General features: G+C 43.6%; 6 protein-coding genes and 1 pseudogene across 7 annotated transcripts; 3 read left to right on the forward strand and 4 right to left on the reverse strand.

Moving 5' to 3' along the window:
* Positions 1-38,720: 38,720 nt before the first annotated feature.
* Positions 38,721-46,733, forward strand: LOC311144678 (synaptobrevin homolog YKT6-like). The gene is made up of 8 exons (XM_084180756.1): positions 38,721-38,902; positions 39,361-39,566; positions 39,847-39,929; positions 40,020-40,120; positions 40,439-40,543; positions 40,694-40,759; positions 41,457-41,558; positions 42,471-46,733. The coding sequence occupies exons 2-8, from the start codon at positions 39,463-39,465 to the stop codon at positions 42,504-42,506; spliced, it is 597 nt and encodes a 198-aa protein (XP_084036882.1). The 5' UTR covers positions 38,721-38,902; positions 39,361-39,462; the 3' UTR covers positions 42,507-46,733.
* Positions 46,734-47,666: 933 nt separating this feature from the next.
* On the forward strand, positions 47,667-52,803 carry LOC311144680 (uncharacterized protein). The gene is made up of 5 exons (XM_084180758.1): positions 47,667-47,872; positions 48,815-48,860; positions 49,977-50,045; positions 50,824-50,908; positions 51,331-52,803. The coding sequence occupies exons 1-5, from the start codon at positions 47,813-47,815 to the stop codon at positions 51,377-51,379; spliced, it is 309 nt and encodes a 102-aa protein (XP_084036884.1). The 5' UTR covers positions 47,667-47,812; the 3' UTR covers positions 51,380-52,803.
* An 83-nt stretch (positions 52,804-52,886) lies between these two features.
* Positions 52,887-59,799, reverse strand: LOC311144384 (cytochrome P450 2J2-like; annotated as a pseudogene). The gene is made up of 7 exons: positions 59,694-59,799; positions 59,391-59,551; positions 53,898-54,044; positions 53,670-53,776; positions 53,351-53,536; positions 53,147-53,288; positions 52,887-53,001 (listed from the first exon to the last, which is right to left on the reverse strand). The product of its transcript is annotated as a cytochrome P450 2J2-like (transcript).
* A 9,953-nt stretch (positions 59,800-69,752) lies between these two features.
* On the forward strand, positions 69,753-78,160 carry pold2 (polymerase (DNA directed), delta 2, regulatory subunit). The gene is made up of 11 exons (XM_084180752.1): positions 69,753-69,887; positions 70,241-70,481; positions 70,571-70,692; positions 70,827-70,950; positions 71,091-71,205; positions 71,481-71,679; positions 71,867-71,947; positions 72,070-72,227; positions 73,151-73,278; positions 73,361-73,462; positions 77,424-78,160. Exons 1-11 carry the CDS (start codon positions 69,789-69,791, stop codon positions 77,582-77,584), a joined length of 1,530 nt encoding a protein of 509 aa, XP_084036878.1. The 5' UTR covers positions 69,753-69,788; the 3' UTR covers positions 77,585-78,160.
* On the reverse strand, positions 77,967-98,490 carry LOC311144674 (adipocyte enhancer-binding protein 1-like). Its single transcript, XM_084180751.1, has 23 exons — positions 97,640-98,490; positions 92,090-92,308; positions 91,488-91,535; positions 90,890-91,333; positions 89,631-89,714; positions 88,740-88,817; positions 87,710-87,775; positions 86,097-86,171; positions 85,775-85,884; positions 85,214-85,356; positions 85,044-85,128; positions 84,650-84,794; positions 84,472-84,563; positions 84,139-84,262; positions 83,844-84,040; positions 83,368-83,544; positions 83,003-83,175; positions 82,402-82,845; positions 82,158-82,288; positions 80,278-80,417; positions 80,061-80,160; positions 79,220-79,386; positions 77,967-79,124 (listed from the first exon to the last, which is right to left on the reverse strand). Exons 1-23 carry the CDS (start codon positions 97,890-97,892, stop codon positions 78,753-78,755), a joined length of 3,867 nt encoding a protein of 1,288 aa, XP_084036877.1. The 5' UTR covers positions 97,893-98,490; the 3' UTR covers positions 77,967-78,752.
* Positions 98,491-113,512: 15,022 nt separating this feature from the next.
* On the reverse strand, positions 113,513-128,370 carry LOC311144788 (ELMO domain-containing protein 3-like). Its single transcript, XM_084180916.1, has 14 exons — positions 128,309-128,370; positions 127,032-127,543; positions 126,201-126,275; positions 125,527-125,601; positions 125,327-125,396; positions 124,924-124,986; positions 123,926-124,014; positions 123,683-123,806; positions 123,455-123,577; positions 119,265-119,395; positions 119,040-119,116; positions 118,761-118,888; positions 118,385-118,634; positions 113,513-114,610 (listed from the first exon to the last, which is right to left on the reverse strand). Exons 2-13 carry the CDS (start codon positions 127,065-127,067, stop codon positions 118,417-118,419), a joined length of 1,209 nt encoding a protein of 402 aa, XP_084037042.1. The 5' UTR covers positions 127,068-127,543; positions 128,309-128,370; the 3' UTR covers positions 113,513-114,610; positions 118,385-118,416.
* A 7,871-nt stretch (positions 128,371-136,241) lies between these two features.
* LOC311144648 (steroidogenic acute regulatory protein, mitochondrial-like) lies at positions 136,242-140,926 on the reverse strand (the record flags this gene model as incomplete). The annotated part of the gene is made up of 7 exons (XM_084180699.1): positions 136,242-136,364; positions 138,034-138,127; positions 138,273-138,457; positions 139,928-140,086; positions 140,269-140,399; positions 140,566-140,673; positions 140,863-140,926. 7 exons carry the CDS (start codon positions 140,924-140,926, stop codon positions 136,242-136,244), a joined length of 864 nt encoding a protein of 287 aa, XP_084036825.1.
* Positions 140,927-144,179: the final 3,253 nt, after the last annotated feature.

The following is a 144,179-nucleotide window of genomic DNA, read 5'->3' on the forward strand; positions in this document are numbered from 1 at the left end:
TGGAAATATATTTCACAGCAACTTAGATGGTACAATAATTCCCTACACTATTCAGTGCTTGTTTTCCCACAGAAACTGAAAATCGAGCGAACAGTGTAAAATAACATTGTATTTGTCACATGCACCGAATACAACTGGTGTAGACTTTACAGTGAAATGCTTGCTTACCAACCCAGCCACAGAGTCAAAACAGCTTTCCCATTTTGACAACAGATGCCGCACCAGCGGGAAAAATCAATAAGCGAATATCACAGCCAATCACAATACTGTGACACACTATCATTCCACTATTACTGCAGATATATTATGGACATTTTCTGAAATTACAATGCACAAATTCAAATAAATCATGCGTAGCACCTTTAACTAGCTATACAGAATGTAAAGTTAGCTAGCTAGCAGTGTTGTATTCGAGACCACCTAAAGTGAGACCAATTCAAGACCAAGACCGGAGCAAATCGAGTCCGAGTCAAGACCAAGACCGGAGGGTGGGGGGGGCGAGACTGAGTCAAGACCGAGGGGGACAAGGCCGAGACCAGAAAAATGTGAGTCCAATTCAAGACCATGATTGTAATTTCGTCAAATCACCACCATAATAAGAGTTCAAAATGGGATACGGATTTATAAAATAATGATTATAATAATAATATTATTATTTTCAATGATGTTCTGATTTAATCTCTTCAGTTTTTGTTGGAAAGGAAAGGGTTAACACTGAAGAAAAAAAAAAGATCCAATCAGGATTTTTCTTTGGTGGTCTCTGGGGAGATACATCTAGCTAGCTAATTCAGCCATTGGCTAGGCCATCAGAAGCTAGATAAAGGCATCTGCCATTCAACTGTATTAGGGCAACATTTTGGAGTGACAGTGGAATCAACCAATCACATTTTGACTTAATGAGTGGGATTATTATTATTATTATTATTATCGTTTTTACAAAAACATATGGCAACTTCTGCCTTCTTGAAGGCCAACAGTTCACTGCGCAATAGCGGTTTAGCTAGCTAGCTTTTGTTGTCAGCTTGTTTGCAGCGGCTGCAGCAGGTGTTATCAAAGAGGATGTTGTTGCTAATTTGTTAGCTTCTCCCTTTTCAAGAATAACTTTCAACAAGAAGTTCCGTTTCAAATTATCATCATCTGGTGAGTGGAACTGTGTTTTTTTATTGCAGCGCGCTTGCTGTTGTTAGCCATCTCTTTGAAAATAACTTCTGTATGTGAAACATTGTTGCATTTAAAGTGGAACTGACAGCATTTTAGCAACATGAAATCTTATTAAAATCTGTTCATATACACCCCCAGGAAGAATATGCCTCTTTAAAAAAAAAATCTGACAAGCGACCACATAGATATGGTCATTTTCACATTTTCATAAATTCTTAGAATGTTTGGGAATTACGTATACTAAGGCATTTGTGAACATTCTATAGCAATATAGAGTGGGAAAGAGGCCATGCATTTGGACAATTAATAGAAACTGCAGTAAATAAAACCAAATAAAAACCAGTGGTGGAAAAAGTACCCAATTGTCATATTTGAGTAAAAGTAAAGATACCTTATTAAAACACGACTCAAGTAAAAGTGAATGTCACCCAGTAAAATACTACTTGAGTAAAAGTCTAAAAGTATTTGGTTTTAAATGTACTTAAGTATCAAAAGTAAATGTAATTTCAAAAATATACTTAAGTATCAAAGTAAAAGTATAAATATTTATGCCGGTGCGCTATAGCCAATCAGAGCTACAGTAGACCTTTATACAAACAAACCGTTTGCCACACGGGCCTACCATCGTTCACTTTGAACTGGACTGTGTGTTTACAGGCAGTTGCAACAGCGCGACTTTAGATCATTAGAATGCATTCGCCAAAAGCCACAAAATACATCTGAATGGATTTCTGCAAATATGTAAACACAACGGGAGTCCTCCTACATTTGGGAACTTTACAGTCCTATTGATCAAACAACCATGAAAAGGTAGGCTCTCTCTCCCTCAGTTATGCACAACAACAACAAGATCAACAACTACTGCTAGCCAGAGCAAGATGAGCTAAAATCTAAGGAAGGAGCATTATATAAACACTCTCAAACTTTTTCAGCTAGTTGGCCATCCAAAATTGCACTGATAAATGATGGGGAATTGTAGCCTCCTCGTCCTTCTGCAGCTTGCCTACCAATGCATGCTTGTCCCAAACAAGCACCCATGATAACTGGCTAAAGTTGGCAAGCTAGCTACTTCCAGACACAAATGTGAGAACACCTCAATCTGATCATTTTACTTGCCGTAGCAGAGCTGGTTAGGCTGTTTACATGTTCTCTAGAGCATTCTTGACTAACTATTACTTTTTTTGCCTACGTTTACTGACACCGGTCATATTCAGCAGGTGTTGTGCGTTTGTAAATTCATCAGTTGTTCTGCGCTCTAGCACACTCAGATGAGAGTGCTCTGAAATCGGCGTAGATAGCCAGAGTTTAATTATTTTGCGAACGTAAGAGATATGCTAACTGTATAACAGAATGGCCTTTTTCCCTTTATTCAGATTACAACCTTGAAAAGGAAATCATCTCCCAAATGTCACTATTTCTAAAACAAGCCTCAGAAAGTTGGTTGCAATTTCAATTTAATCCTCCAGAAACGACAGAACAAATATTGTGGTTAAACTCAAATATACTAATTGATAAAAAAAATATATATATATATATATAATCTTCGTAAATGATATCATAGGTAGGACTGGTGGAGTTATGTCGCTCGCACATGCAGCTAACAAAAACATATGGAAATGTCTACCCAAAATTACTGTCACGATCGTCGTTAAGAGAGGAGGACCAAGGCGCAGCGTGATGAACGAACATGTTTATTTATCATTAGCGATAAACACGGACAGTAAACAAAAACGACAAACGACTCGTAACGTCCTAGGTAACATAGACCAACACGGAACAAGAACCCACAAACACAAAGGGAAAAACAGACAGTATAAATATGGCTCCCAATCAGAGACAACCAGCCACAGCTGACACTCGTTGCCTCTGATTGGGAGTCACTCAGGCCAACATAGAAATAAACAAACTAGAACTCCCAACATAGAGATACACCACATAGAAAGAACACACCCTGGCTCAACATATAGAGTCCCAGAGCCAGGGTGTTACAGTACCCCCCCCTAAAGGCGCGGACTGCGACCGCGCCTCAACTAGAGCAAAACAGGGGAGGGCTGGGTGGGCATTCCTCCTCGGCGGCGGTTCTGGCTCCGGCCTTGCCCACCACCCTCCAATAATCCCCCCATAGCGCCCCTGGTCCGGTCTGGCCCCGCTGGCTGGAGCTGAACTGGACGTAGCAGGAGCGGTTAGCTTCAGCTCCGTTGTGGAGCAGTTGACCGGTACCTTACCAGGCACCGGTGACCCAGGCACGGGTTGTGCTGGACTGACGACGCGCACCCCTGGCTTGGTGCGTGGAGCCGGAACGGGCCGGACCGGGCTGACGACTCGCACCCCTGGCTTGGTGCGTGGAGTAGGAATGGGCCGAACCGGGCTGACGATGCGCACCCCTAGCTTGGTGCGTGGAGCCGGAACGGGCCGGACCGGGCTGACGACTCGCACCCCTGGCTTGGTGCGTGGAGTAGGAACGGGCCGGACCGGGCTGACGATGCGCACCCCTGGCTTGGTGCGTGGAGTAGGAACAGGCCGGACCGGGCTGGCGATGCACACCGTAGGCTTGGTGCGAGGAGCAGGGACAGGCCGGACCGGGCTGGCGACGCACACCGTAGGCTTGGTGCGAGGAGCAGGAACAGGCCGGACCGGGCTGGCGACGCACACCGTAGGCTTGGTGCGAGGAGCAGGAACAGGCCGGACCGGGCTGGCGACGCACACCGTAGGCTTGGTGCGAGGAGCAGGGACAGGCCGGACGGGCTGGCGACGCACACCGTAGGCTTGGTGCGAAGAGCAGGGACAGGCCGGACCGGGCTGGCGACGCACACCGTAGGCTTGGTGCGAGTAGCAGGGACAGGCCGGACCGGGCTGGCGACGCACACCGTAGGCTTGGTGCGAGGAGCAGGGACAGGCCGGACCGGGCTGGCGACGCACACCGTAGGCTTGGTGCGAGGAGCAGGGACAGGCCGGGCCGGGCTGTGGAGACGGATAGGAGACCTGGAGTGAAGAGCTGCCACAACCCGTCCTGGCTGAATGCCTACCTTCACACACTCTGTGTGAGGCATCAGCACAGGACGTACAGGGCTGTGTACCCGTACTGGCATAACAGCACGTGACACTGGCGCAGGATATCCGGGACCGCGGAGAGGCATTGGAGACCACGAGCGTTGAGCCGGCACACTCCGTCCTGGCTGCATACCCACCTTCGCACGACACGTGCGGGGTGCTCGCACAGGACGTACAGGACTATGCCGGACCACTCATGGCACAGAACGCCGCTCCGCATACCGCGGAACCTGCCCAGTCCCATGCTGCCATGCCTGAGTACGGGAAGTTGGTTCCGCTCTCCATCCAGGCTCCGCCAACCTGCCTTCTGGCCCCCCAAACCCGGTGGCCTCCTCTCAAAATCGCCCTGTGGCAGCCTCCTGCTGCCCAGCCGCCCATGCCGTGTGCCCCCCCCCTAAAAATTTTTTGGGGTTGCCTCTCGTCCGTCCGACGATGACACTGCTGACGTCGCTGCTCCTCTCTCGCCAGGGCCTTAATCCTAACCCATGGCCCTTTGCCCCCGAGCATGTCCTCCCAGGACCACGATTTGCCCACCTGGGCCATCGCCAACCTCTCCATCTCCTTTCCCGGCGCTTCCTCCCATGTCCAGTCTGCCTGCTCCTGGACACGCTGCTTGGTCCTTGTATGGTGGGTTCTTCTGTCACGATCGTCGTTAAGAGAGGAGGACCAAGGCGCAGCGTGATGAACGAACATGTTTATTTATCATTAGCGATAAACACGGACAGTAAACAAAAACAACAAACGACTCGTAACGTCCTAGGTAACATAGACCAACACGGAACAAGAACCCACAAACACAAAGGGAAAAACAGACAGTATAAATATGGCTCCCAATCAGAGACAACCAGCCACAGCTGACACTCGTTGCCTCTGATTGGGAGTCACTCAGGCCAACATAGAAATAAACAAACTAGAACTCCCAACATAGAGATACACCACATAGAAAGAACACACCCTGGCTCAACATATAGAGTCCCAGAGCCAGGGTGTTACAATTACAACCAAATAATTGCAGCATTACCGCAAAAATGGAAGAGGAATGTGGAAGCGGGAAAAAGTAAGGAACATGTCTGTTGGCCCTGCATTAAAGACCATAATTGGTTAAAGAAAATTGTGATAAATAAAAAAGTATACCAGTTTCATTTAAGGACCAAAGGATTGACAGCCGTCCCATATAGATTGCAAAATAGTTGGGAAGAGATTTTTGACGTACCGATTCCATGGCAAATTGTTTATGAACTGATATGCAAAACGTATCAGTTCAATTGTTCAATTTAAATTATTATACCAAATTCTTGCTACCAATATAATGTTATTTATATGGGGGATACAATCTTCCCAGCTCTGCAGATTTTTCTGCGAAGAGACAGAATCATTAGATAATTTGTTTTGGTACTGTCCATTTGTAGCTTGTGTTTTGGTCACAGGTCCAGGAATGGCTGAAGGATTGCAATATTTACCTGCCGCTAACCCTACTACTGCGTGATCTGAAAAGTCAGAGTCAATCGATAAATAATATAATAATACTTTTAGCCAAAAAAAATAATTTCAATTTACAATCAGTAGAAACAATGAGAATAGAAGAGTTCAGAACTTTTATGAAACATCACAGTACAGTTGAAAAATATATGGCAAATAGAAATCCAATATGGATGGTGTTGGGAAATAGATGGGAGGTGTTGAATGGAGCTGAAGGATGGGACTAATAACAACTAACAACAACTAATAACAACAGGATGACTAATGTAAGCATACTGTGTCCATAATAAGTATATAGGTTATAGGTTGAGAGCTTTTGTGAAAGAGCACAGTTGGAAAGATGTGGCAAATAGAAGCAAACCGGATGGACATCATGAAAATGATCGGAGAGGTTGAGGGTAGAGGAAGTTCAGAAGTAAAAACAAACAAAAAATAATTATTGTAAAATTGACTGTGTCCATAAAATGTACATAGTATGTATAAACTGGAAGGAGAGGCTTAAGCATTGTTGTTCACTAGTTTACTCCAATTAGGGGAGGGATGGTGGGGTTGGAAAGTAATGAAGGGAAATATATATTTAAAAAGGTTATGTGTATATATATGTATGTATATGTATTTATATGTATGTGTATGTATATATACAGTGAGGGAAAAAAGTATTTGATCCCCTGCTGATTTTGTACGTTTGCCCACTGACAAAGAAATGATCAGTCTATGATTTTAATTGTAGGTTTATTTGAACAGTGAGAGACAGAATAACAACAAAGAAATCCAGAAAAACGCATGTCAAAAGTGTTATAAATTGATTTGCATTTTAACTCTTCGGAGTCTGGAGCTTTTTTGGCCGTTTTTGGGTACCTTCAATTTTGCCCTGATATACTACATAAAGAAATGTTTACCAGACCAATGTTGGGTATCTTTTTTTTCAGCACAACCTCACCTATATGATCTGTTAGTAAGTTTTTCACTTTGACATACTATTTCAACACACTGGACCCAAACACACACAGAAAACACAAAGTCCGTTTAGAAAAAAGATGTTTTTTTTATTGTAAAACCCTCAAACATGGTGAACCAAGCATTTAAAAAGCTTCAAATTGAACCACAAGGTGCAAATATGAACATATAAAAGTATTTTGGTGATATATACAAGCAATAAATAACTATTTACAATAAAAAGTAGGTATAACCACTGGCGTTTTTCTTCTATTCTAACCCTAAACCTTTTTGTGCCACTCCTCAAAACAGTTTCTGTCCAAAATGAAAAAAAAAGCTTCAAATTGAACCACAAAGTGCAAATATGAACATATAAAAGTATTCTTGAGATATATACAAGCAATACACAACTATTTACAAAAAAAGTAGGTATAGCCACTGGCCTTTACCCTATTTGTGCCACTCTTCAAAACAGTTCCTGTCCACAATGACACAGAGAGCCACATCACAGGCCTTGCACTTCCATGGTGTGACAAACCTCTTCTTGTCAACTTGTTTACAGCGTTGACAAACCCTGCGGCCTGCTGTGGCTTTGTCTTTGGCCTCTGCAACATTGGCAATGGCCACAGGAACATGGCTGGTGCTTTTTTGAAGTGGAACCCCTGTCTGGGTCACTCCGCACAGCTGGGCCACAAGTTCTGCCACAAAGTTCTTGTGCGTCATGGGTGTGACCTGTTGGGTCGCACTGATGTCACAGTGCAGGATGTATGCATTTGTTGTTCCCATGTCCAAAAAATGCAGGAAGAGGGTACGGTACCAGCGAGCAGTTCTGCGATGGGTTGAGTAATACTGGAGAAGCTGGTCTGACAGGTCAACCCCTCCCATGTACTTATTGTAGGCCATGATGGGGGTAGGGCAGGGAATGTCTTTTGCTACCCAGCGTCCAGGTCCTTCCTTCACCTTCCTCTTGATTGTCTCGCCCGAAAACGCTGGGTGGATTGTGGAGCACACCGACACCTCCCGCGTATCCATCCACTTCACAAAGACCAGGCGATCCTCTCTGATCCATCTCACAGACCCCCTCTTCGATTTGCTGGTGAGGGCATTTTCTCTGCCACTAGGACACCCTTTTCTGTTGCTTCTGTAGGTCCCACAGGCTCCAAACTTCATACTTCCCAAACTCAGGAACAGTTTTGGGCTGGTGTAGAAATTGTCCATATAAATATGGTATCCTGTACCAAGATGTGATGGCTGAATGAGGTCCATAACAGCATCATATGAAAGTCCATGCACGCTGGGTGTGTGTGCTTTCCCAACATACACGTTGAAGTTTAGAGTGTAGCCATTGTTAGACTCTGCCAACACAAAGAGCTTGATCCCCCATTTGTTAGGCTTGTCCTTCATGTACTGGGTCATGCCAGTTTTGGCTTTTGTAGCCACCATCCTCTCGTCGACTGACAGTTCCTTCTTAGGATGGTAATGAGCCTGGCAGGCAGTGCGAATGTCGTCCATCAGAGGTTTGACCCTGAACAGTTTGTCATGCTGGGGTGTACCTTTGCGCTGGTCATTTATGACATCCTCCTCTGGATCACTTAGGTGGATGTTCCATGAGATGGACCGGAATATGTCTCTTGGCATGACCTTCGCTGGCAATGAAACAGACAATATGTGGCTTTGTTTCCAGTAGTCCTGGATACTAGGCAGAGTCACCAATGAGGTGTAGATGAGGAGACCCAGAAATCTGTGCAGTTCCTCCACATCAACGTCAGTCCACTGATATTTGCTCCCCTTCTGCTGATTTCTTGCTGCCTGTTTGTTGGTGTTTCTGCAGATTGTCCTCATTGTATCTGCGGCGAAGTAGAGCAGGAAGAGGTCCTTTGGTGTGTGCCCTGAATGCAAATCCACCTGGGCTCCTGGTGGTCTGCGGGGCATGAACCTACTGGCTTGTGGGGCAGTGTCAGGATCAGTCTCTGTTTTCCATGGCTCAGAGCTCTGTTCTGGCTGTGCTGCTGACTGGGCTGGAGATCTTGACCTGGTCTTGGCCTGATCCTTCCTTCCACGCCCCCTCTGTGATGGCCTCCGTCGGCCTTGTTGTGGGGGTGGGGGCTGTTGATGGCCCAGGCTGCTCGTCGTCGTCGTCGTCACTATACAAAACAGGTAAACGGATTCAAGATTATTCAAAGTTCAAGATGTTCATTGGCATTTGCACTACAGTGAAGTAGAATAGAATACTATAGTAAGATAAACGAAAGCAATAAAACAAATTCATTTTAGAAAAATGTTTGTCTTCTTACCTCACGTTTTCAGCAACAAAATCAGGGTCCTCGAAGTCATCCTGGCCACTCTCATTGTCTGACGACGAACTTTCCAAAGTTTCTTCATCGCTCATTTGGAATAACAAGTCGACGGCTTGTTCAACGTGAAGTGTGCGCCTCATATTGCTTCACAAAAACGATACTGCTGACAATAAAACTCTTGAAATACTAACAATTGAAATACTAACTCGTGAAAAACTCTCCAAAACTACTCATGAACTGAACTAATTCCTCTCGTTCGTTCTTTCGCAATGGCTAGTTGTCATGGGAATGAATGTTTATATACTCGTGTGCATCCTGAAGAACCGGGTTAGCACAAGCACACGTTTTTTTCCGTTCCTTTTTATCACAAAAGACGACAAAGTTATTATAATAAATGCAAAGCGCTCATAAAAGAGCGCATATTTTGACGCACTTTTTTCATGGAATTGAAATTATCATAACTTTGGTTTTAGTTGGTGTATTTACATGAAACAAACACTCAAAACGTAGCTTCGGGTCTCCATTTCTGCATGAAATCGACGGCAGCCCTCTGCGTCACTTGGTTTGGATGCTGCGCGGTCCTAAAGCCGGCCCGCGATTTGAACGCGCCGAAGCGTTCGCCGACTCGGAAGAGTTAATGAGGGAAATAAGTATTTGACCCCCTCTCAATCAGAAAGATTTCTGGCTCCCAGGTGTCTTTTATACAGGTAACAAGCTGAGATTAGGAGCACACTCTTAAAGGGAGTGCTCCTAATCTCAGTTTATTACCTGTATAAAAGACACCTGTCCACAGAAGCAATCAATCAATCAGATTCCAAACTCTCCACCATGGCCAAGACCAAATAGCTCTCCAAGGATGTCAGGGACAAGATTGTAGACCTACACAAGCCTGGAATGGGTCACAAGACCATCACCAAGCAGCTTGGTGAGAAGGTGACAACAGTTGGTGCGATTATTCGCAAATGGAAGAAACACAAAATAACTGTCAATCTCCCTCGGCCTGGGGCTCCATGCAAGATCTCACCTCGTGGAGTTGCAATGATCATGAGAACGGTGAGGAATCAGCCCAGAACTACAAGGGAGGATCTTGTCAATGATCTCAAGGCAGCTGGGACCATAGTCACCAAGAAAACAATTGGTAACACACTACGGCGTGAAGGACTGAAATCCTGCAGCGCCCGCAAGGTCCCCCTGCTCAAGAAAGAACATATACAGGCCCGTCTGAAGTTTGCCAATGAACATCTGAATGATTCAGAGGATAACTGGGTGAAAGTGTGGTGGTCAGATGAGACCAAAATGGAGCTCTTTGGCATCAACTCAACTCGCTGTGTTTGGAGGAGGAGGAATGCTGCCTATGACCCCAAGAACACCATCCCCACCGTCAAACATGGAGGTGGAAACACTACGCTTTGGGAGTGTTTTTCTGCTAAGGGGACAGGACAACTTCACCGCATCAAAGGTACGATGGACAGGGCCATGTACCGTCAAATCTTGGGTGAGAACCTCCTTCCCTCAGCCAGGGCATTGAAAATGGGTCGTGGATTTGTATTCCAGCATGACAATGACCCAAAGCACATGGCCAAGGCAACAAAGGAGTGGCTCAAGAAGAAGCACATTAAGGTCCTGGAGTGGCCTAGCCAGTATCCAGACCTTAATCCCATAGAAAATCTGTGGAGGGAGCTGAAAGTTTGAGTTGCCAAACGTCAGCCTCGAAACCTTAATGACTTGGAGAAGATCTGCAATGAGGAATGGGACAAAATCCCTCCTGAGATGTGTGCAAACCTGGTGGCCAACTACAAGAAACGTCTGACCTCTGTGATTGCCAACAAGGGTTTTGCCACCAAGTACTAAGTCATGTTTTGCAGAGGGGTCAAATACTTATTTCCCTCATTAAAATGCAAATCAATTTATAACATTTTTGACATGCGTTTTTCTGGATTTTTTTGTTGTTATTCTGTCTCTCACTGTTCAAATAAACCTACCATTAAAATGATAGACTGATCATTTCTTTGTCAGTGGGCAAACATACAAAATCAGCAGAGGATCAAATACTTTTTTCCCTCACTGTATATACACTACCGTTCAAAAGTTTAGGGTCACTTAGAAATGTCCTTGTTTTCCATGAAAACACATGAAATGAGTTTGAATAGGAAATATAGCAAAATGAATAGGAAATGTATTCATTGACAAGGTTAGAAATAATGATTTTTAATTGAAATATTAATTGTGTCCTTCAAACTTTGCTTTCGTCAAAGAATCCTCCATTTGCAGCAATTACAGTCTTGCAGACCTTTGGCATTCTAGTTGTCAATTTGTTGAGGTAATCTGAAGAGATTTCCCCCATGCTTCCTGAAGCACCTCCCACAAGTTGGACTGGCTTGATGGGTATTTTTACGTACCATACGGTCAAGCTGCTCCCGCAACAGCTCAATAGGGTTGAGATCCGGTGACTGTGCTGGCCCCTCCATTATAGACAGAATACCAACTGACTGCTTCTTCCCTAAATATTTCTTGCATAGTTTGGAGCTGTGATTTGGGTCATTGTCCTGTTGTAGGAGGAAATTGGCTCCAATCATGCGCCGTCCAGAGGGTATGGCATGGAGTTGCAAAATGGAGTGATAGCCTTCCTTCTTCAAGATCCCTTTTACCCTGTACAAATCTCCCACTTTACCACCACCAAAGCACCCCCAGACCATCACGTTGTCGATAACACTTTTTTCCAATCTTCCTCTGTCCAGTGTCTGTGTTCTTTTGCCCATCTTTATCTTTTATTTTTATTGGCCAGTCTGAGATATGGCTTTTCCTTTGCAACTCTGCCTAGAAGGTCAGCATCCCGGAGTCGCCTGTTCACTGTTGACGTTGAGACTGGTGTTTTGCGGGTACTATTTAATGAAGCTGCCAGTTGAGGACCTGTGAGGCGTCTGTTTCTCAAACTAGACACTCTAATGTATTTCTCCTCTTGCTCAGTTGTGCACCGGGGTCTACCACTCCTCTTTCTATTCTGGTTAGAGCCAGTTTGCGCTGTTCTGTGAAGGGAGTAGTACACAGCATTGTACGAGATCTTCAGTTTCTTGGCAATTTCTCGCATGGAATAGCCGTCATTTCTCAGAACAAGAATAGACTGACGAGTTTCAGAAGAAAGTTATTTGTTTCTGGCCATTTTGAGCCTGTAATCAAACCCACAATTGCTGATGCTCCAGATACTCAACTAGTCTCAATAAGGCCAGTTGTATTGCTTCTTTAATCAGCACAACAGTTTTCAGCTGTGCTAACATAATTGCAAAATGGTTTTCTAATGATCAATTAACCTTTTAAAATGATAAACTTGGATTGGCAAACACAACGTGCCATTGGAACACAAGACTGATGGTGGCTGATAATGGGCCTCTGTATGCCTATGTAGATATTCCATTACAGAATCTGCCGTTTCCAGCTACAATAGCCATTTACAACATTAACAATGTCTACACTGTATTTCTGATCAATTTTATTTTATTTTAATGTACAAAAAAATTGCTTTTCTTTCGAAAACAAAGACATTTCTAAGTGACCCCAAACTTATGAACGGTAGTGTGTATATACAGTGAGGGGAAAAAGTATTTGATCCCCTGCTGATTTTGTATGTTTGCCCACTGACAAAGAAATGATCAGTCTATAATTTTAATGGTAGGTTTATTTGAACAGTGAGAGACAGAATAACAACAAAAAAATCCAGAAGAACGCATGTCAAAGATGTTATAAATTGATTTGCATTTTAATGAGGGAAATAAGCATTTGACCCCCTCTCAATCAGAAATATTTCTGGCTCCCAGGTGTCTTTTATACAGGTAACGAGCTGAGATTAGGAGCACACTCTTAAAGGGAGTGCTCCTACTCTCAGCTTGTTACCTGTAAAAAAGACACCTGTCCACAGAAGCAATCAATCAATCAGATTCCAAACTCTCCACCATGGCCAAGACCAAAGAGCTCTCCAAGGATGTCAGGGACAAGATTGTAGACCTACACAAGGCTGGAATGGGCTACAAGACCATCGCCAAGCAGCTTGGTGAGAAGGTGACAACAGTTGGTGGGATTATTCGCAAATGGAAGAAACACAAAAGAACTGTCAATCTCCCTCGGCCTGGGGCTCCATGCAAGATCTCACCTCTTGGAGTTGCAATGATCATGAAAACGGTGAGGAATCAGCCCAGAACTACACGGGAGGATCTTGTCAATGATCTCAAGGCAGCTGGGACCATAGTCACCAAGAAAACAATTGGTAACACACTACGCCGTGAAGGACTGAAATCCTGCAGCGCCCGCAAGGTCCCCCTGCTCAAGAAAGCACATATACAGGGCCGTCTGAAGTTTGCCAATGAACATCTGAATGATTCAGAGGAGAACTGGGTGAAAGTGTTGTGGTCAGATGAGGCCAAAATCGAGCTCTTTGGCATCAACTCAACTCGCCGTGTTTGGAGGAGGAGGAATGCTGCCTATGACCCCAAGAACACCATCCCCACCGTCAAACATGGAGGTGGAAACATTATGCTTTGGGGGTGTTTTTCTGCTAAGAGGACAGGACAACTTCACCGCATCAAAGGGACGATGGATGGGGCCATGTACCGTCAAATCTTGGGCGAGAACCTTCTTCCCTCAGCCAGGGCATTGAAAATGGGTCGTGGATGGGTATTCTAGCATGACAATTACTCTAAACACACGACCAAGGCAACAAAGGAGTGGCTCAAGAAGAAGCACATTAAGGTCCTGGAGTGGCCTAGCCAGTCTCCAGACCTTAATCCCATAGAAAGTCTGTGGAGGGAGCTGAAGGTTCGAGTTGCCAAACGTCAGCCTCGAAACCTTAATGACTTGGAGAAGATTTGCAAAGAGGAGTGGGACAGAATTCCTCCTGAGATGTGTGCAAACCTGGTGGCCAACTACAAGAAACGTCTGACCTCTGTGATTGCCAACAAGGGTTTTGCCACCAAGTACTAAGTCATGTTTTGCAGAGGGGTGAAATACTTATTTCCCTCATTAAAATGCAAATCAATTTATAACATTTTTGACATGCGTTTTTCTGGATTTTTTTGTTGTTATTATGTCTCTCACTGTTCAAATAAACCTACCATTAAAATTATAGACTGGTCATGTCTTTGTCAGTGGGCAAACGTACAAAATCAGCAGGGGATCAAATAATTTTTTCCCTCACTGTATATACAGTGGGGAGAACAAGTATTTGATACACTGCCGATTTTGCAGGTTTTCCTACTGACAAAGACATGACCGGTCTATAATTTTAATGGTAGGTTTTCCTACAAAGCATGTAGAGGTCCAGAAAATCACATTGTATGATTTCTAAGTAATTAATTTGCATTTTATTGCATGACATAAGTATTTGATCACCTACCAACCAGTAATAATTCCGGCTCTCACAGACCTGTTCGTTTTTCTTTAAGAAGCCCTCCTGTTCTCCACTCATTACCTGTATTAACTGCACCTGTTTGAACTCGTTACCTGTATAAAAGACACCTGTCCACACACTCAATCAAACAGACTCCAACCTCTCCATAATGGCCAAGACCAGAGAGCTGTGTAAGGACATCAGGGATAAAATTGTAGACCTGCACAAGGCTGGGATGGGCTACAGGACAATAGGCAAGCAGCTTGGTGAGAAGGCAACAACTGTTGGCGCAATTATTAGAAAATGGAAGAAGTTCAAGATGACGGTCAATCACCCTCGGTCTGGGGCTCCATGCAAGATCTTACCTCGTGGGGCATCAATGATCATGAGGAAGGTGAGGGATCAGCCCAGAACTACACGGCAGGACCTGGTCAATGACCTGAAGAGAGCTGGGACCACAGTCTCAAAGAAAACCATTAGTAACACACTACGCCGTCATGGATTAAAATCCTGCAGCGCACGCAAGGTCCCCCTGCTCAAGCCAGTGCATGTCCAGGCCCGTCTGAAGTTTGCCAATGACCATCTGGATGAGCCAGAGGAGGCATGGGAGAAGGTCATGTGGTCCGATGAGACAAAAATAGAGCTTTTTGGTCTAAACTCCACTCGCCGTGTTTGGAGGAAGAAGAAGGATGAGTACAACCCCAAGAACACCATCCCAACCGTGAAGCATGGAGGTGGAAACATCATTCTTTGGGGATGCTTTTCTGCAAAGGGGACAGGACGACTGCACCGTATTGAGGGGAGGATGGATGGGGCCATGTATCGCGAGATCTTGGCCAACAACCTCCTTCCCTCAGTAAGAGCATTGAAGATGGGTTGTGGCTGGGTCTTCCAGCATGACAACGACCCGAAACACACAGCCATGGCAACTAAGGAGTGGCTTCGTAAGAAGCATCTCAAGGTCCTGGAGTGGCCTAGCCAGTCTCCAGACCTGAACCCAATAGAACATCTTTGGAGGGAGCTGAAAGTCCGTATTGCCCAGCGACAGCCCCGAAACCTGAAGGATCTGGAGAAGGTCTGTATGGAGGAGTGGGCCAAAATCCCTGCTGCAGTGTGTGCAAACCTGGTCAAGACCTACAGGAAACGTATGATCTCTGTAATTGCAAACAAAGGTTTCTGTACCAAATATTAAGTTCTGCTTTTCTGATGTATCAAATACTTATGTCATGCAATAAAATGCAAATTAATTACTTAAAAATCATACAATGTGATTTTCTGGATTTTTGTTTTAGATTCCGTCTCTCACAGTTGAAGTGTACCTATGATAAAAATGACAGACCTCTACAAAGGTCTTGGGGATCATCAAGATGTTTTCTGGCAAAAATGAGACGAGCCTTAATGTTATTTTTGCTCAGCAGTGGTTTTCGTCTTGGAACTCTGCCATGCAGGCCATTTTTGCCCAGTCTCTTTCTTATGGTGGAGTCATGAACACTGACCTTAACTGAGGCAAGTGAGGCCTGCAGCTCTTTGGATGTTGTTGTGGGGTCTTTTGTGACCTCTTGGATGAGTCGTCGCTGCGCTCTTGGGGTAATTTTGGTCGGCCGGCCACTCCTGGGAAGGTTCACCACTGTTCCATGTTTTCGCCATTTGTGGATAATGGCTCTCACTGTGGTTCGCTGGAGTCCCAAAGCTTTAGAAATGGCTTTATAACCTTTTCCAGACTGATGGATCTCAATTACTTTCTTTCTCATTTGTTCCTGAATTTCTTTGGATCTCGGCATGATGTCTAGCTTTTGAGGATCTTTTGGTCTACTTCACTTTGTCAGGCAGGTCCTATTTAAGTTATTCCTTGATTGAGAACAGGTGTGGCAGTAATCAGGCCTGGGTGTGGCTAGAGGAATTGAACTCAGGTGTGATAAACCACAGTTGAGTTGTGTTATAACAGGGGGGGGGCAAACACTTTTTCACACAGGGCCATGTAGGTTTGGATTTTGTTTTCCCTTGATAATAACAACCTTCATTTCAAAACTTGTGTTATCTTTGACTAATATTTAAATTTGTTTGATGATCTGAAACATTTAAGTGTGACTAACATGCAAACAAATAACAAATCAGGAAGGGGGCAAACACTTTTTCACACCACTGTATTTGGCTAAGGTGTATGTAAACTTCCGACTTCACCTGTATATATATATTTGCAGGAAAAAAAACATATGGGGGATTGGAAGTGATGCAGACAATTACATTGATGGAAGTTACAATCTATCTGCAATATTAAAGTTGATCTACCCCTTAAAAAATACAAAATAAAGAATATGTATTACAGTCATTCAAGTTCTTGCTAGCTAACCAAATTACACCTGCATTTCTAGCTGCCACCGAAAAAATTATATGAGGGTAAAAAGTCGGTCACTCACGGGCTCCTCCAATGGCATGACATCCTCCTAGCAGCTAGTTAGCTAGCTATCTAGCTAACGTTAGGCTCCGTGTTTTTAGCTTGGTACATAAATATATACGCTTGCCTAGCCACATTATAACTGAATTGAGATCATTGCCCTTGCTGGTTTGATTGTATTGACATTCCCAGCCTTAGTTACATTCGACCGTTTTTGTCCAGAATATTGAGTAATTGAAACTGAAACAGTGCATCCTGAATGGAGTCAGCAAACAATGTACCAGGCCATCTGTGATTTACAACCTGATAGCAATATTTTTTGGACTACCAAGAAATTAATTGGTTAATTATATTAATCATGCATTGAACTGCATCCATCTATTCTGCCAACAATGCCTTAGTGTACGTCACGTTGAGTCAAATATATCCTATTTTTAAAACCTCTTATAAAGTTGGTTTTGTAGCATAAACTGGGAATTTGATCTTTTTTACTGATATTATGATTGTTTGTTTAATATCTGCAAAGTAGTTCAAACGCTGTCAGTTCCACTTTAAACTTTAGGTCACTGGTTACTTTGTGTGCTAAACATGAAATGTTTTTTGCAATGGGAAGTAATAGTTGTACATTTCGATTGGGAAATGCTCAATGGTTGTGTTTTTGCATTCTTATGATTGAGACCTACTGGCTTATTATGGCAGAGTTTATGGACTGCTTATCCTTTAACATCATGCTGTGTGTGACTGCTGTCTTTCCATTGGCCCTATGCCAATAAAGGTTCCAAATGGCCCTCCCAGCGAAGGAAAGGCACCCTGTGTGAAAAATCCTATGTTTTCCTATGTTTTTTTATCAATTTTCCTATAGATCTTTCAGATTTTCACTCTCAATCACACTTTTTGTTTATAGATAAAATAAAATAAAATGATGGTCTAAGTCCACAACAATGCTTAAACTACATAAATCTGATTTGGTGGGCCTGTCACGGATTGGCTCCCCAGTGGGTGGGCCTCTGTCCACCCAGGCCCATCCATGTCTACGCCCCTGATCCAAACAGAGCATCATGACAATTGCGCATCACAAATAGCCAACTAACCAACACTTCGGACTAAACTTCTTCAATACCTGGTTTGCATACACATTGTTGCCTTAGTTAGCATTTACTGGTAGATATCATAAGTTGAAACGTCCTTCCTACCCTACCCGCTACCGATGTCATTCTTCTGTGAGCTGCTCCATGCCAAAACCAGTTGAGAGCTGCACACTCTTGCTGCCTGCAGATGATATTCCGTTGAAACTAGACTATGTGTGCGATATTTCACGTGCTTTGCGATTTGTGCATGATTTCTCTATTGAACTACATAATTGATCAATCGTATACCTCAACTACACTACTTTGATACGCATCAGTAGGGATTAAGAAGTGAGTATAAGCAATGCCCACTGAAAAAGAAACGGGGTATATGGTTTATACCTTTGTATACCCTCTACTACACCACTGGCCCTTTGTGTTTTGCAAAAAGTGCACTCTCTAGCGTGCGCTTGTATTACGGTTGCTGTCCTTTCAGACTCACGAACCTGTCACACACTGAAGGCCTATAGATTTACCACTGCGCAAACATGTGAATAATATATATAAACGCTGTTAAGATATTGTTTCAAGAAAGGAGTGTATATATTTGGCCTGGCTAAGCAGTTTTATGCGCTGACTGAATGGAAGCTGATAATTATACGTTTTTTACTCCGCTGGTCTTGGCTGGTCTCGGGAAGAAATTAAGAGTCCTCACTGTCAGAGACCGAGTCAATGCCGAGTACAAATGTATCCGACACCGACCAAGACACTAAATATGTGGTCTCGAGTACTACAACATTGATAGCTAGCTATCTAACATTACGTTAAAAACTCATCTGAGTTAGACTGCACACTCTAATGTTAAGTTACTGTAGCAAGCAAGATAACTAATGTTAGCTAGCTAGCTAATAAGACAAAAGAAGAAACCCGCACACTGCTCTTGATAGTATCACTAATCTCTAACAAGCTTTACGTATCGGCCTCAAGGCCTTCGCCAGAGCCTTCTTCTTCTTCAGTGGGGTTTATCGGCGGTTGGCATCCAATATTATGGTGCATTACCGCCACCTACCGTACTGGAATGTGGGCCAGAGACAGGGAGAAACTAAATCCTAAACCCCGTTTCTCTTAAAAAAGATAACAAAATATTTTAGACTATATCTAATGACGTTCTGCTCAATATACTCTTTAGACTAATGTCCTGTATCCCCTTCTCCCTCATACTAAATAGCATCTTCTCTCTTTCCCTCTGATACTGCCCACACTGTAGCAATACATGCTCCACAGTCTCTATTTCCTAACAATAATCACACTTTCCTGATGGATGCTTTCCTATCACGTTTAATGTCTCATTCAACTGGCTGTGTCCCACCCTTAATCTTGTAAAAATAGCCTCCTCTCTTCTGTCCCTTCCTGCCGTCCTCCCCTCCCCAACTTTCCTCTGTACTTGAAATAAATGCCTTCCCTTATTATTTCTATTCCACTGCTCCTGCCATCTCTGCACCATCACTGTATATATCAGCCTTTTTGCCTCTGCATTGCTCATTGAAACTTCAACATCAACATCCCCACAACTAAGTGCTTGTTTAGCCTGTTCATCTACTGCTTCGTTCCCCTTCACCCCCACATGGGCTGGAACCCACGTAAATCTGATCTGAATACCCATCTGTTTAATTTTTACATTTACGTCATTTAGCAGACGCTCTTATCCAGAGCGACTTACAAATAGGTGCATTCACCTTATAGCCAGTGGGATAACCACTTTACAATGTTTTGGGGGTGGGGGGTGGGGGGGGGGGGGGGGGGGTAGAAGGATTACTTTATCCTATCCCAGGTATTCCTTAAAGAGGTGGGGTTTCAAATGTCTCCGGAAGGTGGTGAGTGACTCCGCTGTCCTGGCGTCGTGAGGGAGCTTGTTCCACCATTGGGGTGCCAGAGCAGCGAACAGTTTTGACTGGGCTGAGCGGGAACTATAATTCCGCAGAGGTAGGGGAGCCAGCAGGCCAGAGGTGGATGAACGCAGTGCCCTCGTTTGGGTGTAGGGACTGATCAGAGCCTGAAGGTACGGAGGTGCCGTTCCCCTCACAGCTCCGTAGGCAAGCACCATGGTCTTGTAGCAGATGCGAGCTTCAACTGGAAGCCAGTGGAGTGTGCGGAGGAGCGGGGTGACGTGAGAGAACTTGGGAAGGTTGAACACCAGACGGGCTGCGGCATTCTGGATGAGTTGTAGGGGTTTAATGGCACAGGCAGGGAGCCCAGCCAACAGCGAGTTGCAGTAATCCAGACGGGAGATGACAAGTGCCTGGATTAGGACCTGTGCCGCTTCCTGTGTAAGGCAGGGTCGTACTCTCCGAATGTTGTAGAGCATGAACCTACAGGATCGGGTCACCGCCTTGATGTTAGCGGAGAACGACAGGGTGTTGTCCAGGGTCACGCCAAGGCTCTTCGCACTCTGGGAGGAGGACACAACGGAGTTGTCAACCGTGATGGTGAGATCATGGAACGGGCAGTCCTTCCCCGGGAGGAAGAGCAGCTCCGTCTTGCCGAGGTTCAGCTTGAGGTGGTGATCCGTCATCCATACTGATATGTCTGCCAGACATGCAGAGATGCGATTCGCCACCTGGTTATCAGAAGGGGGAAAGGAGAAGATTAGTTGTGTGTCGTCAGCGTAGCAATGATAGGAGAGGCCATGTGAGGATATGACAGAGCCAAGTGACTTGGTGTATAGCGAGAATAGGAGAGGGCCTAGAACTGAGCCCTGGGGGACACCAGTGGTGAGAGCACGTGGTGCGGAGACAGCTTCTCGCCACGCCACTTGGTAGGAGCGACCGGTCAGGTAGGACGCAATCCAAGAGTGAGCCGCGCCGGAGATGCCCAGCTCGGAGAGGGTGGAGAGGAGGATCTGATGGTTCACAGTATCAAAGGCAGCAGACAGGTCTAGAAGGACAAGAGCAGAGGAGAGAGAGTTAGCTTTAGCAGTGCGGAGAGCCTCTGTGACACAGAGAAGAGCAGTCTCAGTTGAATGACCAGTCTTGAAACCTGACTGGTTTGGATCAAGAAGGTCATTCTGAGAGAGATAGCAAGAGAGTTGGCTAAAGACGGCACGCTCAATAGTTTTGGAGAGAAAAGAAAGAAGGGATACTGGTCTGTAGTTGTTGACATCGGAGGGATCGAGTGTTGGTTTTTTGAGAAGGGGTGCAACTCTCGCTCTCTTGAAGACGGAAGGGACATAGCCAGCGGTCAAGGATGAGTTGATCAGCGAGGTGAGGTAAGGGAGAAGGTCACCGGAGATGGTCTGGAGAAGAGAGGAGGGGATAGGGTCAAGCGGGCAGGTTGTTGGGCGGCCTGCCGTCACAAGTCGCAAGATTTTATCTGGAGAGAGAGGGGAGAAAGAAGTCAAAGCATAGGGTAGGGCAGTGTGAGCAGGACCAGCAGTGTCATTTGACTTAACAAACGAGGATCGGATGTCGTCAACCTTCTTTTCAAAATGGTTGACGAAGTCATCCACAGAGAGGGAGGGGGGGGGGGGATTCAGCAGGGAGGAGAATGTGGCAAAGAGCTTCCTAGGGTTAGAGGCGGATGCTTGGAATTTAGAGTGGTAGAAAGTGGCCTTAGCAGCAGAAAACAGATTAAGAAAATGTAGAGAGGAGGGAGTGAAAAGATGCCAGGTCTGCAGGGAGTCTAGTTTTCTTCCATTTCCGCTCAGCTGCCCGGAGCTCTGTTCTGTGAGCTCGCAATGAGTCATCAAGCCACGGAGCTGGAGGGGAGGACCGAGCCGGCCGGGAGGATAGGGGACATAGAGAGTCAAAGGATGCAGAAAGGGAGGAGAGGAGGGTTGAGGAGGCAGAATCAGGAGATTGGAGGGAGAAGGATTGAGCAGAGGGAAGAGATGATAGGATGGAAGAGGAGAGAGTAGCGGGAGAGAGAGAGCGAAGGTTGCGACGGCGCATTACCATCTGTGTAGGGGCAGAGTGAGTAGTGTTGGAGGAGAGGGAGAGAGAAAAGGATACAAAGTAGTGGTCGGAGACTTGGAGGGGAGTTGCCATGGGTTTGTAGCACCTCATAAAGCAGGTCTTGTCTGCTACGTGAGCTAAAGGACTGGAGACTCATTAACACTGCACATGAATCAGAGCAAATAACTATTCTGTCTGGCTTAACTTCCTCCACCCACTGCAAGGCCAACAGTATGGCCATCAGCTCCGCCGTATATACAGCCAGATGATCTGTAATACGTTTCCTGACTTCCACCCCACATTCCTGCACTACAAATGCTGACCCAGTACGCCCTGTCCTTGGATCTTTTGAACCATCTGTGTAAATGGCCACAAAATGCTGATACGCATTTTCCAGACGTCTCTTAAAGAAATCAGCTGGATCAACCCCCTCCCTATCTTTCTGTAGTCTCTCCAACACTTCTAGATCAACTACTGGAGGCAGGAGTAGTCATGGTGGATTTACAGGAATAACAACCGTTGGACCAAACTCCCTTCCATACAGTTCCATCTCCTTCGCCTGGGTATTACCCACCCACCCAAAGCTCGTGTTCGGTCTTCGCTCATGTTCCCAGCATGCCTGTAAAATCCCTTTTGCAGGATGAGACTCCCCATGTCCTTGTAGGTTGACCCAATAATTCATTGCCAGCTGCTGTCTCCTAATCTGCAACGGCATATCCCCCATCTCAACCTGTAATGCAGCCACTGGGGACGTCCGCTTGCAACGCCAGGGTTGTGGGTTCGTTTCCCACGGGGAGCCAGTATGAAAAATGTATGCACTCACTAACTGTAAGTCGCTCTGGTAAGAGCGTCTGCTAAATGACTAAAATGTAAAATGTCCGAAACGCCCCACCACATATTCTGAGTCCTTGCCCCTGTATGACATCTAGCCTTTCCAGTGAGGTCCGGGCTGCCGAACCATATGCTATACTTCCATACGCCTTCTCCACATCAAAAAAGACAGCTACAACAGTCTCCTTGTTCACCTGAGCCTTCCTGACCTCTGCTTCTAAGCAGAGCACTGGATCCATAGTTCCCCTACCCTTCCTGAACCCACTCTGATGTGGTGTTACTAGCCCTCTGCTCTCCAGGAAGTAAGTTAACCTCTCCGTAATCATACGTTCCATAATCTTACATACGTGTGATTTTAAAGCTATTGGCCGATAGCTTGTTGGCTTTGTTGGATCCTTCCCGGGCTTCCGGATTGGTACCACTACTGCCTCCTTCCAACTGCCTGGTAGTTTCCCCTCCTCCCACACTCTGTTGTACAACACCAATACCTTATCCAGTGCCTCATCACTAAGATGGGCCAACATAACATAGCACATCTCATCTTTCCCAGGTGAAGTTAACCCACCCTTACCTATTGCTCTTTTCACCTCTGCCCTGGTAAATGGTGCACTCAATGCATCATTTACATCCTCCCTCCTTTCCAGCACTCCAGGATGCTCCTCTCTCGTGTTCTCTCTCCCCCTCTGCCCCTCCTCTGACAGATTTGCGGAGCTATGCACTTGGACAAATGCTTTGGCCATCATCTCTGCTTTCTCCTCATCTGTTACTGCCACATCCTCCCCACTCGTCAACACTGGATAATCCCACTCCCTTCTGACCCCACTCATCCTCTTAATCATGCTCCACACTTCTCCCACAGGTGTCGCCCTTCCAATGGTGTCACAGAACCGATGCCAACATGACCTCTTTGCCTGACGGATAGTTCTCCTCACCACGGCCTGGGCCTGCTTATACTGAATCAGATGTTGGAAGTTATGCGTCCTTTTCAGTACTCTAAATGCCCTGTTCCTAATCCTCACCATTGCCCCACATTCCTCCGTCCACCATGGGACTGCTTTCCTCCTCCTCCTCCTCCTCCCTGAACTCTTAGGTATAGCCTCAGTAGCTGCCCCCACTAACGCTTTTCTCACCCAGTTATTCATACTATCTACATTTCCTCTCATATCCACCCGAGCCATCACCTGCTCACTCAGCTCCTGAAACTGATCCCACTTTGCCCTTCCAAACACCCACCTGCATACTCCATCCACTAACACCTCCTCCTCCCTCTGGCCTACTGTACATACTATGGAGTAATGATCACTCCCTACTGTCGACTCCTCCCATACCTCCCACTCACATATTCCTGCCATCGCACTAGATACCAGAGTGAGGTCCAAGGCAGACTCTTTCCCTGTGCCTACATCAATCCTGGTCCCTCGGCCATCCTTCAGGCACACCAGATCTTTCTTTTCTATCAAATTTTCCATCACTTAAGCCATTTCCATCCTTCCGTTTCCCCCCCAAAGCGTGTTGTGGGCGTTAAAATCCCCACACCACATTACCTTACTTCTTTCCTGGCCCTCCACCCTCTCCAGCACTTCCATGTCCAATATCTGACACAGATTATAGTAATTCACTACCACTAGCACCCCTCCTCTCATCCACACCTCCACCACCACATACTCCTGTTCAATACCTTTGCCTATCATCTTGTAGGGAATTCCTTGCTTTATGAAGGTGGTACATCCCCCCCCCCCTCCCCCTATATCTCGGTCCCTACGAACCACTACATATCCCTGTATGATAAACTCCACATTCGGTTTCCTGCACACAAATCACATTAGGCTTAGCTATCATATCAACAATGAACTGCTTGAATTCCTGCCCATTAGCCAACAGGCTTCGAGCATTCCATTCGAGCATTCCACCCTCACTGCCTCAGCATATGACACCCTTCTCTCCTGGACCACCCTCACTGCCTCAGCATATGACACCCTTCTCTCCGCTCTCACTTGTTGCACCTCCACTGCCTTCTTCATAGCCTCACACCCACTATATGCCACACTATGAGCAACCCCACAGTTGCAGCACTTTGGTTGTACACCATCTCCACACTTCCCATACTCATGCTCTCCTCCACACCTGGCACACCTCTTTTTCTCTTTACAGACTGTTGCCACATGCCCAAACCTCTGGCATTTATAACATCTTAAAGGCTTCGGTACATAAGCCCTCACATAATAACTCATATATCCTATTGTTACCTTATTTGCCAGTACCTGGTCCTCAAAATGTAACAGAATAGACGTGCTATCTACCCTATCTCCACCTCTTGTTGCTTGCAATTTGTGTACGTTCACTAGAACGCCTCCTCTCAAATGTTCCCTTACCTCTTTAGTGCTAATACTCACAGGCACTCCTGTTATCACCCCTTTACTCCACTGCTTCCCTGCTTGATCAGCCCAGCTGCTCAACTCCATCTTACACTTCCCTATTTGCTTCACTCCGATAGCTTTTTCCCTCTGCGCCACGTCCTTACAGCACACCAACAATCTCCCATCTCTTAACACTTTAGCATTAATAACTTCCCCAATCAACTATTTTATCACAGCCATCAACCTTATCGGACTCATCGCCCCAACTCCCCCTTCCTCCCTAAACTTCATAATCACTTTATGCTCCTCCTCACCTCCATGTTCCTCTCGTGTCTTATCTTGCCCTTCCTCTGCACTTTCTACCTCCGAACTTCCGCTAGCGTTGGAAGCTAGGTTGCTCTCCTCAAACGTCCTTTTCTGCCTCCTCCGTAGACCTCTCGCTCCCCTTCATACCCCTACTCCCTTTCTCTCCCGCTTTCTTTTTCTCTTTCTTACTCCCTCCTTTATTTGTACCACTATGTTCCATACTTGCTTCACTTTCCTCTCCATCACTATCTCCTACCATCTCTGACCCATTCACAGCATGGGCGTACTGAACCGCCGCCACACCGAGTAAAGTTTGTTTGTTTTTCAACGATTTCAAAAATCCCTCTCGATTCACCCGCGGAAAGTCGCCCTTGGTAAGAAAATCTTTCGCCAGAGCCCTTGTGAGTTCTTCTTCTTCTTCTTCTTCTTATTCAATGAGGTTTAACAGCAGTCGGCATCCAATTTGTTGCATTACCGCCACCTACTAGACTGGAGTCCAACTCCCTTTATATTTTGCTAGAAAAATAAAATACAATAAAGAAATACCCTTCCATCTAACACTACACTCACAAATTCAAAATTATTATTAATAATTAACACCACCCTTCTCCACTATTTAAATATATTTATTCCTACCTCATGCCCTCAACCTGAAATGATGGGACATCACCATTTAACACTCCCTGTAACTCTTCTGATGTCAAGTCTCGCACACCCAAATACCTCTCTGCAGCTGCCACCACAACCTCAATTTTCTTCGACTTACGTTCCATCCCTGCAGTACAATTAATAACCATTGCTATAATAGCTAAAAAATCCAATCTTACTGAAACATATATCACTTGTTGGCCTATCCCTCTGTACTGGTACATATCTACTACTCTCACCACTCCTCCCCCTTGACCCATCTTCCTCTACTTTCTTCACTGCCTCCGCATATGACAACTTCTTCACTACTCTTACCCTGGAAACCTCAACCTGCTTCTCTCGCACGGGACATTTCTGATCCCCAGCCCCATGGCCACCCCTACAATTAGCACATACCACTACTTTCCCCAATGCTACACATTCCTTTGTTTCATGCCCTTCTGCACACTTCTCATACCTTGGAACCTCCCTCCTACATACTGCTGCCACATGCCCATAAGTTTGACACCTGTAACATCATAACATATTCGGCACATAAGCTCGTAAAGGATAACTTATATATCCTAACTTCACTTTGTCAGGCAAAGACTCAACTTCAAAACTCAAAAGAACAGACAATGAATCTTCTGTTTCCCCACTCTTGCCACCCTGTTTGCGTCGCACCAAACGACGAACATCACAAACACCGGGAATCTTCCCTTTCAGTTGGTCCACTTTTACATTTACTGCTACCCCAGTAATCACTCCTTTCAATGGCGCCTTTTTCTTGAGAGCGAAACAATTAAAAATGTCTTGCCCCCATTTGTTTAACTCTGAGCGCATTCTCCCTCTGCCCAACAGAAACACAAACAATTATCACTAGACCACTTCTGGTTACCCTCACCGATTCCACTAAACCCAACGCTTTTTTCACCCACAAATGGATCAGCCAAAAGGCAAGGGTCCACTTTTTCCAAAAACTTCACTCCTACAGAGTTAATTTTACAATAATTATATTATATATATATATATATATATATATATATAATTTATTTTTTGCTCCTGAACTTCTTCTACTCTCAACCTCTCCGATAATTTTCATGATGTCCATCCGGTTTGCTTCTAAATGCCATATCGTTCTAACTGTGCTCTTTCCCAAAAGCTCCCAACATACAACCTATATACTTATTATGGACACAGTATGCTTACATTATTAGCTATCTTTGTTATTATTTGTTGTTATTTGTTATTAGTCCCATCCTTCAACTCTATTCAATACCTCCCATCTATCTCTTAACACCATCCATATAGGATTTCTATTTGCCATATATATTTCAACCGTACTGTGATGTTTTACAAAAATTCTGAACCTTTCTATTCTCATTGCTTCTACAGATTGTGAATTAAAAATAAACATTTTTGCTAAAAGTATTATTATATTATTGATTGATTGACTATGACTTTTCAGATCACCCAGTAATGCTATCTGCAAGGTTAGTTCCAGGTAAATATTGCAATCCTTTAGCCATTCCTGGACCTGTGTCCAAAAACAAGCTACAAATGGACAGAACCAAAACAAATGATCTAATGATTCTGTCTCTTCACAGCAAAATCTGCAGAGCTGGGAAGATTGTATCCCCCATATAAATAACATTCTATTGGTAGCAAGAATTTTATATAATAATTTAAATTGAAAGATTCTAATTTTTGAATCCGGTGTCGTTTTGCGTGTCAGTTCATAAATACTATGCCATGGGATCGGTACGTCAAAGATCTCTTCCCAACTATTTTGCAATCTATATGGGACGGCTGTCAATCCTTTGGTCCTTAAGTGAAACTGATATACTTTTTTTGGCGCCTGGTGTGGTTGCTAGGTGATTTGTGACGCAACTGTAACCCCTCTATACAGATTGTGATGAGGCGCTGTACTGTCTCTGATGAGGCGGTGTGTGGAGAAGGAGGAAAAGATGGCGGAAGTGGATGCTGAGTTCAAATCAAGCAGCGCGTCGAGCGAAGTTGGTGAAGACGAATGTTCTGAATGGATAACAGTAGTATCGAATACTGGAACAAAAAGGAAATTGTCTAAAATTGGAGTGGATGATACGTGTATGAATGATAATGAATCGCTTCTTTTTGGGATGCGTTTTGTCAAAGTCGCGTCAATTCAAATCTGGTATTAGGAACAAAAGAGGTCAACACGACTTCTAAGATATACTCGTTATTTTAATTAATGCAAAAACCTTCAATGGTAAATATGATGTTTCGTATATACGGGCTCTCTGAGATGCCTCGCAGGACACCCCAGAGAACTAAAAGACATTGTTCCAGATCCAATACTCAAATACACTGACAGAGGGAATTTCCCACTTCTCTGCTGGCCAATTAGAGTAGAGGCTTGAGCGTGGTTTAAACTTTACTCAGCCAATCCGTTGTTTCAGGGGTTGGTCCCATCTCCTCGGCGCCATTTGTTGCACACTTCAGCCAGGCACAAGTTTATCATAGCAACCTGTCATAGTGAGAAGAGCCAGCTCCCTTAGACATAATTCCTACGTCCAAGGAAGGTTCACAGATCACAAAGAACCAGTATAGTCTAGCATTTGAAGACACAATCCTTATCTCATTTTACCCCCTAAAACAGCTCTTCACATCAATCACAGCCTTGCCAGGTGTCACAACCTACATTAGCCCAGTCAAGAATGCATTCTTTCTAAGTTAGTCATCCCATCAATTTAGGAGAATAATAAATCCCCAATAATCCTAATAAGGTGTGATTCAAAAAATAAGAAAACACAGATTGTCATTCATTATAATACAATACAAACAAAAAATCACACTTTTATTAATAGGCCATAATGATACTAAAAAATTCAAACCCTCAGTTCATCTACACCCCACTTGCAAATTGTTACCAGTCACCAAGGAACTTCAAACCATCACATAAGGAAAGACAAACATTCACATGATTAACTTGATTAATAAAGCATAAAACACAGGATTAATAGAACACAAAACATAAGACTGTTAAAACATAAAACACAAACAGAGAAGTATATTTTGGCCCCCTTTAGACACCCTCTAGTGTCACTCCACCAAGCCTGGTAGGTCATATCCTCCATTCCTAGGTTGGAGTCCAGGATTGGGCCGTATCTCACCATCTGTTGGGAAATCACCTTCTCCATCTCCTTTCTCACCAAACCTCAGACACAGGAAATAAGACAACATCCACAAAGAACAAGTATACCCATAGAGGCTATAACTTCACCCAGAATAGTTACAACAATAGTTTTCCATTTATCAAATATGTTATCAAACCAACCGTTTATGGAGCTATCAATACCAGAGTTCTCAGCCAGTTTGTTCATCAGTGTAGTTACTCCCCTGAAGCTCTTTTGTCACTGACCCGTCCGGTGCTATATTGTTTGAGGATGAAAATACAGCACATAGATCCAAACAGAACACAAACTCCGCCCCTCTCAGCCAAAAGCATATCTAAAGCTATTCTATTCTGCCATGTCATTAAGCTAGTTGCCACTGTCTGCTTTATTGCATCACAAGTGTGGTTTATAAATCTTTGCTGGTTATAGTAAATATAATTTATCCAATCTACGTTTTTATTAATTGTTGACCACCAAAAAATACTTGATTCAAACTCAACTGCGATCTGATTCCTAGCTTTGAATTGTTCTGGAACCTCTCGAGGTACTCCTATCCCATCACAGGATCCTTTCATCAAAGGATCCCGGGAGGAGGTCCTACTTTCTACGTGACAACTCACCAGTCTCTGACACGTTTGATTGTTTACATATGTAGTTGAGTTCACAATCAGTTATCACCACACAACCATCAGATGTCAGCACGGGCCTGGTTTTAGTTCCTAAAATCCTCTGGCTGCAACAAAGAGGAGAGATTAGTCATGGTCTCTTTCAGTTGTGATATTCTTTGTGTAGGAGCAGAGCTAAGATGCCCTACTCTGTATCCTATCTTACTAGTCCTAGAAAAACAATTAGAATCCCCTGAGTCCTCAAACGTAGGCAACCTAGGTCGGAATGACTTTGTTATCGGGGGATACAGATAGTTCAAGTTACTACAAGACTCTTTCACCACATTCCCAGGTGGCTTGCATGGAGGATAAACCTGTTTTTGCGTACTTCAGACTTTCAGACAGTACCTACCCTTCTATGGGTCGCACTGCCATTTCTGGTAATTCCCTACTTTCACAATACTTCACCTGTCCCTAAACTGTGTATGGAGATTTACATATCCCCCACGCTCTCGATATGAGCAACTACATAGTCCCAGGATGTACATGGTGACATACAAATGGTGATGTCCTCCCCTAAAGTCCCTCTAGTGCTTCCCCTTTCCCTACGTCTAGCTGTCTCCTATGCCTTCGTAGACTGTGCTCAGGTATTATTTTATCAACTTGTTTTAGGTTAACTACTACTTTTGGCTGATCAGAAGGGTTTGAGTGTGTTTGGAATATGGCCCCCACAATCAGACAGCTACCTATCGTCAGGAGACCTGTGAATCCCCACCCTTGCCCTGAGAACATGTCAGACGCCAACCCATTACTTCACCTTCTACCAAACTCACACAGGGATGATCAGACAGGGTAAGGGAATCTTCGTTAAGGAGCCAACCCCCGAGCCCTAATGGTGATCGGTTCTTTCTCCTAACTCTGTGTTTGTTCATCAGGTGTAACTGGGTTTACCTTTTTGCAGTGTGTGACATGCACCCAGGTGGATCTAATAGGACTTGATAGGGCCCTTCCCAACAGGCCTGCTTCCAGTTTTTCTTCTTTTAGGGACTGGATCCACACCCAGTCTCCTGGTGAGATAGAGTGGGTCACCTTCTCCTTTAGTTCACCTGTGGGGCACAAAACCTCTGACATACAGGTGTGGTTAATAAACTATCTTCACACATACATGTTGAGCTCTCAATTTCTATTGTTTTTTTTTATTTTTTATTTTTTTTATCCTATCATTATTATTTAATCCTATCACTCCCCCTTTTTGACACATGATTTGCCCATGTGTCAATATTACCACCTTTCTAAACCATCCTTATGTAATTTATCATCCAATTGCCATGCCTTTCATTTTTGAGATTATCTTTTGCTTCTTTATTGCTCCTCCCACTTCCTTTTTCTTTTATGGCAGCTAAATTCAACTTTCATCCAGTTCAGAATCAATTAGTAATCCAATCAATCAATCTCTTATCTTGTAAAAACACTTATGTTTAGTTCAAACTCTGTTCTACCCAGGCTCTCCCGGGCTTGACCTAAAGACTAATTGTTGGACATGACAAGTCTATTTTTTAGGTCACCTAAGTCTTCTGTCTAGCAACAAAGAATAACAATCTCTATGTTCATGATTAACCCAGTTATATCTAATAGCCCACCAAAAAACCTCATCATCTGTAAATCACTACCAATGTCATATCCCTCGTTACTCTCTACCATTTGGATAACATCCCTGATGTATGTATGCCTCCTTAGAGTTCCAAATTACTTTACCATGGGCTACCATTGCCTTCCCATAGATAAGATCACTTAATTTACCCGTATGCAGTACATAATGGAGTATCCAAACTTTACAGCACTTTATCATTACCAAAAAGCTCATCATTTGTTTTTTGTTTTAACGGTTTTGGCGCTTCAAATATAGCAGTTTTCCTGGATGAGTTTAACATTCGCCCCTCCTGTGTTATAGTGTGTCCTAGGTAAATGACCTCGCTCTACCAAAGTTGAAGTTTCTTTTTGCTCACTTTGTGTCCCTGTTCTGCCAGGAAGGTTAACAATTGGATTGTATCCCTCTTACATCCCTCCTGAGTGGGATTAGCCAATAGAATATCATCTACATAAACTAACATTTGCTTCCTTCCCTAGGTTCAAACTTTCCCAAATTCTTAGTTATAGCCTGGACAAAGATTGTAAGACTTTCCGAGTAGCCTTGCGGTATCCTAGCCTAAGTCCATTTCCTTCCCTGAAAAGTAAAGCCAAACCACCCCTGACTATCCGGATGAACTTGGATACAAAAGAAAGCATTAGCTAAATCTATCACTGTAAAATAGGAGTTCTCTGGTTTCAATTGGTTCAGCAATGTATGTGGATTTGGTACACATGGAACTCTGGGAATTATATTTCTATTAAACTAACTGTAAGTCCATGACCATCCTCCAGTCGGCGCTAGGTGCCTCCTTTCTAACAGGAAATACTGGAGAGTTGCATTGTACCTCATCTCCAGGAATTATCACCCCTCCCTTAAGTAAATGCTCAAATGTAGGTGTTATCCCTTTTATTGCTTCTGGTTTCATAGTATATTGCTTTTGGTATGGTCTATTATCGGATTGAGGAATCACTTGTACTGGAGCTTCCTCCCTTAATTAGTCCTACATCAATTGTCCTTGTGACCATAATTTGAACGGAATTGCTGCTAACTCAGCCTCCTGTTCCTGAGTTAAGAAAATCTCTTCCTGTCATCCGTTAACATTTATCTCCAAGTGGACTCTGGGCTGGGTTTTTGCTCTCCAATTCAACTTTATTCTATATCTCCCAGTGGAGTGGCCATACTGATCCCCATTTGGTGTATTCTGCTAATCAGTAATGTTTTTCCCCTGTTTTATCCATTTACCTAGTGATAACCATTCCTTTGATTACTGCAGCTAATTCCATTAATTTATGTTCAAATATCCCCCAACAAACCGTTCCATCCTATAGCATAGTAAACACCACCCATGATCTGTTGAAAATCCCCCTAAATTCAACATAACAACCCTTTATAAACATCATGCTGGGTGTGTTTTTTTTATTTTTTTTATTTGAAAAACCCAATTGAAAAATAACAACCAGATATAGTTAGGCTCAACTTAATTTGGTAGCTCCCTCTTTTGACCTAAATACTGCCTAACTGAGATGAGCTAATCTCTTTCTCCTGGTTATAATCTAGAGATGGTGATACACACAAAACATGATATCCCCAGTCTTAACCCATCAATAATTGTTTGTATCATTCTAATTCCTCCTAACTAATCCATTAAACCACTCAAAATTCCTCGAGTATACAATGATTATTTAATTGATTACCCTAACTCTGCTACATGTGATCTCATCTCAAATGATCCATTTATCAATTATTTATTCAACCCCCTAGGAAAATCTGTCTCCCCTTATATTGTTCCTGTCTCCCCTGTAAATGTCATATTTGAGTTTTTAGCCAATACAATCACGGTTACATCAAATGTTCCCTCATTTAATGGTATTTTCTTCCTAATATAACTTCCCTAAATGAGATTAAATCCCCTGCCTTCCTCTACTATCCTTATATCATTACTGGATCAATGATAATAACTGTAATAACTATCAATAATAATTGTAATAACTATTTCACATTAAATTGTGTCTTTTTTCTGATAATGTTATAATTATAGCCTATTCCATCACTTTAATTTAAAATATAAGTTTATGTAACAAATCCATAACCCACCACAGGCTGGCGCTATTCCCCAGCACAACAGCCAATGCATACTTGCATCCTAACCAAAATATATTATCGTTCTAAAATGGTCCATTTATCTTGTATTTTCCCGCTAACCCATTTCAGTTCGCTATTCAATTTATTTAACTGTTCTCTCTGATTAGGCCCTAATTAATAAAACAAATACTTGCTATCGTTGGTCAGCATACGCTTAATGACATTCCTACCATCTGAACTATACTGTCTCTCACCCTCCCCTTGCTCCTTCGGGGAGAGCGCATGGTAACCTTATAACATATTTTCATAGACTTTTCTAGAATACTTCTATTTAAGCTATCTAATTCAACCTTTCACATTTCTCAATCCACATAGTAATCTAGGTATATAGCCCCACTGCGAAAGCTTTGTCTACTGTCCCTACCTGTGTTCGAACCAGGGACATCGCCAGTCACTCCACACCATCTGCGATGCTCTCAAAGTAACTACTCCCAGTTCATAGAGCAAGTGACGTCACCAAATGAAAATCGCAGTAGGTTTCACCTCAGCAAAAAACTCTCTCTCTCTTACCCATTCCCTATTGAATACGTGAGTTTTTCTATTTAACCCCTATACACGCTACAAATAGTCCATTCAACATTACCAAACCAAATACTCCATCGTACCCATTCAATCAACACATCAGCCGTGGAATTTACACTCATAAATGCAGATTGTTACTCCATGCCTTGAAATTATAAATAGATTTCCACCAATAGTACCATTAATGATCTCATCTTACCCTCTGACACAAAATGAAGTTCCCTCACTGTACTACGTTAGCTCTACCATGATAATTAGTTCAATTTACCCCTCCATCTGCTTTGTACTATATTATACATTACGTCTAAAACAACATTACTTATGGTCAGTTTATTCCAATCACATTATCCAACAACGCCACAATCTTAAACTCATATGGGGCGGCTGGCAGTTTAGTGACCAATAGCGCCGCGCCAACAACCGAGAGGTCGCCGGTTCCAATCCCCGAGCCGATCAGGCGAAAAATCTGCCGATGTGCCCTCGAGCAAGGCACTCAACCCCAATTGCTCCCATAAATCGCTCTAGACAAGAGCGTCTGCCAAACTACCAAAAATGCAAATGTAAACATTCTCTACTTTCTCACCCATGACGCTCGGGTGAGCAAGTTTAGAACATTTCTCGTCAGAAACCCACATGCGTTCCTAGCCATCTCCCAGTCTTTTCATGGCTCCAAAAGCCACACTTTCGCTCTCTCCAGCCCCTCCCCTCGCAACTCTACCTTTTTGAGGAGCTGTGAGGAGCTGCTTCTCGTCCCAGCGCGCCTCCAGTATTCCGCCGTTACTCAAAGTACTCCAGTCCATTTATTTAAATCAAATAATTCCCACCTAATTAGTTAAAGTTGGTGCACGTTTATAAACCGAATTATTTCGGTCTAATTGTTTAACCAGTATTTTGCACGGTCAAACATCAAACATCAAATCAAATACTAAACCGAATTGTTTCGACACAACTATTCAAAAGCAGTATTATGCTATTTCAAACACCAAATGTTATGTTTCAAATATATCAGTTCAAACGTTTTAGTTCAGTCACACTCATTCATCACTTTTCATTTCATGTTTTCGATTGTCACTGACGGGTTATATGGTTTGAGTAACCACAAATCCAACATTTATTCCCAAATTATACCGTTTGAACAGCCACAAACGTCTTTTGATTCCCAATTTGTTTTCTATCAAGGTATACAGGTTTATCATTCACACTTTCATGCATACGACAACACTCGCACTGTTTAACTTTTTATAGTACCTCCTATGGGTGTCTTTTGTTAACGTTTGTACAATTTAAACCTTATTTCCTATTTGTAATTCTCATTATTTACTGTTTTAAAATATTATTTGTATTCACAGCCAAAAATGGTACACAGTTAAGCGTAGTATACAATTATCACACAGCAAAAATAGTACACAGTTATCGCCCTCACTCACAATACACAGTCATAATCCTATCATACAGTCAAATATGTCACACAGTCATAAATGACACACTTATATTCCACACACAATCTATTTGGGCACACAGCCTCTTCTACTATCTTTAAAAAATACTCTGCTGAACCTAGCCATATCCTCGAAGTTATGGACCTTGCCAGTCGCTAGTATTTATCTAAAATGTCCCGAACCTAGCCGTATCTCAGTTACGGACCTTGCCGGTGTAATTCCTCGAACCTTAGTCGTACTGTCGTAGTTACGAACCTTGCCGATAGCAATTACTTAAACCAATTATTCCCTATATCTTCCGAACCTTAGCCGTATTGTCGCAATTACGGACCTTGCCGGTAGATGTCAGTATTGTCTCCTGAACCTAGCCGTATCTTAACGGACCTTGCCGGTAGAACCAACACTCTCTGGTACCATGGTTTTAAACATCACATTTAGCAAAGGTTTGCATGTCACAATATTGTGCTTATCTACTCATAATAGTTTCATAATTTAGTTCACTTACATCAGACAGGTGTTTCACAAAATTAATTTGGATAAAGCCAATGTGCAGATCTTCAGTTATTTAACAATAGGTATCTGCTTACCTTTTTAGAAGCCCGGGCAGTTTGTGAAACATACGGTTCGATGAAAGAGGTGACCAAATGTGCCAGACATTACCCAGCGAAGTCCCTTCTACCAGATCACGTCGGGGTCACCAATTGTCAAAGTCGCGTCAATTCAAATCTGATATTAGGAACAAAAGAGGTCAACACGACTTCTAAGATATACTAGTTATTTTAATTAATGCAAAAACCTTCAATGGTAAATATGATGTTTCGTATATACGGGCTCTCTGAGATGCCTCGCAGGACACCCCAGAGAACTAAAAGACATTGTTCCAGATCCAATACTCAAATACTCTGACAGAGGGAATTTCCCACTTCTCTGCTGGCCAATTAGAGTAGAGGCTTGAGCGTGGTTTAAACTTTACTCAGCCAATCCGTTGTTTCAGGGGTTGGTCCCATCTCCTCGGCGCCATTTGTTGCACACTTCAGCCAGGCACAAGTTTATCATAGCAACCTGTCATAGTGAGAAGAGCCAGCTCCCTTAGACATAATTCCTACGTCCAAGGAAGGTTCACAGATCACAAAGAACCAGTATAGTCTAGCATTTGAAGACACAATCCTTATCTCATTTTACCCCCTAAAACAGCTCTTCACATCAATCACAGCCTTGCCAGGTGTCACAACCTACATTAGCCCAGTCAAGAATGCATTCTTTCTAAGTTAGTCATCCCATCAATTTAGGAGAATAATAAATCCCCAATAGTTTGTTGAGTAAGGATGCATATGTGGGAGACCCGTTTGAGGTGTCGAAAATGGTGAAGTATGCGCTGAGAAAAGATTGACCAGTAGTGGTGTTATTTTGATTAATTGTATTTCTGAAGAACAGAGGAAGATTGCAGCGAGCCTCAAAAGAATCCGAACAACAGAAGTTTTGTGTTTTGAACTTCGGAGTAGAGCGCCTGTCAAAGGAGTCATCTCAGGGGTGACAACGGATGTTCAGGTTGAATACCTGAAGAGAATTCCTGGTGTGGTTGGTGCCCGGCATCTGACCCTCTGGGTGAATGGAGAAAAATAAGAAAGTCTGTCTGTCCTGTTGTAATTTGATAAATAGCAAATACCTACGCATGTGAAGCTTGGTTATGTAAGATACGCTTTAAGAGCTTTCGTCCACAAACCATTGCAGTGTAAGAATTGTAAAGGATTTGGCCATGTTTCAAGTGTGTGCAGACGGACAGAATATACTGAAGAACGGTGCGTAGAAGGACGTTGGTGTTGCAATTGTGGTGGGGATCATGATCCCAAGTTCCTGGAGTACCCTGTAAGGGTGAAGTGACATGAGAGAACTAGGGAAGGTTGAACACCAGACGGGCTGCAGCGTTCTGGATAAGTTGCAGGGGTTTAATGGCACAGGCAGGGAGCCTAGCCAACAGCAAGTTGCAGTAATCCAGACGGGAGATGACAAGTGTATTAAAAAGGTGGATTTTGTGGCGTTCATTGCCACAGTTATAAACTGTACGGCACAAGTCTTAAAGAAGTCAAAAAAACTGGACATTATTGTGGCTGCAGCATAAAAGTTTTTGGGACTTCAGGATTTTACATCTGAAGACTTGTAAGGGGTACTGGCGCCGGAAGACCAGTCCTCCCAGGTTCCCCTTGAGCCTGTGTAGGGATCAGATCTGTTTTATTTTTTTACAGAAAAGTTGTTTGATTTAGTTTAGTAATTTATTAATTTTTTGGTAGTTTTTTGGTAGTTTGTTCCGTTTTTGGGAATCCTGCTTCCATCCTGCACAGTAGGTGGCGGCATGTACATTAAATTGTGCGATCGCCAATATACCATAGAAAAAGTAGATCAGGCGGTGGAGCAATCACTCATATTAATGTACTTCTCATTGTACCACCTTACCGCGCTTAAATCTCTGAAAATGTGAAGGGAGGCAGAGTGATTGAGGCCAAAAGGTTGATCAGTAGGAAAGAGGGTCAAAGAAGTGAAAGCTTATCAGTGATGCTGAAGTTTGAGAAAGTCTTGCCGGGAAAAGTACAGATAGGATTCCTTAGTTTCCGGGAAAAGTACAGATAGGATTCCTTAGTTTCAATGTTAGAGAATTTGTCCCATATGCACTGCGGTGTTTTAAATGCCAAAGAATGGGACATGTAGCTGTTCAGTGTAAAGGAAAGAAAAGATGTGCGAAGTGTGTAGGGGCACATGATTACGGTGAATGTGGAAGCAATGTGAAGGTTAAGTGCTGTAATTGTGGGGGAGAACACAGTGCAGCAGGTACAGAAAGAGGCTCAGAGATATAGGATCAGTCATGATGTATCGTATGCAGAGGCCGTAAAACAAGTTGGTAGAACTACAGTGCGGACTGATGGAGTTTACATGGATGTACCTGTAGTTAAGTGGACCTACTGTCGGGGCTGGTGCTTCTGATGGTCCTGGCATGGTTTCGAGGCCTGTTCAGAAATCTTGTGCCCATGAATGTGCGGCCCATGAATGTGCGGCGTCAAAGGACACTTTGATAATGAATAAAGTTGACTTTATAGCTTTTATTGGTAAGGTTATCAATACGACTCAGGTTGTGGCAAGCAGAAATGTCAGGTTGAAAGTTATTGTGGAGACTGCAAAAGAGATATTGGGGTAACAGATGTTACTGTTGAAATGGTTGTTGACTTGCTGAACAATTTGGGGAGGGTGTGGTAGAAGTTAGGATTTATTTGGTTTGAATTTTATTTTCATGGTAGTACAGAATTGGTCATGATTGATCGTACATTCCAGCACAGTAGGTGGCGGCATGCACGTAAACGATTGTTTGCGGACCTCCATGATATCATAGAAGAAGAGGATGATGATGATGATGATGAGGCGGTGTTGCATTCCGGAACAATTATCCTGTGGGACATTGTTTAGATCGTGACGTGGTTGGAGTGGCTAGAAAGAAACAAAATTAGTGAGCGATTTGTAGTTATGAACTAATTCAGTTGGTATTTTATTGTCAACATTTGTCAAACAGTGCAGTGCAGTTTTATCTGGTAAGTAAGTACGACAAATTAACTTTAGCCAACTCCGTCGTCGAAAGAACATCAGTTGTTGTGTTAACGTTAGCTAGATCTTATCTTAACAGTATGAAGTGAAGAGAGGTCGCATTTAGATTAATCCACTGTGAAGTTGATCCTCATCTTGACAGCGAACTAAAATAAATAATTTAGCTAGCTAGCAATCGGCGCGAGCTAGCTAGCTAACCAGCTATATTGATGAAGACATTATATGGCGAAAACGGAGCATGTGGACTATTTAAAGATATGAATAACTAACCCTTGTTCCTTGTTCTATCTGTGATTCTATCGTGGTAATGTTAGCTAGTTTAGCACTCGTTTAGATTGTAGAATGTGTGGCACTGTGTGTAGTAGGCTATCTTACAGAACGTGTCCTTTGTGGCTATACGGTTGGTTTGGCTCATGTGATTTGAATTGTTTCCCTTTCTTGACAGGCAGGCATTGAGACCTCTTGGCTTTGTGGTTGACTTGAGGCTTCTGCGCAGGGATACGCCTATCATCCCTAGCCCTGTGACTGTCTCTGTCCCTGCATCATCATGAAGCTGTACAGCCTCAGCGTCCTCCACAAAGGAGCGACTAAATCCAACCTCCTTAAATCTGCCTATGACCTCTCCTCCTTCAGCTTCTTCCAGCGCTCCAGGTGGGTCTTCCTCTTGGCACCTGGGAGCATCTCAATAGTCTAAAGGGAATTCCTTCCCTCCATCTCCACTGATCTGAAGACAGGATATATGAAAGCGATGGACTCCGACTGGGCATATTCTGTCACCTGTCCAGTTCTTGTACATCAGTGCAGATGAAGGAGAAGATGATGCCCCTGTCAATAATAGTAGCCTATCTTAAACCTGTCATGTGTTTACAGACTTCATTAGAATTGACAAGAACACCAACACTGTTTTCACCATTGTCTGTGTGTTTGGCAGTGTCCAAGAGTTCATGACCTTCACCAGCGCCTTGATTGTGGAGCGTTCTGCACACGGCAGCCGAGCCTCAGTCAAAGAGCAAGGTGAAGTCCTGACCTGGGCCATAACATATGGGGGGTGTTCTGATTTGTTATTGGAGGTCATTCCTATAATTACTACCCTCCTCCCTCCAGAGTACCTGTGCCACGTGTATGTGAGGAATGACAGTCTGAGTGCAGTGGTGATAGCAGACAGCGAGTACCCCCAAAGGGTCGCCTTCACACTACTAGACAAGGTGGGTAGAGATGATGTGCAGAGTGATACTTTATCCCCTTAGCAACAAGTGGAGAATATTACTCTCTGGTCTGGGTCTTGTGCGTCTCAAGGTTTCTTCCAGAGTTATTGCTCCTCACCAGGCCCTTTCAGCTTTCTGTTTCAGCATTTAATGCAGGGGTTCTTAAAATTTGTCCTCCAAATTAAGAAGAAATGGTGTATGATTATAGATGTATTCTCATAATTCGCAACCCACCTCTCACATGAGCAGGACCCACTTTGGGTCTCGACCCATAGTTTAAGAAATCCTGATTTAATGGTTTGATGTTTGATCATGCAGGTGCTAGAGGAGTTCTCCAGACAAGTGGACAGCATAGACTGGCCATCTGGAAACCCCGAAACCATCAACTACAAAGCTCTGGACATCCACCTGGCCAAGTACCAGGTACACATGGCATCCTGTCTCTAAAATGACACATAACAAACATTACACATACAATTAAATAACATTGAAGAACACTTGAATATCCAAGCCTACTTTGACTCATGTTTCTTCTTGGATGATTGTGATAGAGAGTCTGTGTTTTCTCCTCAGAACCCCAGAGAGGCAGATGCTATGACCAAAGTGCAGGCTGAACTGGACGAGACAAAGATCATTCTGGTGAGTCTCTTCAGTCGACACTCCCTGACACAACCACATCTCTGAGAACCTCTCACATAATGGGCAAACTTGAGATAAACTCATATAATTGCCTTTAGCGTAAATCAACTGTTTATGTCAGTTGGAGATTTGTGTGAAAAACTGGCTCTGCTCTAGATTCTCAACCTTACTTTCTTTTGCTATGGACTCTTAACATGATTTTCCCCATATAGGAAGCTGGAACTTGCACTACATTTACATTTACATTTTAGTCATTTAGTAGACGCTCTTATCCAGAGCGACTTACAGGAGCAATTAGGGTTAAGTGCCTTGCTCAAGGGCACATTTACGTCATTTAGCAGACGCTCTTATCCAGAGCGACTTACAAATTGGTGCATTCACCCTTTAGCCAGTGGGATAACCACTTTCCAATTTTTTTTATTATTTTTTTATTACCTTATTTTTAATTATTATTTCATTTTTTTTTTCTTTATTTTTATTTCTTTATTTTTTTTATTTTTTTGGGGGGGGGGGGGGTAGAAGGATTACTTTATCCTATCCCAGGTATTCCTTAAATTTTTTTTTTTTTTTTGGGGGGGGTAGAAGGATTACTTTATCCTATCCCAGGTATTCCACTACTGCATGTCTAACACTGCTAGTGCCTGTGGTTGGTGTGATGCTGTATATGAAGTGGGCTGTGGTGTGATTGTCTCTGCAGCACAGCACCATGGAGTCTCTGTTGGAAAGAGGGGAGAAGCTGGATGATCTGGTGCAGAAGTCTGAACACCTGGGGAACCAGTCTAAAGCATTTTATAAGACTGTAAGTACTGTAGTGACTCTAGACTGAGCTCTCCAGTTCAAATTATCACGGCATCTTAGATTCAACTTGGGCTACTTTTAACGCAACTTTCATTTGCAAGGCTTTATAAAAACGGAGTGGCTGCTGACCCGACTTCTCCTCTTGACAGCCAAAGGTCTGAAGCTTCTGCATATGTGAAGGATTCTCTACTTTACGCACAGTCTCTACTCTACTCGTTCGGCAGCTCAGAGAACAGGCTACTCTGGCGAATGGTGCTCTTTTAATAGTTAGATCGAAGCTGAATCAATGTCTGCAAGATCACATAATGATAGTATCCTACATAACAGAACTGAATATAATGGCGTAATATAATGTTACTGTAACACCACCTAATTTCTGGAGATTTTAGGATGATTGTGCGGACCGTTGCGTTTTTCTCTCGTGGCCAAAAACTCAACAGCGCGTGCCACTTGGCAAAATATGTGCTTTGATTGAAACTAAACACAGGTATTCTACAGTTTAACACCATCTGCTCTAATATTCGCTCACTGTACATCATTCAAAACAACAATGTAGAACTGAAGAAGATCGAAATGCATTTCCCCAGGAAACTGATTGAGATCAAATGGTTGGCGTGCAGATGCTGCATGGATGTTTCACCTGTAAAACTTAAAGAATTAGAATTCCCGATTGACAGTCAGAAATGTGAAGGGAGGGTGAACACAAATTTGTGCATAAAGAAACATGTGCAGAATATCATTGGGATCTTCAGCTCTGATGAAAAGGGATCGGGGGGGGGGGGGGATTACTTACGGATCTGCAGCCTATGCCTTTTTAAAACTCTTCATCACAGAGGTAACCTCCTCAGTGTGATTGATATAGTTGATTATAGTAATTGCTAATCAATCACTTTCTGTGTTTTCTATCCCACAGGCACGGAAGCAGAACTCATGCTGTGAGGTCATGTAGTGATGGTGAACCGTCCTCTTGGACACTTCTCTCTTGGCCTTTCTGCTCATCCTACAACTCCCATCATGCCCCAGCCTCCAGGAGACAGAATGGCTTCCGCTCAGTCTTTGGCAGAGGGGTGAGGGGAGGTCTAGGGGTGGGAGGGGGGGTTGGCAGTTTAGATCTCGGGAATCTACATGCTGATTGGGGGGGCAGGTTAGTCAGGAAAAAAATATTATATTTATTTGCTTCATTGTAACCTCTCAAAAGGCATTTTGAGGTGATTCATAGCCAGCCAGGACGTGGTCAATAATCAATAACGTGTTGTTTGTATCTTTGGTGGTTTGTTCATTGAAAAAAGTCTTAAACTGTTTCCTGAATTCAGACTGTATCAGAATCTTAGTCTGAGTTTGATCTCAGCTTTCTGGAAGGTTTGGAAGAGGAGAGATTAAGTTCTCATGCTTGGCTTTAAATCAACCCTGACAATCTCTCTGTGTTCTATGTAGTAACTCACAGCTAAGGTAAACAGAGACTTCTGGAACCCAGGATCTGCTAGTGTTTTCGTAAAAGGTCATGTAGTGTTATCTTATTTTCTCTGCCCACTAAATGGTGCTGTTTCCTCACATTCGTAGTTCAGGTATATTCAGTTACGTATTTAAAGGGCCTCTTTAGCCTGGAGGAATTATATTCAATGAAATGTGATTTGGGTGAGCAGTGGATGTTTGTGTAACTGGGTCTGAGACATCAGAACTGCATGATCTAATTGCTCATTTCCACAGGATGGTTTAGGGTAGTGATTTAATTGGATGAAATCCTATTAAATCATGTTGTTTTTTGGTGGAGGCATGTGAAAACTTTGAAACATTTCCAGGTTTTTTAAATACAAAAACTGGATTGGTATTGTAGCTCATGCGGATGGGCTTGTTAAACTAAATGGGGTAGCCTGTACTTAGAAAGCAGTGTGTAGTGATGTCTACAGACTCGTCTTGATAGACAAAGCCTTATTGAAGTATGGGTTACATTGAAGTCCCGCTGTGTATGTGGTAGGAAAGGCAGGTCTTGCAGTGTCCTGCTGGAGTTGCTCCCAGACTTTTTTTGCGCTATAATCCCTCCCAATCTTTTTTTATTTTGTGTTGCACCAAGTAGGCTAAACAAACCAGTGTTTCTAGTCTGGACCAATGATGTATATAAACCCTGGATTGCTGACGCTATGTATTGGCTATTGAGAGGCTTTGAAGCCACCGGTCGGCCATATTGACTCTCCCCTGTAGGAGCAGTCCTCCTTAGGAATTAATGAAATTCTACAGTATTTCAATTACATTTTTCAAGGACAAAGTTACATGTATTTAAGTATTTTTTCGTTGTTGTAACCATTAGTCATCTAAAAAAAAAAGATATACTTAAAGGAAAATGTTTTTATTTTTTAAAATATTGTTTTTTTTAATGTTTAGCTCACATAATATAATTAGGGCTGTCAAATGATTAAAATTTTTAATCAAATTAATCAGAATTTTCAGTGGATTAATCATGATTAATCACTATTTGCAATTACACCTGAATCCTAACCATTTTTTTTCTGAAATGCATACCAAAAGATAAATAACAGGACACAGATACATAATTTTCATATTATGTCTGTTTATTAACACAGCCAAATAATGGTGTTTTAAATCAAGCTGAAACATACTACACACCATAATATTTGTCTTTGGCTGTGGCTCTTGACGGTGGCTTATAGAATGAGTCTTGAGACGCCACTTGCAAAACATCAAGGAAACCTGAGTCTTCTACAATGCTAATGGGTCTACAATCCTTTGCAATCCATTTTGCTATTGTGTTGGTCAAATTATCTGAGGTTGATTTTGTTAATTGCCTGCAAACATTCAGCGTGGTCTGGCGCAAACCACTTGCTGAATCTGACGGCCCAGCAAACGCATGTTTGGCGTTGACATGGTACTTCAAGCTTGAACAGCTCCGGTGAAATTGAAACTCCTTCTTACAAATCTTGCAAATAACCTTGTACTTGTTAACTGTACCATCATCATTCTTTTTATATTTGAATCCGTCAATAGGCCCACTTTGCTCACCTTGCTCCATCTCGCCTCTAGCTCCCAACCACTTTCCTGACCTGAATAATTTGTCACACTGCGCATGCGTGAAATGCGTTAAAAAAATTGACTTAATTAACAGCAAACAACTAATTAACGTCGTTAACGCGCTATTTTTGACAGCCCTAAATATAATTATACATTAAGGTGTCTGTAATAGAATAAATGTGGCAAAAACGAATGTAGACATTAATAAAGGCATTTCTATAGATTCCAAAATATTTTTTACAGTGGTAGGGGAGTGCCAAGATGGAGGCACGGTGGCGTCAACACAGCGCCCCCTATTAGTCATCTAGTGTTTATATAAATCATTAGTCTGGACCCAGTCTTAAGACATGGCTCTCACAATGAATCAGCCATCTCCCACCCACCAATGGGTTCTGATCATAGAGATAGATATAGGACTCATCTTTATAGCTGTGCCATTATAGCGTCTGTGACAGCATGGGCAGCTCCATTGAGGCTACAACCCGTAGGAATCCCCACCCAGTTGACTACTTTAAAATGGCAGAAGCCCTCAATGGCACTGCCAATGCTAAAACTGCATTTTGGCCACTAGAGGCCCCTGTCATTCTCTATGGTTCTGATCCACCATAAGAGCCAATTAATACTTAACCCGAAAATGTGGTCGGAGACTCCGTATGGAGGGTGTGACGCAATTGCAGAGCCTCCGGAGGCACGCTGAGGCCAAATTGAGCTCCGTAACGCATCGCTGTGCGCCTCACACATTTTTTTAACAATGCGGAGGGCTCTGTATAGCTCCGCATTGGCATGATTGGTTGATGGTAGGTGGGGGCGGATGTTCCTGTATAAACACAAACTCACTTCCTTCACAACAGCTCTGCGAAGCGCAAGAAGTATGAATGGCCTGACTTCTGCAGAGGCCATATCACCGTAAATGCTAGACGGCCATTGCAGATATCAGATTGACCACGCAGCACCTTTTAATGTGACCTACTGCATCTTATGGCTGCAGCTCTGCCCCCTGTTGGCAGTGTGAACATACTAAAGCTGGACTGGTCTTTTTATTTATTTTTGAGTGATGATGACATTGACAGCAGATGTTGGGTAGTTTATTTCACTGTTGGAACAATGAAGTTACCACCTGGGATTATTATTCCATCGGGAGCAATGCTTCTAACATTGCATGTAGAAATATGAACCGTATAGAACAGACACGATTCCCCTTTCAGCATAACACTTAATCAGGTGTTCTACACAAACATTTCTATCAAAGCATTCTGTTTAATTTAACTGACTCAGCTTTGTGTGAAAAACACACTCCTCACAGGCCAACATCCCAGAAAGCACTCCTTATAATCAGTATCGTAACATACTCATTTGGCTTTGGATGGTTTTTCATTGTGTTCCCAGACCCCAGAGGACGAGTTGTTGAACAATGTGAGACAGAAAGAGGCCTTTGATCTTTTAGATGTAGTATATCTTGCTGCTTTATTTTTTGTCTATGACCTTTATGTGTGCAAATACATAATTAGTCTGACCTGAACTGCTCTTATTGCTTTATGGCACAACTTCTGTGCAAAAAGTAGGCTGACTAATCTCTCCATATAATGTTGGATCTTGAAACCTGTTTCTCAGTTGAGTGGGACAAACCGATAGTTAACTTGATACCAGTGTTTCCAACGAAGGACTCTTTGATCAACTCCCCAAGTAAAGTAAGCAAAGGGTGAACAAAAACATTTGCTCAATAGGAGCTCTGAGGAATGTTGTTCTGTAAACATTTTCAAGTTGTGTTGAAAACCAAAATACAGTTACAAGAGCTATTTAGTCATTTCTCCAGTTTAAATATCATGTCTTAATTGGGAGAAAGTCTGTAATTTATTTTGTTAAATAGCACATAATGGAATTGGAAGCAAACATTGAAGGTGTTGTATTAGTCCCCTGTAGCTCAGTTGGTAGAGCATGGCGCTTGCAACGCCAGGGTTGTGGGTTCGTTTCCCACGGGGGGCCAGTATGAAAATATAAGCACTCACTAACTGTAAGTCGCTCTGGATAAGAGCGTCTGCTAAATGACTAAAATGTAAATGTTGTATTAACAGCTATTTTGGACATTTATTTAGCTAAAACACTGTTTACACAAGTTGTAATCTTGCCTAGATAAAATACAAAATGCCTTGAACAGATGTGTCCTGCTTTTTATTGTTTTAAAATGTAGCGTTATAACCAACCCCTGGGAACCATTTTGTAATAAACCAATCAAACCAGCTAGGCAAGATATAACAACCAATAGTAATGGTAATCATCTATGTGTGAAATGATACATTTTACATGGTCCACTTTTGAACAATAGCATATTCAGTATATGGATAGGCAGTGGTGTAAAGTGCTTAAGTAAAAATACTTTAATGTACTACTTAAGTAGTTTTTTTGGGTATCTGTACTTTACTATTTATATTTTTGACAACTTTTTCTTTACTACATTCCTAAAGAAAATAATGTACTTGTTACTCCATACGTTTTCCGTGACACCCAAAAGTACTCGTTACATTTTGAATGCTTTGCAGGACAGGAAAATTGTCAATTCACGCACTTATCAAGAGAACATATATGGTCATCCCTACTGCCTCTGATCTGGCGGACTCACTAAACACACATGCTTCGTTTGTAAATTATGTCTGTGTGTTGGAGTGTGCCCCTGCTATCTGTAAATGTTTATAAAAATACAAGAAAAGGGTGCAGCCTGATTTGCATAATATAAGGAATTTGAAATGGCTTATACTTTTTTGATACCTGAGTATATTTTAGCAATTACATTTTACTTTTGATACTTAAGTATATTTAAAACCAAATACTTTTAGACTTTTACTCAAGTAGTATTTTACTGGGTTACTTTTACTTGAGTCATTTTCTATTAAGGTATCTTTACTTTTACTCAATTATGACAATTGGGTACTTTCTCCACCATTGTGGATAGGGTAAGCCTATTAATACAACTAGAGAAACAGCATATGATTAAATTATTTGTATACGTCACGAGGTATTTTTAATCAGACGAATCAAGGCTGTACGTCCCATGAACCCAACTCTCTCCGCCCTCCATCTGAAGATCGCAGTCAGCTGATGAAAAATGTTTTGAGAAAGTTCGCTGGCGGAGCAAAGCTACGAGGCGATAGAAGGTTTCCTGGTGATCTTGCAACCGACCAGCGGCAAATGAGAGGAGCGTCACTCCCTTTAATCTGACAACAACCGCGTGCAAAAATGTGGACGGAGGTGAAAAACCAGACCAAATTTGTCTTTAGCGATGGAAACACCTCGGAGGTAAGAGTTAAACAAACACATCGTAGACGAGTAAAACAAATAAAAACAGGTAGGTCTTTCCAGCATATTTACATTGTATATTTTTAAAGAGACAAACGTAGCCTGCATGTTTTCGTGGACGTGCTTGCTCAGCTGTTACATTGTTGCAACTTATTGACGAGGGAATATTTGTAAAGAATAAAAGTAATTTACGAAACCTATTTTGCATAGGACGAGTATCGATGTATAGATTAAAGTGGTTTATATTGGTCTGCAAACTGCCTATGTGATTATTCGTATTTCTTGATGGGAGACTGTTTCATGCACGCTGTGAAAAACCCTACAGACGTTTTGGAAACTGTCGTTGGCTCAGTTCTTATCTTGGCCAAACAGTCGTGGCGCGCCATAGGCCTACTTTCATTTTCCATTCTGCAAGACTTCCTCCCATGTTTTTGCTGAAACCTGATTTTTATGTGTTTACCGTGTCTTTTAAAAAGTGCTCCAAGGGCAGTATAGTAATTTTTCTCCAGGGAAGGGTCAGTGCAAGCTGACTTAAAATCTGTACTTTTTGTTGACTGAGTTCAAGTAGGCCTATCTTTGAGTTGGATAAGAGTGCAACTATTAGCAGGAGATAAGTCTGACAACATGCACAGACAAGAAGATGCTACTGAATGCCTTTGGTGGGATTTTTTTCCAGGAACTTTTGCCGCTCTCCAGCACAGGAGGCTGCTGAGGGGAGAACGGCTCATAATAATGTCCGGAACAGAGCAAATGATATGGCATCAAACACCTGGAAGCCATGTATTTGTTACCATTCCAATATTCTGTTCCAGTCATTGCCACGAGCCCGTTCTCCCCAATTAAGGTGCCACCAACTTCCTGTGCTCTCCAGTTCTGTGTTTTCATTGGGAATCCTGTGCTCTCCTGTCCTGTATGTTTTCAGTTTGTGTTTCTGTCTTTCAGAGAGCTGTTCCAATGCACACATGGGTCCTCTCTACAGATGGAAATGGTGAGTGTGTACCAGTCAGGCTTGGGATCAATTTAATTAAAATTCCAGTCAATTCAGAAAGTAAACCAAATTTCAATTCCAATTTTTCCTAATTGCATTGAAGATAATTGGAATTTCAGTGTACTTCCTGAATTGACACCAAACCTGGTCCAAATCTCCAACGCACACAGTAACAACAAGCATGCCCCGCCCACTTGAGGAACTGTCTTTTTCAGCCATCTATTTCCTGTGTTGGAGGGGTGCAAAAAACACTTGTCACTTAAATCTCGCTTGATTGATTGGTTACATTTTACTCCTGTGACTCATTCATACTCTTGCTTGTGGCTGTCGGTTTTTTCCCGTTTATGTTATGATCGTGGAAATGTTTGTAATGACCTATCAAACACCCCTCAATGGAAAACATTGCCTTTCCGTTGCATCTATAATTTTTTGTGGAATTTTTAAAAGTAATAATTTTAATACAGTTGAAATGTTTACAAATGAGATGAAATGAAAGCAACTTCCGAAAATGTACTCGGATTATAGTGATATTATGTTTTATCTCACAAAAAAATGTGATATGTATAGATGGGTGTAATCTAGAGCCAAGCGTGGTGATTTTTAATTTGAGGCTATTGACACACTTGTTGAAATATGCAACAGAACGTGACAACAGTAATTAACGAGGCAGTAAAGACTGCACAGGTGATTGCAGGTAGGCCTAGACAGAGCAAGTTTTTGGTGGTTGCAGCCCTGTTCCACCATTTATGTTAATTTATAAATTCAACTCATTTAGCCATATATGCAAATTAGGCACATATAATCATCTTTATTTTAACACGCGCGCACACAAAAACATACCATTTAGAAAATGTATATTGACAAATTGAATACCTGAATTCCCACCAAAATCCCTGAATTAATTATTTGTCTGTGCCAGTAACATGTTTCATGTGCTATAAATCAGTCAATATCTAATGGATTTTAACAATTCTATTTTGGAGTATCTTCATCCCTTGTCCAACTGTTGCATTTGTTAGAAACAAACAAACAACATTTTAACAAGTTTGATGACTGTTGCTACACACAGCATAACCATATGGTTTTAAATCTCATTCAAGCATTATTTTTTTAAAGATTCAACGGTCATCCCTCGTCCCTCATACACAGATGATCCCCTGGCCAGAGGCAGTGGCATCATCCCAGGTGACACTCATCACTTGTTTGCATTGACAAAGGCTTGTCTGTGTTGCCTCTGTGAGACAAAGAAGACTGTTACCTTGGTGCATTGATCTGTCAGGCAGATCAGTTCACCTCTCCTCTCCCTTCATCTCCTCTTCTTTGGACAGAGTCAGTAAGTCTATCTGGATCCCTCTAGACCTAGGCGATGCAGACAAATGCTGACCAAATGTAATGCTCTGACCAGTCAAATAATGACCAGGCTGAGGTCTCCTCATTATGTCACCATGGCTCCTGGCTTTTTAAGTGTGTTTTTAGTCTAAATTCCTCTCTCTTTGCCTTTTTAGAGAAACAAAAACCGTGTTTGGAGCGGGTCATGACATCCCTCTCTTGCTATCCTCTTATCTGATTTTTAGGGTTTCAGTTGGAACATTCTCAATGTTTCCCTGGTGGAAAATAAAACCCCTTAATCAGACACCTGTCAGGTGGCCAGACCCAGGCAGGCCAGAGGTCTGGAAGGCAGTGTGACATTCCGCTAGCCACGGTAATAGTCAGCCAAGGGGCAGTGCAGTTAGCAATGCACTGCTAAGTGTCGTCTCTGTACTGCTTTAAACAGTTCCATGTCCTGTAGATGAGTTTGTGCTGCTCTGTTAAGACACCTTTTCCATTTAAAGTTACTTACAGGACGTGACAGGGTAGTGTGAGGGTAGCATATTGTATTGACACTCAAAGCCATCTGTGACAGTGTGTATACTCCCTAAATGTGTGAACATGGATTTCTCTCTGTAAACCTGTCTGTGTGTAGGCGCCATTGCAGCAGCAGTGTTCATTGGTTTTGTACTGGCTCTCTATGCAGTTCTGTGGAAGTGTATGGTCTCACCACCCCAAAGGTAAGGAACAGAAAACCAATCCAAATAGCATTCTCATGTGACATTGTTTTGAAAAGGAATACTTGTCTAGGCTTGATAAGATCGTGATGACACTCTGTTACCCTATCTCCAGTGGGCCAGGTTATGGATTTCATCAGGCATTGCCACCACAATAATCGGACTTTCTCATAGTCACCAGTAATGTCCGTTTATTTGAAGTTAACTCTAATTACTGTCTGATGTAATTATCTCGGTTTAAACACAGATAATTGTTTATTTACTTATTTGGACACCATAGTTCAAGATTAAAGTGGATCATTTTTACCCAAAATGAAGTTATGTATAAAGGATTCAGAAATGATTAACATTTTATATTTAGCTTATTTAGCCTGTAGTGCATTCTGAGTTAGTCACTGAGTAACAGTTGAACACTTTCAACCTAGGAAAAAGAGGAGGGTGAGGGTTCGAGACAAGAGGAGCCAAGTGTGCTGACTGACCATCAGGATCTCATCTAGGCCATCTGGCCAGAGGATCCAATGGATCCTACTCATGCATCAAACCCCGTCCAGTCAAATGACCTGAGTCTCTCATCAGGATGTTCCTGGACATCAGAGAGGAAATGGAGATCCAGATACCTTTGCATAGAGCTAGGGGATGGCATATTATGGAGCTATCATGGTCAGAGGATGGACCGGAATCTAAGGATCCAGTCAAATGTATCTAAAATGATCTTCTAATTTGCCCTTAGAGGATCCACTCAAATGGCTAAAGGATCCAACTGAAGTGCATCAGAGAGCATGAACACACAATCTAAATCAGGGGTTCTTAAGCTGGGGTCCGTGGACCCCCATCTAATTTGATTATTTTTTGTATGTAAAAACATTAACCTGTTAGTAATGTTCAGAAAAACACATTTTGCCAAGGGATCTGTGGAATGAGTTTAGTGTGTGTAATACCACAACATGTAATATTATTAATCTACAAATGTGTAGAATTGTATAATATTAGTGTTAAAGCTGCAACAAAAAAAATATATAGGAAATTAGCTTAAACTACAAAATGTTCCTTCCCAGGACCGAGCCTTGGTTCGTCCGGCCATGCACTGCCGAAGTCATAGTAAAACTCCTTGTATGCTATTTTCTTATCTCACTCGAGTTGTTCTGAGGGGGTCCCTTATATATTTGCTATGATAAGTTTGAGAAACCCTGATCTAAATGATTCTAGGATCCACTGAAGTCACTGTATGCCACAGTGCTATGCCTCTGTGAGATTTTATTCTGACTTTAACTGAAGCGTAGCTACACTGTTAAATTAAGTGTACACTGTTGTGTCTGTGGGTCACAGACAGTTGTCCCTGTCCGTGAACTCTGTACTACTGAGGAAGGAGGCAGCACAGGTCACTGTTCTTCCTATCGGTCAACAAGCCTACTGGCCTGGCAAATGTATGGATATGTTTTTTTTCCCAATTGGGTGAAGGTGTGTAGCTTTTGATTAGGGTTGACTACATGTGTTTGAAAGCCAAGGAAAGTGTCTATGAATGGGAAATTTGCTGATACTTTTTATATTTGGTTACGCATGTGATATGATGGCTTTAAGTGAATGAATGAATGAGCTGTAGTTTAAGGGTATTTTTTTAAGGGTGTATGCAAGTGTTGATTGAAATTCTTTGATTTGAGTGAATGGATTGTTACGAAATCCAGGTTTTGTCATGTTGCGTTTCCTCAGGACGTGACTTACTGTTCCTCTCATTAAACTGTGATTTTTATGTTCTTGCACTTTTACAACAGTTTTCTCTTTGCTTTATTTTTTTTAATCTGAATTTACACCCGAGTTACTACTTAGTGTTGGGATGAATGTATTTTCACTGATTTAACAAATGATGCATTATGTAAAGAATAAACTTCCCTTTCAAACTGTCTTGTTGTAATTAATAAAGCCTGGCCCTCGACCAGAAAAAGGTCCATATTTGGTCTCAGCTGAGTTCAGCACAGTGTGGGTCCATGGGGAGAGAGGTTCCTACAGGGCAGTGGGGGATTCATCGTGGTCTGGCGTGGATCTTAAAGTGGTGTGTGGTGTTCTTGTGGCTCCCTCCTGTCCTTCCAGACACCGCTCCGCTGCATCCAGCGAGAAGAAACTAAACTTCTGGAACAGACTGATGAAGAACAGGAAGAGCTCTATCCTGGCCAGACAGTACCCAATGCACACATGCTTACCTGGGGATGACACACACACACACCCTTTAGGGGAGGTTAAGATTACCTGCAGAGAAGACCGTGAAAGCATTCCGCCTACTAAAGTGTCCGTCAGCATCCAGGAAGTGTTGTGAGTTGAAGGTGTCTGGGGTCTCCCATTGAGTCTGATCAAACAGCACTGAGTTCAGGTTGGTCATCAACGTCGTGCCCTAGAAGCAACAAATATATGAACACTCAAAACTGCCCTACACACAACACTGAGAACACACACCTTTGGTATGAGGTACCGCCCAGCGTAGTGTCTCTGTGGGCCATCTGGGGTGCGTTGAGAGGTACGATGTTGCTCATCCTCTGGATCTCTGGATGACAGCTTCCGTGTAGGACATGCTGGCTCTGGTAGACATGTTGGGCTGGCAGGATGGGCCTATCACTGTCTATCTCAGCCTGGACCTTCTGTCTGTGTGTCAAAACAGAGGGCTTAATAACACCAATCAACCAATCGTCCACAGGTCCAATAATTGTTAATATTAACTCAAATCGTTCATGAGGGAGGCATATACTAGTTGTAAAATGCCTATCAATGGTGTCACAGGCTCACCCTGTATGTGTGTGTGATCATGTGGAGCAGGGTGGTGGAGGTGGTCTCAGAGAACACAGCACCAGATTGGTCAAACCCTGACCCAGGCTCATCTCTGTGCTGTCGGGAGGGGTTCATCAATCCCAAATGAACATTTTCAGAACTCATTATTGGGAGTAAATAACATCTGAGTAACAGGAAGAGCCGCTTACATTCTCCATCTCTATGGGGAAGGTGTCTGTGTAGCCTTGTGGTGCCTGGGGTCCAGGTCCCACCTATGTCTCTCCACCTCCTCCCTGATGAAGGCTTCCATGGCCTGGTGGTGGCTGAAGACGGCATCGTGAGGTCCTCGGAGGTGCTGCATCATGCCAGGGAAAGCCTCGTACAGCTACAGGGATTTAACATGGAGCTTCAGTGTCATATTGCTGGTGTTCTACTGCTGATGTCCTACTGGTATTCTACTGTTGGTGTTCTACTACTGGTGTCCTACTGTTGGTGTCCTACTACTGGTGTTCTACTGCTGGTGTTCTACTACTGGTGTCCTACTGTTGGTGTCCTACTGTTGGTGTCCTACTGTTGGTGTCCTACTACTGGTGTTCTACTGCTGGTGTTCTACTACTGGTGTCCTACTGTTGGTGTCCTACTGTTGGTGTCCTACTACTGGTGTTCTACTGTTGGTGTCCTACTGCTGGTGTTCTACTACTGGTGTCCTACTGTGGGTGTCCTACTGTGGGTGTCCTACTACTGGTGTCCTTCTACTGGTGTCCTACTGCTGGTGTTCTACTACTGGTGTCCTACTGTTGGTGTCCTACTACTGGTGTCCTACTACTGGTGTCCTACTACTGGTGTCCTACTGTTGGTGTCCTACTGTTGGTGTCCTACTGTTAGTGTCCTACTACTGGTGTCCTACTGTTGGTGTCCTACTGTTGGTGTCCTAGTACTGGTGTCCTACTGTTGGTGTCCTACTACTGGTGTCCTACTGTTGGTGTCCTACTACTGGTGTCCTACTACTGGTGTCCTACTACTGGTGTCCTACTGTTGGTGTCCTACTGTTAGTGTCCTACTACTGGTGTCCTACTACTGGTGTCCTACTGTTGGTGTCCTACTGTTAGTGTCCTACTGTTGGTGTCCTACTACTGGTGTCCTACTGTTGGTGTCCTACTGTTGGTGTCCTACTGTTGGTGTCCTACTGTTGGTGTCCTACTGTTAGTGTCCTACTGTTGGTGTCCTACTACTGGTGTCCTACTACTGGTGTCCTACTACTGGTGTCCTACTGTTGGTGTCCTACTGTTGGTGTTCTACTACTGGTGTCCTACTGTTGGTTTCCTACTGTTGGTGTCCTAGTACTGGTGTCCTACTGTTGGTGTCCTACTACTGGTGTCCTACTGTTGGTGTCCTACTACTGGTGTCCTACTGTTGGTGTCCTACTACTGGTGTCCTACTGTTGGTGTCCTACTGTTAGTGTCCTACTGTTGGTGTCCTAGTACTGGTGTCCTACTGTTGGTGTCCTACTACTGGTGTCCTACTGTTGGTGTCCTACTACTGGTGTCCTACTACTGGTGTCCTACTGTTGGTGTCCTACTACTGGTGTCCTACTACTGGTGTCCTACTGTTGGTGTCCTACTGTTAGTGTCCTACTACTGGTGTCCTACTACTGGTGTCCTACTGTTGGTGTCCTACTGTTAGTGTCCTACTGTTGGTGTCCTACTACTGGTGTCCTACTACTGGTGTCCTACTGTTGGTGTCCTACTGTTGGTGTCCTACTGTTGGTGTCCTACTGTTGGTGTCCTACTACTGGTGTCCTACTACTGGTGTCCTACTACTGGTGTCCTACTGTTGGTGTCCTACTGTTGGTGTTCTACTACTGGTGTCCTACTGTTGGTTTCCTACTGTTGGTGTCCTAGTACTGGTGTCCTACTGTTGGTGTCCTACTACTGGTGTCCTACTGTTGGTGTCCTACTACTGGTGTCCTACTGTTGGTGTCCTACTGTTAGTGTCCTACTGTTGGTGTCCTACTACTGGTGTCCTACTGTTGGTGTTCTACTGTTGGTGTCCTACTGTTGGTGTCCTAGTACTGGTGTCCTACTGTTGGTGTCCTACTACTGGTGTCCTACTGTTGGTGTCCTACTACTGGTGTCCTACTGTTGGTGTCCTACTACTGGTCTCCTACTGTTGGTGTCCTACTACTGGTGTCCTACTGTTGGTGTCCTACTGTTAGTGTCCTACTGTTGGTGTCCTACTACTGGTGTCCTACTGTTGGTGTCCTACTGTTGGTGTTCTACTACTGGTGTCCTACTACTGGTGTCCTACTGTTGGTTTCCTACTGTTGGTGTCCTAGTACTGGTGTCCTACTGTTGGTGTCCTACTACTGGTGTCCTACTACTGGTGTTCTACTGTGGGTGTCCTACTGTTGGTGTCCTACTACTGGTGTCTTACTACTGGTGTCCTACTGTTGGTGTCCTACTACTGGTGCCCTACTGTTGGTGTCCTACTACTGGTGTCCTACTACTGGTGTCCTACTGTTGGTGTCCTACTGTTGGTGTCCTACTACTGGTGTCCTACTGTTGGTGTTATACTGCTGGTGTCCTACTGTTGGTGTCCTACTGTTGGTGTCCTACTGTTGGTGTCCTACTGTTGGTGTCCTACTACTGGTGTCCTACTACTGGTGACCTACTACTGGTGTCCTACTGTTGGTGTCCTACTACTGGTGTCCTACTACTGGTGTCCTACTACTGGTGTCCTACTGTTGGTTTCCTACTGTTGGTGTCCTACTGTTGGTGTCCTACTACTGGTGTCCAACTGTTGGTGTCCTACTACTGGTGTCCTACTACTGGTGTCCTACTACTGGTGTCCTACTGTTGGTGTCCTACTACTGGTGTCCTACTGTTGGTGTCCTACTACTGGTGTCCTACTGTTGGTGTCCTACTACTGGTGTCCTACTACTGGTGTCCTACTGTTGGTGTCCTACTACTGGTGTCCTACTGTTGGTGTCCTACTACTGGTGTCCTACTACTGGTGTCCTACTGTTGGTGTCCTACTGTTAGTGTCCTACTACTGGTGTCCTACTACTGGTGTCCTACTGTTGGTGTCCTACTGTTGGTGTCCTACTACTGGTGTCCTACTACTGGTGTCCTACTACTGGTGTCCTACTGTTGGTGTCCTACTGTTGGTGTCCTACTGTTGGTGTCCTACTGTTGGTGTCCTACTGTTAGTGTCCTACTGTTGGTGTCCTACTGTTGGTGTCCTACTACTGGTGTCCTACTACTGGTGTCCTACTGTTGGTGTTCTACTACTGGTGTCCTACTGTTGGTTTCCTACTGTTGGTGTCCTAGTACTGGTGTCCTACTGTTGGTGTCCTACTACTGGTGTCCTACTGTTGGTGTCCTACTACTGGTGTCCTACTGTTGGTGTCCTACTACTGGTGTCCTACTGTTGGTGTCCTACTGTTGGTGTCCTACTGTTGGTGTCCTACTGTTGGTGTCCTACTACTGGTGTCCTACTGTTGGTGTCCTACTGTTGGTGTCCTAGTACTGGTGTCCTACTGTTGGTGTCCTACTACTGGTGTCCTACTGTTGGTGTCCTACTACTGGTGTCCTACTGTTGGTGTCCTACTACTGGTGTCCTACTGTTGGTGTCCTACTACTGGTCTCCTACTGTTGGTGTCCTACTACTGGTGTCCTACTGTTGGTGTCCTACTGTTAGTGTCCTACTGTTGGTGTCCTACTACTGGTTTCCTACTGTTGGTGTCCTACTGTTGGTGTTCTACTACTGGTGTCCTACTGTTGGTTTCCTACTGTTGGTGTCCTAGTACTGGTGTCCTACTGTTGGTGTCCTACTACTGGTGTCCTACTACTGGTGTTCTACTGTGGGTGTCCTACTGTTGGTGTCCTACTACTGGTGTCTTACTACTGGTGTCCTACTGTTGGTGTCCTACTACTGGTGCCCTACTGTTGGTGTCCTACTACTGGTGTCCTACTACTGGTGTCCTACTGTTGGTGTCCTACTGTTGTCCTACTGTTGGTGTCCTACTACTGGTGTCCTACTGTTGGTGTCCTACTGTTGGTGTCCTACTGTTGGTGTCCTACTGTTGGTGTCCTACTACTGGTGTCCTACTACTGGTGTCCTTCTACTGGTGACCTACTACTGGTGTCCTACTGTTGGTGTCCTACTACTGGTGTCCTACTACTGGTGTCCTACTACTGGTGTCCTACTGTTGGTTTCCTACTGTTGGTGTCCTACTGTTGGTGTCCTACTACTGGTGTCCAACTGTTGGTGTCCTACTACTGGTGTCCTACTACTGGTGTTCTACTGTTGGTGTCCTACTGCTGGTGTTCTACTACGTGTGTCCTACTGTGTGTGTCCTACTGTTGGTGTCCTACTGTTGGTGTCCTACTACTGGTGTCCTACTACTGGTGTCCTACTACTGGTGACCTACTACTGGTGTCCTACTGTTGGTGTCCTACTACTGGTGTTCTACTACTGGTGTCCTACTGTTGGTTTCCTACTGTTGGTGTCCTAGTACTGGTGTCCTACTGTTGGTGTCCTACTACTGGTGTCCTACTACTGGTGTTCTACTGTGGGTGTCCTACTGTTGGTGTCCTACTACTGGTGTCTTACTACTGGTGTCCTACTGTTGGTGTCCTACTACTGGTGCCCTGCTGTTGGTGTCCTACTACTGGTGTCCTACTGTTGGTGTCCTACTGTTGTCCTACTGTTGGTGTCCTACTGTTGGTGTCCTACTGTTGGTGTCCTACTGTTGGTGTCCTACTGTTGGTGTCCTACTACTGGTGTCCTACTGTTGGTGTCCTACTACTGGTGTCCAACTGTTGGTGTCCTACTACTGGTGTTCTACTGTTGGTGTCCTACTGCTGGTGTCCTACTACTGGTGTCCTACTGTTGGTGTCCTACTGTTGGTGTTCTACTGTTGGTGTCCTACTACTGGTGTTCTACTGTTGGTGTCCTACTACTGGTGTTCTACTGTTGGTGTCCTATAACTGGTGTTCTACTGTTGGTGTCCTACTGTCGGTGTCCTAATACTGGTGTCCTACTACTGGTGTCCAACTGTTGGTGTCCTACTACTGGTGTTCTACTGTTGGTGTCCTACTGCTGGTGTCCTACTACTGGTGTCCTACTACTGGTGTCCTACTACTGGTGTCCTACTACTGGTGTCCTACTGTTGGTGTCCTACTGTTGGTGTTCTACTGTTGGTGTCCTACTACTGGTGTCCTACTGTTGGTGTCCTACTGTTGGTGTTCTACTGTTGGTGTCCTACTACTGGTGTTCTACTGTTGGTGTCCTACTACTGGTGTTCTACTGTTGGTGTCCTATAACTGGTGTTCTACTGTTGGTGTCCTACTACTGGTGTCCTACTGTTGGTGTCCTACTGTTGGTGTCCTACTGTTGGTGTCCTACTACTGGTGTTCTACTGTTGGTGTCCTACTACTGGTGTTCTACTGTTGGTGTCCTACTACTGGTGTCCTACTACTGGTGTTCTACTGTCGGTGTCCTAATACTGGTGTCCTACTACTGGTGTTCTACTACTAGTGTTCTACTGTTGGTGTCCTACTGTTGGTGTCCTACTGTTGGTGTCCTACTGTTGGTGTCCTACTGTTGGTGTCCTACTGTTGGTGTTCTACTGCTGGTGTCCTACTGCTGGTGTCCTACTGTTGGTGTTCTACTGTTGGTGTCCTACTGTTGGTGTCCTACTACTGGTGTTCTACTGTTGGTGCCTTACCTGGTTCCATAGGGATCCCTCTATCAGCATGGCCTCAGACAGGTAGCTCAACACGGTCTGGAAGCTGTGGTCGCTACAGTCAAAGCGGCTCCCAAACATCAGCTAGCAGATTATATTAAACAGAGCGTTGTTCAGGACAGACACAGGGTCAAAAGGCTCACCTGGAAAGAAAGAGGGGGAGATTGGAATGAAAAGTCAACTTACGCTCACTGCTATTTCCAACTGTTATTTCTTATTAAAGCTTAAAATAACAGGTTGACAAAGACCTCTATCACTCTCCTCATCCCTCCCTCCATCTTCTACCTCTCTCCTTCTCCTTTTGGAGGTAGTGGTTCTCGTGGCAAAAATATCTCTCCAGAGAGCTCTTCCGTAGGGTGGTCAGGGTAAACCGCCTCTGATGCTTCCACATCAGACCGTTACAAAAGTACCCAATATGTCAACCAAATACCACTAATTAAGCTGAATGCTGCTTTGAATAAGCATGTAACTGTTGGTGGCTGTTCTATTTGGACCAGAGCCATCTCATGTCAGTTGTTCTTGAACAAAGATCCTAAGTTGTCCTGAGCTTTAAGGCATTTATAAGTTATAAGTCGTATTGGTCAAGTTAATGTGTGGCTGCTGGGAGTCGATGCTGAAGATGTTTCCTATGAAGGGGAGGGCCAGCGTTCCCGGAGATATAGTTGGGAGGGTTTCTGATGATGTCAGCTATGAGGAGAAACATAAACATAAACAGCAGGATTCCTTTGAAGTCCAGACCATAGAGAATGATAAAGGCCTCTAGTGGCCAAAAGGCTTGCATTCGGCGTTCCAATTCATCTCAACGGTTCGATGGTGTTGAGGTCAGGGCTGTGTGCAGGCCAGTCAAGTTCTTCCACACCGATCTCGACAAACCATTTCTGTATGGACCTTGCTTTGTGCACGGGGTCATTATCATGCTGAAACAGGAAAGGGCCATCCCCAAACTGTTGCCACTGGAACTAAAGGCACTATGCATTGGGGCAGGTAGCGTTCTCCTGGCATCCGCCAAGCCCAGATTCGTCCGTCGGACTTCCAGATGGTAAAGCGTGATTCATCACTCCAGAGAACGCGTTTCCACTGCACCAGAGTCCAATGGCGGCGAGCTTTACACCACTCCAGCCGAAGCGTGGCATTGCACATGGTGATCGTAGGCTTGTGTGTGGCTGCTCAGCCATGGAATCCCATTTCATGAAGCTCCTGACGAACAGTTATTGTGCTGACTTTGCTTCCAGAGGCAGTTTGGAACTCGGTAGTGAGTGTTACAACTGAGGACAGACGATTTTTCAGCACTCGGCGGTCCCGTTCTGTGAGCTTGTGTAGCCTACCACTTCATGGCTGAGCCGTTGTTGCTCCTAACAGCACTTACAGTTGACCAGGGCAGCTCTAGCAGGGCAGACATTTGACAAACTAACTTGTAGGAAAGGTGGCATCCTATGACGGTGCCATGTTGAAAGTCACTGAGCTCTTCAGTAAGGCCATTCTACTGCCAATGTTTGTCTATGGAGATTGCATGGCTGTGTGCTCGATGTTATACACCTGTCAGCAACAGGTGTGGCTGAAATAGCCGAATCCACTAATTTGAAGGGGTGTCCACATACGTTTGTATATATAGTGTACATATAAAGTGGGTGAAACAGTATGTAAACATTATTAAAGTAACCAGTGTTCAATGACTATGAAACATAGGGCAGCAGTCTCTAAGGTGCAGGGTAGAGTACCAGGTGGTAGCCAGGTAGAAAATCTTCTATCTTAAGGCCATTAGACTGTTAAACTGTCACCACTAGCCGGCCTCCGCCCAGTACCATGCCCTGAACCTTAGTCACTGTTTCTCAGTCTCTCGGTCCCAGCTTTGATGTACCTGTACTGTCTCAGCCTTCTAGATGGTAGCGTGGTAAAACAGGTCGTGGCTCAGGTGGCTGAGGTCCTTGATGATCTTCTTAACCCTCCTGTGACACCGGGGTGGGCTGACCGCACCACCCTTTGGAGAGCCCTGCTGTTGCAGATGGTCCAAGTCCCGTACCAGGCGGTGATACAGCCCGACAGAATGCTCTCAGAGGCCAAGCAGAATTTCTTCAGCCTCCTTTGGTTGAAGAAGCGCTGTTATGCCTTCTTCACCACGCTGTCTCAATAACCATTTCAGGTTGTCAGTGATGTGCATGCCGAGGAGCTTTTGATCCTCTCCACTGTGGCCCCATCGATGTGGATGGGAACGTGCTCTCTCTGCTGTCTCCTGTAGTCCACGATCAGCTCCTTAGTTTTGTTGCCGTTGAAGAAGAGGTTATTTTCCAGGCACCACTCACCCCCTTTCCCGTTAAGCTGTCTCATCGTTGTTGGTAAAGAGGCCTACTACTGTTGTGTCGTCAGCCAATTGATAGGATTTTAGTAGGATTTTTTATGAATTTATTTGCAAATTATGGTGGAAAATAAGTATTTGGTCAATAACAAAAGTTTTTCAATACTTTGTTATATACCCTTTGTTGGCAATGACACAGGTCAAATGTTTTCTGTAAGTCTTCACAAGGTTTTCACACACTGTTGCTGGTATTTTGGCCCATTCCTCCATGCAGAGCTCCTCTAGAGCAGTGATGTTTTGGGGCTGTCGCTGGGCAACACGGACTTTCAACTCCCTCCAAAGATTTTCTATGGGGTTGAGATCTGGAGACTGGCTAGGCCACTCCAGGACCTTGAAATGCTTCTTACGAAGCCACTCCTTCGTTGCCCGGGCGGTGTGTTTGGGATCATTGTCATGCTGAAAGACCCAGCCACGTTTCATCTTCAATGCCCTTGCTGATGGAAGGATGTTTTCACTCAAAATCTCACGATACATGGCCCCATTCATTCTTTCTTTTACACGGATCAGTCGTCCTGGTATCTTTGCAGAAAAACAGCCCCAAAGCATGATGTTTCCACCCCCATGCTTCACAGTAGGTATGGTGTTCTTTGGATGCAACTCAGCATTCTTTGTCCTCCAAACACGACGAGTTGAGTTTTTACCAAAAAGTTATATTTTGGTTTCATCTGACCATATGACATTCTCCCAATCCTCTTCTGGATCATCCAAATGCACTCTAGCAAACTTCAGACAGGCCTGGACATGTACTGGCTTAAGCAGGGGGACACGTCTGCCACTGCAGGATTTGAGTCCCTGGCGGCGTAGTGTGTTACTGATGGTAGGCTTTGTTACTTTGGTCCCAGCTCTCTGCAGGTCATTCACTAGGTCCCCCCGTGTGGTTCTGGGATTTTTGCTCACCGTTATTGTGATCATTTTGACCCCACGGGGTGAGATCTTGCGTGGAGCCCCAGATCGAGGGAGATTATCAGTGGTCTTGTATGTCTTCAATTTCCTAATAATTGCTCCCACAGTTGATTTCTTCAAACCAAGCTGCTTACCTATTGCAGATTCAGTCTTCCCAGCCTGGTGCAGGTCTACAATTTTGTTTCTGGTGTCCTTTGACAGCTCTTTGGTCTTGGCCATAGTGGAGTTTGGAGTGTGACTGTTTGAGGTTGTGGACAGGTGTCTTTTATACTGATAACAAGTTCAAACAGGTGCCATTAATACAGGTAACGAGTGGAGGACAGAGGAGCCTCTTAAAGAAGAAGTTACAGGTCTGTGAGAGCCAGAAATCTTGCTTGTTTGTAGGTGACCAAATACTTATTTTCCACCATAATTTGCAAATAAATTCATTAAAAATCCTACAATGTGATTTTCTGGATATTTTTTTCTCAATTTGTCTGTCATAGCTGACGTGTACCTATGATGAAAATTATAGGCCTCTCTCATCTTTTTAAGTGGGAGAACTTGCACAATTGGTGGCAGATTAAATACTTTTTTCCCCCACTGTATATATATACAGTGGGGAGAACAAGTATTTGATACACTGCCGATTTTGAAGGTTTTCCTACATACAAAGCATGTAGAGGTCTGTAATTTTTTATCATAGGTACACTTCAACTGTGAGAGACGGAATCTAAAACAAAAATCCAGAAAATCACATTGTATGATTTGTAAGTAATTAATTTGCATTTTATTGCATGACATAAGCATTTGATACATCAGAAAAGCAGAACTTAATATTTGGTACAGAAACCTTTGTTTGCAATTACAGAGATCATACGTTTCCTGTAGGTCTTGACCAGGTTTGCACACACTGCAGCAGGGATTTTGGCCCACTCCTCCATACAGACCTTCTCCAGATCCTTCAGGTTTCGGGGCTGTCGCTGGGCAATACGGACTTTCAGCTCCCTCCAAAGATGTTCTATTGGGTTCAGGTCTGGAGACTGGCTAGGCCACTCCAGGACCTTGAGATGCTTCTTACGGAGCCACTCCTTAGTTGCCCTGGCTGTGTGTTTCGGGTCGTTGTCATGCTGGAAGACCCAGCCACGACCCATCTTCAATGCTCTTACTGAGGGAAGGAGGTTGTTGGCCAAGATCTTGCGATACATGGCCCCATTCACCCCCCCCCTCAATACAGTGCAGTCGTCCTGTCCCCTTTGCAGAAAAGCATCCCCAAAGAATGATGTTTCCACCTCCATGCTTCACGGTTGGGATGGTGTTCTTGGGGTTGTACTCGTCCTTCTTCTTCCTCCAAACACGGCGAGTGGAGTTTAGACCAAAAAGCTCAATTTTTGTCTCATCAGACCACATTACCTTCTCCCATTCCTCCTCTGGATCATCCAGATGGTCATTGGCAAACTTCAGACGGGCCTGGACATGCGCTGGCTTGAGCAGGGGGACCTTGCGTGCGCTGCAGGATTTTAATCCATGACGGCGTAGTATGTTACTAATGGTTTTCTTTGAGACTGTGGTCCCAGCTCTCTTCAGGTCATTAACCAGGTCCTGCCGTGTAGTTCTGGGCTGATCCCTCACCTTCCTCATGATCATTGATGCCCCACGAGGTGAGATCTTGCATGGAGCCCCAGACCGAGGGTGATTGACCGTCATCTTGAACTTCTTCCATTTTCTAATAATTGCGCCAACCGTTGTTGCCTTCTCACCAAGCTGCTTGCCTATTGTCCTGTAGCCCATCCCAGCCTTGTGCAGGTCTACAATTTTATCCCTGATGTCCTTACACAGCTCTCTGGTCTTGGCCATTGTGGAGAGGTTGGAGTCTGTTTGATTGAGTGTGTGGACAGGTGTCTTTTATACAGGTAACGAGTTCAAACAGGTGCAGTTAATACAGGTAATGAGTGGAGAACATGAGGGCTTCTTAAAGAAAAACTAACAGGTCTGTGAGAGCCGGAATTCTTACTGGTTGGTAGGTGATCAAATACTTATGTCATGCAATAAAATGCAAATTAATTACTTAAAAATCATACAATGTGATTTTCTGGATTTTTGTTTTAGATTCCATCTCTCACAGTTGAAGTGTACCTATGATAAAAATTACAGACCTCTACATGCTTTGTAAGTAGGAAAACCTGCAAAATCGGCAGTGTATCAAATACTTGTTCTCCCCACTGTATATATTTATATTATATATATATACACACACACACACATACTCCGGACTCCAACATTGCTCATCCTAATATTTCTATATTTCTTAATTCCATTCTTTTACTTTTAGATTGGTGTGTATTGTTAGATATTACTGCACTGTTGGAGCTAGGAACACAAGCATTTTGCTACACCCACAATAACATCTGCTAAACATGTGTATGCGACCAATAACATTTTATTTTATTTGTTGCACACAACAATCTTCCATTCCCCCAGTCACAAGGGGATTTATGGCTGATTTAAGATGAAATCGTCAACCCTGTTACGGTCAACCCTGTTACTTTAATTGGCACTTAATAGGCACTTACTATAGTCCTTTTTTTTTATTAAACCTCTTGAGATGGGAAAACACGTTTTTCATGAAGTTGAACGTGCTCTTTATGACAGAATGTTAACACTTCTCAAAATGCACCGAATTGGTGGAATGACCCGAATACCATCAACTAAACCGTATCAATATGAAACATTCATAGGTGCAAAAGAGTTAAATTAAATAGACATTATCATTCTACAAACACATCATACAAGAACTAGCCGCTACGCACTAGCTCAGCACCGGGATTAAAACTCGAGTTTAGTTTCATGTCAAGTCAAACAGCAGTTACCTAGCCAAAGCCATCTACTACAGCCATCTTTACCTCTGCAATGTTTTGAGAAAAAGTTTAGGTGTTCCCTGCAGCTGCGACGATGCGCAATTTTTATTGCAAACATTTTCAGAATATATAATGTAACTCTTTACTCTCTCTCCTCCATATTCTGTATGCGACAGTTTTTGCCTTAGTTGTCAGGAGGAACTGACGGGATGATTTCTGTATTGCAAATTAAGTGTGGTTCCTATTAAGAAATGTCAAACAAATATGCTAACATATTAGTCATTTTATACTATTAGATTTGTTATATGTGTCAGTTAAATGATCATTATTGACTGAGGTGAATGAAGCTACAGCACAGGAGGTTGGTGGCACCTTAATTGGGGAGGGTGGGCTCATGGTAATGACTGGAGCGGAATTCTTCGAATGGTATCTAATACCTGGTTTCCATGTGTTTGATGCAATTCCATTTACTCCGTTCCAGACATTATTATGAGCCATCCTCCCATCAGCAGCCTCCACTGAGCTACAGCAACTAAGTGATAATGGCTGGAATCAATTTGGCTTGTTTTTGCTGTTCTCCAAATAGCATTTCAGAGTTTTTAAATTGAGCTTCAATCATATAACCCCCCCACCCCCCCCCCCCCCCCTGCCATACATTTTATATTTTAGTCATTTAGCAGATGCTCTTATCCAGTTAGTGAGTGCATACATTTTTCATACTAGCCCCCCGTGGGGTTTAGCCGAAATGATGCCCCTGAGTATGTTTCTCAACTCCCCATAGCTTATCTGGTGCTAGATATTGCGGTCGTGTCTGTTGTGGTGTTCAGTACCACCTTTCTTGAATGAGGGGACATTGCCACTAGAGCAATAAATAAAGCATATGACTCAATATATAGATTCATAGAGTGCAATCGTAAAGTATTCAGACCCCTTCCCTTTCTCCACAGTTTGTTATAGCCTTATTCTAAAATTCATTAAATTAATTTTTTTCCCTTATCAATCTACACACAATACCCCATAATTACAAAGCAAAAACAGGTTTTTAGAAAAAAAAAGAAATACCTTATTTACATAAGTATTCAGACCCTTTGCTATGAGACTCGAAATTGAGCTCAGGTGCATCCTGTTTCCATTGATCATCCTTGAGCTGTTTCTACAACTTGATTGGGGTCTACCTGTGGTCAATTCAATTGGACATGATTTGGAAAGGCACACACCTGTCTATATAAGGTTCCACTGTTGATAGTGCATGTCAGAGCAAAAACCAAGCCATGAGGTTGAAGGAATTGTCCGTAGAGCTCAGAGACAGGATTGTGTCGAGGCACAGATCTGGGGAAGGGTACCAAAAAATGTCTGCAGCATTGAAGGTCCCCAAGAACACAGTGGACCATCATTCTTAAATGGAAGAAGTTTAGAACCACCAAGACTCTTCCTAGAGCTGGCCGCCTGGCCAAACTGAGCAATCGGGGGAGAAGGGCCTTGGTCAGGGAGGTGACCAAGAACCTGATGGTCACTCTGACAAAGCTCCAGGGTTCCTCTGTGGAGATGGGAGAACCTTCCAGAAGGACAACCATCTCTGCAGCACTCCACAAATCAGGCCTTTATGGTAGAGTGGCCAGATGGAAGCCACTCCTCAGTAGAAGGCACATGACAGCCCGCTTGGAGTTTGCCAAAAGGCACCTAAAGGACTCTCAGACCATGAGAAACAAGATTATCTGGTCTGATGAAACCAAGATTGAACTCTTTGGCCTGAATGCCAAGCGTCACGTCTGGAGGAAACCTGGCACCATCCCTACGGTGAAGCATGGTGGTGGCAGCATCATGCTGTGGGGATGTTTTTCAGCGGCAGGGACTGGGAGACTAGTCAGGATCGAGGCAAAGATGAACAGAGTAAAGTACAGAGAGATTCTTGATGAAAACCTGCTCCAGAGCGCTCAGGACCTCAGACTGGGGCGAAGGTTCACCTTCCAACAGGACAACGACCCTAAGCACACAGCCAAGACAACACAGGAGTGGGTTCGGGACAAGTCTCTGAATGTCCTTGAGTGGCCCAGCCAGAGCCCAGACTTGAACCCAATCGAACATCTCTGGAGAGATCTGAAAATAGCTGTGCAGCGACGCTCCCCATCCAACCTGACATAGCTTGAGAGGATCTGCAACGAAGAATGTGAGAAACTCCCCAAATACAGATGTGCCAAGCTTGTAGTGTCATACCCAAGAAGTCTTGATGCTGTAATCGCTGCCAAAGGTGCTTCAACAAAGTACTGAGTAAAGGGTCTGAATACTTATGTAAATGTAATATATTTCCAGGGGGGTTTTATTGAGCAGAAATGTCTAAAAACCTGGTTTTGCTTTGTCATTATGGGGTATTGTGTGTAGATTGATGAGGGAAAAAAACAATTGAATCAATTTTAGAATAAGGTTGTAACATAACATAATGTGGAAAAAGTCAAGGGGTCTGAATACTTTGTATGTGTGTGTGTGAGAGAGAGGGCACCTCCCTGGCACATGTCCTTCAGAGCACAAATGTGAAGGCCACTCCTTTCTTCCTCATTCTAAACAGCATTATATGGCTCCCATCATCCCACAGAAACATGATGGCACACACACACACACCATTACTCATGCACTTAGCTATCATATGTATGAAACAGTGATGGAATACATGTCTCCAAACAAAATTTGTATGTTTGTTTATTTCCCATGATAGTAGCATTTGAGCAGCCTACAGACCAAACTATATGTAAATCATGTACAAAATAAAACATCATAATTACCAGAACTTATAGTTAGGGCAGGCTATTCTATGGTCAAAGAAAGAAAGACACCAACTGATACTGTAGACTTTGCTGACTTAAATTATAAGTTTCAGTGTTGGTGTTCAACAGAGGGACTGAAACTCAAACTGGGCCCTATTCAATCAAATACAATATAGTTTATCTGGGTAACAAGTCAACATTCCTCTTGCACTATGAAATGTTTGTTCCAGTTGCATCTACATTTATAAAGCAATAATCAAATGTAGCACAAATAAAATCATATTTTATTTCTAACTTTTTTCTATTCAAACTGTAACCTAACTTATCCCAATTCAAACATGCAATCTTGCAGCACAAGCAGCTGTCATGCCTATCCTGGTTATCCAATCATGATCAAATCACAGTGTGTGAACTCAAACCCACTGATATAAGCCAGACGTCATGGACCCCTGTGGTATGTGCAGAGGAACTTCCTATCTGTATAGTGTAAAGGTATCATCACTGTAGGCAAGGCTACAGCTCTCGGCTGATAGCTAAATTCACAGTCACCCCTCACCTGTATGAGAGTACAGTACAGTGGAGATAGGCAGTGCGTTACACCACCTTGGCCACAGATGGAGGCTCCATAAACCCTGATGTGGCATAGAGCAGAACCAGGGGTCCAGGTAATGAAGAGAGACAGACCAGTGGTATCTGGATGTGAGATCTTAAGGATATGCTGGTATGGCATAGTCATGACCCTACACCAGGGTTCTTCAATTCCGGTCCTGGAGGGCCGAAACACTTCTGTTTTTTATTTCTACCTGGTAGTTAATTGCACTCACCTGGTGTCCCAGGTCTGAATTAGCCCCTGATTAGAAGGAGAGGATGAAAAACAGAGGTGTTTCGGCCCTCCAGGACCGGAATTGAAGAACCCTGCCCTACACTCTAAGTGACTAGATAGCAGCTCTAGTCATGTAATTAGCAGGGTGAGGTGAGTACTGTATTGTAAGGTCAGGGGAGGCATGATATGGTATAGAGATTTCTCTGCTATGCACATAGTATCTCTGTTAGTTTCTCTGTGGGGCACATACACACATTCAAACATTCTGAAAATAACCTTTTTCTAAACAGTTCTGTTTCTCTACACAACAGGATGCTGTTTTTATTTTATTTTATGTGTGCTAGAGACGGCTATATCGGCCTGCTAATACAAGACTGGTAAAGGCCCAGCTCTTCTTTTGTGTTTTTTAAAAAGATTTTCAGGGGGTGCTGCAGCACCCATACTTCCCGCAGCTATATTAAAATAAAATAACTCCTCCTTACCATAGAAGTGGCCCACTGCCAGTTGGCATACATTCGGAAGGAAGTGAGCTGAATAGTTTAGTGGACGTATAATTAGACAACTTTGATACTGCTGTCAGTACTCAAGAACGCAAAACTCATTTTTGACCTTACAAACATGTCTGACTGTTTTGTCTGTTACGTATGACGTTGTGCAACGTCGTCGTACGCGCCGGTTGACTGTTAAATTTCGCGGGAGATATCTATGCTATGCTCTTTGGAAAGCCCAAACTCTTTTCTCTCAACAAATAAACGTGCATTTCAACAAAATCGCATTTTTGTCACGAATAAAAGGCCAATAAAGGTAAAGTAAAAACTTTATTTAACGTTTCTGTTTTCGCAGGACGTTGTTTTTGTTGACAAAAACAAGAAGTTAGCAGCTAGCTAATGAACGCTAGCTAGCTAATTGTAGCTACTAGCTAGCTAATAACCACACTCACATTTGCAGATCACGTTACAATCGTTGTAACAATGTAATTATTAATGATCTGATTCGAGGTTTAGTTAGCAGTTGTGGAGAGGGCATATGGACTGTATTTAAGCCCTGTCCAAACTACCGAAACTAGCAAGGCTACCGTGCTCATTACAGCTGCAATGCGTGATCCCATATCATGTGTTTGTGTGTAATAACTGTCTCCCTCCTAACTGTCGCCCCAGGCAGCCATGTTCTCTGAGGTAAGCGCCCCTCGGGAGGGATCGAGTTCTCTTCTGTTGTGTCGTCCTGGCTCTGAGGACCCGGAGCCCTCTGTGTTTGACAGGGTCCAGCCGGCTTACTCACCATGCGCTGAGCGCTTCAAGCTGGGGGAGCGCAGCTTTAACCGCCAGTATGCACACATTTACGCCACACGACTCATGCAGATGAGCCCCCTGCTCACGGAGAGGGCCCAGCAGAAATGGGGTACGTGACACCTAGCTCTCCAATTTGCTGCAACAGTTAATACACCAATACCTTAAGAGTAAACTCTGTCCGGACTCTCTCCCTGTCAGGTGCAGATGTACGGGTCAGGAAGCTGTGTGATCTGCAGATGGGTGAGCAGTGTTGCATTGTGGGAACCCTGTTCAAGCACATGGAGCTGCAGCCATCCATTCTGAAGGAGATCAGTGAGGAAGTGAGAAGTTGCTGCCATAGAATCAGACTTTGATTGTCATGAAACATTTAATGCCAACATGGGGGATAGTTTGCCAAAGTCTGTATACTGGTTCTGGTAGTAACTCTTCAACTACATCTCTCTCTCTCTCTCAGCACAACCTGCTGCCCCAGCCTCCGCGCACCAAGTACATCAGCGAATCAGATGAGTTGATACTGGAGGACGAGCTGCAGAGGATCAAACTAGAGGGCAATATTGACGTGGAGAAGTTTGTCACAGGTTTCTGTCTCCTCTGTACCTTCTACCTATTGTATCAGGATAGACAAGTTTGTCTCAGTTCTCCTGATCATGTAATTATGACCACCTCCTTTGTTTTGTTGTTATTATTTATGTTTCTCTCTCTCCTTTCTCACTCTTAGGTAGTGTTATTGCTATTTACGGTGCAGAGAAGAATGATGGGAAATTCACAGTGGAGGATTTCTGTACTGCTGACCTCCCCCCGCAGACCCCCAGAACCACCCTCAGCTCAGACAGGTACACAGGCCACCTAACCTTGTGAAATGTCAAACTTTAATAGTGTTGTCACAATACCAGTATCAGTAAAGAAACAAAATGGGAAGCGGACCTCAATTCTAGAGGAAAACAGCTTTTATGTTGTCACCCAGAGTCACATTTGTTTGTTTTACAAGCTATATCACACAATATTTAACAAAAGTAGGTTTTAAAGGACCATAGAGTTTAGTCTGCTTTGCCAAGGAAAATGTGTGATTGTGACAACACTAAACTGTAATATATTCTGTTGTGTGTAGGTTTGTGCTCCTGTTGTCAGGTTTGGGTCTGGGCGGTAGTCATGCAGACAGTATGCTGGCTTTACAGCTGCTTGTTGACATGGTAACGGGTCAACTAGGTGACCAGGGGGAGCAGAGTGGTGCGGCGACCATCTCCAGGGTCCTACTGGCCGGGAACCTTCTGAGCCAAAGCACACAGGACAAGGACGCATCCACCAAGGTGAGGGGACTTATTTAGCTGTGACACCAATTCATTTAAGTTGAGGAGGAAGGGAACTATTACCATAGCTTACACTTATCAAATCCTTTCAGATATAGTAGAAGTGTCTTGACCTAGAGGCTACAGGTTAATTTTGAACTGTCCAGTGTGTGTATGATGTTTTCCTAACTGTATATTGTCCCTCCAGGCTAAGTACTTGACTAAGAAAACCCAGGCAGGCACTGTGGATGCCATGCGTCTGCTAGATGAGATGCTGATGCAGCTGGTGGTGAGTTCCACCTACACCTGGGATGTCACAGCCTAGGCAATATTTCTATAGTTTGCCATAGAATGTGCCATTCATTCAACATTAAATTATCTGAAGTGTGTGTGTGTCCTCCTCTCCTTTAGGCATCAGTCCCAGTGGATGTGATGCCGGGCCAGTATGATCCTACTAACTACACCCTGCCCCAGCAGCCCCTACACCACTGTATGTTCCCCCTCTCCTCCACCTACCCCACCCTGCAGCTGGCCTCCAACCCACACCAGGCCACCCTGGACGGGGTGAGGTGAGTCTCAACAACCCTGGGGCTGCTGGACCTAGGGCTTAGAAACATTTTGTTTGTTTTGACCAACTTCACAAAAGCATTCTCTGTGCAAGAGTAATGTGGCCACTATTTTCAAGTGGGATTTGTATTGCCATAACCTTTTGCATTAAGCTAGCTAATGTATTTCCTGATGCCCTTTGTACTACATAAACTCAGCAAAAAAGAAACGACCCTGTCTTTAAAAGATAATTCGTAAAAATCAAAATAACTTCACAGATCTTCATTGTAAAGGGTTTAAACACTGTTTCCCATGCTTGTTCAATGAACCATAAACAATTAATGAACTTGCACCTGTGGAACGGTTGGTAAGACACTAACAGCTTACAGACGGTAGGCAATTTAAGGTCACAGTTATGAAAACTTAGGACACTAAAGAGGCCTTTCTACTGACTCTGAAAAACACCAAAAGAAAGATGCCCAGGGTCCCTGCTCATCTGCGTGAATGTGCCTTAGGCTGCAGCAAGGAGGCATGAGGACTGCAGATGTGGCCAGGACAATAAATTGCAATGTCCGTACTGTGAGACGCCTAAGACAGCGCTACAGGGAGACAGGACGGACAGCTGATAGTCCTCGCAGTGGCAGACCACGTGTAACAACACCTGCACAGGATCGGTACATCCGAACATCACACCTGCAGTACAGGATGGCAACAACAACTGCCCGAGTTACACCAGGAACGCACAATCCCACCATCAGACTGTCTGCAATAGGCTGAGAGAGGCTGGACTGAAAATAAATGCAGTTGACATTGAGAGGACGTTTCTTGTTTTGCTGAGTTTATATGTGCTAGCTAGATTTAAGTTGTGTTGTGTATGTCATGTGAAGTTGTCTGTGAGGAGCCAATGCAAAGGTCTTCCCTGTGTGTCCCTGTGGTGTTGCCGTAGGATCCTGGGGACATCGGGGCAGAATGTAAAAGACATCCAGAAGTACAGCAGCATGGACAGTCACCTGGAGATACTGGAGAACACACTGAGGCTTAGACACCTTGCCCCTACTGCACCTGACACACTGGGTAAGAACACACACACTTTCTCTCTCACTCTCGCCGGTTATACAGACTAAGGTACATGGCTTATCTCTTGTTGTTCTCTCAGGTTGTTATCCGTTCTACCTGAAGGACCCTTTCATCCTGGAGGAATGTCCTCATGTCTACTTCAGTGGCAACGCCCCCTCCTACCAGGCCAAACGCATCACAGGTGAGTCCCCACCGTTACTGGAAACTTGGCATGACTGTTTATTCACATTGCAGTGTACTGGTCCAGATTTCCACAATGATAGTTGACAGTTGCCGGTCCTTTCTACACTGAACAAAAATATAAAAGCAACATGCAACAATTTCAAAGATTTTACTGATTTACAGTTCATATAAGGAAATCAGTCAATTGAAATAAATTCATTAGGCCCTAATCTATGGATTTCACATGACTGGGAATACAGATACCTTAAAAAAAGGTTAGGGTCGTGGATCAGAGAACCAGTCAGTATCTGGTGAGACCACCATTTGCCTCATGGAGCGTGATACATCTCCTTCACATGTAGTTGATCAGGCTGTTGATTGTGGCCTGTAGAATGTTGTCCCACATTAGGGCTGTGGTGGTCATGACATTTTGTCAGCCGGTTATTGTCATGCAAAAGTGGCCTGTCTCATGGTTATTTACCGTTAATTAACATAAGCACGTTCAGCATCTCCAGGCCTCCACACATACAAGCCGCTGATGTGCGCCTTTGGAACAGCTACATAAAAAAAAGTCTTAATAAACTAATTTAATGTACACCATCACAATAAATCCATTATTTATTTGGGTCAGGTCTGAAGAAAATATACACTACATAACCAAAAGTATGTGGACACCTGCTCGTCGAACATCTCATTCCAAAATCATGGGCATTAATATGGATTTGGTCCCCTTTTGCTGCCTTCTGGGAAGGCTTTCTACTAGATGTTGGAACATTGCTGCGGGGACTTGCTTCCATTCAGCCACAAGAGCATTAGTGAGGTCAGGCACTGATCTTTGTATTTCAGGTGAATAGAATATGAGTTGGCAGACTGTAGGCCTATGTTATCTGGCTATGCATCATGCTGTAGGCTTGTTCATTTAGCTGAAAAAAATATGCTTGTAAGTCCCATGCCATTATTTTATGATTTTCTTTAGTAAGAAGAATATAATTGTACTTAGCTGAATTAAATAGAAAGGATATTTTTTCCATTACAGAGCGAGTGCACATATGAAGTGACTATGTTGAGCATAAAAGGGATAATTTGAAACTGGTCCTATATGCTAGATTTAGAGTTATTTGGCAACTTTAGTTGTGAACGATACACACCTTTTATGTCTTAGAAATCAACATATATGGACTGCATGGTGCGACTATAGACTATTGATGATTTGAGAAAGTAGCAAAAAAAGCTTGTGCTCTGTTCCTTGCCTCAAGCTGCACAGCTGTTCTCTCAGTAAGTGATCATATTTTCACCCATCAGACTATTCTCCAATTTCAATCTTGTCTTTACTAATATGTAAAATTAGTTTACATTTAGAATGGCCCATTATCAAAAGGGCAGGGGAAAAATACATGTATGCTGTAGAATAGCGAATGGAGACCGTGTGCTTTCCCGCCTGTCCGTTTTGTAGGCTACTTCGGTTTTATAGCGTAGTTGTGCTTAATATGAGCAGCTGAAAAATAGATATAAGAACACTTATTTCACTCCACGCATCAACCGCTGTTTGAGGCGCATGCTCTCGTTGCCTGACTGGTGATATTCCGCCCAAACTCTGTATGCCATGGGCTCTCCAACCTTATTCCTGCAGCTACCCAGTGCTTAATTTGGGAAACCAAGTGAAATCTGTTCGGGAACATCGATAGTAACATGTTTTCGCAACAAAACCTATATTTCACTAAACTGTTGACAGCCCGTCTGCTAGCTCGAGAATGGAATATAGGAGAGCAAGGAGGAGATGGAAACGCATGGTGGTGAGATTCTGTATAGCTAAAGGTAATGTAACCCAATTAATTAAGAAAATATAAAAAATGCCTTATTACTAGGCTATTCAAAAAAAAATACAAATTCAATATAATCGTAGGCAACAGCAAGCCGCCCTGCACAATCAATGAACCAACAGCATCGCCTAGGGCTATACGTTCTCTCCCAGACTCATGGATAGAAATGTTGGTGTAGCGTAAGGTAACCAGTCCATCCAGTATGCATAATAATACAGTCCACACTCAAAAGGTGATTACTCGAATTCTGTTTGATTTTGGACTATAGGCTAGACCAATTATGTACCAAATACATCTTAAATCAATTTAGTTTTATGTTTTTCTGCGATGGTAATATGTGGTAGGCTATGTATTGTATAACGGCACAATCATCATTCTAATACAGGGTTTTCTGGGCTTGGGCTCATAAGCCTATGCATAAGCTCTAATACGCTTATGGGTGTCTTGAATTAATCATCACCTTAGAAAGTGCTGTCCATTTCGTTGTGTTAGGCTTTGAAACAACATCCACAACAACCATGTTTTACACTGTTTCAACCTGCTGTTGAACTAATTTCTTCAAATTGATCATCACAGTGAGGTGAGTTTTAAAAGTATGATAGGCCTACTGTTTTCATAAGTGTTTGTGATTTTTGATTGCATTTGCATTGATGTTAGAGGGACAATAGAGCCCTAAGTACCAGGCCATTAGGACCTGATGGTAGTTAGCAAGTTGGGTACTACCAAAGCATGTCCAGAGTGCATCAAAGGAGATTACAGTGACTCAACGGTCATGACTTCTGGTGTGGCGGTAATACAGTCACCACAACAGCCCTAGTCCCACTCCTCTTCAATGGCTGTGTGAAGTTGCTGGATATTGGCAGGAATAGGAACATGCTGTCATACACGTTGATCCAGAGCATCCCAAACATGCTCAATGGGTTACATGTCTGGTGAGAATGCAGGCCATGGAATGAGAATACTGGCCATGGAAGAAACTGGGAAATGTTCAGCTTCCAGGAATTGTGTACAGATCCTTGCAACAAGGGGCCGTGCATTATCATGCTGAAACATGAGGTGATGGTGGCAGATGAATGGCACGACAATGGGCCTCAGGATCTTATCACCGTATCTCTGTGCATTCAAATTGCCATCGATAAAATGCAATTGTGTTCGTTGTCCGTAGCTTATGCCTGCCCATACCATAACCACACCACCACCATGGTGCACTCTGTTCACAACGTTGACATTAACAAACCGTTCGCCCACACAATGCCATACACACGGTCTGCTATCTGCCCGGTACAGTTGAAACCGGGATTCATCTGTGAAGAGCACACTTCTCCAGCGTGCCAGTGTTCATCAAAGGTGAGCATTTACCCATTGAAGTCGGTTACAATGCCGAACTGCAGTCAGGTCAAGACCTTGCTGAGGACGACGAGCACGCAGATGAGCTTCCCTGAGACAGTTTCTGACAGTTTGTGCAAAAATTATTCAGTTGTGCAAACCCACAGTTTCATCAGCTGTCCCGGTGGCTGGTCTCAGACGATCCCGCAGGTGAAAAAGCCGGATTTGGAGGTCCTTGGCTGGTGTGATTACACGTGGTCTGTGGTTGTGAGGCCGGTTGGACGTACTGCCAAATTCTCTAAAATGTTGGAGGCGGCTTATGGTAGAGAAATGAACATTCAATTCTCTGGCAACAGCTCTGGTGGACAATCCTGCAGTCAGCGTGCCAATTGCACACTCCCTCAACTTGAGACATCTGTGCCATTGTGTTGTGTGACAAAACTGCACATTTTAGTGTCCTTTTATTGTCCCCAGCACAAGGTGCACCTGTGTGATGATCATGCTGTTTAATCAGCTTCTTGATAAGCCTGTCAGATGGATGGATTATCTTGGTAAAGGAGAAAAGCTCACTAACAGCAATGTAAACACATTTGTGCACAATTTGAGAAATCATATTTTTGTGTGTATGGAACATTTTCTGGGATCTTTTATTTCAGCTCATGAAACATGGGACCAACACTTTACATGTTGCATTTATAGTTTTGTTCAGTGTTCATTGTATGGAATCTTTTGCCATCTATACATGTTTTAGCAACTTGTGTGCTGTAGATAGATGCATTGGTGACATGGGGTGTCATCTAATGACCACTAACATGCCCCCCCCCCCCTCCCCAGGTGCTGATGGTCAGGAGGTCCTCCTGGTGGCTATCCCAGAGTTCAGCAGCACTCAGACAGCCTGCCTAGTCAACCTCCGGACTCTGGAGTGTGAGCCAATCCACTTCTCTTCCTTCTCCGCTGGTGACGACGAGGAGAGTGAGATGAACATCAGCCACTGAAGGAGCAACACACACACTTACTCATACACTCCGTCCTCAGCCCATTCTCCTGGTCCTCAAATGGAATCAGGTTGTACACTATCAAAACGTTTGTAAAGAGTCTGCTGAAGTCTCTCGTTGGTTTCTCTTGATCTGCAAAGAGATAATTCATGTCACAAATATATAGTGAATATGATGCTGAGCAGTCATCCCAGTACTGTTTGTGTAGAAAGAAAGCTGTTGCTAATGATAGGTATGTGTGGCGTGAAAATGATTGTTATGGAACTTACTGTCTAAAGAAGTGCTTTGTTTCTGTGCCGGTGCCCATACTCCTGTATTTGTCAACACATGGTTTCCATTTTAGTATGGTAGACGATGACATGAAGAAAAACTAAACACATGCTGTAAGTAAATGAGCCTTTATTCATTGAAAAAATAACTTTCCTCAGCTAAGTAATGAGGAACATTTCAGAAAATCTCTCTTGATTTCTCGCTCAACCTTCAACTAACATTTTGTAAAGTTAACATTTAACATCTGTCGATATTATGGTTTTGCTGTCATGGGTGAAAATAATGTAAATAAATCCACACTTTTATAAGAAAAAGAGAAACTTTCATTCTTTGTTTTGACTCTTCAGGGGCGGAGGTGGTGGTAAAAACAAGTTTAATTTCCAACCAGCACATCTACATGATCTCTGAAGTACATTCTCTAGGAAAGCTTCAAATTGAATTGGTGTCAACAGGCTTTCCCAGATATCAGTACTGACATTTTCATTTGTGTTAAACTTCGTATCAAAAGACCTACTCGAGCAGTTATACAGAACACTGACTGACTGTTTCTGTATTCAACATCATTGTTCCTTTTTGTAAATATACCTGAACACTTCATGTGGCCCTTTTGTAGATCTGAAAGAATGGAAGGGTTCATTCAGTAAATATAGGAGGGGGAGAGTCAATCTAGCCTACCAGAGTTATTGGATTTTAAGCATATCCAGTCCATTCAGATTTTCAAGGGGTCACTTAATTGTCCAGGAATTGAGTTAACAGTCTGGGCTAGACCTATGACAAATTGGTCCTGTTCAAAATACTTTAAAATGTATACTTCTTCCCTCCCTACCTTGATTACTTTAAGGAAGTGGGGAGGAAGGATGTATTGTAAATGTACTGGAACAAGACCTTGGTGTTAAGCTTAGTAATCGTCGATCTTGTACTCGTAGTTGTAATCCAAGATGGAGTCTGTGAAACCTTCTGGCGCTGATGTTTGCCCCTCTCCTATGAGCCACGAGTCGTACCAGGCAGTGGTGGGCTCCGCCTCTGTTGTCGTGGGAACCGGCGTGGTTGTCGGGGGCAAAGTCGTTGTCGATCTCATCAGTTTCTGTTGTCGTAGACGACGGAGGCGGGCGAGCCTCTGCTTTTGCTGGCGCATGCGACTCTTCTCAGGATCAATGGCGGCAGCGCCGTTGTTATGCAACACACGGCTGTTACCGTTCGAGGCTGTGTTCCGTCGTGTTCCGCCGTGGCTGAGCAGGCGGATGGGCTTGTTGCCGTGCAGGGCCATGATCTGGTGATGAATAAATAGCATTTATATAATGCCTTATTGGCTCTCAAAGGGCTAATAGGTAACCTTATTATAATTGTAGGTGTAACAGTCCCCACCTGTTTGATGCGGTCCCAGTTGGACTTGGCCAGGTTAAAGCTGCAGGTAGTTGCCCCTGGCTCGTAACCCACCACACACAGCTTGGTCAGGGGGGTGAAGCCTTCTGCCCGCACTGTCACACGGTACTCACCTGGGTTCAACAAGCGCCAGTAGTCCCCTGTTACAGCTGTGGAGGGAGAAGAGAGGAGATGGGTTAGACCGCACACTCAATGAGGATAGCAGGCTCCTGGAGTACTGTTGGTTTGTTCAGGGGGGGAGGGACAGCAGGCTGTTACCAACAGTGCTCTTATCACCTGAAGTTTCATGAATCTGCCAAAATGGCAACACTGATTTGTTGAGCGGTCATGCAGAGGGCAGTATGGTGCATGGCTGACATGCAGCCAGCTGTAGTGACATCATGGTTGACCCCCTCTACAGACACTGTACCCACCTGTAGTGACATGGTTGACTCCCTCTGCAGACACTGTACCCACCTGTAGTGACATCATGGTTGACCCCCTCTGCAGACAGTGTACCCCCCTGTAGTGACAATTATGGTTGACCCCCTTTACAGACACTGTACCCATCTGTAGTGACATCATGGTTGACCCCTCTATAGACACTGTACCCATCTGTAGTGACATCATGGTTGACCCCCTCTACAGACACTGTACCCACCTGTAGTGACATCATGGTTGACCCCCTTTACAGACACTGTACCCACCTGTAGTGACATCATGGTTGACCCCTCTATAGACACTGTACCCACTTGTAGTGACATCATGGTTGACCCCCTCTACAGACACTGTACCCACCTGTAGTGACATCATGGTTGACCCCCTCTACAGACACTGTACCCACCTGTAGTGACATCATGGTTGACCCCCTCTACAGACACTGTGGCATTAGCGATGGGGTTCCCCTCTTTGTCTTTCACCACGCCCCTGATCCCACGATGCACCTAGGTAAGGTGAAAATCAGGGGTCAAAAGATCACGGTCACTATACAGCCACTCCATGACTGGGTGTGTTTGGTAAATTGTGCGTTGGTGTGTGTGCGTACGTGTGTGTGTGATTACCTGCTCCATGAAGGTGAGCATAGCCTCTCTGTTCTTCTCCCACTCGATGACCAGCTCACTCTGATGGGGGAACTTATCACAGCCCAGGAACACTGACAGCTCCAGACAGTTAGTGTGCAGGTAGCTGAAGTCATTCATACCTGAGGACGGAGGAGGGAGAGATAGGAAGGGAGGAAGTGGAGGGAGGGATGGAAAGAGGGATGGAAGGAGAAAGGGATGAGGGAAAGACAGAGAAAGGTAATGACAGTCTGCAATGCAAATTATTGGCCACCAGAGAGTGGCGTTATCCTCAAAAGTGGGTACTTTACTCTGATGACTGACTGTTTCATTACACAGTTGAACTACTGAATGTAATGTCGACTAATGTCGACTATCATAACAAATTGCTCCCTGTACCCAAGAAAGCAAAGGTCACTGAACTAAATGACTATCGCCCCGTAGCACTTACCTCTGTCATCATGAAGTGCTTTGAGAGACTAGTCAAGGATCATATCACCTCTACCTTACCTGCCACCCTAGACCCACTTCAATTTGCTTACCGCCCCAATAGATCCACAGACGATGCAATCGCCATCACTCTGCCCTATCCCATCTGGACAAGAGGATTACCTATGTAAGAATGCTGTTCATTGACTATAGCTCAGCATTCAACACCATAGTACCTTCCAAGCTCATCATTAAGCTCGAGGTCCTGGGTCTGAACCCCGGCCTGTGCAACTGGGTCCTGGACTTCCTGATGGGCCGCCCCCAGGTGGTGAAGGTAGGAAACACCTCCACTTCGCTGATCCTCAACACTGGGGCCCCACAAGGGTGCATACTCAGCCCCCTCCTGTACTCCTTGTTTACCCATGACTGCGTGGCCAAGCACGCCTCCAACACAATCATCAAGTTTGCAGACGACATAACAGTAGTAGGCTTGATTACCAACAATGACGAGAGGAGGTGAGGGCTCTGGGAGTGTGGTGCCAGGAAAATAACCTCTCACTCAACATCAACAAAACAAAGGAGATGATCGTGGACTTCAGGAAACAGCAGAGGGAGCACCCCCCTATCCACATCGACGGGACTGCAGTGGAGAAGGTGGAAAGCTTAAGGTTCCTTGGCGTACACATCACTGACAAACTGAAATGGTCCACCCATACAGACAGCGTGGTGAAGAAGGTGGAACTGAGCCTCTTCAACCTCAGGAGGCTGAAGAAATGTTGCTTGGCACCTAAAACCCTCACAAACTTTTTCAGATGCACAATTGAGAGCATCCTGTTGGGCTGTATCACCGCCTGGTATGGTAACTGCACCGCCCGCAACCGCAGGGCTCTCCAGAGGGTGGTGCGGTCTGCCCAACGCATTACCGGGGGCAAATTACCCGGCCAAAAATATCATAAAGGACATCAACCACCCGAGCCACTGCCTGTTCACCCCACTATCATCCAGAAGGCGAGGTCAGTACAGGTGCATCAAAGAGAGACTGAAAAACAGCTTCTATCTCAAGGCCATCAGACTGTTAAATAGCTATCACTAGCACATTAGAGGCTGCTGCCTATAGACATAAACTAGAAATCACTGGCCACTTTAATAAATGGAACACTAGCCACTTTAATAATGTTTACATATCTTGTATTACTCATCTCATATGTATATACTGTGTTCTATACTATTCTACTGTATCTTAGTCCATATATATTCTTAATTCCATTCCTTACTCAGATTTGTGTATATTGGGTATATGTTGTGAAATTGTTAGATATTACTGCACTGTTGGAGCTAGAAGCACAAGCATTTCGCTACACCCGCAATAACATCTGCTAAACACGTGTATGTGACCAATAACATTTGATTTGATTTAATTAAATGGGATGTTGTCGGTTTGACTGTGTCCTCACTTCCTGTGACGGGCTTCCACTTGGCGCGGTTGATGATTCCGACGCCGCCAGTGATGTCATCGCCGTGACAGGAGCCGTGGGAAGTGTATGTCATCGACAGGTGAGTGGAGGCGTAGGAGATGGCCAACCACCTGATGGCCACACACACACACAAACACACACACACACACACACAGTCAGATGTTTTGGGATTCAAGTTAGGGTAATCTGATTCTATACCTGTGGTTAACTTCAGGCTACACACCTGAAAAAGGAGGCGTCTGCCGTGGCCCTGGGTTCATCCTCAGGCTCTGCGTCCTGATGTTCCCCCCTCCCTCTGTCATCCTCCTCTTCCTCTTCCCTGTGACCATAGCCATGCCCCCTCCACTCCTCCTCTGGCTCCTGGTATCCCCTGTTCCACTGGTCCTCTTCCGGCTGCTGGTATCCCCTGTTCCACCGGTCCTCTTCCGGCTGCTGGTATCCCCTGTTCCGCCGGTCCTCTTCTGGCTGCTGGTGTCCCCTGTTCCACCGGTCCTCTTCTGGCTCCTGGTGTCCCCTGTTCCACCGGTCCTCTTCTGGCTGCTGGTATCTCCTGTTCCACCGGTCCTCTTCTGGCTCCTGGTGTCCCCTGTTCCTATCATCTTCCTCTGGCTCCTCACGGTCGTAGCCCCTATCCCAATCTGTCCCTCTGTCATACTCGTCCTCGTACCTAGAAGAATGATTTAGATTTAGTTGATTGTTTATTTGGTTTCATTATTGCTCTGCCAAAAAGAGCAAGAGTGCAGGAAGAGAGAGAGAGAGAGAGAAAAAGAGAGGGAGAGAGGAAGAAAAGAGAGGGAGGAAAAGAGAGGGTAAGCGCCTCGTACTGTCTCTTCTTGCGGCTGTGTGCCCTGTCTCTCTCGCTGGCGCTGGCGGTCTTGGTTAGGCGGTGATTGTCATAGGGGTAGGCCACTACCCTCTCCCCTCCCTGGAAGTTGGCCCCCAGTACGAACGGGTGGCTCTCCATCCACGAGATGATGGCTTGAGTCTCCACAGCTATCTGCAGGACAAGAAGAACAAACAGCAGCTGTCATGTTGAGGTGATAGACAGAGAAAGAGGACTTGCTTGTACAGTCTCTGCTCTTCGCACCATCTACATGTATTTTCTTCCTTTTTCTCCCTCCTCTCCTGTCTTCATACCCTCCTTCCTTCCCTCCCACCCTCCCCCAATCCCCTCCCTCCCTTCACACACCTTGTCGTCCCCCACTGTGTCTGCAGGGATCTTGACATGATGATTGGGGGTCAGTTTGGGCACCATACCCTTGTCCTCTGCCTCCCACAGAACACTGTTCAGGTCAGGGAAGTTGTGGAAGATGTCATGGCCGTCCTCCGTCCAGTGGCCTGTGGTCCAACCACTCAGCTCTGAACCCTGTGGTGGCAACGGGACACAATGTTATGGAGAGAACCCTACAGAATGTCCTTACAGAACGTCTTAGGATTTGCTTGAATGTGTCTTGTCTTGTTTCAAATATCTTCTCTTAAGAAAAATAAAGATGGGTGCCAGACTGTTCCTGCATGCAACAATATTTGCCTACAACGACAGCAAGTTGGCGAAATCAGAAACTGTCTGGCACCTAACTTTATTTTTCTTTAAAGAAGAAGACATTTGCACACTGGAAGAGTAAGGAGGTACAGGTGGTATTTCGCTGTATAATGCCCAGTACTAACCGCTGTGAGGGCCTTCTCCTGTCCGTCAGGATTCAGCGAGGGCACCAGGTGGGTACGTATTCCCTCCACCAGGCGGCGCACTCTGGGGTTTCCGTCTTTGTACTCCTTACAAAGGTACTGCATCAGAAGAAGAACCATCTCCCGCCCTGTCGCCTCGTTTCCATGGAGACCAGCCGTGTAGCGGAACTCTGGCTCACCTAAGGGGGAAAAACACAGATCGTCATAGTCTTTCCATGCTAAAGAGGACACAAGTACAGAGCTTTCTGTGAAAGACACAGTATCTGTTTCCTCCCACCGATCTCGTGTTCTGTGGGGTTGCCTGATATCACCATGGCCACGATGTCTAGTCCATTGGAGCTGCGGCCCAGGCTGTACATACTGGTGATGTTGGGACACTCCTCAGACACAGACTTCATCAGCTATAGTAGAGACATAGTGGAAAGCAGAGGTCACCAACCCTGGTTCTGGAGACCTACAGTCTGTGCAGGACTTTGTTACAGCCAAACACATCTGATTTTAACCAATCATCAAAGTGTCAAGACAGTGTTGAAGTCATTTGTCACATTAGACCTGAATCCAGTTCATGCAGGTGGTACTCATGACCTTAACTGGGAGTGTTCCATCTCACCGTGACCATATCTGAGTAGTTGTGATGTCTGAAGTCCAGGTACTGGACTGGAGTCACCTCATTCTGCAGCCTTTGGTAAGCACTGGTGGGGTCTGAGGAGACATATGTGAGTGTGTTTGTGTGAGTGTGTTTGTGTGAGTTTTTTTTGTGAGTGTGTTTGTGTGTGTGTGTGACTCACCAGGCAGTGGGCATCCCAGCACCTCTAGCCTCATACAGCAACTGCCGTTCCAGCTCTTAGGGATGACTCTGATGTAGCGAGCTAGTATGGGCTCAGCTAACTGATTCAGCACTGGGGTGTCCTTATCAGAGTTACCAAAGAACAACTGGAGAGAGAGAGAGGAGAAGAGAGCGAGAGAGCGAGAGGAAGAGAGAGAGCAAGAGAGAGATAGGAGAAGAGAGAGAGAGGAGGTAAGAGGTAAAGAGATGGGGGGAGAGAGAGAGAGAGAGAGACAAATATAGGACTTAATGGCCAGACACAGTAAACATTTGCACCCCATAAAGAGAGGATTAGAGTGAACCCTGGGAGCAAAGCATAATTTGAAACAGTGTAGCTGTGAGGCTAACAGACTCACCCAGTCAGAGTAACCGTCATTCATGGTTGTCCATTCTCTGCTGTCATTACTGAATTGCACATAGTATGATGTCACAAAGTCACTCCTGGAACACAAAGACACACACAAAGTTTTGTCACCATTTTATTAAATCTATGAAGATAAAACATGCGCTTACGTGTGTGTCTTACTCATTGCGTGAGTCTCGTCCTTGTGTTATGATTCCAGTAAACTCTGTTGCTCTGCGAGCGTCGATCTCAAACCAGTGAATCTTGTCCTCTTGGTTAGGACACCACGCCCCACCACGCATGTCCTCTTCCTCATCCTCCGAAGCCTGGAAACCATACAGTTTTGGAGATTAGGGGATGAGGGTTTACCCTTAGGGTTAGGGTTAATGTGTGAAGAGTTACCTTTAGGGTTAGGGTGAATGTGTGAGGGGTTACCCTTAGGGTTAGGGTGAATGTGTGAGGGGTTACCCTTAGGGTTAGGGTGAATGTGTGAGGGGTTACCCTTAGGGTTAGGGTGAATGTGTGAGTGGTTACCCTTAGGGTTAGGGTGAATGTGTGAAGAGTTACCTTTAGGGTTAGGGTGAATGTGTGAGGGGTTACCCTTAGGGTTAGGGTGAATGTGTGAAGAGTTACCCTTAGGGTTAGGGTGAATGTGTGAAGGGTTACCCTTAGGGTTAGGGTTCATGTGTGAGGCTTAATGTAAGTGTGTATGGGTTAAGGTTACAGTTTGAGGATGAGGGTGACCTGCATGTTGAGTCGTGCCCTGCCCTGGCTATAGCGGTAGTGAGACATGGAGGAGGCCAGCAGCTGGTCTGATTCTATCCTGTGAGACTCCATACCCAGTGGAGGACACTCTGCCACCAGGGGAAAACATCTCAGTCACACACACTTCACAAACATTAATAACCACACTGGAAAACACAAGGTATGCTAATAGTTTCTGGAAACCGATTATCTCAAATAAATTGAAGTATTATACTAATCAGATTACAAAGATTGTGAATATGAAGATGACATGGAGATTATAAAGTAATTTCTTTTAATTGGATGGTAGTAGTTGACTTACTTTTGGGCTCTTTGAATACAGGTGGTCTCTTGGCTTTTTCCCTATCTTCCTCCTCCCTCCTCTGCTGAGCTCTCTCTGTTAAAGAGCACCCATAGTTAATCACTAACATACCATTCCAGTAATCGATTGTGTGTGTGTGTTTGTGTGTGTGGGTGTGTGGGTGCGTTAAGAGTATTGGGCCAGTAACTGAAAGGTTGCTTTTTCGAATCCCGAGCCGACTACGTGAAACATCTGCCAATGTGCCCTTGAGCAAGGCACTTAACTGTAATTGCTCCTGTAAGTCTCTCTGGATAAGAGCGTCTACTAAATAACTAAAATGAAAATGTGCCTGTGTATGCCTGCATATGTGTGTGGCCAAATGCACTTATGCCTCAGAGGACCTACATGCCTCTGGGTTCCTTTCTATCTCTCCAAATCCAGGAATGTGCTGATTAAATTCACATGATTTTTCTTTCATTCAGTAAATCTAAGACAGGCCGCAGCATATTCCCTAAGGAGGCAGACAGACAGACAGACAGGCAGACACAGAGAGACCGACAGACACACTGTACACGCTTGCACACACCTGTTTTATGACTGTTTCAGTTGAGTGATTTTGATCACAGACACTTTGTTAACCTTACTTTTAACCTCAAGGATCCCTAAAGATTATCCCACACTGAAAACGCAGTATATCTGTCATCCCTTGACTGGTTAATCCCACACAACGGATATCCCACATAGACAATGTTCCACATTCTGATTATACAGTTCTATGGTTCTAACCTCGTCACAGTGCAGGAGGTACAGAAAGAGACCGGAACATGTGGCAACAGCTGTTGGTTCTCATCCTGAATGTTCAGATCTTCATCTCTCCCTTTCTCCCTCACCTCTCTAATATGCTCCTCTGTTTCTATCCCTTATCTTGTTTTCTTCTCTTTTCCTCCATCGTTCCTTTTAGTCCTGTAACCTCTCTTGGTTGCCCCATCTCTCCGTCTTTCTCTGCTCCACTCCAGCTCATAAATAATTCAAAAAGTTATCCCATGCAACAGTACAAGTTATCACTCTACCCCAGGCCTTCCTTTCCTAACTTCCTTTACAACACATTTCTACGGTTGAGATTTGTCCTGTTCTGGAGAGAATAAACTTTTGTCCCTTGTCTGCAAATCTTAGCAAGTGAAGCCCAGGCAGAGACTAACATCTGTGTTTTCTTTCTATTGGGCTTTTAGTGGAACCGTGAACCACGTGGGACTGATAAATCTCCAGTACATGAATCTGTGAGTAACATGACATGTTCTATCTGTGGGTCATATGTTCATCTGATTGGCTGGGAGCTTTGACAGTACAATGTTTGGCATTGCAGTGTTACTAAGTATTACTTGTTGCAATGTGTGGTTGTTTTACCTACCTTAATTGAATGCACTGATTGTTAGTCGCTCTGCATAAGAATTACCAAAAATATTTTTGGCTTACGGCTAAATTACCAAAATATAAATGTCATGTCAAATATTACTGTATGATGTGAAGCCTAGGATAGACGGACGGACGGACGGACAGACAGACAGACAGACAGACAGACAGACAGACAGATCACAGTCATTCAGATGATAATGAAAACATGCTGTGCGTCATACCTCTATCCTCTCTCTCCTTTTCTTTCCTTTGTCTCTCTCTCTCCTCCTCCTCCTCCTGTTTTTTCGCTGTGGTAAACAAAGGAGTGAAAAACTTTAATGGATGAATTACATTTACATTTTTAGTCATTTAGCAGATGCTCTTATCCAGAGCGACTTACAGTTAGTGAATGCATACATTATTTTTCATACTGGCCCCCCGTGGGAATCGAACCCACAACCCTGGCGTTGCAAACGCCATGCTCTACCAACTGAGCTACATCCCTGCCGGCCATTCCCTCCCCTACCCTGGACCAATTGTGCACCGCCCCATGCATCTCCCGGTCGCGGCCGGCTACGACAGAGCCTGGATACAAACCAGGATCTCTAGTGGCACAGCTAGCACTGCGATGCAGTGCCTTAGACCACTGCGCCACTCAGGACGAGGGTGAATCCATTTACCTAACATCCCCGTTACACGTAACAGTAAATACTGTGGGGTATATTCAGTGGGGTGATGTGAAACATTCAAAACGTTGCAGATAGAATAACAAACAGCTGTCATGATTCCCTATTCTATCTGACAGATAATCAATCATAATATGTGTACACAAAGCATTCTTGAACTTTTTCTTCATGTTTGCCACATAACCATAAACATGATAGTGTTTGAAGAAGGGTTTAATAATCTCTTGTCCTGACTGTTTTTATATTCCGTTACTTGGTCTTATTATTTGGCAGTTTGTAACATCAGCTGGCAAAGTATTGCTAAACCCAAACTTATGAAGAAAATAACAGACCATGTAATTGAAACAGTCTGACAATTATACACTTCTCTTGTTCATTCTTGTGGGGAATGAGAGAGTGTAGGCCCATTACTTTGACTCTGTGGTAAAGGTCCAATTCTTTATTGTGTCTATCTAATCTTGAATTCACCGCAGGGTCCCATTGAAATGAAAAACATATTTATATTGGAGATTTGGCCAAGGCCTACGGTTAATGTTACAGTTCATTGTGTGTGCGTGCGTGTGTGCATGCGTACATGTGTACATACTCTGTCCACCACTATATCCGTAGTCGTACTCCTCGTACCATGGGCTTACATAGGTGGGTGGCGGTGTAACAGAGTCCTCTGTATCAGACGGAGAAAACACAACGTTAGAATAGTCTTAGTATACTGTAGCCTGGGTAGCACATTGTTTCTGCATTGATTCAGCAGTACCACCCCACTGGGCACAAACTGGTTGAATCAATGTTGTTTCCACGTCATTTCAACAAAAAAATTATATGTGATGACGTTGAATCAACGTGGAAAACTGATTGGATTTGCAAAAAGTCATCAACATAAAGACATTTTTAGAATGTTTGTCTTTTTTTTCACCCAACTTTTAACCTACTATAAATACAATGACATGATTAAATGTTTTATTGATTTCACGTTGAATTAACGTTAGTTGACAACTCATTCAAATGTAAATCCAAACTATAATATAAATATGCCATTTAGAAGACACTTTTATCCAAAGCGACTTACAGTCATGTGTGCATACATTTTTGTGTATGGGTGGTCCCGGGGATCGAACCCACTACCCTGGCGTTACAAGCACTGTGCTCTACCAGCTGAGCTACAGAGGACCACTAGACATTGAACTGATGTCTGTGCCCAGTGGGACATAACTGCCCTGGCAAAACCACAGAAACCTGTCAGGTAGTACTATTCTCTTTTGACTAAACAACATCACAGAGAGACTCTCTTTGGTTTTATGTATGCTTTCCAAAGTTCTCTGAAGCTACAGCTATTTAACTAAAGGCCTTGATAATACAGTAATACAGTAATCTTCCAATACAGTGATGGTCAAATTTCTGTGAATGACTGACTGACCGCTTGAGTGAGATCAATTTATGTATTGATTGATTCATTGATTGATTTAATTATGTAAGTTACCTGTGACAGCGTAGCTCCAGTCATCTTTCTCTGTGGGGACGACCTCTTTACCGTCAGGGAAAGGAAGATTCTCGGGCACCTCGTCTGTTATTGGAGAACGGAGAGAGTGAGAGAGTTAGAGATTGAGAGAGAATGAGATAATGAGAGAATACGAGAATGAGAGAGTAAGAGATTGAGAGAGTGAGATATTGAGAGAATGAGAGTGAGAGACTGAGTGTGAGAGAATTACAGAGTGAGAGAATGAGAGAGAATGAGAGAATGAGACAGAATGAGAGAATGAAAGAGTGAGAGAATGAGAGTGAGAGAGAATGAGAGAGTGAAAGAGTGAGAGAATTAAAGAATGAGACAGTGAAAGAGTGAGAGAATGAGAGAGTGAAAGAGTGAGAGAATGAGAGAGCAAGATTGAAGAGAGTGAGTTAAAAGAGGAAGATGAGAGTGAGTTAAAAGAGGAAGATGAGAGTGAGGAAGGAAGGAGACGGATGAAGAAGTACGAGTAGAGAGGAAGAAGAGAAATTAGAGGATGAGAACGGAGAGAGATGATGGAGTGATAATGGAGCGAAATAGAGGGGTACTGGAGAGTAAGATACTGTAGGAGTGGAAATATGGAGAAATGGTAGAGTAAAACAGTAGTGGAAATATGGACACAGTAACGTAATGAAAACCTGTTGTAGCTATCACACAAAGTACAGATGAGCTGAGCTTTGCTATGAATGTCACTGACAGACCTTCACATGAGATGATCTTTCCATCATATGAGGTGGAAAACCTGACTCATTGGTTAAAGCAGCATTTCTCAAACTCGGTCCTCTGGACTCCAAGGGGCGCACGTTTAGTTTTTTGCCCTAATACTACACAGCCGATTCAAATTATCAAAGCTGGATGATTAGTTAATTATTTTAATCAGCTGTGTAGTGCTGGGGCAAAAACCAAAACGTGCGCCCCTTGGGGTCCCGAGGACCGAGTTTGGGAAACCCTGGGTTAAAGACTCCAGGTGGCAAATATCATAATTTTTGGGTTTGATATAGAGAGGAGCTGGAGAAGAAATGCACAAGGCCAAATTGTTCAGCGTGTGCTGTTATAAACATATAAACTAATAGCTAGTATGTAAAATACTTTACTAACTACTTGGAAATGACTATTAAAGTTATTTCAAAATTACATTTTACAGGTGTTGATTTCTTTGTCCCATTCATTCATCCATCCATTCAGTCAGTCAGTCATTCAGTCAGTTATTTTAGGAAACTGAGGGTGAAACATACATTTAGCGTCCCAGTAGTCTTCATCTCCCGTGTCCACCTCTCCATCCACCACAAGAGTGGGGGGTGTGGCCGTCGGGTCCTCTCCATTCCAATAGTCATCTTCTGGGTCGACCACTGGGCCTGCAGGCTCCTCCTCCTTTCCTTTCCAGTAGTCGTCCTCTGAGTCGGTCTCTGGGGTGGCTGGCTTATCATCATCAGGGTTCCAGTACTCGTCCTCTGAGTCGGTCTCTGGGGTGGCTGGCTTATCATCATCAGGGTTCCAGTACTCGTCCTCTGAGTCGGTCTCTGGGGTGGCTGGCTTATCATCATCAGGGTTCCAGTACTCGTCCTCTGAGTCGGTCTCTGGGGTGGCTGGCTTATCATCATCAGGGTTCCAGTACTCGTCCTCTGAGTCGGTCTCTGGGGTGGCTGGCTTATCATCATCAGGGTTCCAGTACTCATCCTCTATCAGAGGAACATGGGTCAGTAGATGTAACATTATTATTGTGGAGAAAATCCATATACTTTTCAATGGTAAAAATAAGATCAACATTTTGATTGGTATTAGAACACTGAGGCACCAGCTTCAGAGAAATTATGTGATAACATCTGCACTCACCGCTGTCTGAATAGGGAAAGTCTGGGTATGGGTCAGGTTCTGTGGGAGCTTCAGAGGGAACAGAGAGCACAGTCTTACAAACAACTTAGCGAATCACACAATACAAAGCATGTCATATCTAATTTACCAATTCTAGTCTGTCTTAAAGAACCGGTACGGTCAAAAATGTGATTTTCCTGTGTTTTATATATACAGTATTTACACACTATGAGGTTGGAATAATACTGTGAAATTGTGAAAATTACGATTTACTTTTAGCGTAAGAGCTGTTTAAAAACACTGCCTGAAATATCAGCCTGTTTAGGTTGGATGGAGTTTTGGCCTGCCAATTAGTTAATAAACCAATAAGAGTTCCAAACCTCTCTGCCAATAACACCTAATTGTCAGTTTCCCCTCCCCACTCAGAACACTCCCAGGCAGTCCTAGCAAAATTATTGCTTGAGAAATTGCTCTTTGCTAAGAAGCTGTTTTTGTTTCTTTGTGACCATTTTAATTGAAAACAATCACAGTAAGGTACTTAATTGTTACCCAGAAATGATTTGATACTGAGATGAAAACGTCTGTATTGGACCTTTAACTAGAGTGGTGTGTAACTAAATTACCTGGTTCTGTGTACACCTCTGTGGTAGTGGTCGGTGGTAGTGTGGTAGTGGTCGGTGGTGGAGTTGTTGGTGCTTCTGTCCGTGGCTCCTTGTCTTTGCCGCGGCGGCCTCCCTTCTCCTTCGGCTTTTTGGCTGCTTTAGACTCCTTGTTCTTCTTGTCCTTCTTGCCCTTCTTTTTCTTCCCTTTGCCATCCTCCTCTGGGGCTCTCCTGACCCGGGCTTGTAGATAGACGACGGAGCAATGGAAAGGGAATAAACTTGATCATGTTAACCCCTGAGGGCGCAATATGAGGCCTTACAGCATCTACCACTCCTATAGGCCTCACTAACTGTAAGTCGCTCTGGACGAGAGCGTCTGCTAAATGAATCAATTGTAAATGTAATGAAAATGTTAAAATTGATAGGACAATATGGCATTGAAACAATGGCTATAAATCAACACCAACTTTCTGCTATTGAGAGAGAGAGAGAGAGAGAGAGAGAGAGAGAGAGAGAGAGAGAGAGAGAGAGAGAGAGAGAGAGAGAGAGAGAGAGAGAGAGAGAGAGAGAGAGAGAGAGAGAGAGAGAGAGAGAGAGAGAGAGAGAGATTGAGAGAGAGCGAGAGCGCGCGCCCGGTCCAGACAGGTGTATAACAGGAAGGGGGCTGTCTGCCAGACAGCATCACTAGCAGGGGGCACAACTGAGCTAATGTCTGGCAGACAGGCTGTGTGTGGCGGATGGGAGATGACGGTGTCCTGTGCAGAAGAAAGCCACTTTAATAAATGGAACACTAGTCACTTTAATAATCCCACTTTAATGTTTATATAGCATTACCCATCTCATATGTATATACTGTATTCTATTCTATCTTTAATAATGTTTACATATCTTGCATTACCCATCTCATATGTATATACTGTATTCTATACTATCTATTGCATCTTAGCCTATGCCACTCTGACAATGACATTGCTCATCCATATATTTATATATTCTTATTCCATTCCTTTACTTAGATTTGTGTGTATTAGGTATTTGTTGTGGAACTGTTAGATATTACTTGCTAGATATTGCTGCACTGTCGGAACTAGAAGCACAAGCATTTCGCTACACTCGCAATAACATCTGCTAACCATGTGTATGTGACCAATACATTTGATTTGATTAAAAGGCCACTCTAAAATGTGCCGTTTTTTCACACAGCACAATGCCACAGATGTCTCAAGTTTTGAGAGCGTGCAATTGGCATGCTGACTGCAGGAATGTCCACCAGAGCTGTTCCCAGAGACTTGAATGTTCATTTCTCTACTATAAGCCGCCTCCAACGTTGTTTTCGAGAATTTGGCAGTGTCCAACCACAGACCTCGTGTAACCATGCCAGCCCAGGACCTCCACATCTGTCTTCTTCACCTGCGGGATGTCTGAGACCAGCCACCCAGACAGCTGATGAAACTGTGGGTATGCACAACCAAATAATTTCTGCACAAACTGTCAGAAACGGTGTCAGGGAAGCTCATTTGTGCCAAGGTCTTGACCTGACTGCAGTTCGGCATCGTAACCGACTTCAGTTGGCAAATACTCACCTTCGATGGCCACTGGTACGCTGGAAAAGTATGTCAGTTCTTCCATGGCCTGCATACTCACCAGACATGTCACCCATTGAGCATGTTTGGTATGCACAAGATCGACATGTACGAAAGCGCGTTCCAGTTCCCGCCAATATCCAGCAACTTCACACAACCATTGAAGAGGAGTGGGACAACATTCCACAGGCCACAATCAACAGCCTGATCAACTCTATGCGAAGGAGATGTGTCGTGCTACATGAGGCAAATGGTGGTCAGAACAGATACTGACTGGTTTTCTGAACCACGCCCCTACCTTTTATCTGAATTCCCAGGGCCGGTCCTGGCCATTCCGCCGCCCTTGGCGAGACCAAAAAATTGCCTAAAAATACGTATTTTCCAGACGTTGAAATCAGGTTAATTTTCGGTTCTGAATGAAAGTTGAAAAGACTTAATTTATAGACGTCTATGTTTGGGCCAAATCAAGGCTGGTCTAGACCAGACAAAATCTGAACCAAACATAGACGTCTACGATTGGTTCAGATTCGGTCCGGACCAGACTAAAAACCAACGTCCATGGACATGGAACTCAAGGCCGGTCCAGACTGCACCAAAAAAAGACGTCCAGTCCGGACAGAACCAAAAAAAGACATCCAGTAGACGTTGACGTCGGTCCGTGCTTACTGGTGTGTAGCCTACCATGTCCATTCACTCATTTGTCACTGATATGGGGTAATAATAAAAAGTGGTGTAATAGCCTACAGTTTTATTGACATTTTGTTTTAATTATTGTTAATGGCTCATGTTTTATCTGCTACATGATTTATGTTAGATAATCTTTTGGACGGAACGTTGGTGGAGCGCCGCAGCGATGCTTCTCTCCAACAGAGAGGCGCGCTGAGAATAGACAATCAAAACATTTTGTGCCCCTGCCTTTCACAAAGTGGGAACTGCTTATCACAGGGCGGCATCAGCGATCACCTAAAAAGCCCAAATGCCACTGTTTGAGAGAAATTCACATTGTTTTTGGGCAGAATTATGTGAGGTTTCATGTGTTGTTGGAGGTGCATCTTGGTCAGTTTAGCTCAGAAAATGCAGCCCTCGTCAATCTGCCACCATAGGCAGCCGCCTAAATCTGCCTAATGAGCGGGCTAGCCCTGTGTATTCCCAGTCATGTGAAATCCTTAGATTAGGGCCTAAGGAATTTATTTCAACTGACTGATTTCCTTATATGAACTGTAACTCAGTAAAATCTTAGAAATTGTTGCTTGTTGTGTTTATATTTTTGTTCAGTGTAGTTACACAGTACCTACTAACTAAATGACCATGGAAATACAAGGTTTTAGTGCAACCCAATTTGGAAATGGGACTGATTCAACTAACAGGTGTGTGTGCTGAAGTTTACTCGATTTTAAGCTGTGAAACTCGGAAACAAATGTACTTTATAATTAGCACTTCATCATCATCTCTGTCTCAGAGCGTGATTCCTTCCACTGTAGAGCGGGGTTCTGTGGTCACTGTTCACCCATGATTACAGCACAGTCAGTGGAAAATTAAAGTTGAATATACAAATCTGTCTGCAAGATGCTCAGCTCAGAGCCCAGCCAGGTCTGTTACTGCAGCAGCAGACTGAATCTTCCCCAGTCTCAGTCCCAGTCCCAGTCCCAGTCCCAGTCCCAGTCTCAGTCCTAGTCCCAGTCTCAGCCAGGTCTGTTACTGCAGCAGCAGACTGAATCTTCCCCAGTCTCAGTCCCAGTCCCAGTCCCAGTCCCAGTCCCAGTCTCAGTCCTAGTCCCAGTCTCAGCCAGGTCTGTTACTGCAGCAGCAGACTGAATCTTCCCCAGTCTCAGTCCCAGTCCCAGTCCCAGTCCCAGTCCCAGTCCCAGTCTCAGTCCTAGTCCCAGTCTCAGCCAGGTCTGTTACTGCAGCAGCAGACTGAATCTTCCCCAGTCTCAGTCCCAGTCCCAGTCTCAGTCCCAGGTATACTTTGCTCTGCTCTACTCTGCTCTGGTCTAGGCCAAGAGAAATGGTCCAGATGGGTATGACGAAAGACAAAAGGAACACCTACGTGAGAATGGTGTTCATTGACTACAGCTCAGCGTTCAACACCATAGTGCCCTCCAAGATCATCACTAAGCTAAGGAACCTGGGATTAAACACCTCCCTCTGCAATTGGATCCTGGACTTTCAGATGGACGTGGTGAAAGTAGGCAAAAACAACTCCGCCACGCTGACCCTCAACACAGCGGCCCCTCAGAGATGCGTGCTTAGCCCCCTCCTGTACTCCCTGTTCACCCACGACTGCGTCACCAAGCACGACTCCAACACCATCATTAAGTTTGCCGACGACACGACGGTGGTAGGCCTGATCACCGATGACGATGAGACAGCCTATAGGGAGGAGGTCAGAGACCTGGCAGTGTGGTGCCAGGATAACAACCTCTCCCTCAACTTCATTAAGACGAAGAAGCTGATCGTGGACTACAGGAAACGAAGGGCCGAACACGCCCCCATTCACATCGACAGGGCTGTAGTGGAGATGGTCAAGAGCTTCAAGTTCTTCGGTGTCCACATCACTAAGGTCCTATCATGGTCCAAACACACCAGCAGTCGTGAAGAGGGCACGGCAAAGATTTGTCATGAGCCCTCAGATCCTCTAAAAGATATACAGCTGCACCGGGCGGCAGGTAGCTTAGTGGTTAAGAGCGTTGTGCCAGTAACCGAAAGGTCACTGGTTCTAATCCCCGAGCCGACTAGGTGAAAATTATGTTGATGTGCCCTTGAGCAAGGCACTTAACCCTAATTGCTCCTGTAAGTCGCTCTGGATAAGAGCGTCTGCTAAATGACTAAAATGTATTGAGAGCATCTTGACTGGCTGCATCACTGCTTGGTATTGGCGTTACAGAGGGTAGTGCGTACGGCCCAGTACATCACTGGGGTCGAGCTCCCTGTCATCCAGGACCTCTATACCAGGCGGTGTCAGAGGAAGGCCCTACAAATAGTCAAAGACTCCAACCACCCAAGTCACAGTCTGTTCTCTCTGTTACTGCACGGCAAGTGGTACCAGAGCGCCATGTCTGGGACCGAAAAGCTTCTACCCCAAAGCTGAACAGTTAATCAAAGGGCTACCCGGACTTTCTGCTTTTCACCCCTACCTACATGTACATAATACTTCAATCAATCAATCACCTAACCAAACCTACATGTATATATTACCTCAATAAATCATCCCAACTACCTCGTACCCCAGTACACTGACTCGGTACCGGTACTCCTTGTATATAGCCTTGTTATTGTTATTTTATTGTGTTACTATTTTCTTTTTATCTATTTGCTAATTGTCTTACTTTTTAACTGCATTGTTGGGAATGGGCTCGTAAGTAAGCATTTCATGGTTAAGTGTACACTTGTTGTATTCGGCGCATGTGACAAATAAAATGTGATTTGATTTTGTGAGCTGGAGACAAACAGGTGAGAGTGGTGTGTGTGGTGTATGTGTGTGTGTGTGTACTGTTGGACAGGTCATAGTGACTGAACAGTGCCTGGGTAATTCAGGAAACCGACGGCTTCTTTCCAAACCAACGCTCTCCATTCATCTTCCTCCTCCACCTGCCCTGTCTCCTGTGCCTTATCCCCTGTCCTATGTGCCCTGTCCCCTGTCTGACGATGTAACATCATGTTCTCCAGTCCTGCTCCTGGAAGGAGGCATCTGTTCCAGCCCAACAACCAGACGATGTAGATGATTTTACTATTAATGGTTTGATCATTAGTTGATAAGGTGTGTTATTGCTGGGCTGGAACAAAGGCCTGCACACCCTGTGAGTCTCCAGGACTAAGATATAAGAACACTGGTGTAATTGTTTCCAAAACAGTTTTTTTCTTGAGACCCACCAAGTAGATAAAACCATCCATGTTTCTAGCCACAACTCAATTGGGACCTACCAGTGGGTCCTATCTCTACACTTAGTAACATGTATTATAATAGGTACGTTGGCTTTGTTCTTACCTGGTACGGCTTCTTCCTCTGTGGCTCTCTTTGCCTTGCCAGTCTGCCTTTGTGTTTCTGTGAGCTCCTCTTCTTTAGCCGGCTCATCCTGGGACTCCTCTCCATGTAGGGCCTCCATTCCTCCGTCCATCCATCTCTTCTCCACAGCCTGGCCTATAGAGACTATGCCTCCTGCGCTCTCCCCTCCTCTGAGCAGTAGCACACCGCATAGGGCCAGCAGAACCGAACACACCACTGCAGTATGACCCCCCATCCTCCCTACTTACAGTACCTGCCTCAGAATTCTACCTCAATGTTCCACAAAATACTTCTAGCTCAGTGTTCCAATCAAGTATTCCACCACAGTATACTACTTCAGAATTCCAAAGTTCTTGCTAAAAGTTCCAGCTCAGAACGTTACTCAGAAATTCTACCTCAGTGTTCTAAATCAGTATTCTACTAAATAATTCTACCTCACCAAAACACCTCACTGTTCTGTCTCAGTATTCTACTCTGGTGTTCCACACCTTCACTCTAGTGAGGAATATTCTGGAGCACCATGCGTACTGCAAGCCAAAGCCAGACCCAGACTCACTCAAAGCAGGGAGGGAGGGAGGGAGGGCAGCCCAAAAACAATGGCTGAGGGAGAACGAGAGAGAATTCCCTTCACCTGGCTGACGAGTTGGAATGGGTATAGTAATCAAAAGGAGATCTCAGCACAGATTGAGCAGAGCAGTTCACTGGAGAAGCCAGGAGAGGGAAGGAAGAATCCAGGTTGGCTCTATAGAGGTGAAAATAGAGCTTAGTCCTGTAGCAGAGTGCTTCTTCCAGTTCTTCCTCCACTGCCTGCTCTTCCCTCTGCAGACTGCCACAGAAAGGCAGGAATGGAAAGGCTCCCAGGACACTGGATTCCAGAAGAGGAGAGGGGGAGGGGAAAATAGTGGAAAGAGGGTGGGGGAGGACAGAATGTGAACCCCACAACATCTGTGGACTCATGGAGTGGACTTAGTTGAAAGCAAATGAAAACAACAAGGAACAGAATAACATATTCCACCTCAAACTGGATATATATTTTTTTTTTATTAGGAATGTCCGGCTCTCCTTACTATCCAGATTTCAGAGGAACTGCAGCATTCTTTCCTTAGGATGTAGCTTAGCAAACTCTCCCATTAGTTTGAAGGAAAACTCATTCCCAGCCAAGGAGAAACACACACACATGCCTGAACACACACACACACACACACACACTGGGGAAAACTATTTGAGCAGATGACAGAAGTTTGCCCTTTTCGGGGATTTGTGTTTCCTTTGCTCGGCTGTCTGTGGCCTCCCCCAGAGTCCTGAGTGTGTGTCAGCAGTGTGAGTTAGAAGTAGTCTCCACTCCAGTACTTCGGTTTAACGGAGACGGATCAACTGGAAAACAAACTGAATGTGCAAAAGATATGCAGCCACTGGAGGAAGCTTAAATGGAAAATTCTTCATCGTTAAAAGCCAACATCTTTTTCAGCACTAAATTCAGCATGCGGAGAAAAAAAAAAAAAAAAGTTACAAAAATAAATCTGATTCTAAGCAGGATTGTTTAGATGGTGAGTAGTAGTAGTATCTCTTGAGATTTGGCCAAAAGGGCTTATTTGAAAAATTTGTTTAGAGTTATAACCCACAAATCAAGTTATAAGCATCTGGATGGAAATGACTCAAAGTGAGTAAGAGGGATTTGTTTTTGTCCAAAGTACACTGATTCAAGTCTATCTTCCCTTATGCATCACAGGTTGATGTTTTTATATATATATATATAGAGAGAGCATTTCAAAATTGTGTCATATTGTAACCTGGACACAGGGGTAGACGTAAACGGAAAACCAGGACACCCATAGTATGATGTGTTATGTTTGGTATGTATTAATTTGTGGATGTTCATCATTCATTTCGTATGATATGTTACGATTTTCAATACGTATGATATGTTACGTATTCAAATTCCTAACGTTAGCTAGGTGCCTAGATGGCTAATGCTTACATTAGCTAGGCTAGGGGTTAGGGTTAGGGGTTAAGGTTAGGAGTTTGGTTAAAGGATTAAGGTTAGGGGAATGGTTAGCTAACATACTAAGTAGTTGCAAAGTTGTTAATTAGCTAAAATGCTAAAGTTGTCCGTGATTCGAACACGCAACCTTTGGTTTGGTAGACATTCAAGTTATACGCCTACCCATCCACTCCGACCAACCACCCTCCTTTTGTTTTTGCCTTAAGTAACCTTCTGTCTTTTGTAACCGTACCAAACGTAATATATCATACTAATTTGAGTGTCCTGGATTTTTATTTACTATGTTACGTCTAGTCTATGAGACCAGCCTGCATATTACAAAACTAACCCCATATGTCAGTGACCTCAGTGCTAAACTCTTTTCACAATCCCCAATAAACACACACATTTTGTCTGCATTAACAGTAGTGCTCCCATGACACAGTTTATTACCAACAAGCTGTGATGTTGGGGGATAAGGGTAGGACAAACATTGCAAGTACATGAGGACCATGCCACACGGTAGAGGAACAATTTATATTGCTCAGATGCCGTATTGACCTTTATTCCAGACAAGCATGAGTTTAATGTGTGTGTGTGTTTAATGTGTGTGTGTGTGTGTGTGTGTGTGTGTGTGTGTGTGTGTGTGTGTGTGTGTGTGTGTGTGTGTGTGTGTGTGTGTGTGTGTGTGTGTGTGTGTGTGTGTGTGTGTGTGTGTGTGTGTGTGTGTGTGTGTGTGTGTGTGTGTGTGTGTGTGGATGTGTTTAAGTATTCTTGTGGAGACAAGAAGTCCCCACAAGAATAGTAAACAAACAAAAATTTGACCAACTGGGGACATTTTGTTGGTCCCCACAAGTAGGGGGTTAAGATTAGAATTGGGGTTAGAATTAGGTTTAGGGTTAGGAGCTAGGGTTAGTTTTAGGGTTAGGGTTAGGGTTAGATTTAGGTTTAGGGTTAGGGTTAAGGTTAGGTTTTTGGTTTAAGGTTAGGGTTAAGGTTAGGGTAAGAGTATGGGTTAGGGTTAGGTTTAGGGTTAGGGGTTAGGGAAAATAGGATTTTGAATGGGACTGAATTGTGTGTCCCCACAAGGATGGCTGTACAAGACTGTGTGTGTGTGTGTGTGTGTGTGTGTGTGTGGATGTGTGGATGGAGATGACTGTGCTGTTACACCTGATAGATGACTAGGTGATGAGTTGTGAATCCTACTACTGTAGCATGTCTGAATAAACCATCTCATCTCTGTCATTTTTATACAGACACACACACACACACACACACACACACACACACACACACACACACACACACACACACACAGCCTTAAACACACACTAACCTCCCTGAGTGATGAAGTAATTCACTTTGCTATGGGATTATAATGATGAAAGAACTACATGTGTTTGTATTTAGAATTTTGTGGTCGCACATTGAGATTCGTAGTTGCAAGTACGATTTACAAATGTGTAATTTTATTTTGCAAGCTGCCCACTCAAGAAAATGTGTGAAAGATTTAACAATGGTCGCAAACTTGTAACTTGACATTTCAATACATTCAATAAGATTTGCAAGTATAATTTATTTTCAGAATTATTACAAGTCCATTTATGAGTATGAATATTCTGCTGTGAACCAAAATTATACTTGCAGATTCTGAATCTGCGTGTGATTGGAGTTCTGTTACTGTTGTCACGTTACCAAGAGATTCATAAGTTTGTAAAATGTTTTGTACGTTTGTAGAAAGATATTGCAAGTGAAAATGTGATTTGCGCTCTGGGGGCAGGACCTTTTACTCCTGACCAATCAGTTCCCTCTGCCAAAACTACAACTGCCTAACCATTGGCTTGATTGTTCCATCAATCAAATCTCAGGAAGTAGCTCCCCACATGAGAAAGAGAGGATGAGATAAATTAAACGAAAACTATCTACTTTAAAGTAATCGTCTCTTTTATCTGTGTTCATCTATTTTTGTTGTGAAAGGGCATGACAGTAGCTTGCTTATCATGTGAAATATAATGGTACATACAACTCCAGAACAGCCATCGCATTGACAACCGCTATTGCGTTAGCTAGCTGGCCTCTGACATTCATCCTAGCTTTACTATCAACTGGCTAGCTTTATCAGGCAGCTTTAGATGCGAGGGGAAAAAACAAATATATTTGCTAGTTAGTTAACCATCTGATTGATGAAGTTGATCATAAATGCCATTAGCTAGCTAGATAGCTAAATTGAAACTGCTGGGGGAAAGATAGCTAGCTAGCTATCTCCCACACTCATCACTGCAGTGTAGCTAATGTTAGCTAGGTTTCTAGAAAATATCAAATATATATTTGAAGCTATATTTTAAAGACGTGTTACTTTCTTTTTAACACTTGTCAAACTACTTCATTCCACTGCCTGTTTATTGATTAATTGGTGAGTGAAAAAGTTGGCAATAAAAATGCTCCTCCCAATTTCACTGCAAATAGACTATTAGGCTGGTTGGGTGTCATTTGGCTGATGTGCACATTTAAATGAGTGTTTAATTTGTATATATTAGGGATCCCCATTGGAAGCAGCTACTCTTCTTGGGGTCCAAACACATTAAGGCACTTACATTACACATAAAACAAAACATAAAACAGTACATCATATAACATTATTACACCATTACATATCTACAATACAAAATGTATAATACCACCATACAACGTTATTTCAATGTACGTGTGTGTAGAGTGCTAGCGTTTGTGTACGTATGCATGTGTCTGTATCTGTGTGTGTCTCCGATGTTCCATAAGGTGTTTTTGTATTTTTTTAAAATCTGATTCTACTGCTTGCATCAGTTACCTGATGTGGAATAGAGTTCCATGCAGTCATGGCTCTATGTAGTACTGTGCGCCTCCCATAGTCTGTTCTGGATTGTGAAGAGACCTCTGGTGGCATGTCTTGTGCGGTATGCATGAGTGTCCGAGCTGTGTACTAGTAGTTTAATAAGGATCGGACCCTTTATTCAACTTTCCCCTAAAATGACATACCCAAATCTAACTAGCTGTAGCTCAGGACCTGAAGCAAGGGTATGCATATTCTTGATACCATTTGAAAGGAAAGACTTTGAAGTTTGTGGAAATGTGAAATTAATGTAGGAGAATATAACACATTAGATCTGGTAAAAGATCATTCAAACAAAAAAACATGTTTTTTTTGTTTTTTTGTTCCATCATTGAAACGCAAGAGAAAGACCACAATATAATATTGCAGTTTAGGCGCAATTTAGCAGTGTCTGTGCAAAGTTTCAGATTGATCCAGTGAAGCATTGCAATACTGGTGTGATGGGTGATGAGTCAGGTGCAGGAGGGTAAATCACAGAATAACAGGATTTATTCCGGAATACAGAGTACGCAGTAAAGCGTCAAAACGGTCCAGTGCGCAAAACAGGCGCACTGGAACCAACAAGGCACACTGGGAAAATAACCCAGCGAATACAAAATACAAGGAGCTCCACCGAGCTTCACTATCCTCACAATAAACAATCACACACAAAGACAAGGGGGCAGAGGGAACACTTATGCAGGTACTGATGAGGGGATATGAACCAGGTGTGTGTAATCAACAAGACAAAACAAATGGAATGATGAGATGCGGAGTGGCAGTGGCTAGAAGGCCGGTGATGATGAACGCCAAAGCCTGCCCGAACAAGGAGAGGAGGCAGCCTCGGAGGAAGTCGTGACAACTGGACTATTTTGTATCAAGTCTGCCCGAATGTGCTGAATTGGTCAATTGATACATTTTCAAGTACATAACTATAGAGAACATACAAAAATGATATGGTAATACAAAATGTAAGTTTACACAGTCCCAGGAATGTCATTCATGATGGATCATTAGCTTATACACTAACTTTCACACATCTAGATGGCCGGGCAGGGTGGGTGTGGAGCCAGAGACAGCAGGGGTTCAAACTGTAGAACCCAGTTCCTACATTTGAATATAAAAATGGATTTTATCAAACAAAACTAAGCTACATTTTATCTCTGGGACCCTTAGGATGACAAATCAGAGCAAGATTACTAAATGTAAGTACATTATTTACCTTCAGAGGTGAATGTATCAAACCAGTTGCCGTGATAAGTGTTTTGTTGTTGTGCACTCTCCTCAAACAATAGCATGGTATCTTTTCACTGTAATAGCTACTGTAAATTGGACAGTGCAGTTAGATTAACAAGAATTTAAGCTTTCTGCCCATATAAGACATGTCTATGTCCTGGAAAATGTGCTGTTACTTACAACAGTCATGCTAATCATATTAGCGCACGTTAACTCAACCGTTCCGTATACGGGACACCGATCCCTTAAAGGTTAAACAGACAGCTTGGCGCATTCAGCTTGTCAACACTTCTTAAAAAAACAAGTAGTGATGAAGTCAATCTCTCCTCTACTTTGAGCCATGAGAGATTGACATGCATATCATTAATGTTAGCTCTCCATGCACATTAAAGGGCCAGCCGTGCTGCCCTGTTCTGAGCCAATTGTAATTTTCCTAAGTCCCTCTTTGTGGCACCTGACCACACGACTGAACAGTAGTCCAGGTGCGACAAAACTAGGGCCTGTAGGACCTGCCTTGTTGATAGTGTTGTTAAGAAGGCAGAGCAGCGCTTTATTATGGTTTTGACCATGACAGTTTACAATCCAGGGTTACTCCAAGCAGTTTAGTCACCTCAAATTGCTACATTTCCACATTATTCATTACAATATTTAGTTGAGGTTTAGGGTTTAGTGAATGATTTGTCCCAAATACAATGCTTTTAGTTTTTGCAATATTTAGGACTAATTTATTCCTTGCCACTCATTCTGAAACTAACTGCATCTCTTTGTTAAGTGTTGCAGTCGTTTCAGTCGCTGTAGTAGTGGACGTGTATAGTGTGCGCATACATAGACACACTGTCTTTACTCAAAGCCAGTGGCATGTCATTAGTAAAGATTGAAAAAAGTAAGGGACCTAGACAGCTGCCCTGGGGAATTCCTGATTCTACCTGGATTATGTTGGACAGGCTTCCATTAAAGAACACCCTCTGTGTTCTGTTAGACAGGTAACTCTTTATCCACAATATAGCAGGGGGTGTAAAGCCATAACACATACGTTTTTCCAGCAGCAGACTATGATCGATAATGTCAAAAGCCGCACTGAAGTCTAACAAAACAGCCCCCAAAATATTTTTATCATCAATTTCTCTCAGCCAATCATCAGTCATTTGTTTAAGTGTTGTGTTGTTGAATGCTTTCCCTATAAGTGTGCTGAAAGTCTGTTGTCAATTTGTTTACTGTAAAATAGCATTGTGTCTGGTCAAACACAATGTTTTCCAAAAGTTTATTAAGGGTTGGTAACAGGCTGATTGGTCAGCTATTTGAGCCAGTAAAGCGGGCTTCACTATTCTTGGGTAGCGGAATGACTTTTGCTTCCACACTCACTTTACAGAATTCAAAATTACAATGCTTGTCTTTCATAATTTGGTCAGATATACTTGGATGTGTAGTGTCAGCGTTTGTTGCTGGCATGTCATGCCTAAGTTTGCTAATCTTGCCAATGAAACAATAATTAAAGTAGTTGGCAATATCAGTGGGTTTTGTGATGAAGGAGTTTGCCTTTTTACCCAACATTTCATTTAAGTTGCTCCAAAGCTTTTTACTATCATTCGTTCAATAATTTATATTTGTTTCATTGTATAGTTTCATCTTCTTTTTATTCAGTTTAGTCACATGATTTCTGAATTTGCAGTACCTTTGCCAATCGGTTGTGCAGCCAGACTTATTTGCCATACCTTTTGCCTCATCCCTCTCAACCATAAAATGTTTCAATTTCTCATCAATCCAAGGGGAGTAAACAGTTTTTACAGTCATTTTCGTAATGGGTGCATGCTTATTAGTAACTGGAAAAAGCAATTTCATAAATGTGTCAAGTGCAGCGTCTGGTTTCTCCTCATTACACACCACAGACCAGCAAATATTCTTTCCATCATCAACATAAGAATCACTACAAAACGTATTGTATGACCTCTAATACAGTATATTAGGCCCAGCCTTTGGAACTTTGTTTTTTTGGTAACATGACAACAGTGACAGAACTCTGAGCGTGCACAGATTTAAAGTCTGCAACTGTATTTTTGATTCACAGCAGAATATTCATACTCATAAATGGATTTGTAATCATTCTGAAAATAAATTATTCTTGCAAATCTTATTGAATGTATTCAAATGTCAAGTTACACATTTACGAATCGTACTTGCAACCACGAATCTCAATGTGCGACCACGAAATTCAAAATACAAACTCACATAGTTCTGTCATCATTAGAATCCCATACTTTGCACGCCACTGGAGAGAAGAGCAGAGAAATAGGCCAATATGTAAATACTGAAAATATGGCAGACAATAGATAAACAAGTCATGGAGACTTCAGAGAGGGCTCTGCTAACTGCGGTTGTCTCTATGCTCTTGATGGGGATTCAGTCTGTGTCCAGGGATGACGTTCCAGCCAAAGAATGCTGCAGATTACGGTTCAGACTACATTCAAGTCAAACTGAGAGGCCAGCCTATTAGTAAAACTCCAGTGACTGGAGTTTTACTAATTTCACAAGAGAGCAGAAACAAAACGTCAAACCTCAGGAAAGGTAGGCTTAGTGTGAGTGTCTGTGGTTTTCCCATGCTCTCATGTCCTACCCATCACAGAAGGATTTCACTGGTGGCCCAATGCAGCGATTAAAAATACAAATACAAATGTAAATCAAACTATCTGGGATTGCTGAAAAAAGTTGTCAACACATAAAAACTAGCTGTTCTTATTCTACCACAGTACACACAGCATCCCATGTTCTCTCAAAACATTCCTTCCAACTTTGCAAATGGGATTATTACTGTTTCTGACTCGGTGTAGTCTCCATCTCTCTCCCTCCCCTCACTCCCTCTTCCTGCAGGCTGTAAAAGCATCATGTCATGATTCTCTTGAATTTCTCTGCAAGTGGGAGTATTGGTGGACTGCATGGCGTGATGCTTATTGGACCAAAATGGACGTCAGCCAAAAACAACTATTCCACCATTATTAAAATCATTATCATTATGCGCTTAACCTGTGAAAACAGTGAAAGAAGTAAACTTCCCATAGTTTGTGTTGAAATATAAATGAGATAGTGGGCACTGGGCATTCAAATATCTATTTTGCACTTAGAATCATTTATGAACAGGAAATAGAGTTTGTGGTGGGCTGGATTGCAGTTGCAATCACTCACCCCTTTGACAAGGACAAAGGGACAACATTGGGCAGAACAGCCAGTCCCTGATGTGTGAAAGCGTGATGACGACTGATGAGTGTGTTTTCAAGCTATTGAAAGATGCTTGACAGATGCTTGGACTTGCGAGTCCTCATGACTTATTGAAACAACACACGACACTCCCGCATCAGGCACGCACAACACACCACAAATGTAATACGCTTCTTTGTTCAACTTGTTCAAGTTTTCCTAAACCTAACCAGAGAATAGGACACAGATGGCCATTGTAGAGTAGCGATACATTCCAACCCAAGTTGGAAAAGCATATTCACCTATTCATCCTCATGTCACTACCATATTGATCATTGCTGATTGCTGACTGACTCAGCATGTTGTCCGTCACAGGATAATATGAGTTGGAATGGCTTCCTTCCGTTCGGCCTTCTCCTTGAACATGTCACTTCATCTGCACCTACAGTTGAAGTCGGAAGTTTACATACACCATAACCAAATACATTTAAAGTTTTTCACAATTCCTGATATTTAATCCTAGTAAGAATTCCCTGTCTTAGGTCAGTTAGGATCACAACTTTATTTTAGGAATATGAAATGTCAGAATAATAGTAGAGAGAATGATTTATTTCAGCTTTTATTTCTTTCATCACATTCCCAGTGGGTCAGAAGTTTACATACACTCAATTAGTATTTGGTAGCATTGCCTTGAAATTGTTATACTTGGGTCAAACGTTTCGGGTAGCCTTCCACAAGCTTCCCACAATAAGTTGGGTGAATTTTGGCCCATTCCTCCTGACAGAGCTGGTGTAACTGAGTCAGGTTTGTAGGCCTCCTTGCTCGCACATGCTTTTTCAGTTCTGCCCACAAATGTTCTATAGGATTGAGGTCAGGGCTTTGTGATGGCCACTCCAATACCTTGACTTTGTTGTCCTTAAGCCATTTTGCCACAACTTTGGAAGTATGCTTGGGGTCATTGTTCATTTGGAAGACCCATTTGCGACCAAGCTTTAACTTCCTGACTGATGTCTTGAGATGTTGCTTCAATATATCCACATAATTTTCCTTCCTCATGATGCCATCTATTTTGTGAAGTGCACCAGTCCCTCCTGCAGCAAAGCACCCCCACAGCATGATGCTGCCACACCCGTGCTTCACGGTTGGGATGGTGTTCTTCGGCTTGCAAGCAACCCCCTTTTTCCTCCAAACATAACAATGGTCATTATGGCCAAACAGTTCTATTTTTGTTTCATCAGACCAGAGGACATTTCTCCAAAAAGTACGATCTTTGTCCCCATGTGCAGTTGCAAACCGTAGTCTGTCTTTTTTATGGTGGTTTTGGAGCAGTGGCTTCTTCCTTGCTGAGCGGCCTTTCAGGTTATGTCGATATAGGACTCGTTTTACTGTGGATATAGATACTTTTGTACCTGTTTCCTCCAGCATCTTCACAAGGTCCTTTGCTGTTGTTCTGGGATTGATTTGCACTTTTCGCACCGAAGTACGTTCATCTCTAGGAGACAGAACGTGTCTCCTTCCTGAGCGGTATGACGGCTGCGTGGTCCCATGGTGTTTATACTTGCGTACTATTGTTTGTACAGATGAACGTGGTACCTTCAGGCATTTGGAAATTGCTCCCAATGATGAACCAGACTTGTATAGGTCCACACATTTTTTTTCTGAGGCCTTGGCTGATTTCTTTTGATTTTCCAATGATGTCAAGCAAAGAGGCACTGAGTGTGAAGGTAGGCCTTGAAATACATCCACAGGTGCACCTCCAGTTGACTCAAATTCTGTCAATTAACCTATCAGAAGCTTCTAAAGCCATGACATCATTTTCTGGAATTTTCCAAGTTGTTTAAAGGCACAGTCAATTTAGTGTATGTAAACTTCTGACCCACTGGAATTGTGATACAGTGAATTATAAGTGAAATAATCTGTCTGTAAACAATTTTTGGAAAAATTACTTGTGTCATGCACAAAGTAGAGGTCCTAACAGACTTGCCAAAACTATAGTTTGTTAACAAGAAATGTGTGGAGTGGTTGAAAAACGAGTTTTAATGACTGCAACCTAAGTGTATGTAAACTTCCGACTTCAACTGTATGTAACACTTCTAATTCTAAAGTATGTATATCTGTGGTTCTGTTGATGTCTATTCTATGACGTCAATTTCTATGTCATACCTTTGACTGCCACAGTACCTCAGCAAACAGCCTGAGCTCAGCGTCTACAGGGGCAGGAAACAATGACATCAGAGGGAGAGGGAGTGAGCGTGAGAGAGGAGAGAAGGAGGTAGAGAGAGAAGGAAAAAGGGGTGAGTAAGAGAGAGAATGTGTCAGTGTGTGTAAGAGAGAGAGAGAGAGAGAGAGAGAGAGAGAGAGAGAGAGAGAGAGAGAGCGAGAGAGGCTGTATTCCAGAAGGCTCTCTAGGTACACATGGAAACAGATCTTTATTTAAACTACACCCAGCCTCATGGTTTCATTCTTTATTTAAACTACACCCAGCCTCATGGTTTCATTCTTTATTTAAACTACACCCAGCCTCATGGTTTCATTCTTTATTTAAACTACACCCAGCCTCATGCCTTCATTCTTTATTTAAACTACACCCAGCCTCATGCCTTCATTCTTTATTTAAACTACACCCAGCCTCATGCCTTCATTCTTTATTTAAACTACAACCAGCCTCATGCCTTCATTCTTTATTTAAACTACACCCAGCCTCATGGCGTCATTCTCCCGCTCATCCTTTAGACTTGTAACATACTGAATCCCTTCTAAACCTTCTTAGACGTCTAACATACACAGCTACAGTCTGGCAGCTAGAAAATAAAACACTTTTGCATGCTTTAAAATAATTGTATCATGTCAAGTTTACAGTAGGTGTAAACTGCGTTGCCATTTATTTAAAAGAAATGGGTATGGGTAGGCGAAAGGGGGGGGGGGGGGGGGGGGTGGAGAGACACTTAAAGACAGTGAGCGTAGCCTACAGTAAGCCTTTATTTCCCCAGGACCTCTGAAGTGTAATGCATTCCAAACCAGCTATCACAGTATGTTTTTATAAGATGAATTTCCTCTAGTCTAAGCATGTTGTTGTTGGCCAAGTGTCCTATTATAATAACAGTGGATGTCACCTGTGTAAAGTGATTTCCCATAAGCACAATGATGACTGTGTATAGTGTAGAGTTTTAGGGGGAACATGTCCCATTGAAGTGGGACTTAAACTCTGTAGCTCAATTGGTAGAGCATGGTGCTTGTAACGCCAAGGTAGTGGGTTCGATCCCCGGGACCACCCATACGTAACAATGTATGCACGCATGACTGTAAGTCGCTTTGGATAAAAGCGTTTGCTAAATGGCATATTATATTATATATTATAAACCAGTGACCCTGTGGTTATAGCAAGTGCAAATGCCTGTGCCATAAAAGTCCAGCAGACCTCATAGCAGAGGCTGTGGTACTGCAGACAGGAGGGAAGCCACAATGGCACTGTTCATGTCTATACTTTCAACAGCTCTACTCTATGTGGCTCTTATGACAGGACTGTCACGGAGATCTTCCTGTTGGCTGATCTAACAGGGATCCTTCTATGATGTTTACCTGTGAGAAGTTACCTGTAGTGTTCATGTCTTATGATCCAATGAGAATATAGCAGCGCTTCATACCACATCATGCCTTGATGCAGCGGCTCCAAAGCCCAGTCATCTGCTGCTGGCAGACCCAAGCCACGACTCCCAGCCTGATCACGCAGAGATGTAGAGCTGAACAGAGCTAAAGCTCATTTTGCAGGTTCCTACCTTCACTCTGTCAGGGCAGGTTGGCCTCTCTGTGTCGCGTGGTTGGAGAATCATATCACTATCACCAGCTGCCAATAGGCTGAGATAGACTTCAGGCTTTAAATAAATAGTGTTCGCCTGTTCGGTCTAAAGGTAGCAAACCTCTGAAATGTAGAAGAAATACTATTATAGAATTTGGCAACTATGGAGTTACCCATCTGGCTTTGGTTGGCCAATGACTGCTGGAACAACCCTCTGACCCGATCTTAAAAACTGCAGTGTTAGGGTGTATGCTACGCAGTATGCACAGTTTACAAGGAGTGTGGGAGAAGTTTAAAACATTATTTCTGTGCAAAAGCACCTCCAATTGCTTGTTAAGTGTAATTTGTCTTCCCCTTTGAAATGTAAACTGTAATGTGTTCCGAGGCCTCAGGGTTTTAATAGTGCCTGTGTGTCTGTCTCTGTCTACTCCACCCTAATAGCCCACTGCATGAGGAAAGGTCTCATTTCAGGACTACAGACAGACAGAACTGGTGGAAGCCCAATTCTTTCCCCAGAAATGAATTGACATTTGTTACAGTACCTGTGGAATGCATATCAAGCCAAATACAGTAAAAAAAAGTTTCATTGCTTGAATATGCAGACAACACTATAAAAAAGATTGATGAGAAACCATTTTGTATGGCTCTACTGTATCAGTCTTTCCTCTCTTGTCTTCCACTCTGGCCTGGCTAGAGGAGCCAAAGCCTCTTTAATAGAAAAAACACAAGTGAGCGTGACGAATGGGTTGGCTCTCTCTGCATCCATCTTTACTTTCTTTGAAAACACAACCAGACAGATCTGTTTGTACCGAGAGAGCGAGACATGGTACACCTGAAAAATAATGACGAAAACAGCAGTCTATGTACACTTACGTAATTTAGCAGACACTCTTATCCAGAGCGACTTACAGTAGTGAATGTATACATTTTCATACTTTTTTTGAACCCACAATCCTGGCGTTGCAAGCGCCATGCTCTACCAACTGAGCCACATTTGATGCATTACCAGTGGCACAGATCATGTTCAGCCTAACGGATGTGAACGGGTCTGATATCATAGTTGTTAAGGTGCTCCATAGCAGACACCGTCTCTAACCTGATTGGCTTCTTTCCTCTCTATTACTTATTCTCGTTCTCTTTCTCTGGCAGAGGAGAGGTTTGAGCCACATGTTACAGTTTCCCGTGTCTGACTGGTCTACCCGTGTGCATGACTGATTCACATATTCCTGGACAGAAGGAAAGACACCCTCCCAACAGGCCAATAAACTAGAGCGGCAGTGGTATATCTGGCAAACAAGCCAATACGCTGGAGTTTTACTTAGGGATGTAATAGTGGAGAACTGGCAACCCTCAGGTCTTCATACCCTGTGTCCATATATAGCCACGCAGAAGCTGCTTTGGAGTTGTGAATCTGAAGTGAACCAGAGAACCTGGCCTCCGTTCAGGGCCAGAGCGTGAAACACAAACGCTCCAAAGACACTTTTGTTGATCTGGCTCAAACATGCAGAACTGGAGGAGATATCTACCTATTTCATCACACTTTTTATAACCCAGAGAGCCATCACATGGAAGCCATCACATGAAGGGACAATGGGGAGAGTAAAGTAGTATGATAACAATGCTATGTATAGTAATCGGGGTTGGGTTCAAATCCATTTCACCTCAGTCAGTTCAGGAGATAAATTGAGCCTCTATAGTAAGTGTGAAGGCCAAAGAGACAGGACAACTATGCGTGATTCACTGAAGTGGGGTTGAAATACACACGCGATGGCTAAATGTCTCATCTTTCCACTGTCCAAAATGTGCAGGGTTGGGGTTAATTTAGGAACTACACTGTTCTAGTGTGAAGAAGAAATTCCAATTTAACAGACTGGAATTGAGCCTGGTACCCTGAACCCTGGTACAAGCATTAATTTCACTGTCAAAAGGATGCCCTCAAGTGCTGAAGCTATAAAACTACGAGAGAAACCCCATCACCGCTAATGCTTTAGGGTTCCCCAACTGGTGGCCGCGGGTGGTTTTATTTGGCCCCCAAAGTTTTCTGAGCAAAAATAAATACTAAAAGAACAATCTTTTTTTTTTTTCATTGTTGGACATAAGACTGTAAAAACACCAGGAAGTGATTTTCATTTAAGAAATCTGTTCCCAAGTATTCCCACACATAATAGAGAGACACGTGATCATATACAAATGTAAGCAAAGTTAGAAATTATTATGTTTTAGTCAAACATTCTATCGGTTTGGGCTTCTTGCGGTCAATTTGCAGTCTACAAATTATTTGTAATTATGTTCCGGGCCCCCCGACCATAAGCTCAAGAAAAAAAATCAGCCTGAGGCTGAATCTAGTTGATGATCCCTGCTTTCGGGAGTATGCGTCTATGCGAGCACAGACGTTCGCTTCACCTAGCCGAGTTCTGCTAGGAGCAAACCCAACCCATGTATGTGGACGCCTTAACAATCCCTTTTTGGTTGAAGCGTAAATAGACCTAGAATCAGAATCTCGACAAAACTGGGGAACAGTCTAGACCAGAGGTTCTTAAACCTTTTCAGCTCGAGACCCACATGAGAAATGTAGTCCTGGAATGACCCAAATTAAGAAGAAATAGTGTGTGATTATGAATGTTTACTCATGACTCGCGACCCACCTATCACATGCGCAGGGCCCACTTTGGGTCCCAAACCATAGTTTAAGAACCCGTCATCTAGACAGTGCACTTAAGTGTTCCTAAAAATATCACTGAAAAAGGCAAACCAAGAATAATAATCACAGCACAGAGAAAAATAACAAGCAAATAGCTATGTTTTAAATGGCATTTATTTTGGTTTCTCCATACAATACACTACTGTACAACAGCACATTTTTCTGAATAACTCTCATTATAAAATAGGGCTTCTACAATCAAGGTACAGCCATATAATGCTTTCAGGGACAAAAGACAACAACAGCAACAGTAGAACACCTTCATATAAAGCGCAAGAGATTAAGGAAGTGATTTCTTGTCGACAAAGCAGATTCAGTACCTTGCATGCTGCCTGTAGACCCGTTTTCTATTGGTTCTGAACTGAGGAGATCTAACAGGTGAAAATAAAATATATGACCTAACTGGTGCAAACATATGCAAGGAATTCAAGCCCAACCCTTGATTTGGGAATGCAAATCAAATTTGGAGTAGCAGCACAATTTTCCTGTACGACCAGAAACAAAAATCATCAAACAATGTGTGTGTTATTTTTTGTTTTTTCCTGACATGGTCAAAGGTGGGAACAATCACCAATACACAGCGAAAGTGGATAACGTCGAAGCCACAAGAACATTTGCTTATCATCAACATAGTCAACATCGAGTGGATCTGCAGTCAAGCTGATTATAAACTATGTGGATCAAGCGTGTGTCATTTGAAATATAATACATATGCCAACCAGCTTCAGCATTAGTTCACTAGTGTTTCAGCGGTGGAATACACATGACATTTGTTGAGGGAGTATGTGTCTAAGGAAAGAGAAAAGATAAAGCCTGCAGTTATATGAAGTGACAAGCCATTGTCCTTGTCAACAGACATCCAAAGAAGAGAAAGTCTTGAGGTAAGCAATGTGGTTCTTATCATCTCCACCCGGCACAGCCCCTCAGAGCCTGGTTCTTCTCTAGGTTTCTTCCTAGGTTCCTGCCTTTCTAGGGGAGTTTTTCCTAGCCACTGTGCTTCTACATCTGCATTGCTTGCTGTTTGGGGTTTTAGGCTGGGTTTCTGTATAGCACTTTGTGACATCTGCTGATGTAAAATGGCCTTTATAAATACATTTGATTGATTGATTGATTTCAATAGAATACCCTACTGACAATCATACAGTAACAAATCACCTTTTTTACTTCCTGATTCAAACACTGAACTGGAACAAGCACCTCCGCTAAAATAGAATGAAACAAAACAACTTTGTGTATCTTCACAATCTGAAATGCAGGTTCAGTTAAATGACATTAAAATGGGGGTGAGGATGATTTACTTGAGTCCATTTTTCAGATTCAAGAGGACTATGATGAGATTATAGCTCCAGAGATATTGAGGAGAGCCCGGTTCTTTCGAGGTGGGTTAAAAATACAACACAGACAAAGCCCAATAGTCACCTAGCAACACTCACACTGTACACACATCCAACATTCTATAAGAGTGCACATTTTGCTGATCAACAAAAACACTTATGCTTGGCAAAATAACGAGCACGTATTCCTTTTTTGAAAATAGGGGGTATACAGTGCCTTCGGAACGTATTCAGACCCCTTGACTTTTCCCACATTTTGTTACGTTACAGCCTTATACTAAAATTGATTAAATAATTTTTTCCCTCATCAATCTATACACAATACCCGATAATGACAAAGTGAAAACAGGTTTTTAGAAATGTTTGCAAATGTATTACAAATAAAAAACTGAAATACCTTATTTACATAAGTATTCAGACCTTTTGCTATGAGACTCACAATTGAGCTCAGGTGCATCCTGTTTCCATTGATCATCCTTGAGATGTTTCTACAACTTGATTGGAGTCCACCTGTGGTAAATTCAATTGATAGGACATGATTTGGAAAGACACACACCTGTCTATATAAGGTCCCACAGTTAACAGTGCATGTCAGAGCAAAAACCAAGCCATGAGGTCAAATGAATTGTCCGTAGAGCCAGGATTGTGTATAGGCACAGATCTGGGGAAGGGTACCAAAATATTTCTGCAGCATTGAAGGTCCCCAAGAACACAGTGGCCTCCATTATTCTTAAATGGAAGATGTTTGGAACCACCAAAACTCTTCCTCGACCTGGCCGCCCGGCCAAACTGAGCAATCGGGGGAGAAAGGCCTTGGTCAGAGGGTGACCAAGAACCGGATTGGCACTCTGACAGAGCTCCTCTGTGGAGATGGGAGAAACTTCCAGAAGGACAACCATCTCTGCAGCACTCCACCAATCAGGCCTTTATGGTAGAGTGGCCAGACGGAAGCCACTCCTCATTAAAAAGACCATCACAGTACACTTGGAGTTTGCCAAAATGCACCTAAAGACTCTCAGACCATGAGAAACAAGATTCTCTGGTCTGATGAAACTAAGATTGAACTCTTTCGCCTGAATGCCAAGCGTCACGTCTGGAAGAAACCTGGCACCATCCCTACCATGAAGCATGGTGGTAGCATCATGCTGTGGGGATGTTTTCAGCAGCAGGGACTGGGAGACTAGTCAGGATCGAGGAAAATAATAATGGAACAAAGTAGAGAGATTCTTGATGAAAACCTGCTCCAGAGCACTCAGAACCTCAGACTGGGGCCAAGGTTCACCTTCCAACAGGACAACAACCCTAAGCAGACAGCCAAGACAACGCAGGAGTGGCTTCGGGACAAGTCTCTGAATGTCCTTGAGTGGCCCAGCCAGAGCCCGGACTTGAACCCGACCGAACATCTCTGGAGAGACCTGAAAATAGCTGTGCAGCGACGCTCCCCATCCAACCTGACAGAGCTTGAGAGGATCTGCAGAGATGAATGGCAGAAACTCCCCAAATACAGGTGTGCCAAGCTTGTAGCATCATACCCAAGAAGACTCAAGGCTGTAATCGCTGCCAAAGGTGCTTCAACCAAATACTGAGTAAAAAAATATACAAACCTGTTTTTGCTTTGTCATTATGGGGTATTGTGTGTAGATTGATGAGGGGGGGGAAAAACTATTCAATCAATTTTAGAGTAAGGCTGTAACGTAACAAAATGTGGAAAAAGTCAAGGGGTCTGAATACTTTCCGAAGGTACTGGATAGTGATGTGCTTGTAAATAACCCAATAAAACAAGATAGGCTACATTTAGTAGCTGATAATGTCCACGCTTATCATGTTTCTAGATGTGCATACTTTAACCCCTGATCCAGTGATACATCCAACCTGATGATCTGCCCTTAGAGACAGGACCCTCCTGCTTGTTCTACTTTCATCCCAGAAGACAAAGATCACATTTAAGAACCGGCTACCGAAGATCTACAAGTACCTCACAAAACATGAATCCACTGAGTAGCTCTACTAACTAGATGACTGTTGTAGAGGGGATGTTGTGAATGTACTGTAGTAACAGCACCGACACTAAAGATTGTAAATCAGACCACATGACCAAGAGCAACAAGCTTTACAAGGAAGGTAAAACAACAATGAGGTTACAGTACCGGTGCTACCTGAACATGCTACTGATTGTGACTGCAGAGCTACGCTCCCCTGTAATACTGTATCATCACACACCCTGGAATAAGGAAGGATTTCCCTCATCATACAACACTGTTATTATTATTATGATCTATGACAGAGTTGGGATTGCTTACTGTACACCTTCATAGAGATACACCCTTCACCGTTATCACCACTATCAACTTATCATTTAGAAAAAGAGACAATTCACAAATATACCTCATCATAACAATACTAAGTTATCTCTGGACACTAACCTTTAGCTCATTCTAGGTATCCATGAGATGAGGCACATGTGTAATTTGTGTGCACTATGCATTTAGTCAGAAGACACACACACAATTGACTTTTATCTTGCACTTGTCAAACAACTCCAGTTGGATGCTCTGTAACGGAATGTATGTAGAACGCTCCCAGCAGACTTTTATCACTAGTCAGACTAAACCAGCTCACTGACACACTCTGCCACCCAATAGCTAGTCAGCTGTTGCCTTGACTGACCATTCATCTCAAATGAAACCCTATTCATTATGTAGTTCACTACTTTTGACCAAAGCAACACAGGGAAGATGATCAATAGTAGAGCACTATATAGGGACCAGGGTATCATTTGAACCGTCTTCCTGAGTTTCCTAGCAGAAGAAGTCCCTCTCATTCTGCAACTATCATCAAGTGCTATATCCATAATATAATATCATTTTCATATACAGTATAATTTCATGTATTGTTATGGCATCTATCCCTTAGGAAAGGACTAACATAGTTATTCAATTATTCAAAAATATATCCCCCAAACAACCAGGGGCTCTGGGCCTATTTAACCTGCACTGGGACTGAGACAAGAACCATCCGAGCCCAGACACACACACATCGGCCTGACTTCATACACAGACACAGGGCTCACTGTTCCAACTCCCTATAGCCAACACACACCTTAATCTCCATACCTAGAGCGCGCGCGCGCGCACACACACACACACACAGAGTTCTGCTGACAGTAGAAGACAGTAATAGACACTACAGCCTTCCAGAACTCTACTAGTGCTGTAGACAGATAGAAGCCCTGGGGTTTGGCAGCTTCTGATTTGGCCTCAATAAACCAACTATGATTGGATGATTAGTAGAATCAGGTGCGCTACTGCTTGGCTGGAACAAAGCCTGCACCCACACCCACTCTCTGCACCCACACCAGTCCTTGAAAAGCTAACCTTTCATTCACTCTCTCTATTTAATAACATCTTCTATTCATCAGTCCCATGTCTGTGATTTATTGTTATGAATGTCCGCCACACCGTCAAGCACTTCTGTTGGGAGAGGAGTGAGTGACTCCATACAAACTGATCTGACAGCAGTTTTACAGCATCAATGGGAAAGGACCGCAGGGAGTGGGTCAAGGCTTGGTCGGGTCCCCAAACACACAACTGACACAAACACTCTCTCTCTCTTTCTAGCTCAGACTAGTCTAGCCGTACTCACAGACAGACAGACTCTCTCTCGCTCTCTCCCTCTCAGATGAGCCTGGCCTCTCCCTCCATGTTTAGTGGTAGCTCACACACTCCAGTAAAGTGCATCTCCTTGCCCCTGGTTCCCTCAGACCTGTCCCCTCTCCCCCCCAGGCAGGGTGAGGGTTGCTGGGCCGTGGGGTCCGGGGACCTCCTCTCCCTCAAGAAGACATCCAGTCGACGCAGCATCTGCTTGGGGTTCTTTTTGGCAAACAGCTCCACTTCTGGAAGGGAGCAGAGACACAGTGGGGATGTGATTGTGTTGCAAAGGGATGTTATTAATAATGACATGACACTCTGCTAAAAGAACTGGGCTTGGTTAAGCCTGGAGTACAAACCCAGTGAGTTACCTTTCAGGACGAAGCCAGAGTCAGAGATAGTCTTCTGCTGGCTCTTCCACAGCTGGTAGAGGTGCAGGAACGTGGCAACGTAGAACTCATTCAACACCCCCACCACCTGCTGACGACGGTTACACTCCCTGGAGCACCGCACACACACACAACCACACAAAGAACCACAAACACACAAATGTGTGAATTTCCTTTAACTAAGTGACTAAGCACTTGTGAGTGACTGTCAAGCCAATGTGTCTGTCTGTCTGTCGTAGAGGAGTAGGGCAGGACACTTACTTGGACAGGGCCTCTTCTCTGAGTGCATGCAGGGCGATACAGGTCATATTGAGGGACATCACACAGAATGGAAAGTTCTAGAGAAAGATTGGGCAGAAAGAGTATAGGTTTGTAAATAGACTATTCAAGTAGGCAAGCACACATTTAATAGATGTCCCCACTTCTTTGAAACTGCCCTCACCTGAACAGTTTGTGGCCAGTGTGTGTATGTTTGTGTGTGTGTACCTGTGTGGGGTGCTGGGACAGCTTGTAGATGTCTCTGGCTAGAGGGAGTGTCTCAGGGTCCATTACCAGGTACAAGGTATGCATCAGCCCCAGAAAACCTGTACCACGCAGGTCTGTGGCTGGGTCTGTACCTACACACACACACACACACACACACACACACACACACACAAAAACGCACCGAAAACACACACACATACAGACAAGCACGCACACACACAAATACACAGACACACACGTTATCATTTCAGTGTTTTGTTCATTTCTTTATAAAAAGTATAAATCTAATCTTATCAACTTTTTACAGTAATCATTAATTATTTAGTCTAAGACGTTGGGGTAGGGGTGGTGCTAAGCTGACATATGGAATTATTTTAGATGGTCATACTATAGATCATTTAGCTATTTGATTTTGAATTTTAGGACCCCTTTAGGTATAAAATAAAAAGTATAAAAAAATGATTTTATAAAATATTGATTTTGGCCTTTACTGTTGAAGCCCATAGAAACACATTGAATAACACATAAATAAATTGAATCATAAAGTATAAAAACTATATTTAACCCCTTCCTGGGGGACTTGCCTGAAGGCACAAAACTCCCTTCATACTTCCATTTGTTTCTTTAAACCGCTACCGGTTACCTTCAGACAAGACCCCCGTGACACTTGTGGGGGTCGTAGAGCAAAACGGAGAACACCATCGTGTTCGTGAAAGTCTCATCTTTCCATTGGGTGGTCATAATAGTTTTGTAGGTCAAACAGTTCAGACGCTACAGACGTTTCCGTGAGAAGACCGATTCTCGGGATGTCAAATGGTCTGACAAACACCGCTCTAGCTATGCCACCTTTCACCGCAGATGCAGAAGTGCGACACTGGCGGATGTGGTGGATTGAGACGCATCCAATGCAAAATAACAGATATCTCTTAAACTGACAGATTTTGATGGGGATTTTTTAAAAATGTAAATTAAATTGACGCACCGGTGCGTCAATCGACTCTAGGGGGTTTTAATCTCTGTGTGAGAGTGGCATCTAATAAAGCAGTGGTCACCTACCAGTCGATTGACAAGGCATTCCTAGTCGATTACCAAACATTTCTGTCAAAAACCTAACGATAAAGCCTTACGTTGCTATTTTTTTTTATTAGCTTCGTGCTGTTGGCATTAGGTGCACTCGATTCAGCACCCCTAGCGCCGGGAAGGCAAAGTGTTCCCATTTTGAACCATTTAATGTGTCTGAAGTTAGAACTCTGCCTTTCCGTCAGGCCCAGAGAGCAAATCAAGTGCACTTATAGCCCTACCACTCGCCAATCAGATAGCTCAAATCACCATGTCTGCACAGTTTCCTCACGCCATAGACTGTAAAAAGAAGCCTCGAGCGCACAGCAAAGTTGATACTATGAGATTTCAAAACCATGACTAGAGACAGACTCAACGAATACAGCAAAGAGCTGCTGTTTTTATGAGTAAGTTCATGTTTAAGTTGTTATTATTCAGCACTGTTAACACTTTGTTCAACACTTTTATAAGCCATAAAATGTATGTTCTCCCTACTTCCACTCACACTACAACCTGCACTGCAGCTGCAATGAATAAGTATAGCAAAGTGTTCCGATAAGCTTGCGTTATTATTATTAGCGGCTTGTGTCTTTTTTAATATCAAGGAATATTTCACTTTCTCTGGTCATAGGAGTAACAACATTAATTGGTGCATGAGGCAGAAATAATGCAGTGTGACTTGAGTTTCGCCATCAGCTGGAAGACTGTGTCCCCTTTTCTCATCGGAGGGAGGGAGAGAGGAGCGATGGTGAGTCGGGTGAGGCAGCCTCACCGCTGCTCCCTCCCCTCAGACTGATCATCAGATGCAGGCCATCAGTCCAGTAAAAAAAAAACATACATATATATACAGTGCCTTGCAAAAGTATTCATCCCCCTTGGCGTTTTCCTATTTTGTTGCATTACAACCTGTAATTTAAAATGATTTTTATTTGGATTTCATGTAATGGACATACACAAAATAGTCCAAATTGGTGAAATTAAATAAATAACTTATTTCAAAAATTTTTAAAGATTAAATAACGGAAAAGTGGTGCGTGCATATGTATTCACCCCCTTTGCTATGAAGCCCCTAAATAAGATCTGGTGCAACCAATTACCTTCAGAAGTCACATAATTAGTTAAATAAAGTCCACCTGTGTGCAATCTGTTCTGAAAGGCCCCAGAGTCTGCAACACCACTAAGCAAGGGGCACCACCAAGCAAGCAGCACCATGAAGACCAAGGAGCTCTCCAAATAGGTCAGGGACAAAGTTGTGGAGAAGTACAGATCAGAGTTGGGTTATAAAAAAATATCAGAAACTTTGAACATCCCACGGAGCACCATTAAATCCATTATTAAAAAATTGAAAGAATATGGCACCACAACAAACCTGCCAAGAAAGGGCCGCCCACCAAAACTCACAGACCAGGCAAGGAGGGCTTTAATCAGAGAGGCAACAAAGAGACTAAAGATAACCCTGAAGGAGCTGCAAAGCTCCACAGCGGAGATTGGAGTATCTGTCCATAGGACCACTTTAAGCCATACACTCCACTGGGCTTTATGGAAGAGTGGCCTGAAAAAAGCCATTGCTTAAAGAAAAAAATAAGCAAACACGTTTGGTGTTCACCAAAAGGCATGTGGGAGACTCCCCAAACATATGGAAGAAGGTACTCTGGTCAGATGAGACAAAAATTGAGCTTTTTGGCCATCAGGGAAAACGCTATGTCTGGCGCAAATCCAACACCTCTCATCACCCCGAGAACACCATCCCCACAGTGAAGCATGGTGGTGGCAGCATCATACTGTGGGGATGTTTTTCATCGGCTGGGACTGGGAAACTGGTCAGAATTGAAGGAATGATGGATGGTGCTAAATACAGGGAAATTCTTGAGGGAAACCTGTTTCAGTCTTCCAGAGATTTGAGACTGGGACGGAGGTTAATCTTCCAGCAGAACAATGACCCTAAGCATACTGCTAAAGCAACACTCAAGTGGTTTAAGGGGAAACATTTAAATGTCTTGGAATGGCCTAGTCGCCCGAGTGGCGCAGTGGTCTAAGGCACTGCATCGCAGTGCTAGCTGTGCCACTAGAGATCCTGGTTCGAATCCAGGCTCTGTCGTAGCCGGCCGCGACCGGGAGACCCATGGGGCGGCGCACAATTGGTCCAGGGTAGGGGAGGGAATGGCCGGCAGGGGATGTTGGTAGAGCATGGCGTTTGCAACGCCAGGGTTGTGGGTTCGATTCCCACGGGGGGGGGGCCAGTATGAAAAAAATAAAAATATATAATGTATGCACTCACTAACTGTAAGTCGCTCTGGATAAGAGCGTCTGCTAAATGACAAAAAAATGTAATGTAAATGTCTAGTCAAAGCCCAGCCGACCTCAATCCAATTGAGAATGTGTGGTATGACTTAAAGATTGCTGTACACCAGCGGAACCCATCCAACTTGAAGGAGCTGGAGCAGTTTTGCCTTGAAGAATGGGCAAAAATCCCAGTGGCTAGATGTGCCAAGCTTATAGAGACATACCCCAAGAGACTTGCAGCTGTAATTGCTGCAAAAGGTGGCTCTACAAAGTATTGACTTTGGGGGGGTGAATAGTTATGCACGCTCAATAACTGTTTTTTTGTCTTATTTCTTGTTTGTTTCACAATAAAACATATTTTGCATCTTCAAAGTGGTAGGCATGTTGTGTAAATCAAATGATACAAACCCCATTTTAATTCCAGGTTGTAAGGCAACAAAATAGTAAAAATGCTAAGGGGGTGAATACTTTCGCAAGCCACTGTATATTATGCTCACTCAGCCGTGCCTCACAAGTAATACAACAAATGATCTATTACCAGTGTGATCATATACCAAAAATGTTGAAATAGTATTTCAAAATGGTCTGAGAAGTACAACATTGGCAGGGAAATTTAAGCAAAGCCAATATGCAGTGATAAGGTATTGGGCCAATTGCCTGCACAAACCTCATTGCTATAGAACGGTTTTTAATTGGTTAAATGTTGCATCGGCTTACGTTTTTTAAGTCATGTTTAAAAAAAATCTGAGCGGTAGATCTCGGCTTGCATTTTGACTCAGAAAGTGATCTTGACTCAGAAAAGGTTGGTGACCTCTGAAATAAAGCATGATGCAGAAGATGTCTCTCACCCTGAAAGCCCAAGTTCTCCCAGTGGGTGCCGAATCGAGGACAGTCCAGCTTGCTGCCTGTCAGCCTCTTATAGATGGTCTGTAGAACACGCAGGTGTACAGCCTGACTGTTATCCAGAGAACCTACAGAGAGGAACACGCACACAATCGATCTCTTATAGTCTGCAAAACGAATCTCTCGCCCTCTCTCAAACACACACGCGCGCGCACATACACACTCTATCTTACACTGTGCGATGGCAAAGACCAGGTCCCTCTCCTCCAGTAGTTCTCGGTGAAGTCGCGGCGGGCCGAACAGGAAGTGTGTGAGAGTGGCCAGACCCGTCCTGCGGATGGTGGGCTGGATCTTCTTCTACGGAGAGAGATAGGGGACAAAACGCAAACTGAAAAATGTTCTCAATTGATGGTGAGAGTGAGAATCTACAATGCAGTCATCAAACCCCCATACACAGACAGACAGACGGACCTTACCAGCAGCTCTCCAAGGTCTGTGGTCTGGAAGTGCTGCAGCGCCTCGTTAAAGGAGATGATAGGGGTGGGACTGGACTCCTCACTGACCACTGGAGACACACAGGTCAATAACAGACATCAACAGACTCAGATTCAACCTAGAATGGAGGATTTATGATCATGGGTTGGAACCAAGATTATTTTCCAATTGTTTCGTTATGAACATAACCTTTTTTGGGGGGGTTCTGTTCCACTGTTCTGACCAGTAAAATAATGTTCTGAACCAGTTCTAACCAAAAACAAGTAATGGTTTATATCATTTATTTCGGGTCCTTTTTTTTTTTTTTTACCCCCAATTTTGTGATATCCAATTGGTAGTTACAGTCTTGTCCCATCGCTGCAACTCCTGTACGGACTTGGGAGAAGCGAAGGTCGAGAGCCATGCGTCCCCCGAAACACGACCCTGCAAGCCGCACTGTTTCTTGACACCCGGAAGCCAGCCGCACCAATGTTTCGGAGGAAACACCATACAACTGCCGCCGTGTCAGCGTGCATGCGCCCTGCCCGCCACAGGAGTCGCTAGAGCGCGATGGACAAGGACATCCCGGCCGGCCAAACCCTCCCCTAACCCGGACGACGCTGGGCCAATTTTGCGCCGCCTCATGGGTCTCCCTGTCGCGGCCGGCTGCGACACAGTACCATAAACCGCTGCCATATACTTTTTGGGGGTACGAACCGGTTCAGAACATTATTTCGCTGGTCAGAATAGTGGAACGGAACGAAGAAAATTGTGGAACGAAACGATTAGAAAATAATTTAGGTTCCAACCCATTATAGACAAAAACACTTTACAATTTACATACATTTAAAACATTAACAAAGACATTAAAGACGTACAGTATGTATACAAATAAAATAAAATACAAATAAAAACACACAAATGACAGGGGAGGAGAAATACAGGCACAGCTTTCAGGCAGCCAGGGAGTAGGGAGATGTTGCCCCTAACAACAACTCACCTGGTTGGATACTCTCTAGAGCCTCCCACTCCTCTCTAGCCTGCTCCACATCCGCACTCTCCCCTGAAAACACCCACATACACACAGGTGAGGAGAAACACACACATATACAGCTAACCTGCAACAACATACACAGCTGAGTAATCGTTCTGCCATGTTGATATGGTGGTTATTTCAATCAGCTGTGTAGTCCTAAGGCAAAAACCAAAATGTGCACGGGGGGGTGGGGGGGTTCCCAACCGAGCTTGGGAAACCCTGCTCTAGACCATGACATAACCATATCATATCCTGCCCCTCATCTCTCCAACCTCACTCCTGAGGGGACGTGCTAGGGAGGTCTGGTAGCTAGGATACATGGTTGTTCCATTGGGAAGAGTGGTGTGTGTGTGTGTGTCTATCTTACTTTCTATCTTGGGTTGCTCTCCTCCTGCTGCCAGGGACTGCAGAAGGCCATTCTGCTTCAGAGCTGAAATCTAAACGAATCACAATAAAATATATGTAAACACAGAAACTCTAAAAGAAAGAGAACAGCAACAGTGGTGATGTGACGGACGGTTTCTGTCACATCTTTGACATGATGAGGGCCTGTATAGAGCAACTCACTGGCAGATTTTTGAGCAATGAACTGCCGTTGGCGTGCTCTTTGACACTATGACATGGCGTCAGTCCATTGATCACCTGGGAATACAGAAACACAACAGGTTACATAACACAACAGGTTACACAATGCGACAGTGATGGGGGGGGGGGAATTCATAGTTACATATCGCAATATTCTTCTTGGACGATATTATATCGATATGTGACTCCAAGTATCAATTTGTAAAGACTGTAGGTAGCGTTAGCTAGCGCTAGTCAGCTGTACCGGCGCCAAAACTCCGGTATTTGTCATCCTATAGCTTATTCTCCATCTTCTTTTTAAATAGTGAGCCAACACGTTTTCGGCACTTTTATTTACATGTCTGATCAAAACTAGTTGTTTTCTAATGCTCTCTCGTCTCTCTGCAGCAGCCATACAGTGAGCAATATGTTTGGAATACAAAGAATCGTGAGGATCTCAATACATATCGTATCGGCACCTAAGCATCGTGATAATATCGTATGGTGAGATCCCTGGCAATTCCCAGCCCTACAATGCAACATAGAACAGCAGGACCAAAAAGCTACCAGTCCATAACTCTGACAACACAAGAGGTACATACAACAATTCCTTCTTAATAAATAATGTAAAAACACACATCTCTAAATGGGAAACTCTGGTCGGTTGTTGTACTCACGGGTTTGTGGTTGGAGTGGCTATTGGTTAGCTCCTCTGTCTCTTTACATTCATGATGGAACACACCATTCAGACCCTGACAGGGGGAGGGGACAGCACAGACAAGAGGAATCATCAGACACACACACAGCACCAGAGTGGCATGAATGAGTAGGAGAGAAGAGGGCAGGAACGTCTCTGTGGAATTAGCGGTAGCCTTCTCACCTGTGCAGGATGGCACAGTGCCAGGGCAGACAGACAGGCAGACACTGCAGGGAGATTATTGCTAAGCAGAGAGGGAACTGTTAGGCTACTTGCTAGTGGAAACCTTTTATTTCCCCATGTAAACACTAGAGGGGAAGCTGCTTCATTACTTCCTCCTTCACTCACTAAAACAAAGGGGATTAAATACAGAAGGGAGAGAGGGAAAGTCCCCTAAGCATAACACATTTTAAGGGCATGTCAATAGACAGACGCAGAGATACCTGCAGTTAATTAGGTCCCCCAAAAGTGAACTCAGCCATGCTCACCTGAGAAATAGCTGAGAAATGGATGTGTATACACTACTAGGAGGTTTTACTGTGAAGCAGATAGATCTGTTACTGCAGCAAGTTTCCATGTGCAATCTGAATGAATAGCACCACACCGCACCCACATTGTCTACACTTGTGATGGTATCACACAATCAGTATCCAGGTAACATGCGAACAGATCAAACAGACTGCAACCAAGGCCATAAGGTCAAAATGTTGATTTGAAACTTGACTGATACTGTTCCATTTCATTGTATACAGCTGGTGAGACTGCCAATCACACTTTAAAGGGTTAGGCTATGCAAGGTTAAAACACCTACCTCTGTGTGTGCTGTGACACCACTGTCCCCTTCCATGGCATGAGTGTGTGTGTCTGTGTGTGAGTGTGTAATCCCTGTTCTACCCTTTAAAGCCTTTTTTCCCAGAATGAGGTGGTCAGAAGAGCTACTGGGAAGACCCCCATGTTGTCTGTTGTGTCCCTTTCCACAAATACTGCTTGTCAAATGTCCCCTTCCTTCCTCTCGCTGTCTAGGTCCAGAGTAGTCAACAGGTAGATCTCATTGAATACATTTGTTTTGCATCCTGCCCCATTAGAGGGGCTGCAGAGCTGGATATGGACACTGCTGATCTGGGGTGGCCTCTCTCTTTCCCAGCCGCTTCATTGCTTTGACACTCAACGTCGGCACCTCACATCCACAATATAACAATGCTCAAGCCAAGGTGGGGTGAGTCTTGGTGAAGTCTTGCAGTTGGAGTGTGGCTTCTCCTTGACAAGATCCAACCAATAGGGGGCACTCATGCCATCGTATGTCAAACTGGTTGTCATGGATATCTGCAATTTGGGGCAGAAAAAATAAGGTGGGTAGCTCGCTATTTCATAAATAGAATGCCAAAAGCATAATTATAATTGTTCATGAACACAAACTGATCAATGACGGTCTATTTTCTTTGGGGAAATTATCCAAACCAAACTCATTGAATGATTAGCTAGCTACATCGAATCGTTATCAAGCTGTCAAACTAGCTAACATTACCAAATGGCCAACATGAGCTACTGTAGCTAGGTTAGCTAGTGCCAAAGACCAACTCACACCCTACACAAAAAAAAGTGGTTAGCTAGCTAGCTAACGTTATATGTTTATGCAAAAACGTCATGGTACAATCTGAAACTTGGTTAACGTTCCCAGTAACTGTCATAGCTAAGCTAACTACCGGTATGCTAGGAAGCTACGTGCGCTGACCACTGAAGCAGAGCTGACAGGCTACGGCTAGTTAGTCTACAGTACATTAACTTTTAACAGATGCTAGCATTGATTTTATCGTCAGGTCAATATTGCTATTTATCTACATATATCATGAATGCATGTTTTTTTTGGTTGCATAACATTTATACTTAGACAGTCAACTGGCTACTACTAGCTAACTCAACATCAGTGGCTCAGAACTGTCATCCAGCTAGCCTTTTTCCACAATCATGCAATCTGTTTCCACAAGCCAACCACACATTTTCCGGATATTTTTGATTTCTCTCAGTTTTTTAAACATTAATATAACAGCAGCGATTGTCTATATATTAGTTTAATACTATTTATTTTACCTCAGTTTCTCTCCTTCCAATCTCAGTTTCCCTTCCCCCTTTACACAGTTAACTTCAAGTGCATTCTGGGAATTGTGGTTTCCTGCTCTGCCTGTGCTGGTTCCTTTTCGATTACGTCATGGCTAAAGCTAACCCAGGGATACGTTTCCCAGAATGGACCTTGATTGTACTGGACAATGCAAATCGGTGGTATAGTTAGTCATTTATGGTAATATAAAAACTATATAACCATAATGCACCTGTCCTGTAAAGTGGCCAGAAATAATGTGTGATAATAATAATAATAATTTGGTGGGTGCTTATATTTGTCTTGTTTCACGTGTGTATTATACACCTGTGAAATTGAAATCTTTGCATATCCCAACTCCCCCGGAGACACACACAGAGAGGGGGGTCACAGCCAGTGTAGGGTCTGCCATTATCTACTGCGACCCTGGAGCAATTAAGGTTAAGTGCCTTCCTCAAGGACACATAAACAGATTTCTTTCACCTTGTTGGCTCAGGGATTGAAACTAGCAACCTTTCAGTTACTGGCCCAACACTTTAATGCTAGGCTACCTGCCACCCATACCTGCTTCTTGTGTGCGTGTGTGTGCGTACTGAGGCCCTTTTTGTGATATAGCAAGATGCTGTATGGTAGGCCTACCGAAGGTCTACAGGTCAGAATGAAGTGACCTTACTGTACTCTACTAATTTCAAACCCATAAACATCTGGCATTTAACATGAATTAACCCTACAAATAGCACTGTTGGGCGATCTGGAAAGCCATAGTCAATCACTCAACAACATAATAATACTCAAAGTGAAAAATATTGATTTTAAAATAACAATCTGTTCAGATGTTGCATGCATAAACCAATGGTTGCGTGCCACGTCATCGACTGACAGATTGCTATGAGAAATTATGTGGTTAGCTGATACGTAAAATACCTATCCAGACGTTGTAAGATCTGGCAGGCGTCAGCAACGCCTAGGCAGAGGAACACGCCCCTAGAGTCAGGTTAACCCCACCCAATCATAACCTTAAGGGGAAATCACAAAACTGTCCAACACTTGGACCATGTCACATTGTATTAGTTGACTAACTCTGCACATTCACATGCTGTTCTGCTTTTAAATAAATATTAAGGGGAAGAAATACCTCAAATTGAATACATTCCAACATTTCGCCAAAACTTTTACGATAAACTCTACATGCAGTTAGTTCACCTATGTGTTTACAGTTATCCAATGGCGAAGGGCAAACGGTGGTAGGAAAGCAGCTATTCCTGGTGACTGGCTGTCGCTGGCTGTGTGGTCAGCTCACAGGGCTCAGCGTGGACATGTACTCTGAGAAATAACATCTCTCTGACCAGATCCCGCCTGGCACGCCAGCTATGTAAACCTTTGACATCATTGTGGTAGAACATGGGTGGGCTGGAATGACGTACAGTAGGGAGTTAGACCGGTGCTCTCCATCCCATCCAGCATCAGGGTTAGCCGGCCTGGCGGCCACAGAGAAACAGACTGGGGCATGGGGACTACATTACAGGGTTAGCCGGCCTGGCGGCCACAGAGAAACAGACTGGGGCATGGGGACTACATTACAGGGTTAGCCGGCCTGGCGGCCACAGAGAAACAGACTGGGGCATGGGGACTACATTACAGGGTTAGCCGGCCTGGCGGCCACAGAGAAACAGACTGGGGCATGGGGACTACATTACAGTCCAGGACATAGAGAAGGCATTTTCAGAAGAGGGAATTGAACCATGGTTATCATCTTTGTCAAGGGTTGTATTTGATAGTCAGATTGTTTTTTTGTCTATTGTGTTTAGTTACTTCACTTATCATCACTTGGCTGTGTTTTTAGGTTATACATTCCCTTCCCCCTTTGATCATGAAATAGGTTTTTGGCCATGTCTCTTATTCTCTTCCCATGTATTATGTGAACAGTAGCAGGGCTGTCCAACCCTGTTCCTGGAGAGCTACCCTCCTGTACGTTTTCACTCCAATCTCAGTTGTATTGTTTTGAATTGTTAGGTATTACTGCACTGTTGGAGGTAGAAACATAAGCATTTCGCTGCACCAATATGCGATAACATCTGCAAAATATGTGTATGCAACCAATAACATTTGATTTGATTTGATTTGAACTAACCTGATTCATCTTATCAACCAGCTAATTATTCGAATCAGGTGTGCTAGATTACGGTTGGAGCGAAAACCTACAAATGTCAATACGTCCGTATAGGGACAAAGTGGAGTCTCAATTCAACGGCTCAGACAGGAGACGTATGTGGCAGGGACTCCAGACAATCACGGCTTAGAAAGGGAAAGCCAGCCACGTCGCGGACACCGACACTTCGCTCCCAGACAAGCCAAACACCTTCTTCGCCTGCTTCGAGGAAAACACAGAGCCATCGCCACCGGCCACCGCTGATCACAAGGACCGTGAGCTCTTGTTCTCTGTGGCCAACGTGAGTAAGACGTGTAAGCGTCTTAACCCTTGCAAGGCTGCCGGCCCAAACGGCATCCCAAGCCGCGTCCTCAGAGTATGTGCAGACCAGCTGGCTGGAGTGTTTACGGACATATTCAATCTCTCCCTATCCCAGTCTGTAGTCCCCACTTGCTTCAAGATGTCCACCATTGTTCCTGTACCCAAGAAAGCGAAGGTAACTGAACTAAATGACTGTCGCCCCGTAGCACTCACTTCTGTCATGATGAAGTGCTTTGAGAGGCTAGTTAAGGATCATATCACCTCTAACCTTACCCAACACCCTAGGCCCACTACAATTTGCATACCGCCCCAGATCCACGCAAATGCCCTCGCACTGCACACTGCCCTATCCCATATGGACAAGAGGAATACCTATGTAAGAATGCTGTTCATCGACTACAGCTCAGCATTCAATACCATAGTGCCCTCCAAGCTCATCACTAAGCTCAGGGCCCTCAGGACCCACAAGGGCGCGTGCTCAGCCCCCTCCTGTACTTCCTGTTCACCCATGACTGTGTGGCCACGTACGTCTCTAACTCAATCATTAAGTTTGCTGACGACACAACAGTGGTAGACCTGATTACCAACAACGACGAGACAGCCTACAGGGAGGAGGTGAGGGACCTGGAGGAGTGGTGCCAGGAAAAATAACCTCTCCCTCAATGTCAACACAATGAAGGAAATGATCGTGGACTTCAGGAGACAGCAGAGAGCGCCCATCCACATCGATGGGGCCGCAGTGGAGAGGGTGAAAAGCTTCAAGTTCCTCGGCGTGCACATCACTGACAACTTGAAATGGTCCATTGACACAGACAGTGTGGTGAAGAAGGCGCAACAGTGCCTCTTCAACCTCAGGAGGCTGAAGAAATGTGGCTTGGCCCCTAAGACCCTCGTGAACTTCTACAGATGCACCACTGACAGCATCCTGTCGGGCTGTATCACCGCCTGGTACGGCAATTGCACCGTCCGCAACCGCAGGGCTCTCCAGAAGGTAATGCGGTCAGCCCAATGCATCACTGGGGGCACACTGCCTGCCCTCCAGGACATCTACAGCACCCGGTGTCACAGGAAGGCCAAGAAGATCATCAACAACCTCAGCCAACTGAACCACAGCCTTGATCACCCTGCTACCATCTAGAAGGCGGAGATAGTACAGGTGCATCAAAGCTGGGACTTAGAGACTGAAAAACAGCTTCTATATCCAGGCCATCAGACTGTTAAATAGTCACCACTAGCTGGCCTCCGCCCAGTACCCTGCCCTGAACCTTAGTCACTGTTACTAGCCGGCTTCCACCCGGTACTCTACCTTGCACCTTAGAGACTGCTGTCCTATCAACATAGTCATTGAACACTGGTCACTTTAATAATGTTTACATACTGTTTTACTTCATATATGTATATACTTTATTCTAGTCAAGGTGCATCCTATATAAATAATGCTGTACACACCTTTTCCATTCATATACTGTCCATACTGTCTATTTCACACCATTATATACACCTATACACTGAGTGTACAAAACATTAAGGAAACCTTCCTAATATTGAGTTTCACCACCCTCTTTTGCCCTCAGAACAGGCTCAATTCGTTGGGGCATGGACTCTACAAGGTGTCAAAAGAGTTCCACAGGGATGCTGGCCCATGTTGACTCCTTTGGGTGATGGACAATTCTTGATTCACACGGGCAACTGTTGAGAGTGAAAAACCCAGCAGCGTTGCAGTTCTTGACACAAACCGATGCACCTGGCACCTACTACCATAACCTGTTCAAAGGCACTTAAATATTTTGTCTTACTCATTCACCCTCTGAATGGCACACATATACAATACATGTCTCAATTGTCTCATTGCTTAAAAATCCTTATTTAACCCATCTCTTCCCCTTCATCTACACTGATTGAAGTGGATTTAACAAGTATCATCAATAAGGGATCATAGCTTTCACCTGGATTCACATGGTCAGTCTATGTCATGGAAAAATCAGGTATCCTTAATGTTTTGTACACTCAGTGTATATACAGCTGTGGAAAAAATTAAGAGACCACTGCAAATTATTCTTAAATCAGCATCTCTACATGTATGACAGCCATTCCATTCCAGTGTCTGTTGAATTCCAACACAGGCACACCTCATTCTACTGAATTAGGTACTGATTAGGTGATCAAATGAACCAAATCTTATTTAACGAGGAAAAGTATAAAAATCACTGCTGTGGTCATCACTATCCTCTTGCAATAGGACCAGCTGGATGGCAAAAACAGTGCTAATAGTACCTCAAAAGTAATATTAATCAAAAGATAACTATTGACCATGCCAAAAGACTTGAAAAGGAAAGTTTAGAGTAAGGAAAAGAAGGGTTCAATTCTGGCTTTACTGGCAGAGGGATACAGTGAGCGTCAGGTTGCTTCCATCCTTACATTTTCAAAGACGACGGTTCATAAGAACAAGGTCAAGCAGCAGACATTGGAGACAACAAAGCTACAGACCGGCAGAGAGCGAAAACGACTCTCTACTGACCGGGATGACCGCCAACTCATTCGAATGTCACTCAACAACAGTAGGATGACATCAAGTGACCTACAAAAAGAATAGCAAACGGCAGCTGGGGTGAAGTGCACGGCGAGGACGGTTCGAAACAGGCTCCTAGGAGCAGGGCTGAAGTCGTGCAAAGCTAGAAAAAATCCCTTCATCAATGAGAAGCAAAGAAGAGCCAGGCTGAGGTTTGCAAAAGACCATAAGGATTGGACTGTAGAGGACTGGAGTAAGGTAATCTTCTCTGATGAGTCCAATTTTCAGCTTTGCCCAACACCTGGTCGTCTAATGGTTAGACGGAGACCTGGAGAGGCCTACAAGCCACAGTGTCTCGCACCCACTGTGAAATTTGGTGGAGGATTGGTGATGATCTGGGGGTCCTTCAGCAAGGCTGGAATCGGGCAGATCAAGCCACGTACAAGGTTGTCCTGAAAGAAAACTTGCTTCCTTTTGCTCTGATATTGTTCCCCAACTCTGAGGATTGGTTTTTCCAGCAGGACAATGCACCATGCCACACAGCCAGGTCAATCAAGGTGTGGATGGAGGACCACCAGATCAAGACCCTGTCATGGCCAGCCCAATCTTCAGACCTGAACCCCATTGAAAACTTCTGGAATGTGATCAAGGGGAAGATGGATGGTCACAAGCCATCAAACAAAGCCGAGCTGCTTGAATTTTTGCACCAGGAGTGGCATAAAGTCACCCAACATCAATGTGAAAGACTGGTGGAGAGCATACCAAGACGCATTAAACCTGTGATTGAAAAATCAGGGTTATTCCACCAAATATTGATTTCTGAACTCTTCCTAAGTTAAAACATTACTATTGTGTTGTTTAAAAATGAACATGAAGTTATTTTCTTTGCATTATTCGAGGTCTGACAACACTGCATATTTTTTGTTATTTTGACCTGTTGTCATTTTCTGCAAATAAATGCTCTAAATGACAATATTTTTATTTGGAATTTGGGAGAAATGTTGTCAGTAGTTTATAGAATAAAACAAAAATGTTATTTTTACCCAAACACATACCTATAAATAGTAAAATCAGAGAAACTGATAATTTTGCAATTTCCGCAGGTGTATATATTTCGGACTCTGACATTACTTGTTCTGATATTTCTTAATTTGATTTTGATTTTTTGATTTGCGTGTATTGTTTTGTATAGTTAGGTGTTACTGCAATGTTGGAGCTAGAAACATAAGCATTCCGCTGCACCAATATGCGACCAATAAAATGTGATTTATTAGAATCAGGTGCACTAGATTAGGGTTGGAGTGAAAACCTGCAGGACGTAGCTCTACAGGAACAGGGTTGGAGAGCCCTGGTATAGACCAAGGCCTTGGAGTGGCTTGAAGACTATTGTTCACATCTGCTTGTACTCAACTGTGAAGGATTTCAAACGTCAGTTATTATGCCTCAGAACACGGTTCCAATACATTCATTTTTCAAAACAGAAACCAGACCTCTTAACTATTCACAATCCTCAAATACTCTGTGTATGCAACAGCCAACTTTTCTGCTATGAGCTTAACTGCCTGCGAAGTGTTTACAGTTTAGAGTTTAAACAGCTGCTAAGAATATCCCAATGTTAGCTATGACAATCATGCACTGCTCTGTAATTTTCATGTTAGATTTGGCTCCTTTAACAATAAAAAACAGAGTTCTCCATCCAAATGAAATAATTTTGTGTCTGCCTTTCATATATTTTGATTCAGGCGAGTGCTGCATGCTGTGCTGCGATGTGACACGTGCAATTAAAAAGACTGCATCATAGAAGACGCTGGGCACATTTGACATTGCAGCTGACAGTGCAGGCGACTGCCAACTGGCTGATCTACAAAGAACCTTGCAACATAAATAACCACTCATTATTATTTGTAGATCAGTCAGTCACAATTTACCCATGATACATTACGGGTTTGATCCTCTCGAACACGGCCGCTGACTTGTTTTCAAGAGAATGCTGTCTCTCTGACAAATACACAGCCCCTTTTTCTCCCCCGAAGCCCCTTTTCCCTCAGTCACCATATCCTAGAAAGTTACACAACTTTCTGGAACAATTAAAACTATATATCATGGGAAGATTTTACAAGGTTGACAATAACAGAGGGCAGACTTCCCCTTTGGCGTTAGTTGTGCTGTTGACTTGATCCCAGGGAATGTACTGCAGGCCCAGGCCAAGGCTCACAGTGCTGCAAGTGTTTTGATTGGTAAGTGCTTTTCCACATTTTGTCAAGTGAGACATGGTACAATCGTCAATATGTCTTTAAATAATAGTACAAGAACAATCCTTGTACATTTTAATGATGTTGGAATAATTTATTCACTTGGCAGTCATCCTAACTCAGTGTAATACAATGACATTGTTTTACAATAAATATAATATTTAAATAACACATTTCACATTGAAGGTACAATAACAATGTGTGCTATGGCTGGATAAAAAGTGATTTGGATAGTTATTATACCATCAAGACACTAAACAGACTCAGTAGTAAAGTGGAATGTGTGTATGTTTTGAGAAGAGGGTGTGTGCTGTGTGAAAGAGGCACACGGGGGTGCATTTACTCTGAAGTGTCCTTTCCTAGTCTCTCCCCTTCATCTGGACTTGTGTGTGAACGGGTTAGGTGAGGACATAGACCAGTTCTTTTAGATTGGTATGAAGGGAAGGACATGAGGAGAGAGCCACTTTCGACTGTTAATGGATCCAGGATTCAGAAGAACAAGGCATCACTCAATTGTACTCCAATTCTGTCCTAAGATCTCAGAAGAGAAGTTAGTTTGGCCCATTGGTCCTGATCCTATTTGAGTGTCTTTGATGTAGGAAGTGGCAATGAGGACTGGGCGGAGCTGTCCATTTGGTGGCCTGCCATTGGTGTACACACCAATCGAAAGGTCAGAGGGCATGGCAGATGGTGTGTCAGCAGGCTGGGACCATCTCCATGGAATCACTGTTGCTGGCCATCCTCTGCCTCAGGTGGTTGGCAAAGTCTACCTGTGTCTGAGAGAGCACTTTGTTTATGATGGTCTTTGGGATCCAACCCTGTGAGGGAAAGAGACAGGGTGAAACAGGGAGAGAGAACACGATGAAAAACAGTTTCTAAGGGCTAGATTCAATCAGATTTGCGCTACCTGACTCCCGCATCGCTGTTGTTTTGACGGTGTCAGAGGTGGAACTGCGTTAGAGCTGTGAAATTCACAAGCGGCTTCCGGTGTTATACCTATCGTGGACATTGGCAGGGTTGGGGAGTTACATGTAATCTATGTAAAAACGGTAACTGTAATCAGTTACGTAACCAGCGAAAATATTGTAATCCGATTACAGATACTTTGGAAAAACTAGATGATTACTTCTTGGATTACTTTTAAATTCAGAAAGGATGTTTGCGAAAAAGATACATTATGTCACATTTCTGGTTTCTCATTGACATTCAATTCAGCATTGAAAAAATTTGTAAATTTTACTTTGTTCAACCTGAGCGAGTCTGACCACGTCAGAGACCACTATGATGACACCAAATGTGTTTGATGGATCCTTTATGTCTTCTTCTAATGCCTCTTAAGGGGAAAGTAATCCAAAAGTAACTGAAAGTAATCAGATTACATCACTGAGTTTTGGTAATCCAAAAGTGACGTTACTGATTAATTTTGGACAGGTAACTAGTAATGGATTACATTTACAAAGTAGCCTACCCAACCCTGGCCATTGGCTGCATGGAGTCACATTAGTATAAATCCCATGCAGCCATGTTTAAATTTGAACACTGGAATGTGTGATGTAATCTACACCTCGATTAGGCCAATAGAAATCCTCATTATTTTGATTTTCAATTTGAGTGTCATTATTTCTATATAGCCTACACTTTCTCATTCTGAACTTCTAGCACAAGTGGAACGGGAGTGGCTTTGTGAGAATGACCACACAAGCATCCGCTCACCGATTTGACAACTCCAACGCAGTTCCACCTCTGACATATCACCTAAATAAAAACAATGATCTGTGATGCAGATACAGGTTATCGCGGGTTAACGCTGAACTGATTGAATCTAGGCCTAAGTGTTGTCAATACAACCATTATCAACCATCAAAGTTAGTCAGTGATTGTGATAAAAGGACAAACAGTATCTATGAAGCAATACGTTCCAGAAAGGATTTGAAGAAAATGCTTCTAGCAGAGGGAAAAAGTTAACCAGAGAGTTATTATTTTGTATTATAATTTTTTTGGTTTTACTTTATTTAACCAGGCAAGTCAGTTAAGAACAAATTCTTATTTATAATGACGGCCTACCAAAACGCAAAAGGCCTCCTGCGGGGACGGGGGCTGGGATAAAAAATAAAAAATAAAATACAAATATAGGACAAAACACACATCACAACAAGAGAGACACCACAACACTACTATTATTATTATTATTACTACATAAAGAGAGACCTAAGACAACAACATAGCATGGCAGCAACACATGACAACACTGCATGGTAGCAACACAACATGACAACAACATGGTAGCAACACAACATGGCAGCAGCACAACATGGTAGCAGCACAAAACATGGTACAAACATTATTGGGCACAGACAACAGCACAAAGGGCAAGAAGGTAGAGACAACAATACATCACGCGAAGCAGCCACAATTGTCAGTAAGACAGTAAGAATAGTTGTATCTGTCTAGCCCTAGTGATGAGATGCAGGGTAATGGCCTTCTTACCTTTAAATCTATGCTTAATAACCAGGTGAACTTGGTCTTGTTTGGATCATCGGCACTGGGCCGCATCACTATACATGTTGGTCCGTTCTCCGCCCTGACAAAGTCAACAATACGGTGTAGAAAATCAATGTTAGTGTATGTTGGAGTCCAAAACAATATTTAAAATATTATGTTTGTTAGTGATTTATAGCCATCCATCCATCTTTCTGTCCATCCCTTGAGTATATGAACAAGCCTACCTGACAACACCCCTCTGTTCGGGCATGGTGGGGTGCTGAGTGGACATGCCAGCCAGGAAGCACGTGGACCCCCGGCGCTTGGCACAGCGAACACTAACGAAGTCCCGTGGCCCCACCACGTTACCAGGCGTGGGTCCAGACACCTCATGGGTCACCATGGTCTCCTGACCTATCTTCTGGAGAATCTAGAGGGCGGAGGAGAGGGGGGAAAAAGGAGGAAGAGAGAGAGAGAGAAAGATAAAGAGAAAGGGAAGGAGAAAAAGAGAGGAGAGAGTCAAAAACCTACACTGAACAAAAAATGTAACTCAACATGTAAAGTGTTCGTCCCATGTTTCATGAGCAGAAATACAATATCTCAGAAATGTTCCATATGCACAAAAAGCTTATTTCTCTCATATTTTGTGCACAAATTTGTTTACATCCCTGTTAGTGAGCTTTTCTCATTTGCCAAGTTAATCCATCCACCTGACAAGTGTGGAATATCAAGAAGCTGATTAAACAGCATGATCATTATACAGGTGCACCTTGTGCTTGGGACGATAAAAGGCCACTCTAAAATGTGCAGTTTTGTCACACAACACAATGCCACAGATGTCTCAAGTTTTGAGGGAGTGTGCAATTGGCATGCTGACCGCAGGAATGTCCACCAGAGCTGTTGCCAGAGAATTGAATGTTAATTTCTCTACCATATGCCACCTCCAACATCGTTTTGTAGAATTTGGCAATACTTCCAACCGGCATATGGCGTCGTGTGGGCGAGCGGTTTACTGATGTCAACGTTGTGAACAGAGTGCCCCATGGTGGCGGTGGGGTTATGCTATGGGCAGGCATAAGCTACGGACAACGAACACAATTGCATTTTATCGATGGCAATTTGAATGCACAGAGATACCGTGACGCGATCCTGAGGCCCATTGTCGTGCCATTCATCCGCCGCCATCACCTCATGTTTCAGCATGATATTGCACGGCCCCATGTTGCAAGGATCTGTACACAATTCCTGGAATCTGAAGATTTCCCAGTTCTTCCATGGCCTGCATACTCACCATACATGTCACCCATTGAGCATGTTTGGGATGCTCTGGATCGACATGTACGACAGCATGTTCCAGTTCCCGACAATACCCAGCAACTTCACACAGACATTGAAGAGGAGTGGGACAACATTCCACAGGCTACAATCAACAGCCTAATCAACTCTATGTGAAGTAGATGTGTCGCTTCTGCATGAGGCAAATGGTGGTACACCAGATACTGACTGGTTTTCAGATCCACGCCCCTACTTTTTTTTAAAGGTATCTGTGACCAACAGATGCATATCTGTATTCCCAGTCATGTGAAATCCATAGATTAGGGCCTAATGAATATATTTCAATTGACTGATTTCCTTATATTAATTGTAACTCGGTAAAATCTTTGAAATTGTTCCATGTTGCGTTTATATATTTTTTTTTCAATGAGAGAATGCACATTTGGACTCTTACACTGAACAAAACAACCCAAAGTATGAGACTTCTTCTAGTCACTTCATGCAATCAATGTATCTTGTTGCATTGTATTATGTATTGTTGTTGCCATTAAGCAGACACTTTTAATCCAAAGCAATTTACAGTGTAGTGTTAATAAAAATGGTTAAAAAATGTTGATTGTCTCACCTTGACCTCTTTGACATTGGGGTTCCAGTCTCCCATCTGCTCCATGTTGCCCACCAGCTCCCCATAAAGGTTATCAGAGCGCTGGTCCAACAGCACCTCCAGCTTAAACACCTTCCCCACGTCAGGTAACACCTTACTCTGCACCTTGTCTCCATTTGCCTGGGATCATGGGACCATGGAATTACAACTCATAGAACTGACATTTGCAAGAATTTAAACAACAACCTTGATATCGAAGTTCAAAAGAGATATATACTGTAGGTCTGTAATTGCTACATTGAGAAGGTGAATAAGGGAATCTGTGTGCCAGCTGTCTTTGCGTACTCTATCTCTATACTCACAGCAATGATCTCAGTGGTCCATCCGTCCTGATCGCCGAGGATGCTGATAGACTTCTGCAGCGCCTCCTCTCCTTGCTTCACATACGACACCTCCGCCTCATTAAAGCCCTGCTCCTCCTCGATCCGCAAGCCTGGATCACAGCAAGACAGAGAAACAACATTATCACTAGAGTTAGACAACACATTTTTTTTCAATTTGGGTGGACCAGAGACCATATTAGGGTATACTGTATGTGAATGAGAGAAAGAAAAACAAGTAAGATGTGTGTTTTGAGTGAGTGGATTGTGAGGACTGACTGAGCAGTGAGCTCCTGCGGCGAACATGGCTGATCCAGTTGCGAGGGTTAGGGCCTGCTAGCATGTTCAACTTATGGTGAATGGCCACCATTGCATTCTTCCTCAAACCTGGGACAAGGAGAATGGGAGAAAGAGAAGACAGCTCTAGTACCATCAAAACGTCTATTATTGTTATAGCAAATTATTCCATACATTTTTTATAAAACAACAACAGAAATTCAGTTTTAGAACACACCATGAACACAGGGCCACTTGGCCGTGGAACACTAGCAGTCATTCAAATACTCTTTCACTAACCTGTCATGTTCCTCATATGTCGGTAGGAGATGCCAGCGCACAGTTTGAAAGTTGCAGGCAACATTTTGTATCAATTTAGTGTCTAGTTTTGTTTCTAAGTGAAATAGAGAATGCTAAAATATAAAATATATAACAGAAAAGACCTGTGTAGATTGTCGATTTTGTTCTAGGTGTTTTAAAGAGAGAATTAGAGAATACAAAAAACTGAAAAACAGAGAGGACCAGTATGATTGGGTTGTCGAGGGGAGTTTTGATTCTGTCTGTGGGAGTTGCCGTATGTGTGTCTATATAAGCTCAGAGCAAGGCCATGATGCTGTCACCTCGGAGATAAACACGCACGTCATCCCACCATTCTAACGACACTGTGGTCAAGGATACCTCTCGGACACGCTGAGCATGTCTCCAGGCTCCAGTAAACATCATGTCAGATAACGTGCAGTGCTCAGGCCCACTGCACTACACACACAAACGCACACACACACGGGCCAGGAAACGTGAGGTTGTACACATTCCAATGAGCAGACATGAGACAGAATACACTCTGTGATAAGATGATAAGGAGTCCCTCAGACAGACAGACAGCTAGACAGACACATGTAGTGTAGTAGGACCAGTGATAGTCACATCCGCTCACACTCCCAAGTTGCCTGGCTACCCAGGCTCCTTGCTTCGGCCAAACGCTACGCCACGCCCACGGCATTAGTTTCTTCTCCGACACTTCACCGAATGCGAACACATTCGGGTCCAGAACGATGGGTTGGGCCAGAGCCAGAACACACGTGGTAAAGTGCCCGTTTGAAAATTCGTCATTGGCTTTGATACTCTGATTGGTTAGAGACGATCCAAACGCTGATGACTTTGTTTTGTACAACGCCCCTGGTGCCCCTCGTCACCACAAACGACTTCAATGATGGCAGTCTCAGACTAAAGTATGTAGTGAACGACAGAGCAGTGGAAGAATTTAGTGTGAGTCGTGAGACTAACTCCCAAGGTTAGCTGAATGTTTGCTGGACAGAATATTCTGCCTCCAAACTGTGTTGAAACCACCTGTAGTGTCGGTATGATCCCATCTTTAACAATATGACCCAAGCAGAGAGGGATGTTCTGAAACTGGACATCAGTGGAGGCTGGTGGGAGGAGCTATAGGAGGATGGGCTCATTGTAATGGCTGGAATGGCATCAATGGAATGGAGTCAAACATGTTGTTTCCATGTGTTTGATATCGTTCCATTTATTCCAGGTGGCTCTATCCACATACAGTACATAGTATCTAGGATCAGACTGCACCATCCCAATTCTCACTGTCACCAGTATGGTGTGAAAACATAGAGGTCAGCCATTATGTGCTTAAGGTGGTTACTGGTTAAATGCAATTTTGATTGTTGGGAACAATTAATAACATGTTACTGGAAACTAATTGTAGAAATGCATTGTCAAACTGTTATTTTAAACCTGGTCTAGAGTTACTGTGTGTAGCCAAGTACTTACAATCTGATTACCTATATTAAGTAAGTTATAAGTGTATGTCCCACGGGCAACTTACTGTAAAGTGTAGAAACTCAACCAGTTACTGCACTGCAGAATCTCAGAATGCAAATGTCCAAGCCATAAGACTGCTAAATTGTTAGTCCCGGTAGCTATTTGGTTAACTATTTAACTATCTGCATTGACCCTTTTTATCTCATCACGTACGCTGCTGCTGCTGTTTATTCCTAGTTGTACATATCTACCTCAATTACCTCATACCCCTGCACAAGTTATCATTACTCATTTTTTAAAATGTATTATTACTTTTACTATTATGTGTTTTCTTTTTCTTTTATTTCTCTATTTTCTTTATCTCTGCACTGTTGGGAAAGGCCGTAGGTAAGTATTTCACTGTTAGTCTACACCTGTTGTTTACGAAGCATGTGACAAATAAAATGTGATTTGAATCGAATGTGTCAGTCAGACAGCCACTCACAAAGTATTGACTACAATCACTGTCCATGGTGCTGAAATTGTGACATGTCTTTGCGGCTGCATGCCAATCGAATCGATTATAGGCTTTCTGTGGTGCCAGGACATGTATAGCTTTGCTTTAGCTAATGGATAAATGTTTATTGGTAGGCCTATTTGGTCGTAATTATCTCATGTTAGCCTAACATTTCAGGAAGCTATACATAGTGTTACAATGCTGCCATTTTTAGACTGCTGGCTGGTGGCAATAATGTAATTACTTGTTCAGTAATAAAAATTTGAAATTCAAACATAGCAAATTATTTTTGTTTTTGTTTTTATGCAACAGCATACTAATCAGCTACAAATAGATTTTTTTGAATATACTGTACAACTGTCCTGTATAGGCTACTTGAACCGCCAAGACATGAGCTGTCCTCGCGCTCTCTCCCAGCTTGGATGATAAGTTGTTGTGCATAAAACCAGTCTATTAATGCCAAATAATACGGTCAGTCCCCCTCAAAACACTAGCTTACTAGGGATTGTTTCATTATGCAGTGTACTATCTATAGCTATATACCGTATTATCTTCTATTTATAAACTTTATAAAAATTACACATCAAATAGCTTAACAATGATGAAGAAAGTAGTCGGCTTGAGGATAAATTTAGACACTATTTATTGTTGAACTCAGCGGGTTTTGTATGGCTAATAGCCTGCACAAATGGGCTGCAATATTCAAGGTCCATTTTATTAAACCAAATTCAATCCAACTTGAGACTCCCCTGATATCAAAGTCCTCCTTTCTTGTGTGTAAATGTTTTCACCACGGTCTGTTGGTCCAGGTTGTGGGCCCGGCTGTTTTCTATACTGAGTGTTGCCAATCCAGACATCCAGACAGTCTTTCCTGAGACATTGTGCATTAAATGTCCATTAAACTGCACACAATTTAAACGTAGTCTTGAATGGTAAGGGACTGTTAGGGGGGGGGGGTTCCCTAAAGAACTGTTGTTGTCACGCCCTGGCTCTGGGGACACTTGTATGTTGAGCCAGGGTGTGCATTTCATTTGTTTATCTTGTATGTGTATTTCTATGTTGGCCTGAGTGGCTCCCAATCAGAGGCAACGAGTGTCAGCTGTCGTTGGTTGTCTCTGATTGGGAGCCATATTTAAACTGTCTGTTTCCCATTTGTGTTTGTGGGATCTTGTTTCAAGTCTGTTTATGTTAGACCGTGAACTGTCACGTATCGTTTGTTGTTTTGATCGTGTCTCTAATTAAAGAGTATGTTTGCCTGCAACGCTGCGCCTTGGTCCTCATCTCTGTTTGACGATCGTGACAGAAGATCCCACCTCGACTGGATCAAGCAGCGTGACGAGGA

The sequence above is a fragment of the Coregonus lavaretus genome, assembly GCF_964263955.1.
Source record: "Coregonus lavaretus genome assembly, chromosome: 17".
Classification (NCBI taxonomy): domain Eukaryota; kingdom Metazoa; phylum Chordata; class Actinopteri; order Salmoniformes; family Salmonidae; genus Coregonus; species Coregonus lavaretus.

Coding starts and splice junctions, on each gene's coding strand:
- LOC311144678 (XM_084180756.1), top strand. CDS start 39,463: ATGAAGCTGTACAGCCTCAGCGTCCTCCACAAAGGAGCGACTAAATCC. Junction 40,121..40,438: donor CCTTCACACTACTAGACAAG/GTGGGTAGAGAT, acceptor TTGATCATGCAG/GTGCTAGAGGAGTTCTCCAG. Junction 41,559..42,470: donor CTAAAGCATTTTATAAGACT/GTAAGTACTGTA, acceptor TCTATCCCACAG/GCACGGAAGCAGAACTCATG.
- LOC311144680 (XM_084180758.1), top strand. CDS start 47,813: ATGTGGACGGAGGTGAAAAACCAGACCAAATTTGTCTTTAGCGATGGA. Junction 47,873..48,814: donor GCGATGGAAACACCTCGGAG/GTAAGAGTTAAA, acceptor TCTGTCTTTCAG/AGAGCTGTTCCAATGCACAC. Junction 50,046..50,823: donor AGGCAGTGGCATCATCCCAG/GTGACACTCATC, acceptor GTCTGTGTGTAG/GCGCCATTGCAGCAGCAGTG.
- pold2 (XM_084180752.1), top strand. CDS start 69,789: ATGCTATGCTCTTTGGAAAGCCCAAACTCTTTTCTCTCAACAAATAAA. Junction 70,482..70,570: donor GAGGGCCCAGCAGAAATGGG/GTACGTGACACC, acceptor TCTCCCTGTCAG/GTGCAGATGTACGGGTCAGG. Junction 70,693..70,826: donor TGAAGGAGATCAGTGAGGAA/GTGAGAAGTTGC, acceptor TCTCTCTCTCAG/CACAACCTGCTGCCCCAGCC.
- LOC311144674 (XM_084180751.1), bottom strand. CDS start 97,892: ATGGGGGGTCATACTGCAGTGGTGTGTTCGGTTCTGCTGGCCCTATGC. Junction 87,776..88,739: donor CGGATATAGTGGTGGACAGA/GTATGTACACAT, acceptor TGTTTACCACAG/CGAAAAAACAGGAGGAGGAG. Junction 80,418..82,157: donor GTGGAAGCCCGTCACAGGAA/GTGAGGACACAG, acceptor CTCCGTCCTCAG/GTATGAATGACTTCAGCTAC.
- LOC311144788 (XM_084180916.1), bottom strand. CDS start 127,067: ATGGAAGGGGACAGTGGTGTCACAGCACACACAGAG. Junction 123,807..123,925: donor CAGACCTTGGAGAGCTGCTG/GTAAGGTCCGTC, acceptor CTCTCTCCGTAG/AAGAAGATCCAGCCCACCAT. Junction 123,578..123,682: donor GGTCTTTGCCATCGCACAGT/GTAAGATAGAGT, acceptor TCCTCTCTGTAG/GTTCTCTGGATAACAGTCAG.